This window comes from Chiloscyllium punctatum, chromosome 22 (genome assembly GCF_047496795.1).
Source record: "Chiloscyllium punctatum isolate Juve2018m chromosome 22, sChiPun1.3, whole genome shotgun sequence".
Taxonomy (NCBI): domain Eukaryota; kingdom Metazoa; phylum Chordata; class Chondrichthyes; order Orectolobiformes; family Hemiscylliidae; genus Chiloscyllium; species Chiloscyllium punctatum.
The window spans coordinates 10,379,971-10,523,766 of NC_092760.1; positions in this window are offsets into that span (position 1 = coordinate 10,379,971).

Below are 143,796 nucleotides of genomic sequence, written 5' to 3' on the forward strand. Positions count from 1 at the left end.
ATCCACTTTGCTTCTCACATCTTTAAATAACTCAACCAAACAAATCAAACACAATTTATCCTTCGTAAAACCAAGTTGACTCTGACCTATTGTGGTTTAACTTTGCAAATGTACTGGACAATGGACTCTAGCCATTTGCCTTAAATTACAATAGTTTTATCGTTACATTTTACTCCCTAGTTAATGCGGAAATTATAAGCTCTTCCTTTCAAAACCATTTGCATTTTATTTTATTTCCTGTTTCACGGGCACAAACTTTTAAAAGATCTGCTTCAACGTTTTCATAAGAGGCATGTGTAGTTGAATGTACTCATGATCCTGCTGGTGTACAAAATCGACATTTTTTCTGGTGTTCTGGTGTTCCCATATTATTGTCTCCATGACCAGAATAACCTCCACCTGTTGATGCGTTAGAGGGTTGAGGGATGATGTAATCTTCCTGTGTAACATTTTGAGGGGCTGATCGGTCTTCTCATATTCGTCCATAACAGGGTGAAAATACCGAATGTTTTCCTCTTGCATCCCTGAGATGGGACCGAGGGAGTGATTGGTCTTCTCCCGTTCCTATTAAGAGTCACGTGTTTGAGTTAACCTGCTCCTTCTCATAAAAATGTCTTGGATAGATTCTATCCTAAACTAAGTCCCTTGCAACAGGCTCAGAGGGGCTGAATGACCTCCTGTTATCGCAGTGTAAGAATCCCCAACTGTGTGGCCTCTTCCAGTGCCTGTGGTACAGACCTGAGTAGGCTGCATGGTCTGATACTATTGCTGTGCCAAAGGATACGGGAGCTGTGTAGCCTAATCAGGGTTCAGTGTTATCGTTCGAGGGGCTGATTGCCCTCCTTGTGTAATTGTATACCCGGTTACAACGTCTGAATAGCCTCGTGGAACAGGGTCGAAGGCCTGAATATCCTTCTGCTGTTCCTGTGGAACCGGCTGGAGAAGCAGAAAGGATTCTGCTATTTGCTGTGTAATTGGACTCTGTTGCTGACTCCTTCCAGTGTTCTATGTTCAAAGAAGATCATCTTTCATTCTTGTAAACTCTAATGGGTATTGGATCAACCTGATCATCCTTTCCTTATAAGCTAACACCTTTTTTTGCAGGAATCAGTTCAGGGAACCATCTCTGACCTGCTTCCAGTGTAACAATAGCCTTTCATCAGTGAGGAGACCAAATCTGTACACACTACTCCAGATGTGGTCTCACTAGGTTCCTGTACAGCAGCAGAAGCAGCAGCAGCACTTTACCAGCCTGCTGTAAGGCTTCCACCCAGGTTAGGGCTGTCTCAGCTGTCTGGGGGAGCGCACAACATTGATGAAAGATGATTGTCCTTCTCTACACCACCAGCATAACGGATGATCTGAAGAAAATCTCACAATGACGCCTGAGAAGAGCATAAATGATATGGTGAGATAATCTCGACATTGAATCTACCATTGATTTCCCCAGAGCCCAGTCCACAGAGATTTCACTGAATCTTTTAAAGTGGAGCTCAGAAACACAACGGGGAAGCAAACATTGATGGGCGTTATATATCAAAATGAAAGCTGCAATACAAATGTTGGGCATGTTATAAAACAGGAAATGAGATGTACACGTTTGTGTGATCTCCAGTAATAATGTACTGTTTTACATTATATCAAAAATGTGTTAACCCAATTGAATGCTAATGCTGGGAGAAATTGATTTCGTGAGCATGTGTGAGATGGTTTGCATTAACAGTATGTTAAGCACTCAGCTAGTGATCAGGTTGTTTCGGAATTGGTCCCTGGTGATCAGAAGGGCTAATTGAAATCTTTGCTGTAAGGGACATTTCGGGAACAGTGGCCATAACGTATTGGTTTTCTTTTACGATGTTTGAGTACACAATGGTTTTTGCTTTGTTTGAAGCTACAGTCATAAATCTGAGTCATACAGGCCATGTACGTGTGAGGAGAAAGTGAGCTCAGTAGATGCTGTACAGCAGAGTTGAAGAATGAGGTTCTGGAAAAGCATAACAGGTCAGGCAACATACAAGGAGCAGGATAATTGATGTTTTGGGCAAACGTCCTTCATCAGGAATGAGGCTCATTCGCCAAGGGGGTTGAGAGATAAATGGAAAGGTGGAGAGGCTGGGGGGCGGTAGTTGAGAATGCAATATGTAGATGAAGGTAGATGTGAAAGAGTTTGGTGCTGACGTTGCGTTGAAAGTGGTAGGTGATTCCACTCGATGTGGTCTACTGTACAAGACAAGACACCAACATGTGGATCTATTCAGAGATCTCTGGGAGAGTCGCACTGACCAACTCCACTGCCTTAAGCCGAACACTTTAACTCCCATTCAGACTCTGTGAAGGACATGCAAGTTCTGGGTCCCCTCCGTCGCCAAACCCTAACCACCTGAATCATGCCTCATAATCCGCCCTGGGAACCTCCAACGACAGGGGAGCAATGTGGATTTCACCAGTTTCCCCATTTCCCCCACCCCAACATTATCCCAGTCCAAACTTCCAACTCGGCACCGCCCACTTCAACGTTCGTATCTGTCCATCTTCCTTCCTACCAATCTGGTTCACCTTCCTCTCCGACCTATCACTTTCAGCCCCACCTTCACCTTCATCTACCTATTAGATCAAAGGAAGTGGCTCGGAAAAACGCCAAGTGTTGTAGTAAGCAATTAGATTCAGAATAATGGAGGACCCTGCAAAGGAGGAACAAGAAACTGAGAAGAAAATCAAAAGTAGAAAAAGCATGCAAACAAAACAAAACATAAAGACTTCTAAAAAGCTTCTATCAATGTATGAAACAAAAATAAAAACAAGGTCAAATGAGGAACAGTGAATATGCAGACAGGATACTTTATTGGAGAGAACATTACCAGGCATTACCAGGGAAAAAAAAAAGTTTATTTGTGTCTGGCTTCATGGAAGAATATCCAGAAATTCTCCTAAAAATACCAAGTGACCATCGGACTTGTGTAAGTAAAGTCTAAGATAATTCATATCAGTGATTAGGTAGTATTTGAATAGGCAGCTGTATTGAGTATTGATAAATTTGACAGATTAGATTTACTTCATACAAAAGTTTGGAGGAAGCAGAAATAGTCATATTGAATGCATTACGGATTTTCATGCTATTTTCTGATACATTCCCGAAAGGCAGGTAGCCAATCCGGATATGGGAAGGTTATAAATATTATCTGCCAGTTTAAGAAAGCATTAAGCTGGAGAGTGCTGAACTACAGACCAGTTAACTTGCCGCCTGCAATAGGGTGTCTGTTGGACTCGATTACAAAGAACATGCCACTGGATATATAGAAGTTAATGGCAAAACTGGGGAGTATGATAATGCATCGATGAAAGGAAAATGGCAAACATTTTTTTGGAATGGTATGAAGACAATTCTTGTAGATATATGCAATGAAGAACCAATGGATAACCTATAGTTGGATATTCAAGAGGATTTTAAAAAATAACTTATGCAGCAAACTCATAAGAAAGGTTAAAGCGAACGTTATTGGGAAGAACATATGCAACTGGGAAAGTAAAAATTATGTTTGCATTCATGGGAACGTGATTGGAATATAGAAGATGTTATGCACCAGTTGCATAGAGTGTTGGTGAGACTAAACTTGGAGTATTGTGTACCGTTTGGAGTCCCAACCTGAGAAAGAATATACTGACTACGTAGGAACTGCAAAAGGTATTCTCCAGATTAATACCTGAGATGGCAACATTGTCTGATGGGAGAAACACAGTCCGTGATCTCGAGTTTCAAAACCTGAGAGGTGATTGTAGTGAAACTTAGAAACTTAGAAGCATTGAGGGGACTGTGTAACAAATGCAAGCAGGCGAGATTAGGGAGAATCCCACGATATTCTACACCTAGAAGTAGAACAGAATAATCGGCAAACAGTTCGCGTCCATTAGCAACCAAAGCGGCAATCTATTTGTCAAGCTGGAGAACATTGAAAGGTTGTGACGCGACCTTTGTGTTTGATACAAACATTGGCCGGGTGGTTGGCAGTGAGGAGGAAAGCCTTATGTTACAGAAAGATGCAGATGGAATGGTCAGATGGGCAGATCAATGGCAGATGGAATGTAACCATGATAACTATGAGCTGATACAATTTGGAAGCAGGAGCCAAACAGGGAGGTACTCCATGAATGGCACCTCAGAAGGTGCTTCTCCACACATCCCTGAATGGGACTGTACAGGTTAATGGACTAGTTTAGAACTGGACCTTGGGTGTAGCGTTTATTAATCGGGTCGTAGATTGTAAGAGCTATGCAGGGCTTTGGTTAGGCCAAGATGGAGTACTGTGTGTACGTCTGGGAGCCACATAACAGGAAGGATGTGATTGTACTGGTGGGTATGCAGAGGAGATTCACCTGGATATTTCCTGGGATGGAGCATATCAGCTATGGAGAGAGGCTGGATAAGCTTGGGTTGTTTACTTTGGACCGGAGAAGGCTGAGGGGGACGTGATTCAGAAGGATAAGATAATGAGGAGCATGGAGAGGGTGGAGAGATAGCAGCTGTTCCTTTTAGTCAAAGTGTAAAGAACAAGGTAGCACACTTTTAAAGTGACAGGTTTGAGAATTAGAGAGAATTTAAGGATTGTGTTTCACCCAGAGGGTGTTGGGGTCCAGAATGCACTTCTTGAGAGGGGAGTTATCACAAGTAGCCTCATAACCATTAAAAACTAGTTGGACGAACAATTGGAAGTGTCACAACATTCCCGGCTGTTGGTCTGGTGTAGGAATGTGGGACTAATATAGATCATGCTGTGTTTCTGTTGGTACAGAGTCTGTGCTCCTATGAGTGTATGATGTGGACGCTCAATCATTGAGCAGCCTAAGGCAGGAATTGATGGGTTTCTGCACAGTATATTCACAAGGATTATAAGAGTGAAATTTATGAGCATGGCAGTGTGAGAAATATGAGAAAACAAGTGCAGCTTCCTTCCAATCTGAAACCAGAGAATGAAGAATGGGGAACTGGGAAATGATAGAACTATGAAGCCACTACTTCAGTTCTGTCTTCACAGAACTTTCTAACAATTCTAGTAAACCCAGGTCTGGTGTGGAAAAATGGAACATAGAACGCAGTGAAGTTTAGGCAAAGTTATTGAGACTGAATGTAATGGTCACAGACAACACAAACATATATTTATGAAATGGAAACTATGTTTGAGTATCACATTGGGAGGCAAATGAAAGCGAAGCAATGTATGTAAAACATTTGGATATTCAGAAAAATATTGGTAAAATTCTAAACCTAGTTTGTAAAATCAAATCTGAGTGGATTGGAGCGAAACTGAAATAAATAAACTCGTCAAGCAACAGCCTTACATTGTCTGTAAGGTTTGATTCTGTGAACATGACTGTGCCCCAAACACCCCGATTATTTTCCCTGGATATATCCTATCTCACCAGGAAACCGACACAGCAGAACTGGCAGCACAGTGGGATACAGTTGGAAGGGATTTGCTCTGGGAGTCCTCAACAGTGACGCTGTATCCCAGGAAATATGATGGTGTCAGATTTCATAAGGGAAAGGAAACCATCCTGCGGATTACCATGTACCAGCCTCTCTCAACTAATGAATCAGTATTCCTCCATGCTGAACAACACTTGGAGGAAGTACTGCGAGTGGCAAGGGCGCAAAATGTAATCTGCGTGAGGGATTTCAATATCCGACACTAAGAGTGGCTCGTGAGGGATTTCAATATCCAACACTAAGCAACATTACTGATCGAATTACTCGGGTTCTAAAGGATATAACTGCCAGACTGGGTCTGTGGCAGGTGGTGAAGGAACCAACAAGGGGAAAAATCATACTTGATCTCATCTTTACTAATCTGCCAGTTGTAGAAGTATCTGTCCATGACAGTAACGGTAAGCGTAACCACCGCATAGTCATTGTGCTGACAAAGTCCAACCTTCACATTGAGAAGAACCTTCATCATGTTGGGTGGGACTATCATCGTGTAAATAGGACAGATTTCGAACACCTCTTGCATCTCAAGTCGGGGTTTCCATAAGGTGCTGTGGATCAGCAACAGCAGCAGAATATTACTCCAGCACAACATCATGCCCTGCCAAATCCCCCTCACAACAATTACCATCAAGCCACAGAATGAAACTTGGTTCAATGGAGTGTGCAGGAGGACAGGAGGAGCACCAGGCATATTTTAAAATGAGTTATCAGCCTGGTGAAGACACCAAACAGCAGAAGCAGTAAGTGATCGACATAGCTAAGTGGTCCCACAAGGAACGGATCAGATCTAAGCTTTGCCATCCTTCCACATCTAGTCGAGAATAGTTATGGACAATTTAGCAATTCATTGGAGGAAAAGATTCCACAAGTATCCCCATCGTTAATGATGGCGTATCCCAGCACTTCAGTGGAAAAGATAAGGTTGATGCCTTTGCAACAATCTTCAGTCAGAAGTGCTGAATGGATGATCCATCTCGGCTCCTTCGGCAGTCCTCAACAATACAGTTACCAGTCAACAGACAATTCGATTCACTCCATGCAATGTCCAGAAACAGTTGGAGACATTGGATACTCAAAAGTGTATTAACCCTGACAACATTCTGGCAATAGTACTGAAAACTTGTGGTCCAGAACTTGCCACTGCACAAACCAAGCTGTACCAATATCGTCACAACATTTACCCGATTATGTGGAAAATTATTCAAGTATCACTCAAACAAAAAAAAAGCACAACACATGCAATCCGGCCAATTACCAAGCCATCAGTCTACTCTAGATCATCAGTAATGTGATGGAAGGTGTCAGTGCTTTCAAACAGATCTGCTCAGCAATAACCTGGTCAATGACGCCCAGTTTGGGATCCACCAGGGTCACTCAGCTCCTGACCTCATTACCTCGGTTTAAACATGGACAAAAGAGCTGAATTCCAGGGATGGGGTGAGAGTAAACGCCCTTTAAAACAGGGCTGCCTTCGACCATGTGTGACATCAAGGGGCCTTAGCAAAACTGGAATCAATGGGTATGGGGCAAACTCTGCGCTGTTTAGAATCATACCTAACACGTAGGAAAGTGGTCATGGTCGATGAAGGTCATTCAACGCAGCTCCAGGACAAGTCTGTAGGAGTCGCTGAGCAGCGGCCTAGGTCCAAACATCTTCAGGGCTGCTTCGTCAATGACTTTCCCTCCATTATAATGTTAGAAGTGGGGATGTTCGCCAATGTTTGTACAATGATCAGGAACAGTTGTGGATCCTCAGATACTGAAGCAGTCCAATACCAAATGCGACAAGATCTAGACAGTATCCAGGCTGACAAGTGGCAATTAATAATCAGACCACCCAAATGCCAGAACATGACCACCACCAATAAAATACTGCCGCTTGGCATTCAATGATGTCACCATCACTACATCCACCAGTATCAAAATCCTGCGCTTAATCATTGCTCAGAACCTCACTGCCAGGAATACTGCAGCGAGTAACTCACCTCCTGACTTCCAAAAGTCTGTCCATCATCTTGAAGGCATAGGTCAGGAGTATGATGGAATACTCCCCACTTGCCTGGATGTGTGCAGCTCCAACAATACTCAAGATGCTTGATACTTTTAATGATAAAGCAGCTGCTTTGACTGTTACTTCATCCACAGTGCTCCGCCATCATTGCTCAGCAGCAGCAGTGTGCACCATCGACAAGCTGCACTGAAATGATTCACCAAAGATCTGCAGACGCCACCTTTTCAACTCACGACCATGTCTATCTCAAAGGACAAGAGCCTCAGATGTATCGGAACACCGCCATCTTCAAGATCCCCTCCAAACCATTCATCATATATATCACCGTTTCTTCATTGTCGCTGGGTAGGAATCCTGGAATTAACTATCCCATGGATTGTAGGTCAACTACAGCTTGTGGAATGCAACAGTTCAATAAAACAGCTCAGCACCACCTTCTCAAGGGCAAATAGAGTCAGGCAATAAACGCTGGTGACACCCAGATCTATAAAATATATAAATTGATTTTTTTTTTCTACAGAGGAAGGCTGTAAAGGTATCGCAGTGATCGGTGCTTGGGCCTCAGCTGTTCACAATGTACATTAAACATTCGGTTGAGGGAGTTAAATGCAATACATCCCAGTATGATTACAGCACTAAAGGATGTTGGATTGTGAATGGGCGAGGAGGTTGTAAAAAGTCTCCAAAGTGACTGAGACAAGAGGGGTGACTGGGCACATACGTGGGAGATGGAGCGCAATCCGATTAGACGTGATGCTGTGCCCTTAGGTGGGAACAACAGTTTGGCAGCCTACTAATTGAAAAAGTATTGGTTGAAACATATTGATCTACAAAAGGAATTAGGCTCCTTTTTGATGTTTCCTCCTGCTCAGCCCTGCGAGATTCAAGCAGGGCAGTGAGCTCTGAGTCCAGAAGTCAATACTGGGAATGACATTGGTATGCTGACCAATGTGCAGAGACGCACGACGTGGGTAGCTGTAACATTGAAAAGGATCTGTATCTCCCTCTACATCAGTCAATGAAAGTAATATTGCAGGAAAATAAAGCAGGTAGGAAGATAAATGCTGTGTTGACCTTCATTTCAAGGGGATTTGAGTCCAGGAGTAATGGTGACTTACTGAAACTGTGCATCGCCTTGGTGAGACCCTATTTTGAACATTGTGCAGTATTGTGTGCAGTTTTGGTCTCCTTACCTAATAAATGGCAAACATGACATTGAGGGCGTACAGTGAAGGTTGATGTCTGGGATGACAGGCTGGTTGTTGGAGCAGAGATTGGGGCGAATCGGCCTGTACTCCATGAGCTTTAGGAAAATGAATGGAGATCTCAGTGAAATATATAAAACGCTGAGAGGGTGAGACAGATTGGAAGCAGGGATGATAAATCCCCTGGCTGGGACCTCTCAATGGTACTCTGCATTGAGATGAGAATAAATTTCTGCACTCAGAGACAGGTGAAACTGGAGAGTTCTCTCCAAGATAATGCTGTGGAAGCCAAGACACTAAATATAAATAAGTATTTTGAGACAATAAAGGGATGGGAAGAGAGCAGGAGTTTGTTGTGGTGATCTGTGTGTAGAAACCACGATGGACTGAATGGACATCTGCAGTTCCTACGTTACATATTTTTTCCAACGGCCAATCACAATAAGTGATAAATGTCTTGTTTGGGAAAAATGCATTGAGGAGATGTTCTGCCATGAGCTAGATTAAGTGAGACTCAATGTGTTGAATTACCTCCTTCTTTACTGATGTTTCAGTGCATTCTGTGGGAAATCTCTCTAAATGTTGTCAGAAACTCTCAGATGTTAGGAAGGAGGTGTCTGCAGAGTCGACAGGACTGTGTTTCACATTCCCTTTCCTGATCCCGAGGCTGGTGCCATGTGTTCAGTCTGGTTTTATTCTTTAAGACCCCAGAGCAAATTGATACAATTGAGTGTTTATCTCATGTCTGTGTGTATGGAGTCACTTTTAGGCCAGACCAGGAAAACACATTGGGGAAGAAAATTGGTGTTTACAATCGACATTGGCTTCAAGGTCACTATTACTGACACCAGATTTTAGATATCGATATTTTATTAATTGCTTTTAACTTCCACCAGCTGCCAGAACATTAGTCTGGTGTGGATTAGTAATGCAGTGACATTTCCACACCAGCAACATCTCCACATGAGGACCTATCAGAAACCACACTGAGCTGGTTATTTTTGTGCTGATTAATAGCTCTGTCAAAAAGAACACCCACCAATTTGACAGTCGAGATGGGATGGAGGGTGTGGTAATTGGTCAGATTGTAAATTTTCTCCTCTTAAGGGACTGGACATAGCTGAGTAATTTTGCACATCGCCAGGGAGATGCCAGAGTTGGAACTCGAATGACACAGCTTCCCCAGGAATACGGTTTGTTGTGCGGCACAAGTCTTCAGTCTTATTGCAGGAATGGTGTCAGGGCCCATGAACTTGGTCAATCTACTCTTTCTTCATGTCACGTGCAGCGAATTGAATTGGTTGAAGACTGCAATCTGAGATTCTGAGGGCATCATGGGCGAGGTTGATTTGGATCATCCACTCAACCCTTCTGGCAGAGGATGATACAGATACTGTATCCTTTTCTTTTACACTAATGTACAGGGCTGCTCCATTCACGGAGCAGGTGAAGGAACTGGCCGAGTGGTGTCATTACTGGACCATTGGTTTAGAAACCCAAGTCTCTTTTTGGGATCCTGAGTTCGAATCCTATCACATCAGGTAGTGGAATTCGAATCCAATAAAGAGTTGGATTGTTCTATTAGTAATTATGACAATGGGCAAATTGCTGATTGTTGGCAAAACCCATCTGGTTCACTAATGTCCTTTAAGGTTTAAAGAACACCAATGTTAGACAATAGACAATAGGTGCAGGAGTAGGCCATTCTGCCCTTCGAGCCAGCACCACCATTCATTATGATCATGGCTGATCATCCTCAATCGATATCTCCTGTTCCTGCATTATCCCCATAACTCTTGATTCCACTATCCTTAAGAGCTCTATCCAACTCTTTCTTGAAAGTATCCAGAGACTTGGTCTCCACAACCTTCTGGGCCAGAGCATTCCATAAACCCATTATTCTTTGGGCGAACAAGTTTCTCCTCAAATCTGTTCTAAGTGGCATACACCTTATTTTTAAACTGTCTCCTCTGGTTCGGGACTCACCCATCAGTGGAAACATGCCTCCTTCCTCCAGAGTGTCCAATCATTTAATAATCTTATACGTCTCAATCAGATCCCCTCTCAGCCTTCTAAACTCGAGCGTATACAAGCCCAGTCGCTCCAATCTTTCAGCGTAAGATAGTCCCGCCATTCCGGGAATTGACCTCATAAACCTACTCTGCACTCCCTCAATAGCCACAATGACTTTCCTCAAATTTGGAGATCAATGCTGCGCACAATATTCCAGCTGCTGTCTCACCAGGGCCCTGTACAGCTGCAGAAAGACCCATTTGCTTCTATACGCAATTTCACTTGTTATGAAGGCCAGCATGCTATTTGCTTTCTTCACTGCCTGCTGTACCTGCATGCTTGCTTTCATTTACTGATGCACATGGCCACCTAGATGACGTTGTACTGCCCGTTTACCTAGCTTGACTCCATTTAGGTAGTAGTCTGCCTTCATGTTCTTGCCACCAAAGTGGATAACCACACATTTATCCCCATTAAACTGCATCTGACATGCATCCGTCCACTCTCCTCGCTTGTCCAGTCACCCTGTATTCTCCTAACATCCTCCTCACATTTCACCCTGCCACCCAGCTTTGTGTCATCAGCAAATGTGCTAATATTACTTTTAATACCTTCATCTATATCATTAGTGTACATTGTAAAAAGCTGCAGTTCCAGCACTGATCCCTGCAGCACACACTGGTCACCAGCTGCCATTCTGAAAGGGAGCCGTTTATCACTACTCTTTGTTTCCTGTCAGCCAACCAGTTTTCAATCCATGTCAGTATTTAGCCCCTACTACCATGTGCCCTAATTTTGCTCACTAACCTCTGATGTGGAACTTTATTTGAAAGTCCAGGTATACCACATCCACTGGATCTCCCTTGTCCATCTTCAGAGTTACATCCTCAAAAAAAAGTTGTTGACTCTTAACTGCCCTCTTTGCAATTTGTAATGGACATTAAATTGTGGCCTAGCCATCGATATCCTAAACCGATGAACCAATTTTTTTAAAAATTGAGTCGTCTCTTTCAGTGAGTTGCTTCGTAGTCCATCTCCATTATGTTTGGACATGGCAGGACTGCCGAGTGTAGACCTGACCTGTTTGTTCTGTATCATTTTTCTCTCTCTAGTTTTGCTGTTTGGAGTGTAATCAGTCAACTGCGGTAGATTTAATGGTTTGTCATCAGATTTAGGTACACATGGTTCTGATTCCGGCATGTTCACTCACATTCATCACTGAACCATAGATCAGCTTGCTGGTAATAGTGGACTGAGCGATTATCCTGTCCAAAAAAATTACAAATTGTGGTTGAATACAATTATGCTCCTGTTGCTGATGTGTTCTCCAGCATCAAATGAATGCTCTGTTTGAAAGCAATATGTGTAATACAATGCTTCCACCAGTCCCCCACTTCACATCAAGACCTATTCACCTATCAGCTCGTACACAGTGACCTAACCTGGTCTATGATGTAGTAACACTTCCATTTTCGTAGTCTCGTTCTGCAGAAGGTCTCTCCATGTGATCACGCTTCCAATTTTTCTCATTCATCAAAACCCTTTCACATATTCATCTCATTCTTTTCCCTTCTGCTACTGTCATCTCCTGTGTTTTTTGTGAATGTGTTTCCCTCTGTTTTCCTCCCCCACCATTATTATGAGCCCTGTAGTGTCATTGATGCTAGCCTTATGTACTTTTGGAAGCAGTGAATTTGTGCACCTTCCATTATTGCTCACGTACTGGTATATGGCGCTCCATGTTTGGCGTTTGAGCAGCTTTGACACACGTCTTAGAAACGAGTGCACGAACAGTAATTTTTGGAGAAACTAAGCAGGTTTGGCAGCATCTTTGGAGTGAAAGCAGAGTTAATATTTCAAATGGTGTCACCATTCTAGGATGCTCGCACTTTCGACGGCAATAGTTGCATTTTTATTTCCAGTATCCATAGTTATTTATTTAATTGAAAATTTGTTGTACGCCTATTCAATTCTGGAGAAATTCAGCAGGTGTGGCAGCAGTTGCAGAGACAGAGACACAGAATTAGTGTTACAAGTCCAGTGTGACACTTCTTCAGACCTGAAAGGGATTGGAAAAGGGGCTTCTTAATCCCTTGACAGAGGTGGGGGTGTGGGTGATGGGTAAAAGAGGGTGAGCAAAAGATAAACGAGCTTTTAGCAGTGGTGAATGAGAAGATGATGTAAAATGGGTGCAAATCATATTGTGAATGGGGCAAATGGATTCTCTTTATTGAGTGCAAGATAAAGAAATCTTTACCACACAAGGTCATTGGGAGACAAGGAGGGAGAATGTATGAAAAATGGGGAAAAGCCATAATGGGTTCAGGCTGTGAAGTTATGGAATTGAATATTAAGCCTTACAGTCTGTAACGTACCAAAGTGTAAAGTGAGGTCTTACTCAAGTTTTTATTGTACTTCATTGGAATATTGCAGCAGCCCAGAACATAAATGTTAGTATGGGAGCAAGGTAGGTTATTGAACTGGGAATTAATGAGAAGGCCAGAGTTATTATTACAGACAGAGTGGAAGTATTCCTCAAAGCAGTCTCTGTGTAATCTCGCCAATGTAAGGGGCACTGCATTGTGAACAGCATTGACAGGAGATTGGATTGAAAGAGTCCAAGGGAAATGCTACTTCACTTCGAAGTTGTGATTGGGGGCATGGGCATTGAGAAAGGAAGAGGTGAATGAGCAAGTGTCACAACTTCTGGAATTGCATGGGAAGATGCCATGGGAGACTGGGGAAATGTTCGGGGTGATGGAGGGTGTCACAAAAGGAATGCTCCCTATGAAATGCTGATAGTGGACGGCGGGGAGAGATGTGTTTAATGGTCCTGTCCTGTTGGATATGGTGGAAGTGGCTTACGATGATTCTGTGAATGTGGATTCTAGTGCAGTAGGAAGTGAGGATGAGGAGAGATCTATAATTGTTCTGGGAACGAGGGGATGGTGTGAGGACGACACAACTGGAGATGGGATAGTCACAGCTGAAGGTCCTGTCCACCGGAGTTAGGGGATTTCTGGTTTGAAGGAAAAGGAGTTCATTTCAGAGGCTGCTCACTGAAATGTGGTGTCATCAAACAGAAACAAGAGAGACGTAGGAAATGGGAGAATGGAGTCTGCTTTCGCTGGTCATGTGTTCAGGACACGCAGCAGCTACCCCTAAATGATTGAAAAGAATCATACATCTAAGTTGAGGTTTCCGACATCTAGTCTGAAGTGGAATGTGGAAATAGATCCAGAGGAAGGTCAGTGAGTATGTGTGGGCAGACATTCACGCAGATTTCCCACAGTGCTCAGCAATTATTGTTTCTGTTGAAAACGATGGACTTGATAAGAAGATGGTGGACAAAACTGTCAAGAATACTCTTCAATCACAAATTCGTGAGCATTAGTGTAGGGCCAGATTTAGGATGTTTATTTCAGGGGTCATAAGCAGGTGCTAGGCATGTATTTCAGCTGTGCTTCCTGAATTATCCCCAGAAACCCCTGCCATTGCTGCATCATTCTCTTCCCTGCTTAACTCCCCTTCCTGATTCCAGGCTCTCCCTCTTAAATTACAGAGCACATTTGCTCGCATTATGGTCACTAGCCATTTCACCTTAAGCTCTTTGACCAAGTCTACCTCGCTTACACTAGCATCAAGCTGCGTTTTGTGCTGCCACTTTGCCTCTGGTCTTAGTGTTGCTCGGCCTCTCCATTCTTGCTGTTTTACACCTCCCACTGACATCTCATTCCGGAAAGCTTCCTTCTTATAGTAAACCTTATTGAAAACACCTCTCTCCCTTTGCGCTTAATTCACACTGTTGTCCAAATTTCAAATAGTATACTCAGCCTTCCTCTCACTCTGCTAAACACAACACAAATACACGCTGTCCATGTGGTACAACAATTCCCTTTCCAGCAGAGATCTGGCCAGAGATACGTTTTCACTGTGGAGATCTTCAAACCCTTTAGACAAAGGAATTCAGTTGTTTGAATTCTTATTGGCACCAGTGCGATTTTCATGCTGCCTTCGTATTGTAACATGGAGAAAAACAAACTACAGTATGAAGTTTGGACTGAGTGTTGTTTACTTGTCATTTTGAATATTGTTTCAAATTTGAAGTGCTTATCTTGGAATGCTTGTTTTTGAAGTTAGCATCAGGCAGCATGTCGGGGTTTGATTGGTGACATTATCGAAGTTTATAAAATCATGAGAGGCATGGGTAGGGTGAATACTTAGGCCTTTTCCACAGGATAGTTGAGTTCAATCATAGAAACGTAGCTTTAAGGTGTAAGGTGGAAAATTTTAAAGGGTCAAACGGGCAACGTTTTCACGCAGAGGGTGGTGCGTGTATGGAATGAGCTGTCAGAGGAAGAGTGGCAGATGCAAGTACAGCTACAACATTTGAAAGACATTTGGATAAGCATATGAATGGGAAATGTTTCGAGGCATATGGCCTAAATGCAAGCAGATGGGATTAGTTTCGTTTGGGAAACCTGGCCATCATGGACAACTTGGGTCAAAGGGTCTGTTTGACAGCAATGTGACTGTATGAATCTAGAAAGTGAGAAGAAAGGAAGAAAAGATATGATGTAAGTAAATTAGCAAGAAATATAAAAACAAGCATCACAAGCTTTTCCGTGTATAGAATAAAAAAGTTCAAGATGGGTGTTTGACCTCAGTTAGAAATGAATACAGGAAAGTATATTGAGGACATTTGGTGGGTGTGACTGGGGAACTGGCTACAGGGTACAGGTAGATAATTTGCGCAAGTATTTTACATCATTCCTCACAGGGAAGACACTGTAAGTATTTCAATGATATAATCAAAATGGTCCTCGGAGGTAAGTTCTTGAACTGTCTCTAACAAAAAGAACAAGTTTTTTTTAACAAACAGATAAAAGTAAGTGTAGAGAGGTCAGCAGTAATTCACAGCTGGTTTTAAAAGAAGTGGTTACAGAGTGATGGCACTGTGTGAAATATTCCATAACTCTTTGGATTACAAGAGTGTTCCAGCAAAACTGGCGAACTTCCAATATGACACCTGCCTTCAAGACAGGAGCGAGACAGAAAGCAGGAACCATTTAGCCTACCCATTTTTGCAAGGAATCTGCGAGAGTGTTTATTAAGGAAGGAATTGCAGGGCATTTAGAAAAGCTTCACGGAGAGTCAGCATGGTTTTATGAAAGTGAAACTATATATTTGCCTGTAAAATCATGTATTTGTTTTTTCTGGAGATTCCTGAAAATGTAACAAGGGGATGTGATAAAGAGAACTGGGAGACAAAAGGCTTTCCAGAGATTTTCCACCAGGTATCACAAAATATAGCTTCTTAGACAAGAAAGACGCTCATAGTATGATGGATAATATATTAACATGGGTTGACGGTTGGTTAACACATATAAATCAGAGATTCCGAATTAATGCATGTTCATAATAAAATGTACTAGAGTAAAAATAACTGGAGTACCTCAAATAAGAGTCCGATGGCCAGAGTTATTCACAATCTAGACTTATAGCGTGATGGTGGGAACTGAGTGCAATATACATCCAAGGTTGAAGATGACTCTGAGAACCAAAGTCAGGCTATTACTTGATTAGGTTCCCATCAGTTTTGAAACAGGCCATTTAGCCCAGCCAGTCCACACCGATCCTCCGAAGAGTAACCCACCCAGACCCAATTCCTTCTGAATGACGCACCTGACACTCTGGGCAATTTAGCATGGCCAATTCACCTGATCTGCACATCTTTGGACTGTGGGAGGAAACCGGAGCACCCGGAGGAAACCCACGCAGACAGAGGGAGAATGTGCAAACTCCAGACAGACAGTCGCCTGAGGTTGGAATCTAAACTGGGACCTTGGTACTGTGAGGCAGCAGTGCTAACCACTGAGCCAGTGATCCACCCCTTAATGAAGAGGACTCCAAAAAAGGCGCAGTACAAAGAAATTAGAATGCTCCTGTGTGTCAAACATAACGTCAGTATGCTGATTCAGCAAGTCATTAGGTTGGTACATTAGGCGGGTTCCTGGGATGAAAGGTTGAATTATTGAGTACATCTAAAATGGTGAGGCGATTGTTCATTTTGGTTGAAATTAATGAGGGTGATATTACTGAAATATACAAGATACAGAGGGAGTTTGACAAGGGGGATGCGCTTCCACACATGGGCAGAGTCTCGAACGCTGGGAAATAGATACAGAATAAGGGATGTTGATTTCAAACTGAGATGCAGAAAAAGCATTCTTTCAGAAGGTAGCATATGTCTGGAATTCCCTAAACGAGAGAGTTGTGGAGGCTGCGTTACTGAATGCATTTACAAACGGGATGGATTGGTTTTTGATGTATCAGCTAGTTGAGTGATACAAGGTATTAACGGGAATTTGGGGTTGAGCCGTGGAGTAGATCAGCTATGTATGTAATGAATGACAATGCAGGATGAGAAGCCGAATAGCCTACTCCTGTTCCTATTTCGTACGTTCTCATGTTCTGCTTTTGGAAAGTCACTGGTTATTTTACTGGAAGTTGTGTTATACAATGTTGCATTCAGTGAGAGCCGAGGATTTCTTTGCGTTAACACTGGGTGCGGTATGGGAGCTGTATTCACAGCGAATTTGGGTCTGTAACATGACCTACATCGGGAGCAGAAGTTACAGAGAAGGGAACCCTGGATAGAGGCATTGACGATGCGGGTCACTTCCTCACCCAGCCTAGATTTTGCAAGTAAATTTCCCAAACTACCCCCTAACCATTGGAGTGGCCTCGATCTGCCACTGTGTAGCAAGTCCGAAGGGCTGAATGGAACATTAGAACATAGGGCTGAGGAACACACGTGGGTCATTCGGCCCTTTGACATTACTCCAACAGTAAATAAGGTCGTGGCTCATCTCATTATGGTCCCAACTGCACTTTTCTCTCCCTGCACCATAACCCCTGATTCACCTGTCTATGGAAAATCTGACGAGGTCAGCCTCGATATAATATAAATATTAGACCCTCCCAAACTTCTTGGAAAGGGAACTCCCACTTGAATGAATTCCCACTTGGTGAACTTCTCCTCATTCCTGTTCTGACAGGGGTTGGTGGTTTACTCTGCTTCTTTTTCTAGTCCCACTCTTCCACTGCTCACAACAGATTTTAAATGTAACCAGGTTGGTGATATGGCCGATGATAAAGGTCTCAGACTTGGTCAGGTTCAGTGATAGGAACAAGACAGGCAGATTTCTTTAATCAGACCCAAATAACTAATATAACTAATGGAGGAGCATGGTGGATCTGTGGTTAGCACTCCTGAGTTCAATTCCAACCTCTAGCGAACCTCTGTGTGGAGTTTGAACATTCTCCACGTGTCTGTGTGGGTTTCCTCCTCGTGCCCCAGTTTTCTCCACAGCCCAAAGATATGCAGCTTAGAGTAGATTGGCCATGTTAGATTGCCCATAGTGCCCAGGGATGTGTAGATTAGGTAGGTTCATCATGAGAAATATAGGGTTATATGGTCGGCATGTCTGGGTGGGATGCTTCTTGGTGGGTTGGCATGGAAACGGGATGGACAGACAGTCCTGCTTCCACACTATACAGATTCTATGACAATTACAGCAAGTTTGGACCATAGAAACACCCAGTGGACATCTACCTGATACACTTTCCTCAAGGTTTTGTATGTCTCAGGAAGATGAGCTCTCATTGCAAGAGTAACCTGTTAAAGCCTTCATACTATAATCTCTTCACTCCTGGAATATGTGAACTGTAACATATTTGAACTGCTTCCAAAGTCATTACATCATTACTCTAGTAAGGAGACAGAAGATAATCTCAGATGATTTTTATGTTTGTTTTCTCAGAGTGCTGTGAGTCTTTGTAATTCTCTTCACCACAGAGCATTGGAGGCAGAGATATTGAATATTTGTTGAGGCACACACATAAGTTTCATACATAAGAATGAATGAAGGATTATTGGGCTGGAATGTGCTGTGTGGGTGAAATGTTGATAGGGGTAACAAATGACACTGATCTAAGACATCCAAGAATATAATGCAAAATAAAATTCTTACATAGATCAACATTTAAAATGCAACAATGATAGAATACAGTTCGAAAGGACCATGCGGCTGCTCTGTCATTAGAGAGAGAGCGACACCACTCGTGGTGGTTTACTCTGAGGGTCATCACACCTCGGATGATGTGGTGAGTTGTAGAGAGTGTCCCCTTCATGGTAACCTCTGTTAGTGTGGCGAATTGAACCTGCGCTGTTGGCGTCCTTCAGCATCAGAAACCAGCTGTCCAGCCAACTGAGTGGGACACTGTGCTACTGCAAGAAACAGAAATAGTCACAGAAAAAGGACAATAGAAACTTTCATAACAAGGAAAAAGGCACAATTCAGATAATGGTCAAGATAACGCCTGAGGATCAAAACGTTCTCTGATATAAGTAGTATTTTACAACGGGAAAATTGTTTAGAAACTGTCTTTGGCTGAAAACAATAAAGTGAGACAAGTGAAATAATCAGAATTATTAATTGGAATTTGATATAGATCTCCATAGATAAGTATGTATTCTTGATTGCTCTGTGTAAAATGTGCTATCATTGCATAAAAGTATAAAGCTTCTGGAATATACTGTTAGGAGAGTCCGTCTCCATGGGAAATGCCATCGAACAGGTGCTTGAAGAAAACCGTGGTAAAAGTGCCTGACTGTCGTCTGGTCAGGAACCCAGGGGGCTGAATGACTGAAAGTTCCTGTAACATGGAGCTGAGAAAACAATCAGGTCAGCCGCGATCTTGCTAAATGCTCGAGCACATTAGAAGGGCTGAATGGCTTCATGATGGAATTGAAATGTATGTGATTTAAAAAAAAAGTACATCTCTATTCCTTACCCTGATGTGTTACATATTGGGGCATTGACATTTTCCTGAAAATTGAAATTATTTGGAACATTCCATAATCAGCATTCTCCAGAACATTCTACAGCCCTGTGGGGGTATTGAAAAGTAGAGAGAGAGAGAGGGAGAGGGAGAGAGGGAAGCTGCTGCATGCAGTAGTGAGAGTGTTGGAAACATAAACCGTGTTTGGCGGTTGGTGCTATAACAGATATACAGTGAGTGTGAGTGAGCAGAGAGAATACGGTGACCCTTAACATGACACAGTGGGGAAGGTTATTGATGTTTGTCCTTTGTTGCTGGACCGCAGATACTGCACTGAGCTGGGTGGTGAGCTCAGACCATGCTCAGTGGGTCAAGTGGTGTGACCCCGTCTGGGATGAGAATGGTCCCCTTCTGTACTAGCCCATCCACCAGGACTTCTGTGCCCTTGTCGACAAACTGTGGTGTAATTGTCCCTTATCTGCAATGTTCCGGGTAAACTGTGCAGGGCAGCTCCAAACAGAGAAAGCTCAACCGTGTTCCCATTGGCATTTTATAATTGGCACCAGTGCCAGTGATTCTGGAATACTAAGGGGCATGCGGACGATGATGAGTACCTCCAACCATGATGGTCGGGACAATCGGACTGGCATTGAATAATAGGGACACCATGGGGTGGGGTGGGTAGTTAATGAGGTGAGTTCGATAAGATGGCACCAGAAAACTAGCTCGGCCTCGTGCAGATAATCCCTCTGTCACACTCAATGAAAATGGCACTGAGACAAGTTATTGTTAGATTCAGCCTAATGAATCGAAGACTCTCCCGAGGCCACTCACAGTTACAAAACTGCAGAACAAATGCTCATGCAAAACTCTACATCATCTGAACTTATTTACTGATATCCCATTTACCCATCATTCCTGGGAATACTGGTACATGTTGCAGGATGCCATTGAAATATCTTCTTTCAATTATATAAACGATGGTGAACGGTGATTGCTATTTTATTTATTTATAGTTAACAAATGCATAAACTGTTATCTTCAGTTTCAGTCACAAACTCCACTTCATTTCCATCAATTTTAGACTCCTCACTCATAGACATCTAAGAAGGAACAAAATTGTTCAGACGCTTGAATCTGCCTTTTACCCTTATTTGTTTCTGTACATTCTCTCTGCCATCAAACCTGCCGACACCCACCACTATAATATCTCCAGTCTCCATCTCGACCTCAGTGGTGTTGTTGAATTAGCTGTCATCTGCCCCTTTGTTAACTTCAGATTTTATGGCTCCAGTTCTCTTCTGACCTCTCCTCCAATTGCAAATATTTTGAACACATACTCGTTCTTGCCTCTCCAGCTAATTCATAACAGGGGCCCCATATCAGAGTAATAATGTCACTGGACGGGTAATTGTGGAGCACAGATGATGACAGAACGTAAATTCGAATGACAAAAATTGGAATGAAATCTCATTTTACTAACGGCAACCATAAACTATCAGGATTTCTTTCATTATTTCACTTAAAGACTTTGGTGAAGAAACTAAGTGTGACATCAGACCCACGACCACATGGTTAGCTCCATATTGTCTTGACAAATGCCCTCAGAGTCAAGGGCAATTAGTGATGGACAACAAATGTTGCCCTTCCGTTGCTGCTGGCATCCCGTGAAACAACAATATTACTGGTGAAATAAACCAAGGATCTGTGGATGTTGGAGATTTGAAATAAAGTTCTCCAGCGTCTGAAATTGTTGGACAATCTCAGCAAGAATGGCAGCCTCTGTCAGGAAAAAAAACAGATAAGGTTTCAAGTCTAGTGACCCTACATCAACACTGAAAACAACCGAGAAATAATATTATTTATATCAGCGATGGCTGCATGAGTGAGAGGGAGGTTAGTTGAGTGGATGGAGAAATGTCCAGCAATAGAGAGAATGAGAGAGACGAGACAGAGAAGGAAATGAAAAGCAAACAAAGGGACTGCTATAGATTGTTTGGGTCCATGGGAACAAATGGAGCCGAGACTACACAGAAGGGAAGCTCTGTACACGGGGAGGGGCTGGGCATTGTCCTATCCTCCCTGGGATTTCCAATAATGTTTTTCTTAGCTGAACCAATGCGAAACGTAAAATGTGCACCTTTCAAAAACGAGGTGGTCACTGAGCTGTGTCCCCTCCATCAGTATAATCTGTAGCCTCTTCACCTGTGATAGGAACTGTGCTGACACTCACCATGAAGTGAACTCGATTAATTCTGCAACTTTCCAGACAGGGGTTATTAACATATTGATCATCTCCGAAATGCAGGCCTCTGAAATATTTACTGGCTGTCAGAAGCCATCTGCCAGCTGTGAGGAATACATTGACTCCGTCTCCCTGAGGAAGGTATAGAGGCAATCTTCCAGATATACTAGGGAACAGGTGGACTGGTAAAAATGAGGAACTGCACGAAACTAGTATTAATGAGGGGTATATTTTTGAAAATCCATTTGAATTAAATTTTGGTAAGGTGCTGCATCTGATGAGTTCCATCCCAGAGTATTGAGAAGGTGACAACAGAGCTCGTGAAAGAATTTCTAATTATTCTTCAGAGCTGGTTAGATTCTGGAAAGGATCCTGTATCCTTGAAAACAGCTAGTGTAAACATAAAGAGTTAAAACAGGACAGAGAGGGAAAACAGAATACTAAATAGCTTGATGTCAGCTATGACAAAAAAATTGTAGCCTTTTATAAGGAAAGTGACAACGAGACATTTGGAGTATAATGATATAATTTGATTGATTTGGCTTAGATTCAGTAAACTGAAATTATCTTTGCGAAACCTGCTGGAGTTTGTGGGCTCTTTCCTTTGTATCATTGACAATTGAGAACTAGCGGGAGTGAAGTATTTGAATTTTCAGAAGATGTTTGACATGGTTGAATGCAGGTGGGTGGAGAATGTTAGAGTCCATGTGTAGGTAAAGGTGGAATACACCAAATGGTTTAAAAATTGGATAGTTTGCAAACTGAACGGAGTAGTGTTTTTTTTCTCTGGACGGAAGGCTTGTGACGTATCAGAAGGATCAGCTCTTGTGTAATAGCTGTGCACAAGGTATAAAAAGGATTCAGAAGTGAACAACAAATACCATCATTCATAATTGTGTTTATTAAATGGTGAGAGGTTGGGAAGGGTTGTGATTGAAAAGGACCTGAATATCCATGGATATAAGTCGCTAACAGAATTCGTATGGGACAGGAAGTAATTGTAACTGTAAAGAATGTGAGGTCTGCCATGGAAAGTTATTAAAGTGACAGAGTAAATACATCTTACTCAATGGTAGTGTTTTGTTGAGCAAGTATTTCGGGTATTGTGTACAGACTAAGTCTGCTTCATAAATAATGATCTCCATGTCACCGAGGCAGTGCAAATGAGTTTCACCAGGTTGAACCCTGGCAAGTTGTTACCATAAGGTGAGTGTGCAGTAACTATGTATTTAATCTGCAGCGCTGTGAGAGAATAAGAATTTGAAATTTGATCGTTATAGATGGACCCTCGTTATGTCTCAAGCAGCCATTAATAAGGTGAGAAATTCCTTACTTTCCATAGGATGCAGGATTCCTGATAGTTTTCATGCCTGTGGAGAGATGTCATTTCGCTTGACAGAGAGGTACAGGCTCTGAATGAACTCTGAACACTTTCTTGCACACTTACGGTGTGACCCTGCACTCAATGTTATTTTGTACACAATCCTGTCTGACGCCATAATACCTTCATTCTAAAACAGTTAGCCATTCCCCACCAGCTTCTTACTTCCAGATAGAACATGGGTCTGCTCTCTCAGCGATGTAAGATGCCTTTGAAACTGGTTAAAAAATTGCCTTCATTCCTACTCCCAGGATACCATGTTAAAGTAACACGCCTGTACTGTGAGTAAAGAAGCCACGAGGAACAAGGTGGAGCATTCTATCTGTACAGCCCCTGCAACATTTGTGTGTGATGTCGGAGCATCTCTGACATCTTACTGTGGCTAGGCTAGTGACTTGAGAAGCTGAATGACCTCTTCCAGTTCCTTTTTAATAATTCGAGGTTTGAAATGGTCACTTTCTGATCCTGTGTCATTGAGATGTGTTAGTGCGCAGAGTGCTTGTCTTCCCATGGAGCAGACAGGAGAGACTGAATTGGCTGTCCTTCTTTTTGCACAATAGTTTTGATGGTCTGAATGACTTAACTACATTCTTGTGAAGCCGGATTGAGGTGGAGAATGAACTCCTTCGTTTGCTGTGGAAATGTCTGGTGTCTGGCAATGCCTACAGTTTAACAGGACAGGTTTGAATGTTGCCCAGGTCTTGTTGGGCATGGACACAGACTGCTTTAGAACCTGAGGGACGACAAAGTGTTCTGACATTGTGTAACCTAGAGTGAATATCCCCAATTCTTTGCTGTGTGAACTCAATGGGCTGAGTGGCCTGCTTCCACACTGCAGGGCTTCCCCGCTGACAAACTAGTGATACCTCAGCTGAGGGAGCTACCCTGAGAATCTCCTGCAGTGATCTCCCACAGCTGAGATGATCCATGCCCACTGATGATAAACATCTTCACTTGTGCTGTGAATGACTTCAAATACTGAAGAGTTTGCAATGGATTCTCATGAAGTGCGATTTTCCTCAGGGTCCCTGATGTTATCCTCAGTTAAATACTGCATTGATATCAGGGCCAGTCACTCTTAGCTAAGCTCTTGTATTCACCTCTATCACTCATATCAATAGGTCATGGTGTAGGAACAGACAATAGTTTCTTCAAACAGAGGGTAGTTAATGTCGGGAATTCTCTACTCCAGAGAGTCGGGGAGATAGATCACTGAAACATCTCTGAATGATCTTCCCTGTTTCTGTGCACCAGGTAATACAGTAATTGGCCTCCAACTGCTCCTGTCTAGCAGGTTCGAAGGGCTGAATGGAACAACTGAGCATCGTACTTCAGAGCAAGATTAGGTCGTTCGACACTATGAAACTTCTCCACCAGGCACTAAGTTTGTGGATGATCAGGTTCTTGTGTCAGCCCCACTTTCCTGTCTGTATTCCATTGTCCACGACTCAATTTCTGTCAAATATTTAATGAGCTCAGTTTGAATAAATGTGAACAAAGAGGCACCATACACCTCTGGGGAAGAGAATTCTCACTCAAATGTCCCTTATAGTATTTCTCCTCATCTCTCTTACTGTGTCGTACAGCAGGGAACCCTGTCCACATAAACTAGACATCCCAATCTGATCTCAGCACATTTGCCAACATTAGGCCCATATCCTTCTAAATCCTTCCTATTAATATGCACATCGAGATGCATTTTACATGATGCAACTGTACCAGCCTCCATAACTTTTTCTGACAGATCATTTCTTGCACACACCACTATCTGCATGAAAATGTATCCCTTTACTATCATTCTCCTCTCACCTTAAGCTCTTGTCCTATAATTTTGGACTCCATGATCGTGTGAAAATGACCTTGTCTATTCAGATTGTCCATGCCCCTCATGATTTTATCAACCTCCAATATGTCACGCCTCGGCCTACGATGCTCCCGAGTAAACAAGCCCCTGTCTATTCAGCCTCTCCCTGTAGCTCAAACCCTCCATGCCCGGCAATATCCTTGTAAATCTTTTCTTCACCTCTCAAATTTAACAACATCCTTCCTGTAGCAATGACAACCTAATTAGACACAATATTCTAAATCTGACCTCACCAACATCTTTCCCAGTTGCCATATGATCTCCCAACTCGCATACACAAAGTACTGACGAATAAAAGCAAGCATACTAAACTCGTTCGCACCACCCTGTCTAACTGCAACTCCACTTTTAAGGAGCTATGATCCTGCACCCTTTTGTTCAAGGGTATCAGCAATAACATTAGCAAATTTGCTGATGATACAAAGCTGGGTGGTAGGGTAAAATGTGATGAGGATGTTAGGAGATTACAGGGTGAACTGGACAAGTTAGGTGAGTGGGCAGATGCATGGCAGATGCAGTTTAATGTGGATAAATGTCTGATTATCCACTTTGGTGGCAAGAACAGGAAGGCAGATTACTACCTCAATGGTATCAAATTAGGTAAAGGGGCTGTTCAGAGAGATCTGGGTGTTCTTGTCCACCAGTCAATGAAGGCAAGCATGCAGGTACAGCAGGTCGTGAAGAAGGCTAATAGCATGCTGGCCTTCATAACAAGAGGAATTGAGTATAGAAGCAAGGAGGTGCTTCTGCAGCTGTACAGGGCCCTGGTGAGACCACTCCTGGAGTACTGTGTACAGTTCTGGTCTCCAAATTTGAGGAAAGACATTCTGGCTATTGAGGGAGTGCAGCGTAGGTTCACGAGGTCAATTCCTGGAATGGCAGGATTGCCTTACACGGAAAGACTGAAGCGACTGGGCTTGTATACCCTTGAGTTTAGAAGACTGAGAGGGGATCTGATTGAAACGTATAGGATTATGAAAGGATTGGACACTCTGGCAGGAGGAAACATATTTCCGCTGATGGGGGAGTGCCGAACCAGAGGACACAACTTAAAAATACGGGGTAGACCATTTAGGACAGAGATGAGGAGAAACTACTTCACCCAGAGAGTGGTGGCTGTGTGGAATGCTCTGCCCCAGAGGGCAGTGGAGGCCCAGTCTCTGGATTCATTTAAGAAAGAATTGGATAGAGCTCTTAAAGATAGTGGAGTCAAGGGTTATGGAGATAAGGCTGGAACAGGATACTGATTGGGAATAATCAGCCATGATCATATTGAATGGCGGTGCAGGCTCGAAGAGCTGAATGGCCTACTCCTGCATCTATTGTCTATTGTCTATTGTCTATTGTCTATTGTCTATAAAAACACTGCCCAGGACCCCAGCATTAATTGTATATGTCCTGCCGTATTTGACCTGACCAAAATTCAACACTTCACATTTATCTAAATTTAACTCCATCTGTCACTCCTTGACCCATTGGCTCATCTGACCGAGGTCCCATTGTACTCAAAGGTAAATCTTGCTGGCCCCTACACCTCCATTTTTGATGTCATCTGTAAACATAATTATCAGGCAAATATTCACATCCATTTATAATCATTTATATGACTGACATAATCAGTGGACTCAGCAGTCTGAAAAGCAGTCCTCTACTCTCCTCTGCCTCCTACTTTCACTCTAATTTTGCTGTGGATTGGCTAGCTTATCTTGCCAACTTGTCTGCCATGCCGCATCCTGATGAATGCCTTGCTAAACGCTGTATGGACAGTATCAACCACACTGCCTCAATTAAACTTGTTTGTCTCCTCTTCAAAAAAGGCAATCTATTTTGTTCAAAATGATTTCCCATGCACAAAACTATGTTGACTATCCCTAATCAGTAGTTGCATCAGCAATTGCATGTAAATCCTGTCCCTCACAATCCTCTCCAACACGTGCCCACTAATGACATCAGGCTTATCGATCTATTGTTCAGGTCACTATACCCTTTACTCGTCCTACACTTCCAATGCTCACTGCAAATATTAATGTAACCGGGTTGGTGATATGACCAACAATATAGGTCTCAGAGTGGGTCAGGGTTATGAACAAGTCAGGCAGGATTCTTTAACCTGCTAAAATTAACACGTTTATGACCCAAACAAAGTTACTCAAACAGCGCTGGGAAGATTTATTACAAACAGTTTGCACATTGCAAATCTGAGCACCGATGTTTCCTTGTCTGAAGATACTGACACATGCACACGCTTGATGATCAACAGAATAACAAAATCTCGACAGAGCATTAATTTTGAAGAACTTTGCCCCAATATTAATTGAACTCATGATGAAAGGAAACATAAGTGATTGTTCCAAATATCATTCAGCTTATGGAGCTATTCTGCTCTTACAAGCTACTGGTAATGGGATCACTTCCTGAAATAGGTGGATTTAGCTGAATTCCCTTGACTTCAGGCAGTGGGGATATTCCAGTGAATCCTCAACAGGAATCCTCTGTGAGTGTTAAAGATGACTGAGTAGTTTTCAGCTCACAAATATTGCTGGGAAGAGGAATACGGAGAGAAAGGGAGCAACAGTCTATTCCTTCTTAGGAAGAATGCAGTTTCTCCCTCTCTGAGTTGAATCACACAATAACATTACCCAATCCCAAACTGGACCAACTGAGGTCTCTTTGGAAGTGTCTGAACTGTACGACTCCATCGTATTCCCTTTTCCATGTAGGTACATCATTGCTGCTGTCATATGCAGAGCCAATACTTTCGTAACAAATACACCCATTAGATTTGACTATGTGTTTCTATGTTCCTGTATACTTTTAAAACGCAACTTTTAATATCTTCACAATATCTGTATTTAAATGAATGCATCTTCTTCTTAAATTACGACCCCAGTCTTATGCTCCCAAACAAGATGAAAAATTCATCAAGTATTCACTAGCTCAAAATCTTATGTGGTAAATAAGAACATTTCTCATTCTCAGGCCTAAACATCTAATCCTTCAGAACATAAAGCCTTCATTCCAAGATTGAGTAAAGATAAAAATCTTTGAAAATTTTCAAAAATAAATTGTTTTTCACTTCAGTGGAATTTCAACAAAACACAGCACTTCAGATGCCGTCTCAGCAACGGCCTGTAAAGATACAGTAAAACATCGTTAAGATCAGACCCAATACTCTTTACAAGAAAAAGTATTATTCCATTAATTTTCCAAATCACGTGCTATATCTACATACTAACTTGTTGTGATTTATGTACCAGGGCACACGAATCCCTTTCTACCACCGAGTTCTGCATTCTGCCTCCAGTTACATAATTTACTGTTGTTTTATGCTTCAACCAAAACACAAACATCCCATCACCCACATTCTGCATTTTCTTTTTTGCCGAAGGTTTGCTCATGACCCTCCCCTGTCTGTATCCCATTGCAGATACTTTGCGTCCACTTGACATCTTATTGAATGACTATTCTGGTGTATGAGCAAATTGAGCTCCAGTCCATTCAGCCCCTTCATCGAAATCAATGATCTAGATTGTAAACGGTTGATGACTTCACACTAATACCTGAGGAATTCCACCAGTGACAGGTTTCCAATCTGAAAATAAGTAATTATCTCTACTCTGTATTTCCTGGTAGCTAACCAGGACTTCCCTGTTCCTATGTACCTGCCCAGAAAGGTTGCATGACCTCCTGTTATGCTGTGTGGACGGGGTTGTCAATTGCTTTCTGATATCAGCGATCCTGCATTTGGGCCATTTGTTGTCAGATGATCAGATGGAGTTCGTACCGTCAATGATCCTGATCCCTGAGAGTTTAAAAGTTGAGCACAGAATATAGACTAATATTTGGGAGGATCGCTACCCGGTCAAAAACGCTGTCTTTCAGATGCAGCAATAGAACCATTCTGCAATATCAGACACGTGCTCAATTTTCACCAAACAGACACTGAGGAAGAGGGGATATTTCCTATTCGCCTGATTAACATGTGTCCATTTCACAACACAACCAAGAATCTTTATCATTAATTTCATTTTTGGCTGTTGGTGTGGTGTTCAAAAATTGTCGCAGTCACTACACATTAAAATAAACTATTGTCTTTGACCTTATAGGCGTTTATAAAATCACGAGAGTCTTGGATAGGGTAATTAGGGAAGGTCTTTTTCCTGGGGTAAGAGAGTCCAAAACTAGGTGGCATAGGTTTATGGCGGGAGGGGAAAGATATAAAAGGAACGTAACAGGCAACTTGTTCACACAGAGTATGGTGAATGTATGGAATGAGCTGTCAGAGGAAGTGGTGGAGGCTAGTATAATTACAAAATTTAAAAGTCATCCTGATGGGTATACGGATAGGATTGAATCAGAGGGGATATGGGCGGAATGCTGGCAAATGTGACTAAATTACTTTAGGATATCTGGTTAGCACGGATGAGTTGGATCAAAGAGTCTTCTTCCCTGAGATATATCTCTATTACACTATGACTGAATCCTTCATTCTATTCCTATTTAACTCCTTAGAGGGGCAGAATAGGCTCCTCCTGCCTCATTGCCATGATACTGACTGGCTGAATAAGGTCTTCCTCTCCCTCTTTAACAGTTTCAAGGGTGCAGTGAGAGAACATGAGATCAGTGCTCCAGCGGGCTGCTCAGTTTATAAAGGTCATGGCTGGTCTGTTTGTTGTTTAAAACGCCTTTCCTGTCTATTCCCAATAAACACTGACTCAACTGTCCAAGAAAGGTCAGTCAAGATCACCCTTGAATATCTTCAATGACTCACTCTTCACTGTTCTCTGGGCATGAGAATACCACAGACAACACAAACCTAAGGAGATAGAAACATCCATATCTCAATCTTCAATGGGGGATCTTCTAAATTTAAAAGTGCATGAACCTCACAGCACAACCAATAGGAAAGACATAGACCATTAATTCCGTCAAACCTATCCTACATTCGCATTGACTCTATTCAGTCAAGCATTTATCAAACTCAGCCTCCACTGCTCTCTTGGGTAGACATTTCCGATAGCGTAAACCATAAAGCATATGAAATTGGTGCACAACTAGACTATTTGGTCCATCGAGTCTGATCAGCTGTTCAATCATGGCTGACATGTTTCTCAACAAAGTTTTCCAGCCTTCGAACTGCAACACTTGAAGACCCTATCAAACAAAATGGATGTATTTCTGTCGTGAAGACAGAACTGTGTCTGTCGATGTATGTCTGTGTGCATGCGTGTGTTTCTGCTTCTTGGCAGGACACAGAGGGTGGTGGAGGAGGGTTGACTTTTGGACTGGAGGCTTGCGAGCAGCGGCGTTCAAAAGGGAGTGGTGCTGGATCCTGGTTGTCATTTATATCAATGATTTAGATTAGAATTATAGAAATCATGGTGAATACGTAAATGATCAACGCCAAGATTAGGTATATAGTGGAAGATGAAGAAGGTTATGTAAGATTACAAAAAGATCATAATGAATTGACTCAATAAATCATAGAGACGTACAGCGCGGAACAAGACCCTTGGGTCCAACTTATTCGTGCCAGCCAGATGTCGTACATTAACTAACTTTCATTTGCCAGCATTTGTCTCATATCACTCTAAACGCTTCCAATTCATGTACCCATCCAGATGTCTCTTAAATATTGTAATTGTACCAGCCTCCACCACTTGGTTTGGAAGCTCATTGTTTACATGTACCACCCTCAGTGTGAAAATGGTCCCGTTTTAACTTGTCCATCTCACCTTAATTCTATGTCTTCTAGTTTTGGACAGGGGGAACAACACTGGGGGAACAACCTGGGGGAACAACACTGACTATGACACCATCCATGGTCTTCATGGTTTTATAAAAGACTACAATGAGCAAATGCGACTCCAATCCACACGAATCACTGTGTTTTTAGTCAATCTGGGCCTAAATTCTGAAATTTAATTCTGACATCTCTTCCTTCTCCACAACATCACAATTCTAAAATCATTTTCACAACTTGTTCAGCCACATTATGAAACACCTCTGTGGAATTTGAATCTAGACTTTTGGGCTCAGATGTAGGGACACTATCACCACTTGGCAATAATCCCTAAAGCTGCAACATTATTCTCTTGTCTGTTTGTTCATCCGCCTCTTTTGAAATACTGTGAGTTCCATGCGTGACAGGCAGTACTTGAACCTAGACCTTCTGGTCCACAATGAGAAACAATACCACGCATGCTCTGGTAGAACATTGAACATAGGAAAATACAGCGCAGTACAGGCCCTTTGGCCCTCGATGTTGCGCCGATCCAATCCCACCTAACCGACACTAGCCCACTATCCTCCATATACCTATCCAATGCCCGTTTAAATGCCCATAAAGAGGGAGAGTCCACCACTGCTACTGGCAGGGCATTCCATGAACTCACGACTCGCTGAGTAAAGAATCTACCCCTAACATCTGTCCTATACCAACCACCCCTTAATTTAAAGCTATGCCCCCTCGTAATAGCTGATTCCATATGTGGAAAAAGGTTCTCATGGTCAACCCTATCTGAACCCTTAATCATCTTGCACACCTCTATCAAGTCACCCCTAAACCTTCTTTTCTCCAATGAAAATAGCCCCAAGTGCCTCAGCCTTTCCTCATACGATCTTCCTACCATACCAGGCAACATCCTGGTAAACCTCCTCTGCCCCTGTTCCAATGCCTCCACATCCTTCCTATAGTATGGCGACCAAAACTGCACACAATACTCCAGATGCGGCCGCACCAGAGTCTTAGACAACTGCAACATGACCTCAGGACTCCGGAACTCAATTCCTCTACCAATAAAAGCCAGTACGCCATATGCCTTCTTCACCGCACTATTTACCTTGGTGGCAACTTTCAGAGATCTGTGTACATGGACACCAAGATCTCTCTGCTCATGCACACTACCAAGTATCCGACCATTAGCCCAGTACCCCATCTTCTTCTTACTCATACCGAAGTGAATCTAACCCACAGGTCTGGCTCAGAGACATTGGCATTATCCACTGCACAAGACTTGAACCATGCCCAGATTTTGGGTCACATTTTAAATGTCAGCTTTCAGCTCTGTGTGGATTCATTAAAATTTGGTTCACTTTTACTAAATTACAGTGTTAAAAGATTTACATTGTTAGACAGAAGAAAAGTAGTCACCTCAAATATAGGATATTGAGTTTATGTGCTCTGATTTCGAGATAAACTATGAAGATCCTTAATTGCTTGGCTATGATTTCCACCTTAAGTGGCTATTACCTGTCATCTGCAATATGAGGGAAAGACATCCTGCCGATACACTCTGCACTATAAAGGATTTGGAACAGGTATGCATTACAGAACATCAGAGACTAAGAAAGCATATTTTCTGGGTCAAAAGCACCAATCACTATTTCCTGCCTCTAAAGTGTGACTAGGAGAAAATGAGGACTGCAGATGCTGGAGTCTAGAGTTGAAAGATGTGGTTCTGGAAACACAAAGCAGGCCAGGCAGCATCCGAGGAGCAGGAGAATCTGCATTTCGGGCATAAGCTCTTCTTCAGGAATGAGGCTGGTGTGCCAAGTGGGCTGAGATAAAAGGTAGGGTAGAGGGAATTTGTGGGAGGGGCGCTGGGAATACGATAGGTGTAAGGAGGTGAGGGTGAGGGTGATAGGCCGGACAGGGGGTGGGGCGGAGAGATCGAGAAGAAGATTGCAGGTCATGAGGGCGGTGCTGAATCCGAGGGTTGGGACTGAGATAAAGTGGAGGGGAGGGGAAATGAGGAAGCTGTCTAAATCTACATTCTTCCCGTGTGGTTGGAGGGTTCTAGGTGGAAGATGAGGCGCTCTTCATCCAGACGTCATGTGGCCAGGGTCTGGCGATGGAGGAGGCCAAGTACCTGTATGTCATTGGCGGAGTGGGAGTGGGAGATAAAGTGTTCAGCCAAGGGGCGGTTGGGTTGGTTGGTGCGGGTGTCCCAAAGGTGTTCCCTGAAACATTCCACAAGTAGGTGGCCTGTCTCACCAATGGAGAGGAGACCACATTGGATGCAGCGGATAGAGCAAATGATGTGTGTGGAGGTGCAGGTGAATTTGCGACTGACATAGAAGAATCCACTGGGGCCTTGGAAGGAGGTGAGGGGGGAGGTGTGGGCGCAAGTTTTGCACTTCTTGCGGATGCAGGGTAAGATGCCGGGAGTGAAGTTGGGTTGGTGGGGGGTGCGGACCTGACGAGGGAGTCATGGAGGGAGTGGTCTCTCCTGAATGCTGATAGGGTTGGAGAGAGAAATATATCCCTTGTGGTGGGGTCTGTCTGGACGTGGCAGAAATGATGGAGGATGATACGATGTATCCGGAGGTTGGTGGGATGGAAAATGAGGACCAGTGGAGTTCTGTCCTGGCGGCGATTGGAGGGGCGGGGTTCAAGGACAGAGGTGCGGGGAATGGAGGAGATGTGGTGAAGAGCGTCGTCGACCACGTCTGAGGGGAAATTGCGGTCTTCGAAGAAGGAGTCCATTTGAGTTGTTCGGTACTGGAATTGGTCCTCCAGGGAGCAGATGTGGTGGAGGTGGAGAAATTGGGAATATAGGATGGCGTTTTTACAGGGAGCAGGGTGGGAGGAGGTGCAATCGAGGTAGCTGTGCAAGTTGGTAGATTTGTACTAAATGTCTGTGTTGAGTCGGTCGCCCGAGATAGAAATGGAGAAGTCTAGGAAGGGGAGGGAGGAGTCTGAGACGGTCCAGATAAATTTGGGTCGGGGTGGAAGGTGTTAGTAAAGTGGATGAACTGTTCAACCTCCTCGTGGGAGCATGAGGTAATGCCAAAACAATCATCGATGTAGCAGAGGGAAAGGTGGAGAGTGGTGCCAGTGTAGCTGCGGAAGATAGACTGTTCCAAATATCTGACAAAGAGGCAGGCATAGCTGGGGCCCATGCTGGTGCCCATGGCTACTCCTTTGGTTTTCAGGAAGTGGGAGGATTGGAAGGAGAAGTGTGTGTCTGCCTTCTTCTTAAAACCACGAAATGATCCAAAGTGGCTTATTACTTTCCAGCCATTCTTCCTCAGTACTATCACTCACTGGGCAAAGGAGTGGCAGATGGATTTTAATCTTGAAAAATGCAAGTTATCGCAATCTATTGAAACAAACAAGGAGAGGACATCTACAATTAAATGTCGGGCCATTGATAGCGTTGTACAACAGAGAGATTGATTGATTTTGGTATATTTCTGTGAAGTTTCCAAAATGTGTAGGGGTAGGGTGATTATGAAGGTGTACGGCTTGCTGGCCTTTATTGCTCAGACCTTTGAGTATAGGAGAAGGAACATTGTCTTCAGGTTGTGCAGGACATTCTTGAGGTCTGTCCTGAAGTACTGTGTAGTTCTGGCCATCCAGTCATATTGAGGATATTATTAAATGTGAGACGGTTCACAAAGGATTTACCAGGCTGCTGCTGGAAATGAAGTGTATAAGTTATAAGGACTGGCTTGATGGACTGGGGCCTTTTCCACTGCAGCGTAGGAACTTGAGACCCAATCAACTTTATAGAGGTTTATAAAACAACGAGGGGTATAGATAATGTTAAATGGCAAGTGTCCTTTCCTTAGGGTGGTGGATTTCATGACTAGGGTGTAATTTTAAGATGACAGAAGCAAGATTTATAGAAGACATAGTGACATAGAACCGTCTACCTTGGAAACAGACCCTTCACCAACTCGTTCCGAGAAACCAGATGTCCTACATTTGTGTACTCTCATTTGCCAGCATTTGGCACATATCCCCCTAAACACTTCCTGTTCATGTGTCCGTCCAGGTGCGTTTTAAATGTTGTAATTCTGTCAGCCTCCACTACTTCCTCTCGCAGCTCATTACATACACAACATCCTCTATTTGAAAACGTTGGCCGTTAGATCCCTTTTAAGTGTTTCCCTCTCACCTTTATCCTCTGCCCTTTAGCTTTTGAATGTGCTACTCTAGGGAAACGACCATGTCTATTCTCACTATCCATTTCACAAATGAATTTATAAGCCTCTACGATCACTTCTCAACCGCTGATGCTTCAGGGTAAATAAACGCAGTCAATTCAGCCTCTCCATAAATATCGAAGCCTCCAACCCCGGCAATATCTTTGTAAATCTTTTTTGAACTCTTTCAAGTTTCACACATCCTTCCTCTATGAGAAAGACTGTAATTACAATATGCTTCCAACTCGTCTATTCAATACACTGACCAACAACAGCAAACATATCAACACCTTCTTCATTATCCTATATACCTGGAACTCCACTTTCAAAGTACTATGAACCTGCACTCCAAGATCTCTTCGTTTAGCAACACTCCCTAGGGACTAAACATTAAATGTATAAGTCAAGCCTTGATTTTCCTTTCCAAAATGCAGCACCTCACATTTATCTAAAATAAACTCCATCTGCCACTCCTCAGGTTATTGGCCCATCTGATCAATATCCCGTTGTAACCTGAGTGCATTTTTATTACGCATCATTTAGTTTGTGTATGGAATGAACATCCTGAGAAGTGATGGATGTGGGTAAGGTTACAACATTGAAAAGGCATTTGATTAAATACAAGAATAAGAGAAGGTTTGAGAAAATATGGTCCAGATGCAGGTAGGTGGGACTAGTTTAGCTTGAGATTGTCATCAGCATGGACTGTATGTGCTGATACGTCTATTTCCAAACACCCTATGTTACTCTATGACTCCATGGGTGCTTGTATGTCCAAATATGTGTCTGCATTTTTGTGTCCATGCTTGTCTATTTGTGTGTGTCTCTCTGTGTCTTTGTGTGCCCCTCTGTGTGCATCTAAATCTCTGTGCATATTATGTGTCTGTTTATGTAAGTGTATGTCTGTGTATGCATCTGTGTCTGTCTGTGTGTGTATGTGCCTGCATGTATGTGTGTCTGTTTCTGTGAGTGTGTTTGTATGTGTGTGTGTTGATGTTGCTGTGTGTTTGGATGGTGCTGTGAGTTGATGCCTTCCTTCTGTCTCTCCCTAACTAAATCCCTGATGATTTTGCCCCTCCACTTCCACATGCACAGTGTTGAGTGGAGGCCAGCAGAGACTGACAGCAACAGAATCCTCAGCCGGTTGGCAGCAACTGTGAACAGAAATGAAAGGTAACGTTTCGAGACGAGTGACCCTTCCTAAGAACTCGTGTGAGGGTGATGTTACATCACTTTAAGCACCACATAGACGTGCCCCACACTGGTACACACAGATTAATACAGAGACATAGAGGCAGTCATCAATACACTTACATTAATACAGACATGGAGAATCTATCAGTATCGCCCTTGTTCCATGGAAAACTTGTCAATATTTCACTTACTCTCTCTGGTGTGTGTCAGTCTTTCAGCCTGTCCTTAGAGAGTGTGTTAACTTTGCACTTTGTCACACCAGTGAATGATTCAGTATTCCTGTGTGGGGTGTGACTGGAGAACAATTTCAATGCCTGCAGATAGCAAACCTGAAAGAATTATGAAGAGTGTGGAGGACAGTGTGGAACTCCAACAGGACATAGACACGTTGGTGTAGTATTCAGGTTTATGGCACATGAGGATCAAGTCAGAGCAGTGTGATGTGATGCAGTTTGGTAGGAAGGACACTGAAAGATAATATAAAACAGGCTGTACCGTTATAAAGAAGGTTCAGGAGAAGAGGATCCTGGGTGTATATGAGCTCAGATTATTGAAGATGTCAGGACAAGTGGGGAGAGCAGTAAACATCACATATTAGTTTCAGTATCTGAGCTGTTTACTGGAGGAGGTGGAGGAGGGAACCTCCGTGCTCTCTTCATGCAGGGTGGTGGATCCGATGTGCTTTGAACTCACCCTCCTGCCCACCGAGACAGTGGGGATTCCATTTATACAAGATCAACACAAAATGGAGAAGATATCAGGGCCACGGCTTCTAAGTTGTGTCGAAGGACGTGGAACTGCCAGTGAGAAATGCCCTTCACTGAACATTGCCCATTACTGGGTTGGTGGGATGTGGATGTTTCAGAATCTCCACAACGAGGCCTCTCTGGCTCGTAGCAAGGTCCTCCACACATGGTGGGTGAAGGGGGTGAGGGGACAGATATCAGGCACTCCACCATCCAATTGGCCCTTTCTGTCCTATTCCAGGCTGTTTCTCTTGGAATGGGAGAATGGGAAGGAGGGTTGGAGTGTGTGGCCCAGCTGTTAGTGCTGTTGTAGGTGGGAGAAGGGGAGTGCTGAGGTGTCAGGAGGGAATCAGTCTACATTCCTGTATCCATGCAGTGTTTTAGTGTGGGGGGCAAAGTAGAGAGGGAGAGAGAGAGAGATAGAGATAGAGAGAGTGAGAGAAAGAGAAGGTGCTGCATGCAGTAGTGAGAGTGGGGGAGCATGAGCCTTGTTCGGGGGTAGATGCTATAACAAATATATAGTGAGTGTGAGGGAGCAGAGAGTATACGGTGGCCCTTACCCTGACAGACCAGGGGAGATTATTAATGCTTGTTCTATATTTCTGGGCCTTTCTTCCAACCGAAGATACTGCACTAAGCTGGGTCGTGAACTCAGACCCTGCTCGGTGGGTCTGGTGGTGTGGCCGCCTCTGGGAAGAGAATGTCGGTCTTCTGTACTAGCCTATCCACCAGGACCTCAATGTCCCTGTCGACAAACCGTGGTGTAATTGCCGCATATCTGCCATGCTTGGGATAAACTGTGCAGGGCAACTCCAAACTGAGAAAGCTCAGTCTTGCGCCCATTGGCCTTTTAAAGATTGCACCAGTTTCAGGGATCATGGAATATCCAGGAGCCTCCGCGATGTGGTGAGCACGGAAGGGTGAGTGAATTGGGTTGATGTTGAATGACAGGGACACCTGAATGTGAGAGAGAATCTCTCCCTGCAGCAGGCCACTGTCCCTGCCTGTTTTAAGAGGGCCAAATTCATCCCTGTGCCTAAGAAGGCTCATGCAGCATGTCTTCATGACTGCAGCCCAGAGGCCCTAACTTTGGTGGTCATGAAATGCTTTGAAAGGCTGGTCATAGCATGAATCAACTCCAGTCTCCCCACTAATCTCGACCCACTCCAATTTGCCTATAGGACAAACAGATCCATGTCAGATGCCTTATCACTTACCCTTCACTCCTCTCTTGAACATCTTGATGCCTAGAACAGCTACATAAGAATCCTGCTCATTGAATACAGTTCAGCCTTCAACACTATTATTCCCTCGAGACTGATTACTAAATTTAGTGATCTCAGACTAAGCTCCATTCTCTGTAACTGGATTCCCAGTCTCCTGACCAACAGGCCACACTCAGTGAAGATTGGAGACAATATTTCATCGTCACTAACACTCAACACTGGAGCCCCACATGGGTATGTATTTAGCACCCTACATTACTCACTGTATACCAGACTAATGCCATTTAGTGACAGTATGTGCAGCTTCAATCCATTTATAACTCCATATCTGCATTGTGCCATGACGAGGGATGTTGTGGGTGTGAAAATTACTGCCAGAGGCAGATCTCCGGGGAAACAGTTTAAACAGCACCAGAGGGAAAGACTTGGGATATAGAAAGAGACGGGGAAACGGAGACATCATGTCATGGACAGGATGTGTTCACAGGTTTCAGAATGCTGAGATGAAGACATCTCGATAGCATCCGGCAACACAAGCCATTGTTTCAGGGAATGTTGGATGAACGGGATATTGGTGTGAGTTCAGATGATGGAGTTTTGGATAAGCCTTTGTTCTGAAGCTTTGTAAGTGTGAGTGGGCTCAGCAGACTCTTCTAATCATTGGGCTGAATCTATTAATAATTTGTCTCAGTCTCATTTTCATTGACTGTGACAGAGGGATCGTCTGCGCAAGGCTGACATAGTTTCTTGGTCTTATCGAACTCTACATATTAAATACCGACCCCATCCTATGGTTTGAATTGAATTGAATTTATTGTCACGTGTAAAAGCCTTGCCTTGAGAGCAATGCAGGCAGATCACATAGTAAAGTAGAGTAGGTAAGTAAATAATAGTTAAACAGCAGCAAAATAAAAATATGGGAACAGTCGAATGCTAATGAGTTCATTTAGTATTCTAACATTATAGGGTAGAAACAGTTATGAAACCAGATGATGCGTGTGTTCGGCCTTCGCTCTATTCTCCCCGATGGTAGAGGTTGTAGAAAAACATTGCCAGGGTGCGATGGATCTTTGAGAATGCTGGTGGCAATTCCTTGACAGTGGGCCTGGTAGATGAATTCTATAGATGGGAGTTTTGCCTTTGTCATTACCCAGGCTGAGTTCACCACTCTCTGTAATCTTCTCCAATCTTGAGTGTATTACTTGCCCTAAAAGGTAGTGATACTTCCAGACAGAATCCTTTCGATGGCGCATGTATAAAAGTTGGCAAGGGTATTCGCCAGTATGCCAAATATCCTCAGCTGCCTGAGGAAGAAGAGACGTTGTTGGGCCTTTGCAACCAATATATCTACATGAAGAGTTCAAGAAAGCTTGTTGTGGATGACCACTCACAGATGCCTGACACTTTCCACTCGTTCCACCTCTGGGCTATCAATGTGTCGGGGGCCATGAGTCAAACGCCGCCGAAAGTCAATATTGAGTTCATTGGTTTGGCTGGCATTGAGAGCTAGGTTGTTCTCAGTGCACCATTTTTCCAGGTGTTCCACTTTCCGTCTGTAGTCTGTTTCGTCGCCATCTGAAATTCAACCGACTATGGTGGTGTCATCAGCGAACTTGTCCAGCAGGGGCTGCATATTTCCTCACGCTGGGCAGTGAACCAAGCAACTGAGCAATGCACTGGGTTGGAGAGTAATAACTTCAGACTCTGGTCAGATATCTCATCTGGGTTAATAGATCAGTACACTGCTTTGGTCGGCATCGCTTTCCACTCTGGGTAGATTGTGGGTTCTATTGAACAGTACACTAGCCTGTTCTGTGCAATGCTCCATAATGGACACGTATCTCATCTGGATTTAGAGATTAATGCACTGCTCTTCTCTACATATCTTACCAATCACCATAGATTGTGGGTTATATCGAACAGTACATTGTGCACAGTGCTCCCAGCTGAACACATATCTCGTCTGGGTTTGTAGATCAATGCACTGCTGAGGTCTGCACAGTTTTCCACTCTAGACCAATTGCAGGGTTGTGTTCAACAGTGCATGAGCCTGGTCTACACAGTGCTCCATGCTGAACAGATATCTCCTCTGGATTTATGGTGCCTGGGCTGGATCTGTGAGGTGGATTGAGAATGTGATACAACTAATCATTTTACTTGAACTGATAATGCCTTTTTTGCTCTCATTCTTGTGATTGGACCCTCCAAATTCTGTCTGTTCCGGCCAAACCTTCTCTTTCATCGACCTCCATAGATTGGCAATGTGTTGAACGTGAGTATTTGTCCAATTTTAATTTGAATAACAGTCCTGTCTATTTCCCTGGCCTTTGGGGTTACTCACCTTGGACCATCGGGACGCATCCCCATTAACATCTATGAGGTAATTCCTCAGCCTTAACGCTCCAGGGAATATAGCTCCAGCCTATTTAAACACTCCCTGTTGCTCAACATCAGCAGCCCCAATATCAGCAACATACTTGTAAATCTTTTCTGAGCTGTTTCGTGTTTAATAACATCTTTCCTGCAGCAGAGAGACCAGAATTAAAGGCAGTATTACAGAAGTAGCTGAACCCCATGTCCTCGACATCTCAGATAGTCTTCTTCTTCAACGACGTCTATTTTCCATCTCACGTGGACAATGCTGTCCAGTGCATCTCATCCACCTCCTGCGCCTCCACCTTCGAAACCCCCTCCCCAACTACAACAAGAATTTAACCCTGTTGTTCCCGAACTTCCACCCACCAACCCCACGGGCCTGTGGCTGAATATTCAACTCCCCCTCCCACTCCACCAAGGACATACAGGTTCTGGGCCTCCTCCACCATTCATCACTTCCCACCCGTCACCTGGAGGAAAAACTCCGCATCTTCCACCTTGGGACCTTCCAACCAAACCGGGTCAATGTCGATTTCACTAGTTTCCTCATTTTCCCTCCCACCACCCTATTACAGATACAAGATTCATACCGGACACCGCCCTCTTGACGTGTCCTAGCTGTCCATCTTCCTTCCCACCTATCTGCTCCACCTTCCACTCCGACCTATCACCATCACCCCCGTCTTCACCTACCTATCACATTATCAGCTACCTTTCCCCAGCCCACCCCTATCCCATTCATCTTCCTCCGCCCTTGGACCACAAGCTGCATTCCTGATGAAGGGCTTATGCTCGAAACGTATTCAGATGCTGCCTGAACTGCTGTGCTTTTGCAGCACCACATTGTCGACTCTGATCTCCAGCATCTGCAATCCTCAATTTCTCCCTTGGGTTAAGGTATCTAGACATTTCACCACCATATTTTTTTCTACAGCTGGCATGTCATTTTATGTTGACTGTTTTTATAAACAATTTGGAACATATACAGCCCTGCAGGGTTCTGGCAAAACGCTGGCATACAAGGGAAAGTTATTCAAAAGATTGAAAGTTATACAGTCCATCCATGATTAACTCTCATCCATTCCATCCAGACCGAGTAAAAGTTCGCTTCTATTGTGATATGAAACGTGATGTAAGAAAGGGTTTAACTGAACTTATTTGTTCGGGGACTGTGATTAATATCAGTCTCCATGGATTCTAATTGTCCCAGTGGAGGGTTTCCATCTTTTAATAATAAATGGGCTCCATTCAATGTGTTATCCCTTAGTATGAGAAGAAGTATCACCGACAGCATTAACAGGGATCAGCAGCTCCAGAAAGAGGGGGAGGACTGATTGGAATCTGAGAACATTAGACTGGAATATTCCAACAATGGATCAGAATCTGAGAGCATTAGACTGGAATGTTACAATAGACAGGAATTTATCCGTCTATGAATGGGTTCTTTCTACATATTATGATGGGTTGCCATTATGTTCGCGGATCTATTTTGCTGCTCGCATTATTCAATCCTTCTCTTACCTTCTCCTGTCTATCGTTGATGTCCCTGGTAAGCCTTAGTGTCTAGATATTATTTCGATAAACCAGTTATGACTGCATTACTGTTCTTTCATATAGTCTACACTTCTTGCCACCGGCCGTGTTCCTGTTGAGACTCTGCATCCAGATTCAGAGACCACTACTAACTGCATCATGGAACTTACTCGATTACTGCCTCCCTCCTTGATTCTGGCAGCATTACTCAGTTTCAGTAGTGCACCATTATCTCACTGCCCTTGTTATTTAAATATTGGGGACATGGAGGTCACTGCTTTGTGTTATGGATACAAAATCTTGTTCCTTCGTCTGATCACATCCCATCATATCGAAATATCTTTGGGACTTTAGCATCACTCTCTGGCCAGCATTGATAGCCCATCCCTATTTGCCCTTGAAAAGGTGATGCTGAGTTGCCTTCTTGAATCACTGCAGTTCACTTGCTGTGGGTTGATCCACAATTCCCGCAGGGAGCGATTTCCAGGATTTTGATCCCACGACTGTGAAGGAATGGTGGTATATTTCCAAGTCAGGGTAGTGTGGCTTGTATCGGAACTTTTGCAGGTGCGCGTTGAAACAGACGAATCATAATCTTGGTGATCCCTTTGGATATGAACTGATTCCTGAACCATGCCCTGACCATTACTAATGTCAACTACTCCCTCCTCCAGATACACTTCACTTGATTATCCTATGTGCTATTTGAACCTCGAGCTGTGAAATGCAGATTTAATGGTACCAACAATCTGCTGCTGACACTCCTGGCTTCAATCCTGCAGAAACTATTCTGATTTGAACTCACACCTAAATCCCATCCATCTGTCGTTGTTATGTGCACAATAATGTATATTGCCATTGGGTTTGGCAAAGCCTTTATTTTAATATTCTCAAGCACTTTATCTCATCTGTCCATGAAACATGCCTCAGTCTCTTCTGTCTATTACAAAATCCCCTGCCAGTTAATCATATTTGAACTGGTTTCCTCCATGATTTTTTTTTCACTCAAACAATGATTTTTGCACTCAAACACGCCAATCACACGACCCCACACGCGCACACGCACACGCACACGCACACGCACATGCATTTAGTGTCACTAACAGCAAGAGCTGCAAATCTTCAGTAATCTGATGTGAGTATAGTCCCCACATGATATTAAAGTTTTGCAAAACTCCTTATGCAGCTCAGATAGTGTCGTTTACCGAGCAATACACGAGCATAATCTGCACAGCTTTCCATGTTTGTCTGTAATCTTGTCACAGTTTATGTTGTTTGAGGTGGTCTGCGAAGCAGATTGAGAATTAAATGAAACAAACCATTTCCGCTGATCTGAACACACCTTTCTTAAACGTTCTCATTCTTGTAATTTTGCTCTCTAAGGCTTCCATCCTCCAGTTAGTCACACTGGAGCAGTTTACATTGATTCCCATTAAATACAATTTTGTGCAGGTTCCTTCATTCTATTTTCAGTTAAATACTGCCTTGGTATCAGGGCCAGTCACTGTCACCTGAGCCCTCATGTTCATCTCACTTCTTCATATCAGAAAGTCATGGTTTCGGAGAAGGGAGTGTTTGCCTCAAAGGGAGGGTAATGAATATGAGGGATTATGTATTCCACAGGAGCTAGATCACTGAAAATATTTAAACAGGAGGTAGATGGATTTTGACCTTTCAGATGGGTGAGGGCTATGAGCAACTGGACATTAAAGAGTACTTGGGATCAAAAACAGATCAGATATGTTCTTAGTGAAAGGCAATACAGGCTTAGGGTGGGGTCGGTTGTGTGAAGGGAACGACCTGCCCCTATTTCTCATGTTCTCACATTCTGTTATTGGAATTTTAGTGGGTGTTAATTTCCTGGAAGATCTGTAATTGAATGTTGCAGTCAGCGAGACCAGAGAATTCTGTGAGCCATCTCTGGGTGAGGTATGGGGGCGGTATTCACAATACATCTGAGTCTAATACATGACAAACACATGAAACACAAGTTGCAGAGCTCTGTAAAGAGAGTTATGGGGTCTCTTTCATACCCAGCCTGGGTTTTGCAATTACGTTTTCCAAATCACCTCAAACCTTGTGGGACAATCTTGAGGGACTGAATGATCTCCTCTGTTTCTGTGCACCAGGTGATCGCAGTAAGTAGCCTCCAACTGTTGCTGTCAATCAGGTTTGAGAGCATGAATGGAACGCAGGAACATGGGACTGAGGAGCAGGAGTGGGTCATTAGACACTTTTAGTCTTCTCCAACAGGCACTAAAATTATGGCTGATCAGGTTGTGGTCTCAGCCCCACTTTCCTCTCTGTGAGACATTATTCATGACTCACCTCTCTGTCAAATATTAAACTCAATCAGTTTTGAATCAAGGCAAACAGAGAGGCACTGCAAACCTCAGGAGAACAGAATTCCCACTCCAAAGAACCTTTTAGAATTTCTCCTTATCCCTCTTATCTAGTCAAATAATCAAACAGCACACAATAGATCCTTTAGTCTAACCTCTCCATGCTGACAAGACATCCCAATTTGAGCTCGTCCCATTTGCCAGCATTTGACCCCTATCCTTTTAAATCATTCCTATTAATATGAACAATCTTTTAAATATAGAATTGCATCATACTTCACCACTTTCTCTTGCAGCTTGTTCTGTGCATGCTTGTTCTGTGTGAACATTTCGCCCCAAAGGTCGCTTTAATAACCTCTCCCCTTTCACCTTAAGCCAGTATGCTCTAGTTTTAGACTCCACGATTCTGGGAAAAAGATCTTGTTTATTCACCCTATTCATGCCCCTCATGAATTAGTAAACCAGACAGCCTCCGACACATTAAGGAAAGAAGTCCGTCTATTCAGCCTCTCCCTATACTTCAAACCTTCCAAACCTGCAACATACTTGCAAATCTTTTCTGCACCCTCTCAAGTTTAACAATATCCTTGCTTTAGCACAGCGAACCGAATTGTTTGCCATATTCTAAGGTGCTCTCACCAATATCCTGTAAACGTGCAACATGGCATCCCAAAACCGACACTAATACTGTGACCGATGAAAGCAGGTATGCCAAACGTTTTCTTCTTTATCTTGTCTACCTGTGACTCCACTTCCAAGGAACTATGTATCTGCACCGATGGGACTACTTGTTCGGCAACAAACCTAAGGGCACTGTGATTAATTGTATAAGGCCTACCCTGATGTGCCTCACCAAAATGCAGCACCTCACATTTATCTAAATTAAACTCCATCTCCCACTCCTTGGCCCATTGGCCATCTGATCAACATCCCGCTATACTCTGGTGTAACCTTCATCACTATCCACCACAGCACCTAGTGTGATGTCATCTGCAAACTTATTAACTATACCTCCTGTGTTGACATCCAAATCATGTATATAAATGATGAACAAGAGTGGACCCAGCACCAATCCTGTCGCACGCCACTGGTCACAAGACCTTAGACTGAAAAGCAACCTCTCACCTTCACCCTCTGTCCTCTATCGTCAAGTCAATTTTGTATTCAGTTGGTTAGCTTCATGAGAACCTATATGACCTAACTGTACTATTTTGTCTACCATGCAGAACTTTGTGAGCACTTAGATGAAGTCTATAATGACAATATCTGTCACACTGTTGTCGTCAATCTTCTTTATCGCCTCTTCAAAAAACTCAAGTTAGTGAGACACGGTTTCCCATGCACTAAGCAATGTTTGCAATCTCTAATCAGTGCTTCCTTTTCCAAACACATATAAATCTTATCCCTCAGAATTCCCTCCAACAACATACCCATCATTGGCATTGGCTCACTGGTTTATACTTCCCTGACTTTTCGGGCCACTGTTTCCTGTTCTAGTCCCAATCCTCCACTGGTCACAGTAAAATTTAAATACAACCAGGTTAGTGAGCAGATTAATCATAGTGGTGGCAGGCTGGGTCGTGAACAGTGTTCGGAACAAATGAGGCAGGTTTCGAAAATAACAAGATTTTGACCAAAACAAAGTTAGTCAAACTATGATGGATGCTTTGTTACAGCAAATATGGATATCGATATTTCCCTTTCTAAAAAAATATTGGCACGTACACACACATGCGCACACGCGCACACACATCTGCGCATGTGCACACGTTTGATGACAAACTGAAAAATACTGCAAACATGAAAAGAATTTTGTCCAAATATTAGTTGAACTCATGACAAAAGGAAAGATGAGAAAATGTTCCAAATATTATTCAGCTGCTGCAGATATTCTACTCAAACAAGCTGCTGGTAATGGGATCCAATCCTGTAGTAGTTGAATTTGGCTGAGTTCCCTTTGCAGTAGGCAGTGAGGAGATTCCAATGACTCCTGTTCAGGAATCCTCCATGAGTGGTGAAGATGATTCTGTGTGTGTTTTAGCTCGTCCACATTGTTATGATGAGAAACATGGAAAGAGAGAATTGACAATAGGCTGTTCCTACTCAGGAAGTTTGCATTTTGTTCCTCTTTGAGTTTAATCACACAATAATGTTATCAGACCCCCAAACTGGACCATGTGAGGTCTCTTTGTACGTTGTCAGAACTGTACTGTGTCATATTCCCTGCTCCATGTAGGTGCATCGTTACTGCTGGCAGACAGAGTGCCATTTTCTTCATGAAAATGTCACCACTTGACATGAAGACATATTTATATTTTCCGTGTAATTTTAAAATACAACGTTTTTAATCTTCACAATATCTTTGTTAAAATGTATGCATCTCATTCTTACATTAGTTCCCCACTTTTATTCTCCCAAACATGATGAAATATCCATCAGATATTCACCAGATGCACTCTCCTCAAGATCGTAAATGATCAATGAGAACGTCTCTCATTCTCAGATCTAAACTGTCACTCATTCATAACATCATGCAAATTATGTGGGGCATGGATAGGATAAGTAGACAAAGCCTTTTCCCTGGGATCGGTGAGTCCAGAAGTTGAGATCATAGGTTTAGGGTGAGAGGGGAAAGATATAAAAGAGAGCTAAGGGGCAACTTTTTATCGCAGAAGATGGTACGTGTATGGAATGAGCTGCCAGAGGATGTGGTGGAGACTGGTACAATTGCAACATTTAAGAGGCATTTGGATGGGTATATGAATAGGAAGGGTTTGGAAAGATATGGGCCAAGTGCTGGCAGGTGGGATTAAATTGGTTTGGGATATTTGGTCGACATAGACAGGTTGGACCGAAGGGTCTGTTTCCATGCTGTACATCTCTATGACTTTATAAACATCTTTGAAAAGTTTTGAAAACAATTGTGTATTATTTTTCAGGTTAGCGGATTATAAATTGACACAGTACGTCAGATGTGATATCAGCAATGGCTTGTGAAGATGCAGTAATACATCCCTAAAATCATACCAGATACGCCGGTTAAGTAATGGCATCATTCCATTCACTTGCTGCGTTTTCTGACTAACTTGACGAACTTGGGATTCCCTCCACCAACTTCCTCACAACTCACTTCAGGTTCACCGATCTCTAGTTCCCTGACTTTTCCCTGTCATCTTTCCGAAATAATGGTACTCTTCTGGAATACTGTGTCCATTTCTGGGCGCCTTGTTTAGGAAGGATACTATTGAGCTGCTGAGGAATCAGAAGGATTCAGAAGAGATTTACAACCATGAAGGCCAGGGAAAAAATGGAGTTGATTTATAAAAGAAGACTAGTTAGTAGAAGCTTGTGGGGTTATAGAGGATTATAAAATCATGAGAGGCATAGATAAGGTGACTGGCTTTACTCTTTGGCATAGGGTAGGGGTTTCAAGACGAGGCGGAATATTTTGAGTTGGGAGGAGAAATATTTTTAAAAGACATGAAAGGCAACATTTTCACACAGAGGGTGGTTTGTGTGTGGAATGATTTTCCAGTCGAACTAGTGGAAGCAGCTACAATTCCAAAATTTAAATCACATTTAGATCAGTACATTGGTTTGGTGCTGCTGTGAGCAGCTGCCTCCCCCGACCCCTAAATGAATCCCTGTTCGCCTTCGCCCTCTGCCAATGCCTATGTGGAACAGTCCACCTTCTGCAGCTACACTGGCACCACCCCCCACCTTTCCTTCCGCCACTTCGATGATTGTATTGGCGCTACCTCGTACTCCCACGAGGAGGTTGAACTGTTCATTCACTTTACTAACACCTTCCACCCCGACTGAAAATTTACCTGGACCGTGTCAGACTCGTCCCTCCCCTTACTAGAACTCTCCATTTCTATCTCCGGCAACGGACTCAGCACAGACATTTACTACAAACCGATCAACTCCCACAGCTACGTAGATTACACCTCCTCCCACCCTTCCCCCTGTAAAAACGCCATCCCATATTCCCAATTCCTTCGCCTCTGCCACATCTGCTCCCAGGAGGAACAATTCCACTACCGAACAGCCCAAGTGGTCTCCTTATTCAAAGACCGCAATTTCCCCTCCGACGTGTTCGACGATGCTCTCCACCGCAATCTCCTCCACTTCCTGCACCTCCGCCCTTGAAACCTGCCCCTCCAACCACCACCAGGACAGAACCCCACTGATCCTCACCTTCCGCCCCACCAAAATCCAGATATATCGTATCATCCTTCATCATTTCCGCCACCTCCAAACAGACCCCACCACCAGGGATATATTTCCCTCCCCACACTTATCAGCGTTCCTGAGAGACCACTTCCTCCGCAACTCCCTCGTCAGGTCCATACCTGCCTTCAACCCAACCTCCACTCCCGGCACCTTCTCCTGCAACCGCAAGAAGTGCAAAATTGCGCCTACACCTTCCGCTCACCTCCCTCCAAGACCCCAATGGATCCTTCCATATCCGTCGCAAATTCACCTGCACCTCCACACACATCATTTACTGCATCTGCTGCACCCGATGTGGTGTCCTCTACATTGGGGAGATAGGCCGACTACTTGAGAAGCGTTTCAGGGAACACCTCTGGGACACCCGCACCAACTAGCCCAACCTCCCCGTGGCTGAACACTTCAACTCCCCCTCCCACTCAGCCAAGGATATGCAGGTCGTTGGACTCCTCCATCGCCAGACCCTGGCCACACAGCACCTGGAGGAACAGCGCCTCATCCTCCACCTAGGAACCCTCCTCCAACCACACGGGATGATTGCAGATTTCTCCAGCTTCCTCATTTCCCCTCTCCCCACCTTATATCAGTCCCAACCCCCGGATTCAGCACCGACCTCTTGACCTGCAATCTTTTTCCCGACTGCTCCGCCCCACCCCCTTTCTGGCCATTCACCCACACCCTCACCTCCTTCCACCTATCGTATTCTCAGCGCCCCTCCCTCAAATTCCACACCTCCACCTTTTATCTCAGCTGCTTGGCACACCAGCCTCATTCCTGAAGAAGGGCTTATGCCCAAAACATTGATTCTCCTGCTGCTCAGATGCTGCCTGGCCCGCTGCGCTTTTCCAGCACCACACTTTTCAACTCTGGTGTCCAGCACCTGCAGTCCTCACTTCCTCCGAGCAGAGAGAATATGGTGAGCCTTATCCTGACAGAGCAGGAAAGGATATTGATGCTTCTCCTGTATTGTGGGACACTTCATCAGATACTGCACTGAGCTGGGTGGGGAGCTCAGAAAATGCTCGGTGGGTCTGATAGTGTGGCCCCCTCTGGGAATAGAATGGTCACCCTCTGTACTAGCCCATCCACCAGGACCTCTTTGCCTCTGTCGACAACCCGTGATGTAATTGTCCCTTATTTGTCATGCACAGGGTAAACTGTGCAGGATAGCTCTAAACTGAGAAAGCTCTGCCATGTTCCCATTGGCCTTGTAAGGTTGGCACCAGTGCGGGTTTCATGGAATATCCAGGGGTATCCGGGCGATGGTAAGTATCTCCAGCCATGATGGATGGGAGAATCGGGCTGGCATTGTTTGAGAGTGGCACCATGGGGTGGGGTATGTAGTGGATGAGGTGAGTTCGATAAGGTAGCACCAGGAATCTAGCTCAGCCTCGTGCAGACAATCCCTCTGTCACACTCAATGAATACTGGTTCATGTTGCAGCATTCTGAAAACTGTGAACACATTATTCCATGACATGTCTTTCAATTTTCCCCTCTCTGTCTATGCCCCAAAAGACTCCAATGTGGTGATATTTAAACTGATTCCCCCACCTTCTCTCTCTTGCAGGGATGTTCACACCCACAGCACCCCCTTGTCATGGCACAGTGGAGATATCGAGCTGTAAATGGATGGGAGCTGCACATCCTGTCACTTCTAACATGGGATGTAAGGTTTCCCACACTGAGCAGTTATCTAACACCGTGTTACTGAGCAATGCACTGGGGTGATGTACACAGCTCGACATGTTGGGAGGGTAACTGCTCCTGGTTTACAGATAAATTCATCAGTGATCACTGCACATCTCCGTGCGCTGTTCAGAATATCTGTTTGAGTTTTATAAATCAATGCAATACTGCGGTCTGCATAGATCCATGGTGATGGACAGAAATCTACTTGGGGGTTTATAGATCAATGCTCTGATATGGTGTGTGCAGTATTTCACTCTGGACAGATTGCCAGATTGTATCGAACAGTGCATTGGAGGAATTTGCACAGAATGTTCCACTCGGGACAGATTGCTGGGTTGTACTGAGCAGTACACCAGCCTGGTCTATACAGTGTTCCATGGTGAACATATATCATCTCTGGGTTTATGGTGTCTGGACTGGTTCTGTGCGGTGGTTTAAGAATGAAATATAACTAACCATTTCAGCTGATCTGCTAATTCCTTTAGTTCCATTCTTGTGATTTGACCCTCCATCTCTCACTCCATTAATGTTACAGAGTGCCCATACACAGTATATCATGTTGGTGAATACGGACTATCCTGGCAGCAGCCACAGCCTCTTCATATCAGAAGCAGTCAACCATTCACAACGTCTTCAAGTCTCCATGTAGAAAGAAAAGATAGCCCCTCGGATAAAGGCTGCCTTCTTGGTACATGACCCAAAACACCCTCCCCCTCATCACTCCCCACCACGAACCAACTACATCAAAATATCCCGTGTGTACTGAGAGCAATGGGGCCATTGGGAACATCAGGGAGCAAACCATCAGGGAGATGGAGAAACACTTCCCATATCTTAATGGGTCAGTACTCAGTGTTTTATTAAGTCTTGAAATCTCTCTCCTTTTTTGTAATACAGAGACTTTTATGCTTCTTGAAAAATCACATGTTCACAGTCACCGATGTTATATTCGATCTGCCAAGTTGTTGTCCATTGCTTATCCATTTATAGATTCTCTACCTCCTCTTGGTACTTCAGTTCCTGCCTATCTTAATGTAATTTTAACTTTAGTTAGAACACGTTGTTCCATTTCTGGAAACCACTGACATAGTTTGCAAATAGTTGAGGCCCCAACAATGGTCACTGTGTCATTGCAGTCGTTAACATATGTTCAATAAAGAGACACTTTATTTATCCATTCTGCTGGCTCAGTAAATCCTCCTCCCTGTATTCCTGTGTAGCAGCTTTGAAAGGCTGAATGTTCCCCTCCATTTCCTGTGCCACAGGTAGGAAAGATTAAAAGATCTGCTCCAATTGCTGAGTAACAGCCTCCAATGGAGAAATGGCCTCATTCTGTTCCTGTTTAAAAGTCTTGATGGGCTGAATACCCTGCTTCAGTATCGGTGTAGTTGTAAATGGTGCTGAACATTTTGTAACTATCAGTGAACAGCCCACTTTTTACATTATGATGGAGGGAAGGCCATTGATGCTGCAGCTGCTACGAGCCCACAGTGCCGATTGGACGTCCAGTTTTGATTTGCTCGATCCTTTAGAAGTAGGCCTTTCTTCACAGGAGGGAGTGCCACATAACACAGTAGGGCAGTAGCTTCAATATGAGGCTGAGACTTTCCCTCCACCTGGACTATGTGCTGGCTGCTCCTACAGATATTGATAGAGACAGATCCATCTGGGACAAGCTGGTGGTAAGAATGTTTTTCTCTTCTTGGTTTTCCCATCACTTCCCACAGTCTTGCTGCTGTGTATTTGAAGCCTCTCCCTGCTCAGTCAGTGTTGGGCCTGTGTTGACACTCTTGGTGATGGACATTGAACTCCCACACCCAGAGGACGTTATGTGTCCTTGTCACCCTTAGTGCTTCCTCTGATTTGTTTTCAAAATCGAAGGGAACTGAGTGATCACCGAGGGGTGGTGTGGGGGGCAGGAGATGTCCATAATCAGGTGATTTCCTTGACCATATGTGACCCGGACTCTGGAATCAATATTGGGGAATACCAAGGGACTCCTTCCCTGACTGTATCCCAGGGTGTCCGTACCACTGGTGGGACAAGATGTAGCCTGGACTTCATGAAACAGGCCTGATTCTGTGAGTATGACGGTGTCAGACTGTTTCCTGACCGGCAGTGTAGTGCTGGAAAAGCACAGCAGGTCAAGTAGGAACCAAGGTGCAGAGGAATCGACGTTTCGGGCATAAACCCTTCATCAGGAATGTGGCGTGTGGGCCGGGGGCCTCAGAGATAAGTGTGAGGGGGCTGGGACTGGGAATGGGTGAAATGTAGCTGAGAATGTGACCGTTAGCTGGAGATGGGGGAGAGGTGATAGGTTAGAGAGGAGGTTGGAGCAGATAGATGGGAACGGTGATGGTCAGGTCAAGAAGTCCCCCGGAATATTCTGTACTCAACATTCCATAACGAACATTCCCCAGGACAACCTGTGCCAAACATTCGATAACTGACCAGAACAGCCTGTGCCAAACATTCGATAACTGACATTCACCGGAATATTCTATCCCTGACATTGTTTGTAAACGGCCGGACGTCAGTGTAGTGAACAAACAATAAGATCCCGAGAGAAGGGATCCCGTTCCAGGGATAAGGAGATACTGTTCTGAAGTCCCCTCAGGCAGTTGAAGGGGTGAATATATTTTCTCTGCGTTTACGTTTCTTCACGACACAAGAGCGACCAACATTTAGAATAAAAGACATAAATTTCCAAACTCAGTTTGTCTTCAGGAAACTGGGAGCGAATCCTTCAGGACAGCAACGTTTCCACCCTCTGTATTAGGAACTGGGAAGACATGACCTGTGTCTGCTCTCGAGTGATCGAGTGTGTGGGAATGGTCTCGAAACCATCTGTTCTGATTGATGTGTCCCTGTGCGTCTGGGGAGGGAGGATTCCTTGTGATTTATGTCACATTTTTGTCAGTAATTTGGACCTTACCATTTGTTATTCCAACTCCAATTATTTTAATACATCTCTGGTTACAGTGACACATTTGAAAATCTCACTGGGTCCCAAATCAAACGAATCCCTTTGTCTCCAGGCTGATGGATAATGGGTTTGTTTTCCTTCCTCACAGTTAACGTAGTGACCATCTACGTCCTGCTTCATAAAGATTGTGGATTGTCTGCATGTGTCAGACTTTACCTGGGGGCCATGGCAGCGGCGGATCTCCTGGTCATTATCCTCGAACTGATCCTGAGACACATTCCCATTGTTTATCGGGAACAGTTTTATTTCCTGACGGACTCCATCCCCGTGTGTAATATCCACGCCATCCTGGTTTATGCAGCCACTGACTGCTCTGTCTGGTTCACCGTCACTTTCACCTTTGATCGGTTTGTGGTCATTTGTTGCCAGAAGCTGAAAAGTAAGTTTTGCAATGAGAAAACTACGGCTGTGGTTCTGGGAGCAGTGACTGTGCTGAGCTGTTTAAAGAACATTTTCTGGTATTTTATGCTCACAGCTCGATATTCGCTGATGAACGAGCCCTGGTTTTGTGATGTAACAAACGCTGTTCGATCCTCCAGTGTCTGGGTCACAATCGAGTTCCTCCACCACATTCTAACCCCGTGTGTCCCATTTCTCCTGATTCTGCTGCTCAATGTTCTCACCGTCAGACACATTTTAGTGACCAGCAAAGCCCGCAGGAGACTCCGCGCTCACACCAATGCGGACGCTCAGTCTGACACAGAAATGAGAAACCGAAAAAAGTCCATCACTTTACTGTTTGTGATCTCGGCCAATTTCATCCTGTTATGGTCAATGTTAATGCTGTATTCTATATGGAACCGGATGTGGGTTATTGTGGATACTCCTGTGTATCTTGATCCCTGTGTGCGGGAATTGGGCTTCATGCTGCAGCTCCTCAGTTGCTGCACAAACACCGCGATTTATGCAGTGACCCAGACTAGGTTCAGACAGCAGCTGAAGAATGTGCTGAAGTATCCTTTTGCCAAAATCCATCAATCAATCAAATTCCCTCATTAATCAATCCATCCGGGATTTATTTATTTCAGTTCAGTGTTTCAGCGATGGACCAACCTGTCGCTATGGTAACAGACTGAGGGTAGCGTTGGTTTGTCCATCCTTATCCCACAGCGGGGTAACAGGGACACATTTCAATGTTTCTCACAACTCAGTGGCCAGTGAGAAAAGGCACCATCCCACTGACAGCATCCATCACTTTAATTTGTAAACAATAAAAATGTTCATTAAAAAGTTCCAAGCAGCCGAGTGAACGATGTTGTTGTGTTTCTTTGCTTTGAAGAAGCTGAGCAGGAGAGATACAGACTCAGCAGCACGAGCTGGTCCTCAGGGAAGGGGAGGTGACCAGGGCCTGAGCTCAGGAGTTGGGTTGACCTCCCTCTGTCCTTGTTCTTATTTCGGGGTCGCTCCACTCCGACCTGCCCTCCCGATTTCCTCTCCCCCACTCGTTCTCCTCATTGATCTCCCTTTCTCTCACAGCGCACTCTTTTCTTCTCCAAACCTCTCCCCTTCACTCTGTCTCTTGCACCTCTGCCCCCCTCTCCCTCTCTCACTCTCGCACCCCGCCCCCCGGTTTCTCCACCTGCATCCTCTCTTCTCGCTCTCTCTCACCGTCACTCTCACTCTCCAGCTGGACCTGCCTCCGTCTCGCAGTTCTGCATCTACCAAATTTTCCCCTCCTCCCACATCTCTTTATCCTCTCACACTCTGCCCCCATCCCCCACATGCAGCCTCACCACCAACCCCACAGTCTCTGCGTCAGAGGGAGAGGGAAGAACGACAGAGAGTGTGTCCGACAGAGAGGGAGTAAGGGAAAGAAAAGAGACAGATTCAGTCAAAGAGAAAATGAGGGAGGTGGAGAGAGAGAGACAGTGAAAGGGAGAGAAGGAGAGAGGGATAGAGAGAGAGAGGGATAGAGAGATAGAGAAAGACGGGGCGAGAGAAATAAAGAAAAATAGGTGGCGAGAGATACAGAGACAGGACAAGGGAAAGAGAGACAGGGGCGAGAATGAGACAATGGGCGAGAGACAGAGGGAAAGGTAGGATGATAGAGAGAGAAAGAGAGGGGTCGAGACACAGAGAAAGGGGTGGGTTAGAGAGGGACGAGAAAGAAAGGGGGTGATGAGAGGGGAGGCGAGAGATGGGGGCTAGGGGAGAGAGAGAGACAGGGGGCGAGAAAGATGGGTTTGACGAGTTGGTGGGCCAGAGAGAGAATTAGACAGAGAGAGCAAGAGAGAGAGAGAGAGAGAGAGAGAGAGAGAGAGAAGGGTCGAGAGAGAGAGGGGACGCGAGGGAGAGAGAAAGTGAAAGTGAAAGAGAGAGGGCTGCGAGAGAGAGTGAGGGAGATGAGAGAGAGAGGAGCGAGAGATAAGGGAAAGAGAGAGAGGGCAAGAGATAGCGGGGGTGGCAAGAGAGAGAAAGAGGTGTCAATGCAGAGGAGGCGAGAGAGAGAATGGAGCAAGACACATAGAGAGAGGGGGATGAGAGAGAGGGATCTGGCAAAAAAAGAGAGGGGGCGATAGAGAGAGTGAGAGAGAGGTTGAGAAAGAGAGAGAGAGCGTGCTCGACAGAGGTAGAGAAGTGCCGAGAGACAGAAAGAGAGAGAGAGAGAGAGAAAGAGAGAGAACGTCGAGACAGAAAGCGGTGAGGGGGGGAAACAAGAGAGATGGGGGCGAGAGAGCGGTGTCGAAAGAGAGGGTTAAGATAGAGAAAGGGCAGACAGAGAGAAAAGAGGCGAGAAACAGGGAGAGAGATTCAGAGAGAGAGAGGGCCAGAGAGAGTGGGGGCAAGAGGGAGAGGCGAGGGAAGAGAGAGAGTGCAGCGAGAGGGACAGGGTGAGAGAGAGGAGTTGAGAGAGAGGGAGAGAGAGACAAAGGGCCTGAGACAGAGAGAGGGGGCCGAGAGAGGGAGGGGATGACAGAGAATGAGAAGGGACGAGAGAGAGCGTGATGGGGAGAGAGAGAACAGGGGCGAGAGAGATGGAGATAGACGGGTGTGTGTGAGAGAGAGTGCGAGAGAGAGAGAGAGGGAGGTCCAGAGAAAGAGAGGGGCACGTAGAGGTGTGTTGAGAGAGAGGGAGAGGGAGAGAGAAAGAGAGAAAGAGAGAGAGAGACAGGCAAAATAGAGTAAGGCAGTGGCGAGATAGAGGGATTAAGCGGGAGCGAGATAGCAAGACCGAGAGAGAGGGGATGAGAAAGAGAGACTCACAGAATGAGACCGAGTGAGAGAGTGGGAGAATAGGGGCAAGAGATAGAGAGTGAGGGGAGAAAGAGCGTGGGTGAGAATGAGAGAGAAAGGACGAAAGAGAAAGAGAGAAAGAGACATGAAAGGGAAAGAGAGATGAGGACAAAGTGAGAGAGAGAAGAGCGAGAGGCGGGCCATGAGAGAGAAGAGAAAGGGGTCGAGAGAGGGCGAGAGAGAGAGAGAGAGACAGAGGGAGGGGTGAGAGGCGGGGGTGTCTGGGGAGGGGAGAGAAAGAGTGCGGGCGCGAGGGAGAGAAAGGGTGCGAGAGCGAAGATGAGAGCGAGAGGGAAAGTGGGAGAGAGGATGCGAGGGAGAGGGGTTATGATTATGGGGCCGAGAGAAAAAGGAGAGTGGGAGAGAGGGGGTAAGAGAGAGAGAAAGTGAGGGGGCCAACAAGAGAGAGGGAGGGGAGAGCAAGATACAGATGGTGCGAGACAGAGGGAAAGAATGTGCGAGAGAGGCTGAGATGTTGAGACAGAGAAAGAGGCGAGGGAGAGCAAGTGGGACGAGAGAGCGAAGGTGAGGAAGGGAGAGTGGGTTGAGAGAGAAAAGCAAGAGAGAGAGAGAGACAGATGGAGAAATTGAGAGGGGCGGGCGAGGGGTGTCAAAAAAGAGGGGGTGAGCGAGAGAGAGGGAGGAGGCGAGAAAGAGGGAGCGGAATGGTGTGAGACCGAGAGAGAAAGTGCTAGAGAGAGAGATGAAAGAAGAGGGGATGGGAGAGCTAGAGGGAGTGAGAAAGAGGAGGAGGAGAGAGAAGCACAAACGAGAGAGCTAGAGCAAGAGAAGGTGTGAGACAGGGTGAAAGGGAATGTGTGATTGAGAGACAGAACAAGAAAGAGAGATGGAGAAAACGGAGTAACAGATAGAAAGAGAGGGCCAAGAGTGAGAGAGAGAGCGACAAAGCGAGAGTGAGGGGGAGAGACAGTGCAGCGAGAGAGACAGGGTGACAGAGAGAGAGATAGTGAGAGATAGAAAGAGGGCGACAGAGTGGTGTCAAGAGTGAGAGAGAGAAAGAGAGAGAACGAAAGCGAGAGCAAGAGATTGGGGGTCAGGGAAGGGGCGAGAGAGAGAAAGAGAGACAGAACGAGAGCGAGAGTGAGAGATGGAGAAAAAGAGAGAAAGAGGATGTGCGAGAGAGAAAGAGAGAGGGGGGGAGGGCCGAGAGTGTTAATAAGCGTGAGAGCGAAAGGGGGGTGGGATGGCGACAACAAGAGCGAGAGAGAGAAGTGTGAATCAGGGAGATGAGGTGAAAACAAAAGAGGGAGAGAAGTGGAAAGAGAGAGAGGGCAAGAGAGAGAGAGGGCGACAGGGAGCGCGAGAGAGAGGGTGCAGGAACGAGAGAGAGAGGGATGAGACAGTGAGATGAGTCGAGATCGAGAGATGGAGAGAGGTGGCGAGATAAAGAGAGAGCGGGCAAGCGCGAGAGAGAGAGAGGGTATTAGAGAGAGAGGGTGCGGGAACGAGTGAGAGGGTGTGAGTCAGAGAGATGAGTCGAAAGCGAGAGAGGGAGAGAGGCGACGAGAGACAGAGAAAGGGCGAACGGGGAGAGAGAGGGTGTGAGAATGAGAGAGACAGGGGGTGAGATGGCGTGATGAGGAACCATGTGAGTGAGAGAGTGAGGGGGTGAAAGAGAGAGGGAGGCGGGGTGGGCGAGCGTGTAAGAGAGCTGCTGAATGAGAGAGAGAGAGAAAGGGTGCAAGCGAATGAGTGAGAGAGAGAGAGCGCAAGCTAGAGAGAGAGGAAGGGCGAGAGTGACAGAGATAGGGGTGAGGGGGAGAGAGAGCGTGCAAGCGAGAGAGAGGGAGCGAGAGGGAGAGTGATGCTGGACGAACGAGCGAGAGAGAGTGAAGGGGGCAAGCTAGAGATAGAGAGAGGGAGACAGAGAGGTCGAGTGAAAGACAGAGAGAGGGCGAGAGCGAGAGAGGGGGCGAGGAGGAGAGAGAGTGAGGGCTAGTGAGAGAGGGTGGGGCGAGGGCAGAGAGAGAATGTGAGCGAGAGAGAAAGAAAGGACACGAGTGAGACAGCAGGAGAGAGAGAGACAGGGTGAAAGAGCGAGAGAGAGTGAGGGGGCAAGGCAGAGAGACAGAGCGAAAGAGAGAGAGGCCTAGTGGGAGAGAGAGAGTGAGGAGGTAAGAGAGAGAGAGAGAGAGAGAGAGACGGGGATAGCGAGAAAGTGAGAGGCGAGTAAGAGAGAGGAGTCGAGCGAGAGAGTGAAAGAGAGACGGTGCGAGCGAAAAATAGAGAATGGGGGACACTGAGAAAAAGAGGCAGCGAGGGCGAGAGAGAGAGAGGGTGAGCGAGCGAGAGAGAGACTGGTCGCCAGCGAGAGATAGGGGGGGCGAACGAGAGAGGGAGAGAGAGTGAAGGGAGAAGCAATGGAGGGAGAGAGGGAGACAGGGGATTGGCAAATATGTGAGAAAGAGAGACGGGACGACAGAGAGAGACAGGGTGGGTGAGAGAGTGAGAGAGGGGCTGAGCGAGAGGGAAAGAGAGACGGTGGTCGAGGGACCGAGAGAGAATTAGGGGGCAAGTGAGAAAAAGAGAGGGTATGAGCGAGAGAGAGAGTGAAGGGTGAAGTGACTGAGAGAAAAAGGGAGACGGGGATAGGTAAGCAGGTGAGAAAGAGAGAGGGGATGACAGAGAGAGACAGGGTGGGCGAGCGTGGGAGAGAGTGACAGAGGGGCCGAGCAAGAGAGTGAAAGAGAGACAGTGGTCGATTGAGCGACAGAGAGTGAGTGAGCAGCGAGAGAGAGGGGGGGTGAGCGACAGAGAAAGGGGCAAGCGTGAGTGAGAAAGACCGGTGGTGAGAGTGACAGACAGAGGGTGCCAGCAAGACATAGAGCGACCAAAAGAGAAAGATACAGCGGTGAGAGGAAGAGAGAGTAGCGTGAGTGAAAGGAGAGTAGGGACGAGCGAGCGAAAGAGAAGTGGGGCAAGCGAGAGAGCGAGAGGGGTGCGAGTGAGAGTGGGAGAGAGAGAGTGTGGGTGAGCGTGGGAGAGAGTGTGGGTGAATGAGAGAGAGAAGGGGCGGGTTAGAGCGCGAAACGGGGCGAGTGAGAGCCGGAGAGAGAGAGTGTGTGGGTGAGTGTGAGAGAGATTGTGGGTAAATGAGAGAGAGAAGGGGCAGGTGAGAGCGCGAAACGGGGCGAGCGAGAGAGAGGGGGTAAACAAGAAAGAGCGAGAGGGACAATGAGGTGCGTGTGAGAGGGGGAGCGAGAGAGAGAGGGTGAGCGAGAGAGATAGAGTGAGAGAAGAAGCAAGAGAGAGACAGAGAGAGAGAGAAGCTGAGCGTGAGAGGGAAAGAGAGGCTGTGCGAACGAGCAAGAAAGAGTGAGGCGGTAAGCGAGATAGAGAGAGACAGGGGAAAGCGAGAGAGAGGGGCGAGTGAGAGAGAGGTAGAGTGGAGGCGAGTTAGATTGAGAGGGGGTGAGCAAGAGAGAGGGGCCGCGAAAAAGAGAGAGAGGGGTGAGAGTCAGAGAGAGGGGGTGAAGTGGAGAGATAGAGGAGGAGCAACAGAGAGAGAGAGTGTGCACGAGTGAGAGAGAGGCAGAGAGAGACGAATGTGCGAGAGAGTGAGGGGGCGAGTGAGAGAAAGAAAGAGTCAGGGGCAAGCGAAAGTGAGAGAGAGTGTGGCGATGGAAAGAGACAGTGAGGGGCGAGGGAAAGAGAGAGAGAGGGTGGCGATGGAGTGAGAGTGTGGGTGAGCGAGAGAGAGGGTGTGGGTGAGCACAACAGAAAGAGGGTGGGTGAATGAGATTGAGTGGGGTGCGTGAGAGCGAGAGAGCTGTAGTGAGAGAGAGAAAGAAAGAGGGGCCGAGCGAGACAAAGACAAAGAGAGAGAGAGCCTGGGTGAACGAGCGAGAGAGATTGAGGGGGCAAGTGAGAAAAAAAGATAGAGAGATGGGGTGAGCGAGAAAGTGAGGGTCAAGCGAGAGAGAGAGAGAGAGAGTGGGAGTGGAGGCGAGGGAGGGATAATAGTGGCGAGTGAAAGAGAGACAGAGAGATTTGCGAGAGAGAGAGAGGGGCCGAGAGAGAGAGTGAGAGAGAGAAGGTGTGGGTGAGCGTGTAAAAAAGGGTAGAAGCGAGGGAGAGTGCGAGGGGGCGAGTGAGAGCGAGACAGAGGGTGCGATTGAGAAGGAAAGGGGGCGAGCAAGAGAGGGAGAGAATGGCCACCAGCGATAAAGAGAAAGAGAGAGGGGATGACTGAGAGACAGTGAGAGAGAGAGGGACAGAGAGAGAGATAGGGTGTGGGCCAGCATGAGAAAGAGAGAGTGGGTAAATGAGAAAAAGAGGGGCTGAGTGAGAGAGAGGGAGGGGGGCAAGTGAGAGCGAGAGAGAGGGGTGAGTGAGAGAGAGGTGGAGCAAGCGAGCGAGAGAGAGAGATGCCCAAGCGAGAGAGAGAGAAAGAGAGGGGGCATGGAAGAGCGAGAGAGGGGTGAGCGGAAGTGAGAGTGGGGACGTGCGAGAGAGCAAGAGAGAGAGAGGCTCAAGCGAGGGGGGAGTGAGAGTTAGAGGGGTGAGCGAGAGAGAGAGATAAACAGCACGAGCAATAGAGAGGGGTGTGAGCATGTGAGAGAGAGAATGAGGGGCATTGAAGAGAGAGAGAGGGGCGAGGAAGAGTGAGGGAGGGGGCGAGCGAGGGGGAGAGAGAGAGTAAAACAGCGAGAGAGAGTGAGAGGAGAGAATTGAGAGAGAAGAGCGAGTGAGAGAGAGAGAAGTGTGAGTGAGTGGGCACGATCAAGACAGAGAGAGAGGGGGCTGAGCGAGAGAGAGAGAGAAAATTGTCGCCTGAGAGAGAGAGGCAGCGAGTGAGAGAGAGAGAGTGAAGGGAGAAGCGAGGGAGAGAGAGCATGGGAGGGTGGGTGAGAAAGAGAGAGCGGACGAGAGAGAGAGACAGGGTGGACAAGCGTGAGAGAGTGAGAAAGGGGCCGAGCGAGCGAGAGAGAGAGAGAGAGAGAGAGGGAGAGGCGGTGGTCAATTGATCGACAGAGAATGAGGGGGCAAGCAAGAGGGAGCGATGGGAAGAGAGGGATAAGCGGGAGTGAGAGAGAAAGGTGGCCACTGTGACAGAGAGGGAGGCGAGCCAGAGATAGAGCAAGTGTGAGAGGGAGAGACAGAGGTGAGAGAAAGGGAGAATAGCGTGAGTGAGAGAGATGGGGAATGGGGGCTAGTGAGAGCGAGAGAAAGAGGGCGAGCGAGAGAGAGAGAGTGTGCAGGTGAGCGTGAGAGAGAGAGTGTGGGTGAATAATAAAGAGAGGGATGAGCAAGAGCGAGAGGGGGGGGCGAGAGAGAGAGGGCCGAGCGAGAGAGTGACTTGGGTGAGCGATAGAAAGTGACGGGGTAAGGAAAAGGGAGAGGGTGCGAGCAAGAGAGAGAGGGGGTGAGCGAGAGATAGAGGGCACGAGCGAGGGGGGCTGAGCGAGAGACAGAGAGTGAGGGGGCAAGTGAGGGAAACAGAGACAGCAAGACGGGGCGAGCGAGGGACAGTGGGCGAGAGAGTAAGAGGGAGTGGGGCGAGCGAGACATAGAGGGGGCGAGCAAGAGAGAGAGAGAGAGAGATGGGGCTGAGAGAGAGATGGACAAGTGAGAGACAGAGGATGCGAGAATGAGAGAGAGGGGTGAGAGAGAGAGGGCGAGAGAGAGAGAGAGTGGGCGAACGAGCGAGAGACAGTGAAGGGTCAAGAGACAGAAAGAGAGACACAGAGACGGGGGTGAGGGAGAAAGAGAGGGATGAACCAGCGAGAGAGAGAGTGGAGCGAGCAACAGTTATAGAGGCGAGCGAAGGAGAGAGGAGGCGAGACAGAGAAAGGAAGAGAGAGAAAAAGAAGGTGTGAGTGAGCGTGAGACAGTGAGAGTGGGTGAATGAGAGAGCGAGGGAGTGACAGAGAGCGAGAGGGAGGGGTTTGAGAGAGAGAGGGAGAGGGCGCGGGTGAGAGAGAGAGAGGGTTTGCGAGAGAGAGAGAGAGAGTGAGGGGGAAAGCGCACGCAAGAGAAAGAGGGGCTGAGCAAGAGAGAGAGAGAAAGGGTGAGGCTGTGAGAACGAGCGAGAGAGAGTGAGGGGGCAAGCGAGTGAGATAGAGAGAGACATGGGGCAAACAAGAGAGAGGAGCGAGAGAGAGAGTGCGGGCGAGCGAGAGATGGAGGGGCGAGCGAGGGAGAGAGGGAGGGGACGAGAGACAGAAAGAGGGGGACGAGCGAGAGAGAGGGGGCAAGTGTGAGAGAGAGGGAGCTAGTGACAGAGAACAAGAGGGCGAATGAGGCGCAAGCGAGAAGGGGAGCGAGAGAGTGAGGGGTTGAGTGACAGAGAGAGAGCACGAGCGAGAGAGGGGGGTGAGTGAGGGAGAGAGAGTGAGGGGGAATGAGCGAGATAGCGAGACAAAGAGAGAGAGCAGCTGAGCTGGAGAGGGAAAGAGAGGGTGTGTGAATGAGCGAGAGAGAGTGAGGGGACAAGTTAGAGAGGCAGAGAGAGAGAGGGGTCGAGCGAGATACAGGTAGAGGGGCGAGGCGAATAAGCAAGAGAGAGAGTGAGGGTGCAAGCGAGAGACAGAGACAGATGGAGGCGAACATCAGATAGAGGGGCGAGCAAAATAGAGAGATAGAGTGTTGCGATGGAGAGAGAGAGTACGAGGAGGGGGAGAGAGAGAGAGAGAGAGGGTTTGCGTGAGCATGATAGAGAGGGTGGGTGAATGAGATTGAGGGGGGTGAGTGAGAGCGAGAGAGAGGGGGTGGGAGAGAGAGGCAGAGAGGGGTCGAGTGGGACAGAGAGAGAGAAACTGGACGAACGAGAGAGAGAGCGTGAGGGGGCAATCCAGAGAGAGAGAGGGGCCGTGTGAGAGATGGAGAGACAGAGGGTGTGAATGAGCATGAGAGAGGGTGAGTGAAAGGGGAGGGTGAGTGAGAGTGAGAGAGGGGGTGAGCGAGTGAGAGCGAGAGGGAGAGGGCGGTAGAGAGAGAGATAGAGGGGCGAGCGAGATAGGAGAGCGGGCGAGCAAGAGAGGGAGAGAATTGTCGTCAGCAATAGATAGAGAGAGAGAGGAGGCGAGCGAGACAGAGCAAGAGAGAGGGAGAGAGAGGGACAGGGTGTGGGCGAGCGTGAGAGAGATGGTGGGTGAATGGGGTGTGAGTGAGAGCAATAAGAGAGGGGCGAATGAGAGAGAGAGAGGGGGCAAGCGAGAGGTAGAGAGAGACAGATGCTTGAACGAGAAAGAGGGGGGCATGGAATAGAGAGAGAGGGGAGAGCGGGAGTGAGAGTGGGAGTGAGCAAGAGAGACCAAGAGAGAGAGGTTAGAGCGAGACGGGGGCGAGAGATAGAGGGATGAGTGAGAGAGTGAGAGAAAGGCAAACGGCACGCTCAAGCGTTTTACAGGGTGAGCGAGAGAGAGAGAGAGAGATAGAGAGTGAGGAGCATGGAAGAGAGAGTGGGCACGAGCACGAGCGAGAGAGAGGCTCGCGTGAGAGGGGGAGCGAGAGATAGAGGGATGAGCGAGAGGGAGACAAACGGCGAAAGCGAGAGGGGGTGTGAGCAAGACAGAGAGAGTGAGGTGAGCAAGAGTGAGAGAGAGGACGAGCGAGAGGGGGAGAGAGAGAGTGACAAATGGCGAGAGCGAGTTAGAGCGGGGTGAGCGAGAGAGAGAGGGGAGAAGGGAGTGAGAGAAGGGTCAAGCGAGAGACAGAGGGTGAGCGAGAGGGGGCGATTTAGCGAGAGAGTGTGAGAGAGAGAGGGGGCAAGTGAGAGATACAGATAACAGTTGCCAGCGAGAGATAGAGAGAGTGAGAGAGGCGGTGAGTGAGCGAGAGAGAGAGAGAGAGTAAAGAGAGAAGCGAGGGAGAGAGAGATAGTCGGTGGGCGTGTGAGAAAGAGAGATGTACGAGAAAGAGAGAGAGACAGGGTGGGCAAGCGTGAGAGAGGGGCCAAGCGAGAGAGAGGAAGAGAGGCAGTGGTCGATTGAGCGAGAGAGAGTGTGGGGGCAAGCGAGAGAGTGAGGGGGGTGTGGAGAGAGGGGCAAGTGAGAGTGAGAGGGAAAGGTGGTGAGGATAATAGAGAGAGAGAGAGGCGAGCGAGAGATACAGTGAGCGAGAGAGGGAGAAACGGTAGTCGATTGAGCGACAGAGAGTGAGGGTCAAGCGAGAGTGAGAGAGAGGGGTAGCAAGAGTGACACAGTGGGCGAGGGAGAAGAGCGAGAGAGACACAGAGGTGAGAGAAAGAGAAAATGGTGCAAGCGAGAGAGATGGGGAATGGGGCGAGCGAGAGCGAGAGAAAGAGGGTGAGTGGCAGGGTGAGAGATTGTGTGGGTGAGCGCGAGAGAGGAAGAGAGGGTGCGAGTGAGAGAAAGGGAGAGAGGGCGACCTAGAGAGGGAGAGAATGATCTCAAGAGAGAGAGAGAGAGTGAGGGGGCGAGATAGAGAGAGATAGAGGGAGAGAGGGAGACAGGGTGAGTGTGAGAGAGAGGATGGGCAAATGAGAAAGGGCAAGTGCGAGCGAGAGAGGGGGTGAGTGAGAGTGAGAGAGAGAAGGGAGCGAGAGAGTGAGATGCACATGCAAGAGAGAGAAAGGCAGGAGAGGGAGAGTGGGCGAGCGAGAGTGAGAGGGGGCGAGCGAGAGAGAACAAGAGGGAGAGGTGCGCAAACGAGAGAGAGGAGTGAGAGAGTGAGCGAGAGAGAAAGACAAATTGCGCAACAGACAGAGAGGGTTGTGAATGAGAGAGAGAGTGAGGGGAGAAGCGAGTGAGACGGGGTGAGTGAGAGAGAAAGAGGGTGACTGAGAGCGGAGCGATCGAGAGAGAGTGAGAAGGAGAGACTTGGGGCGAGCGAGAGCGAGTGTTATTGAAGTGGGAAGCAAGGGAGAGAGAGTGAGAGAGTGGAAGTGCGAGCATCTGAGAAAGAGACGGGACGAGAGAGAGCGGCAGGGTGGGAGAGTGCATGACAGAATGAAAGAGGGGCCAAGAGAGAGAAAGAGAGATGGCAGTTTGGGGGGATAAGCAAGAGAGACAAAGAGAGAGAGAGAGAGATGCGCGTGCATGAAAGAGAGGGACAAGCGTGAGTGTGAGAAAGAAAGTGGTGGTAAGCGTGACAGAGAGAGAGGGGCGAGTGACAGATAGAGCGCAGAGAAAGAGAGGGACAGAGGTGAGAGAATGAGACAGAGGTGCAATGGAGAGAAAGGGTGCAAGTGAGAGAATGAGTTTGCGACCGAGAGCGAGAGAGAGCGAGATAGAGAAAGAGAGGGTGCAAGCGAGAGAGGGGGGGTGAGGAAGAAAGAGCGCGCATGAGAGAGAGGGAAAGGGGGCGTTCGAGAGAGTGAGGGAATGGTCACGAACGAGAGAAAGAGAGAGAGTGAGGGTAAAAGCGAAGGAGAGAGGAGGAGAGAGAGGATGGGAGAGCGTGTCAGAGAGAGAGGGTCGTGAGAGAGAGAGACAGCTTGGGTAAGTGTTTGAGAGAGGGAGGGAAGGCAAATGGGAGAGAGAGAAAGCGAGGCAGTGGTTGATTGAGCAAGAGGGAGAGGGCGATCGAGAGAGAGGCGCGAGTGAAGGGGTGGTAGAGAGATAGCGAGCGTAACAGAGAGAGAGGTATGAACAAGAGATCGAGCAAGCGGGAGAGAGATAGTGAAGTGAGAGATAGAGAAAGAGATGGCACGAGCGAGAGAGATTGAGTGGGGGCGAGCGAGAGAGAGAGAGAGTGCGAGTGAGAGAGAAGGAGAAGGGGTGAGTCAGACCGAGAGACAGGATTGAGCGAGAGCGAGAGAGGGAAAGAAAAATGGAGTGGGACGAGCAAGAGAGAGAGAGAGGGCGAGCGATAGAGAGTGAGATTGGCCACGAGCGAGAGACACGAAGAGAGGATGAGCGAGAGAGTAGAAAATGGTCGTGAGAGAAAGATAGAGAGAGAGGGCGCGACAGAGAGATAGTGCGGGGTGAAACGAGCGAGAGACAGAGGGTGAGTAAGCATCTGTGACAGAGAAAGAGGACTCGCGAGAGAGAGAGAAAGACAGGGTGGGCAAGTGTGTGAGAGAGTGAGAGAGGGAATGAGCGAGAAAGAGAGAGGCTGCTTGAATGAGCGAGAGAGAGTGATGGCGCAACCTAGAGAGAGAGACCGACAGAGACAGAGAGTTTGGGAAGTGAGAGAGAGGGGGATTGAGAGTGACAGACAGACAGACAGACAGACATGGTGAGCGAGTGTATAAGAGAGTGAGAGAGGGGCCGAGCAAAAGAGAGAGAGAGAGGGAGGCAGTGCGAACGAGCAAGAGAGAGTGAGAGGCACGTGAGAGAGAGAGAGTGAGTGGGGGCGAGCGAGAGATAGAGGGGGTGAGCGAGAAAGAGAGGGGTCGGGAGAGGGAGAGAATGCGAGCGAGAGAGAGAGGGAGATGAGTGAGAGAGAGATGAGTGAGGGGGAGAGAGAGAGGACGAGCGTGAGAGAAAGAGGGCACGAGTGAGACAGAGAGAGGCTGGGTAAATGAGCAAGGGAGATTGAGATGGCAAGGTAGAGAGAGAGAGAGATAAAGTGAAGGCACGAGCGAGACAGGGTGAGTGAGAGCAACAGAGAGGGTGCGATCAAGAGAGAAAGATAGAGGGGTGAGCAAGAGAGAGAGTGAGGAGGCAAGCGAGGGAGAGAGAGAGACATTGAGCGAGAAGAGAGGGGTGAGCGAGAGGGGGGAAAATGGGGGTGAGCAAAAGAGAGAGAGACGTTGGCGAGAGAGAAGGGGCGAGTGAGAGACGGGGAGAGAAAGAGGGTGTGGGTGAGTCTGAGAGAGTGAGGGTGGGTGAATGAGGGAGAAAGAAGGAGCAAGAGAGAGAGAGGTCGAGGGGCAAGAGAGAGAGAGAGTTGGGCTTGCGCAAAAGAGAGGAAGAGAGGGAGCCTGGAAAAGACAGAGATGGGTGAGCAAGAGAGAGGGGAGGCGAGTGAGAGAGAGGGAGGATGAGTGAGAGAAAGATAGAGTGAGGGGAGAAGAGTAAGAGACAGGGGTGAGTTAGAGTGAGAGAGAATGGTCGCGAGTGAGATTGAGAGAGAGATGGGGTGAGCGAAAGAGAGAGTTGGGCTAGCATGAGAGAAGGAGAGGTGGCAATTCAGAGAGAGAGGAGGTTGAGCAAGAGCGAGAGAGGGGGAGAGAGAGAGGGCCGAGGGAGGGTGAGCGGGACACAGCGAGTGCAGTTGCGAGCAAGAAAGAGGAAGAGGGAACGAGCGAGAAAATGTTTGTGCGAGAAAGATAGAGAGAGCGTGAGAGAAAGAGAGGGGGCATGGAAGAGAGCAGTATGTGAATGAGAGATATACGGGGCCAGCGAGAGAGAGAGGGGAATGAAGGAGAGAGAAAGAGTGAGGGGAGAAGTGTAAGAGAGAGGGCCGAGTGAGAGTGAGAGAGAGGGTGCAAGCGAGAGGGAGATTAAGGGGGCGAGTGAGAGAGGGAGAGAATGATTGTGAGTGAGAGAGAGAGAACGAGAGGGTGCGAGAGAGAGAGATAGTGACGGGAGAAGCGACTGAGCGGTTAGAGAGAGGGGTGTCGACTGAGAGAGAGACGGTGAGGGGAGAAGCGAGGGAGAGAGAGAGGGAGAGAAAGGGGCGAGTGAAGGGAAGGTAGAGAGGTGGCAAACATGACAAAGAGACAGGGGGTGAACAAGAGATAGAGCGAGCGAGAGAGAAGCGAGAGAAAGAGTGAGAGGGCGAGAGATAGAGGAAGAGATAGAGGGAGAGATAGGGAGGGGCGAGTAGGAGTGAGGCGAGCAAGGCGAGCAAGACCGAGTGAGAGGGCGTGCGAGCGAGAGAGAAGGAGTGGGGCAAGTTAGACCGAGAGAGGGGATTGGGCGAAAGCGAGAGAGGGAGAGAGAGATAGAGTGGGGCGAGCAAGAGAGAGAGAGAGAGAGAGAGAGAGGGCGAGCAATAGAGAATGAGAGTGGTTGCGAGCAAGAGAGACGGAGAGGGGCCGAGCGAGAGAATGTTCATGAGAGAAAGATAGAGGGAGAGGGCATGAGAGAGCGAGTGTGAGGAGAAACGAGCGAGAGAGAGACGGTGAGTGAGCATCCGTGAGAGAAAGAGGGCTTGCGAGAGAGAGACAGACAGATTGGATGGGCAAGTGCGTGAGAGAGTGGGAGAGGGGATGAACGAGAAAGAGAGAGAGAGTGAGGGGAGATGCGAGAGAGAGAGAAGGGGTGTCGAGTGAGAGCAAAACAGTGAGGGGAGAAGTGAGCAAGGGAGAGAGGGAGAGAGAGAGGGTGGGCGACCGTGTGAGAGAGTAAGAGTGGGCCGAGCGAGAGAGAGAAAGAGAGAGGTTGATCAAACGAGCGTGAGCGAGTGAGGGGGCAAGCGAGAGGGAGATAGAGAGGGAGAGTGTGGGCTCAAGCGAGCAAGAGAACGAAGGAGAGAGAGGGGGTGGTGAGCGAGCGAGAGAGAGGCTGTGAGAAAGAAGGAGAGAGAGTGAGGGGGTAAACGATCGAGAGAGAGGGGACGAGTGAGAGAGAGAGAGAAAACAGCAAGCGAGAGAGAAAGGGAGGCTGGGTGAATGAGTGACGGTGAGTGAGGGGGGAAATGATGGAGAGACAGACACCGACGGGGTGAGCGAGAGAAAGAGGGTCTAGTGAGAGCTTAGGGTCGGGAGATAGAAAGTGGTCAAGAAAGAGAGTGGCGAGTGATAGAGAGAGGGAGGTTAAAGAGAGAGAGAGGGAGAGGAGGAGAGAGAGGGTGAGCGAGAGGGAGAGAGAGGGCATGAGCGATAGAGAGGGAGAGAGAGATGGTGTGGGCGAGCTTGGGAGAGAGGGAGATGGGATAAGAGAGAGAGAGGGGCGCGAGCGTGCAAGGCAGAAAGAGAGGGCGCGTGCGTGAGAGGCAGAGAGTGGGCGAGTGATAGAGGGGGTGAGCGTGAAAGAGAGGAGGTGATCGACAGAAAGAGGGCGACAGGGGAAGAGAAAGCGGGGCTGAGTGAGAGAGAGAGAGGAGTGAGCGAGAGACAGAGTCGGGGAATGAGAGAGAGAGGGTTGTGCAAGTGAGAGAGGCGCAAGCAAGAGAGAGGGGCGAGCGCATGAGAGAGAGAGGGGGAGTGAGAGAGGAGGAGGTGAGAGAGAGAGAGAGGGGACGAGCCTGAGGGAGATAGAGGGGCAAGCAAGAGAGAGAAGGCTAGCAAGAGAGATAGAGACAGAATGAGGGAACGAGCAAGAGAGAGAAAGAGCATCGAGCGAGAGAGGTGCGCGAGCAAGAGACAGAGGAGGAGGGGGTGAGCAAGAGAGATTGGTCGTAAGCGAGCGAGATTGAGAGAGACAGGGGAGAAGCAAGCGAGAGTGAGGGGGAGAGGGTGGGGCGACCATGAGAGAGAATGTTGGGGTGAGAGAGAGAGTAGGGTGGGTGACCCTGAGAAATGGGGCAAGAGAGAGAAAGAGAGGGCGAGAGAGAGAGGGGGACAGGTGTAGAGAGAGGGGTGCAAGGAAACGAGAGAAGGATTCGAACAAGAGACAGGGGGGCGAGAGAGACTGAGAGAGGTGAGTGAGAGACAGAGAGGGGGCGAGGGTGAGATCGTGCGGTTTGCAAATGAGAGAGAGAGGGATGTTTGTGAGCGAGAGAGGGATGTGTGCGAGTGAGAGAGAGGGGGTCAAGCAAGAGTGAGAGAGGGCGCGAAAGAGGGAGAGAGATGTGGCGAACAAGAGAGAGAGGGGGGCGAGGGTTAGACAGAGCAGGTTGGCAAATGAGAGAATGGCGAGCGAGAGAGGGATGTGTGTGAGCGAGAAAGAGGGGATGAGAGAGAGAGGGGGCGAGCGAGAGAGGGGGCGAGTGAGAGAGAGGGATGAGCGAGAGATGGAGAGGGGGGTGGGTGAATGAGAGGGAGGGCAAGCGAAGCTGGGCGAATCAGAGAGAGGGTGGGCGAATAAGAGAGAAAGAGAGAGGGAGGGTCGAGCGAGAGAGAGACGGGGCAAGAGAGAGCATAGGTGTGCACAAGCGAGGGAGAGACAGCAAGCAAGCCAGAGAGAGAGAGAGTGACCGTGAGCGTGTGAGACAGAGAGAGGAGGTGCGTATGTGAGGGAGAGGGGAGAGCGAGAGACAGAGACAAAAAAAGTGCGAGCATGAGAGGGAACAGTGAGCGAGAGAGATGGAGGTGAGAATCTATAGAGAGGGTGAGCGAGAGAGAGAGAGAGAGAGGGGCGAGCGGGACAGAGAGAAAATTGGTGGGCGAACGAGCGAGAGAGAGTGAGGGGGAAAGCGAAAGAGGGAGAGGGCATGAGTGTGAGAGAGAGTAGCAGGCGAGAGAGAGGTGTGGGCGAGAGAGAGATTCAAAGACAGGAGGCGAGCGAGGGAGAGATGGGCGAGCGAGAGACAAAGAGAGCGAGGGTCGAGTGAGAGAGTGAGTGAGAGAGAGAGAGAGAGAGAGAACAAGAGCGAGAGAGAGGGGAGCGAGCGAGAGAGAGAGGCTGGGTCAATGAGAGAGCGAGCGGGTGGTGAATGAGAGAGGCTGGGTCAATGAGAGAGCGAGCGGGTGGTGAATGAGAGAGGATGGGTCAATGAGAGAGGGGGTTGGGTGAATGAGAGAAAGGTGCATGCAAGAGAGAGAGAGAGGGCACGAGCGAGAGGAGATGGTGCGAGCAAGAGAGAGGGGCGAGCGAGTGAGAGAGAGAATGATCATGAGCAAGAGAGAGAGAGAGAATGGGGTGTGGGAGAGAATGGGGAGTAGTGAATGAGAGAGAGATGTGGGTGAGCGTGTGAGGGGGGGCGAAAGAGAGAGAGCGACAGGGTGGGTGAGCATGTGAGAGAGGAAGAGAGGGGCCAAGCGAGAGACAGAAATCAAGAAGGTGGACGACCGAGTGAGAGAGAGTGAGGGGGCAAGAGAGAGGGGGGTGTGAGAGACAGAGGTGGTGAGCGAGAGATTGAGAGACAGGAGGCGAGCGAGAGAGAGAGAGAGGGGCCATGTGAGACAGAGGGAGAGGGGGCGATAGAGATAGAGGAGGTTTTCCGAGAGAGAGGGGGGGAGTGAGGCAGAGACGTCGAGCATGTGTGAGGGTGTGGTGAGTAAGAGAGAGGGGTGAGCCTGAGAGGGAGAGTGCAGACTCAAGCGAGCAAGGGAGAGCGAGAGGGTGTGTGAGCATGTGTGAGAGAGAGAGAAGGGTGAGAGACAGAATGACAGGGTGGGTGGTCGAGTGATAAAGATTATGGGGGCAAGCGAGTGAGAGAGAGGGAGCGAGCGAGACAGAGAGAGAGGTGAATGAGGAGAGAGGGAGACAGGGGTAGAGAGAGAGGGACGAGTGAGGGGGCTGTTGAGCGTGAGAGAGAGAGAGAGCGAGCGAGAAGGGAGAGAGGGGGGTGTGAGCATGTGAGACAGAGAGAGGGGAAAGAGACAGAGTGACAGGGAGGGCGAACAAGCGAGAGAGATTGAGCGGGAAAGCAAGAGTGATGGGGAGCGATCGAGAGAGAGAGAGGTGAATGAGAGAGGCAGAGAGGGGCGAACGCGAGAGAGCGAGGAGGTGAGGGAGATAGAGGGGGCGAGCAAGAGAGAGAGAAAGGGGTTGAGTGAGAGAGAGAGGGTGTGAGCGAGAGAGAGGGGGAGTGAGGGAACTAGAGAGAGAGAGGGCAAGCTAGAGAGAGGGAGAGAGAGGGGGCGAGCAAGAGCAAGAGAGAGTGGCATGAGCATGAGAGAGAGCAAGTGGGCAAGCAAGAGAGAGAGAGGTGCCAAGCGAGAGAAAGTGGGGCGAGCGAGAAAGAGACTGAGAGGCAAGGGTGAGAGAGAGAGGGGTGCGAGCGACACACAGGCAGTCGAGTGAGAGAGAGAGAGGGGTCGAGCGATAGTGAAAGAGGGCGTGAGAGAGAGATCGAGAGGGGGTCAAGCGAGAGAGGGGGACATGGGGAACTAGCAAGAGAGAGAGTGAACGAGGGTGAGAGAGACAGGGGGTTGGCAAATGAGAGAGAGATGGTGCGAGCAAGAGTGTGATGGGTGTGAGGGAGAGAGAAAGAGAGGGCGCAAATGAGAAAGTGAGATGGATGAGGGAGAGAGGTGGGGGAGAAGAGAGAGAGGGGCCTGAGCGAGAGAGAGGATGCTAGCATGAGAGGGAGACACCGAGAGGCTGAACAAGAGAGATAAAGAGAGTCTGTGGGCAATCGAGAGAAAGAGGGTGAGGGGTTAAGTGAGAAAGAGAGAGAGATAGATACTGACAGAGGGGGGCAAGCGAGATAGGGAGACAGGGTGGGTGAATTATAGGGGGCGAACGAGGTTGGGCGAGAGAGAGAGAAAGAGGGCGAACTTGAGAGACAGAGAGGGCGAGCGTGAGAGAATGATGATGGAAGAATAAGAGAGAGAGAGGGGCGAGTGAGACAGCGAGACGGGCGAGAGAGAAAGTGGGGGTGTGAGCAAGAGTGAGAGAGGGCGAGTGAGCAAGAGCGAGAGGGTGTTCGCAAGCGTGAGAGGGGGGCGAGAGAGAGAGAGACAGAGAGGTCGTGCTAGAGGGAGAGTGGATGAGCGACAGAGACACAGATAAAGAGGCAAGAGAGAGTGGGAGAGGGGGCAACCCCGAGAAATGAGAGTGGGTGAAACAGATGTGAGGGCGCAAGAGAGAGAGGGAAAGAGGAGTGAATGTGAGAGAGAGGGTGAGAGAGATAGAGCGAGAGAGAGGTGTGACCGGGAGAGTGAGAAAGAATGGGTGGGCGAACGAGCATGAGAGAGTGTGAGGGCGAGGAGGAGAGAGAGCTGGTGAGCGAGAGAGGGAGATTGTGGGGAGTAGAGAGTGAGAGAGAGTGTGAGTGAGAGAGAGACAGGGCATGGGCGAGAGAGAGGAAGAGGAGGTGAGCGAGACAGAGAGGGGTACGAGAGAGATAGAATAGTCATTAGCGAGAGATAGAGAGAGAAAGATTTGAGCAAGAGAGAGAGAGGTGTGAAGCGAACGAGAGAAAGAGGGAGAGAGAGGTTTGGCGAGCGTGTGTAAGATAGTGGGTGACAGAGAGTGAGACAGGGTGGGCGAGCGTGTGAGAGGGTCCGAGCGAGAGAGACTGCGAGGGGAGAAGTGAATGAGAGTGAGAGGGAGAGAGTGTGGGTGGTCGAACGAGCAAGAGAGACTGAGGGGCAAACGAGAGAATGAGAGGGGGTCCTGCGCGAGGGAGAGAATGGGCGGACTGCACGAATGAGCAAAAGAGTGTGAGCAGGCAAGCGAGGGAGAGAGAGAGAGAGAGGGGCTGAGCGAGAGAGAGGACGGCATGCGAGAGCGAGACGGGGCAAGTCAGAGAGAGAAGGGGCGGGAAAGAGTGAGTGGGTAGGACTGAGAGAGTGAGAGACGGCGTGAGCAAGAGAAAAAGGGTGGGGGGCAAGCGAAAGATTGAGAGACAGGAGGCGAGCGAGGGAGAGACGGGTGAAAGAGAGCGAAAGAGATCTAGTGAGAGAGGCAGAGAGAGAGATGAGAGATAGAGTGTGATGGGGAGAGAGAGAGCGAGAGATAGCATGAGCGAGTCAGAGAGAGAGAGAGGGCGAGAGAGAGAGAGAGGTGAGCAAGAGAAAGTGGTTGGGTGAATGAGGGTGAGAGGGGTCATGCAAGAGAGAGAGAGAGGGGCGAGGGAGAGAGAGAGTGATTGGCTGGTTGAATGAGAGAAAGAGAGGTTGAATGAATGAGAGAGAGAGAAAGAGTGCGTGGAAGAGAGAGGGAGAGAGAGGACCGAGCAAGAGGGGCAGCAAGTGATGGGTGAAGTGAGAGATAGGGGCGACAGAGAGAGAGAGAGAGAGTGGGGGAAACGGGGGTGGGGGCGCAAGCAAGAGAGGGAAAGAGAAGGGGTGAGTGAGAGAAAGAGAGAGAGTGAGAGAGATAGAGCGAGAGAGGGGCGAGCAGGAGAGAGAGAGAGAAAGAATGGGTGGGTGAACGAGCGTCAGAGAGTGAGGGTGCGAGCGGGAGAGAGGAGGCGAATGAGAGAGGGAGAGTGAGGGGAGAAGAGAGCGGGAGAGAGAGGACCGAGCAAGAGGGGCAGCGAGTGATGGGTGAAGTGAGAGATAGGGGTGAGAGAGAGAGAGAGAGGGCGAAACGGGGGTGGGGGCGCAAGAGAGAGAGGGAAAGAGAAGTGGTGAGTGAGAGAGAGAGAGAGGGTGAGAGAGATAGAGCGAGAGAGGGGCGAGCGGGAGAGAGAGAGAATGGGTGGGTGAACGAGCTTCAGAGAGTGAGGTGCGAACGGGAGAGAGGAGGCGAACGAGAGAGGGAAAGTGAGGGGAGAAGAGAGCGGGAGAGAGAGTGTGAGTGAGAGAGACAGGGTATGGGCGAGAGAGAGTGAGAGGAGGCGAGCGAGACAGAGAGGCATATGAGAGAGAAAGATTAGGTGTCAGCGAGAGATAGAGAGAGAAAAGTTCGAGCAAGAGAGATAGAGAGGTGAGAAGCGAACGAGAAAAAGAGGCAGAGAGAGGTTTGGCGATCGTGTGTGAGAGAGTGGGTGAGAGAGAGATAGAGAGAGACAGGCTGGGCGAGCGTGTGAGAGGGGCTGAGCGAGAGAGAGATACGGCGAGGGGTGAAATGAACAAGAGAGAGAGGGAGAGGGTGGGTGGTCGAAAGAGCAAGATACTGAAGGGGCAAATGAGAGAATGAGAGGGGGTCCTGCGCGACGGAGAGACTGGGCAGTCTGTGAGGATGACCAAAAGAATGTGAGCAGGCAAGCGAGACAAAGAGAGAGGGGCCGAGCGAGAGAGAGAATGGCATGTGAGAGAGATGTGGGGGCAAGTGAGAGAGAGAAAGGGCGGGAAAGAGAGAGTGGGTGCAAGCGAGAGAGTGAGAGACGGAGCGAGCAAGAAAGAAAGGATGAGGGAGCAAGTGAGAGACAGAGGTGGGGAGTGAGAGAGAGAGGTGAGAGAGAGTGAAAGAGAGCTAGTGAGAAAGAGAGACAAAGAGAGAGAGGGAGCAAGCGACAGTTAGAGAGAATCAGTGATAGAGAGAGAGACGGCATGAGCCAGAAAGAGGGAGAGGGGGCGATCGAGAAAGTGAGAGAGGGCAGGCGAGTGACAGAGAGAGTGTGAGCGAGAGAGGGAGAGTGTGCGGGTGAGTTAGCGGAAGAGGGGGCGAGCGAGAGAGAGGGGGATGAGCGAGAGAGAGAGAGAATAGTCATCAGTGAGAGATAGAGAGAGAGGGGTGAGAGAGAAAAGCACCGTAGGCGAGCATGTGAGAAAGTGAGAGACGGTCTGAGTGAGAGAGAGAGGGGGGAGAAGAAGTGAACGTGCGAGAGAGGGAGAGAGAGAGTGGTCGAACAAGCAAGAGATTGAGAGGGGACAAGTGTGAGAAAGGGGGGGAAGAGCAAAAGAGAGACTGGGCATACGAATGAGAAAGGGTGAGTGGGCAAGTAAAAGACAGAGAAAGAGAGAGAGAGGTCGAGAGAGAGAATGGTGGCAAGCGGAAGAGACAGTGGGTGGGTGAACACGAGCGAGAGTGGGAGGGGAGAGAGAGAGAGAGAGATGGGGAGGGAGAGCAAGAGGGGGCGCGAGTGAGAGAGGGACAGTGAGAGAGAGCAAAAGGTCCATGAGGGTAGAAAGGTTGAGGGAGCATGCGAGTGAGAAAGAGTGAGAGGGTATGGGAGAGAGTGGGAAAGGGGTAAGCGAGAGAGAGATAGAGAGCGCGTGAGAGAGAGAGTAAAAGAGAGGGGATGAGCTAGAGAGATACCGCGGTCGAGACAGAGAGAGAGAGAGGAAAGCGCGAGAGAGCAGGTGGGTGAATGAGCGAGAGGGATCGTGCAAAAGAGAGTGAGGGAGCGAGCGAAAAAGAGGGGAGAGCAAGAAAGATAGAGAGAGACAGGGAGAGAGAGAGAATGGGTGCTAGAGAGAGAGAGTGCGCGAAAGATGGAAAAGTTGGGTAAATGAGAGTGTGATGGGTCATACAAGAGAGAGATTGGGGGAGAGCGAGAGAGAGAGAGAGAGAGGGCAAGAGAGAGAGAGAGGGGCGAGAGAGACAGAGTGAGGGGGAATGAGAGAGAGAGGGCCAGTGAGAGACAGAGAGGTGAGCGAGAGAGAGGTTGCGACAATGAGAGAGAGGGGTGCGTGCAAGAGAGAGAGGGGGCGAGTGAAAGACAGAGAGAGGAGCGAGCGAGAGAGAGAGGGGCGAGAGAGACAGAGTGAGGGGGAATTAGAGAGAGAGGGCCAGCGAGAGACAGAGAGGCAAGCGAGAGAGAGGTTGCGACAATGAGAGAGAGGGGTGAGTGCAAGAGAGAGAGGGGGCGAGTGAGAGAGACAGAGAGGAGCTAGCGAGATCGGTGGTGACAGAGTGGGACGAGAGAGAGAGAGATCATGCGAGGATGTGGGCAAGAGTGAGGGAGGGGGCGAGTGAGAGACTGAGAGAGAGTCGAGCGAGAGAGAGAAAGGGTCAGCGAGAAAGAAATGCAAAGAGAGAGGCAAGAGAGAGTGGGAGAGCGGCTGGCGAGAGAGAGAGAGGGGGAGCGCGTGAGAAAGAGAGAGAAAGAGAGGGTATGAGTGAGAGAGAGGTCGAGAGAGAGAGTGGTTTTGGCGACGGTGAGACAGAGGCGAGTGAGAGTGAGAGCGAGTGAGGGGTCGAGCGAGAGAGAGAAAGGTTGAGCGAGAGAGATACAGAGAGAGAGGCGAGAGTGAGTGGGGGAGTGGGCGAGCGAGAGAGAGAGAGAGAGTGAGAAACGGGCTGAGCGAGAGAGAGAGGAAGAAGAGAAGCTCACGAGAGAGAGCGGGAGAGAGAGAGCCTCAAGAGAGGGTGGGAGAGGAAGTGAGCGAGAGAGAGGGGAGAGCGAGAGAGATAGAGAGAGAGAGAGGCGAGCGACTTGAGGGACAACCAAGAGAGCGAGGAGTCGAGTGAGGGAGAGAGAAAGAATGGGTGCGAGTGAGAGAGAGAGAGAGAGAGAGAGAGCAAGAGATGGAGAGGTTGGGTGAATGAGAGTGTGATGGGTCATACAAGAGAGAGAGTAGGGGAGAGCGAGAGAGAGCAGGGAGAGCGAAAGAGAGACAGAGAGGTGAGAGAGAGAGAAAGCAAGGGGGGAACGAGAGAGAGAGCGAGTGAGAGACAGAGAGGGAGGGCGAGAGAGAGGCGAGCGAGAGACAGAGAGGTTGGACAATAAAGAGGGGGGGGCGTGCAAGAGAAAGAGGGGGCGAGCGAGAGTGAGTGGGTGGGTGAATGAGAGATAGAGAGAGGGTAGGTGACTCTCCGAGTGAGAGAAAGAGTGCACGGGAGAGAGAGGGGGGGAAATCGAGAGAGGGAGGAGAGAGCAAGCTTGGTGGCAAGAGAGAGAGAGTGAGGGAGGGACCGAGTGAAAGAGAGAGAGAGAGGTGACCAGTGAGAGAAAGTAAAGGTCAGCAAGAGACACGGAGAGAGAGAGAGATGAGACAGAGTGGGAGAGGGGGCGAGCGAGAGAGAGAGAGAGAGGGAGCCCGTGAGAGAGTAAGAGATGTGGTGAGCACGAGAGAGGTGTCGAGAGAGAGAGAGGCAAGCGCAAGAGAGAGCGTGGGTGAATGAGAGAGAGAGGGGTCGTGCAAGCGAGAGTGAGGGAGGGAGCAAGAGAGAAGATATTGTCGAGCGTGAGACAGGGGTGACAGAGAGTGAGAGAGCGAGGGGTCGAGCGAGAGGGAGAAAGGGTGAGCGAGAGAGATACAGAGTGAGAGGTGAGAGTGAGTTAGAGAGAGGTTGAGAGAGAGGGAAAGAGGTGGTGCAAGAAAGAGAGAGACACGAGCGCGAGAGAGGGAGGGTGGACAAATGAGAGAGAAAGGGTCGTGCAAGTGAGAGTAGGGGGCGAGCGAGAGAGAGAAGGGACGATGAGAGACATAGCGAGAGAGCGATTGTCTGAGGACATTCAAGAGAGAGAGAGGGCGAGAGAGAGCGAGAGAGACAGAGGGTGTGAGCGAGAGAGAGGGAGAGGGAGCAATCGAGCGGGAGAATGAGAGAGTGTGGGCAAGCGTGAGAGAGGGATTGAGTGAGAAAGAGAGAGAAAGAGCGGGGTCGAGCGAGAGACAAAGTGTCAGCGAGAGAGTCAGACAGAGAGAGAGGGCGAGAGACAGTGGGAGAGGGGGCAAGCCAAAGAGAGGGGAGGGGGCCAAGCGAGAGAAAGCAAGAGAGGGGATGGTTGAAAGAGCGAGAGAGAGTGATGGGGAAAATGAGAGGGAGAGAGAGGAGAATAGAGCGAGAGAGAAAGGGCGGGAGACAGTGCCCGAGATTGTGAGAGAGAGATAGGCAGTGAGAGAGACAGAGAGAGAGAGAGAGAGAGAGACAGGGTGGACGAAAGAGCGAGAGAGAGAGGCGCGTGCGAGAGAGAGAGTGGGTGAGAGAGAGAGAGGTGCGAGTGAGAGGGGGCAAGCGAGAGAAAGGGAGAGATAGAAAAGGCTAGTGAGAGAGAGAGGGAGTAAACGAGAGGGGGTGAGCGAGACAGAGAGAGAGGCTAGCGTGAGAAATAGGTGGGTGAATGAACGGTAGGGGAAGTGCAAGAGAGCGCGAGGGAGCGACCGAGAGAGAGGGAAGAGGGAAGGAGAGAGAGGGGAGAGAGAATGGGGGGACGAACGCGAAAGCGAGGGGTCGATCGAGGGAGAGAGAGAGAGAGAGAAAGGTTTTGAGTGAGAGAGGGAGAATGAGAGATGGAGAGGTGGTGTGCATGAGAGTGAGATGGGTCATACCCGAGAGAGAGAGAGAGAGAGAGAGAGAGAGAGACCAGGGCAAGTGAGAGAAAAGGGCTAGCGAGAGAGAGACAGAGAGAGAGGGGCGAGAGAGAGTGTGGAATCGAGAGAGAGAAGGAGAGAGAGAGCGAGAGGTTGGGACAATGAGAGAGAGAGAGCGTGCAAGAGAGAAGGGGTGAGCGAGAGAGGGGGTGGGTGAATGGGAGATAGAGAGAGGGGTGGGTGAACGTGAGACAGAGAAAAGGTGCTTGCAAGAGAGAGAGAGAGGAGCAAGCGAGATCATTGGCGAGAGAGAGAGGGACGAGTGGGAGAGAGAGAGGCTGTGGGCTAGCGTGAGAGAGGGGGCGAGTGATAGAGAGAGACGGTTAGAGTGAGAGAAAGAAAGGGTTCGACGAGAGAGAGAGAGAGACCGAGAGAGAGGGGCGAGGGAGAGTAGGAGAGGGGTGAGTGAGAGAGTGAGAGAGAGAGGGAACACATGAGAGAGAGAGAGAAAGAGAGGGGGTGAGCGAGAGAGAGAGGTGTCGAGCGAGCGAGAGAGTGAGGCAAGCGCAAGAGAGAGGGTGGGCGAATGAGAGAGGGGGTCGTGCAAGAGAGAGTGAGGGAGGGAGTGAGAGAGAAGGCATGGACGAGCGTGAGACGGGGTGAGTGAGAGATAGCAAGGGATCCCGTGAGAGAGAGAAAGGGTGAGCGACAGAGATACAGAGAAAGAGAGAGTGAGTGTGAGTGGGGTGAGTGAGAGAGAGGGGGTCAAACGAGAGAGTGAGAGGCGAGCAAGAAAAAGAGTGGGCGAAAGAGAGAGAGAGGGTCATGCAAGTGAGAGTGAGGGAGCGAGCGAGAGTGGGAGCGGGAGGGCGAGAGAGATAGAGAGAGGGCGCGATCATCTGGAGGGACGTGCGAGACAGCAAGGGGGTCGAGCAAGGGAGAAAGAGAGAAAGGATGCTAGCGAGATAGAGAGAGCGAAAGAGGGAGAGGTGAGTGAGAGAGAGAAGAGTGAGGAGAGAAGCGAGAGAGAGAGACTGAGCAAGAGAGACAGAGACAGTGAGGGTGCAAGCGAGCGAGAGAAGAGAGAGGGGCTGGGCTTGAGAGAGTGAGGGGGTGAGTGGGAGACAGAGGAGGCGAGCATGAGATGGAGACTGAGCGAGACAGAGAGAGAATGGTCACATGAGAGATAGAGAGAGCGAGAGAGGGGAGAAGCGAGCGAGACAGAGAGAGGGGCGAGTGAGTGAGAGAGAGAGAGGGGACGAGAGAGAGAGAGAGAGGAAGAGAGGTGGTTGTTGAGGGAGCGAGAGAGAGTGAGAGAGAGGAGAAGAGGGAGAGAGAGAAAGGGAGAAATAGGATGCCTGAGTGTGTGAGAGAGAGATAGGAGGCGAGATAGAGATAGAGAGAGAGAGAGAGACAAAGTGGGCGAATTTGTGAGAGTGTGAGAGGGGCGCAGGGAGTGAGAGTAAAAGAGAGAGGGTGATCGAAAGAGTGAGAGAGAGAGCGCGAGCGAGAGATGGAGATATGGGTGCGGGCGAGAGAGAGAGTGGGGTGAGTGAGATAAGGAGAGATAGAGAGGGCTAGCGAAAGGACGGTGGAGCAAGGAGCGACAGAGACAAAGGGGCGAGTGAGTGATTGAGAGAGGATGAGTATGAGAGAGAGAAGGCACGAGCGAGAGAGAGGGAGGGGGCGAGAGCGACAGAGAGAAGGGGGCGAGTGAGTGATTGAGAGAGAGTGAGTGAGAGAGAGAGGGTGGGCGAGCGGCAGAGACTGAGAGTGTTAGCGAGAGAGAGAGAGAGAGACAGGGTGTGGGGGAGAGGGAGAGAGAGGGCGCGAGTGACACAGAGAGGGTACGAGCGAGTGAGAGAGAGAATAGTCATCAGCGAGAGATAGAGCGAGACATGATTGAGCAAGAGAGAGAGAGAGTGGAGAAGCAAACAAGAGAGAGGGAGAGAGAGGAATGGCGAGCATGTGTGAGAGAGAGTGTGAGAGAGAGAGGGTGCAAGAGAGTGAGAGAAAGGGTCGGCGAGCATGTGAGAGAGTGAGAGAGGGCCCGACCAAGAGACAGAGAGAGACAGTGAGGTGGGTAGTGAACGAGAGAGAGAGAGAAAGAGAGAGAGGGTGGTTGAATGAGCAAGACAGAATGAGGGGCAAGCGAGAGAGAGACAGAGGAGGCGGCCGAGCGAGAGAGAGAGACTTGGCAGAGGAGTGAGAGGGAGAGAGCGTGAGCAAGAGAGAGAGAGAAAGAGAGGCCGAGCGAGAGAGTGATGTGCTTGCGAGAGTGATAGAGGGGGGCGAGACAGAGAAGAGTGGGGGGCGAGTGAGAGGGTGAGAGGGCACAAGCAAGAGAGAAAGGGAGGGGTGAGCGAGAGAGAGACGTGGACGAGCAAGAGATAGAGGTGGTGAGAGAGAGATTGAGAGACAGGAGGCGAGCGAGAGAGAGAGAGGGCGAGCGAGAGCGAGAGAGGGCTAGTGAGAGAGAGAGAGAGATAGACAGAGAAAGAGAGACGAGAGAGAGAGAGAGAGAGAAAGTGGGGGGACCAAGAGAAAGAAAGGGCAAGTGAATGAGAGATAGAGAGTTGGGTGAATGAGAGTGAGAGGGGTCGCACGAGAGAGAACGGGAGTGAGCGAAAGAGCATGAAGGCGTGGTTGAAAGAGAGGGAGAGGGTGGTTGAATGACAGAGAGAGAAGGAGTGCGTGCAAGAGAGAGAAGGGTGAAGAGAGAGAGAGGGGTGAGCATGAGGGGTAGCGAGCAAGAGAGACAGAGAGTGAGAGGGTGGAGGTGAGCGTAAGAGAGGGGGTGAGGGGTTGATCGAGCTCAAGAAAGGGTTAGCAAGAGAGATACAGAGATAGAGGGGTGAGAGAGAGTGGGAGAGGGCATGGAGAAGAGAGAGAGAGGGTGCGCGAGCATATGTGAGAGGGAGAGATTGGGTGTGAGAGACAGAATGACTGGGTGGGCGAGTGTGTGTGAGAGAGAGAGCCTCGATGAATGAGCCAGAAAGATTAAGGGGGAAGGTGAGAGAGAAAGAGGGAGCGAGCAAGGGAGAGAGAGGGCAAACGAGAGAGAGAGGGGGGATGAGCAAGCGACAGAGAGCGTTTGAGCGAGAAGAGAGGGGGAGAGCAAGATGGATAGAGAGAGAGGGTGAGCGACTGGGGGGACGAGTGAGAGAGCGAGGCGTTGAGCGAGGGAGAGAGAGAGAAATGGTGTGATCGAGAGAGAGAGAAAACAAGCGATGGAGAGAAGAGCGAGAGAGAGAGGGGGGCGAATGAGAGAGAGGGAGAGACAGAGAGGTGTGAGAGAGAGAGAGAATGATGGGGGTAGCGAGAGATGGGATGAGCGAGAGGGGGCGAGCGAGAGGGCGAATGGGTCAGCGAACGAGCGAGAGAGAGTGAAGGGGAAAGAGAGAGAGAGCAAGAGGGCGAGCGATGGAGTGAGAGTGTGAGCGAGAGAGTTCGCAGGCGAGAAAGAGGGAGGGGGCGAGCGAGCGAAAGAGAGAGGGTGAAGATCGAGACAGAGAGAGTATGATCGTCAGCGAGAGATGGAGAGAGAGGTGTCAAGCGAGAGAGAGAGAAGGCGAGCATGAGAGACAAAGGGTGGGTGAATAAGACAGAGAGGGAGAGGGTGGGAGTGAGAGAGAGAGATGGGGCGAGACAGCAAGAGGGGGCACGAGAGAGAGAGAGAGAGTGAGGGCAAGTGAGAGAGAGACAGAGGGCGCAAGCGAGAGAGAGGGAGAGGGAGCAAGCGAGCGAGAGAGAGACAGTGAGGGGGTGTGGGCAAGAGATAGAAAGGGTCAGCGGAGACAGAGAAAGCGGGGTGAAAGAGTTGGAGTGGGGGCGAGTGAGAGATAGAGAGTGAGTACGTGAGAGAGAGAGTAAGAAAAAGAGAGGGGGTGAGCGAGAGGGACAGAGAGAGACAGGGGTCGAGAGAGAGAGAGATGTGGGCAAGTATAGGAGGGAGGGTCGAAGAGGAAGAGACAGAGACAGAGAGAAGGATCCAGAGAGAGAGGGGCAAGAGAGCGCGGGAGAGAGATGGAGAGAGAGATGGATAGAGAAAGAGAAAGAGGGATGCAAGAGAGAGAGAGAGGAGCCGAGAGAGGGAGGGCTCGCTGAGATGGAGAAAGATAGCGAGAGAGATAGCGAGAGAGAGCGAGAGACAGATAGACAGAGTCAGAGAGAGAGCACAAGCGAGAGAGGGCGAGAAAGACAGAGCGAGAATGAGAGCAAGAAAGCGAGAGAGACAGCAAGAGAGACAGAGGGCGAGACAGAGTTGCAAGAGTGAGGGAGAGAGGCGGCAGATATGCGGGAGAGAGAGCGAGCGAGAGAGCGAGAAAGAGAGCAATAGAGACAGCAAGAGAGAGAGGTGACGAGAGGGAGATGCAAGAGAGAGGGAGATAGTGGGTAGATACGAGAGAGAGAGCGTGAGAGAGCGAGAGAGAGGAGCGAGAGAGGGCGAAAGAGATGGGGTCGAGTGAGAGAGAGGGGAGAAAAGGGGCACGAAAGAGAGAGAGAGGGAGACAGAGGTGGAGAAACGGTGGTGTGAGGGAGAGAGGGGAAAGAGCGAGAGAGAGAGAGAGAATTGGTTGAGAATGAGAGAGAGGTGGAGAGCGGGGGGTGCGAGCAAGAGACAGGGACGAGAGAGAGACTGGGTCAAGCGTGAGATGGTGGTTCGAACGACAGAAAGAGGGATAAGAGAGAGGGGAGCGAGAGAGAGAGAGAGGGGGCGAGAGAGGCCAAGAGAGAGAGCGAGAAAGAAAGCGAGAAAGACAGCAAGAGAGAGAGTGCATGAGAGAGATTTGCAAGAGAGAGGGAGGGAGGAGGCAGATACGAGAGAGACCGTGAGAGAGAGTGAGACAGCGAGCACGAGAGAGCGAGAGAGACAGTTGCAAAATAGAGGGAAAGAGGGGGTGGATAGGAGAGTGAGAGTGTAAGAGAACGAGAGTGAGAGAGAGCAAGAGCGAGCGAGAGTGAGAGAGCAAGAGGGAGGGGCGAGAGCAAGACAGAGTAGAGAGAGAGCGAGAGAGGTGCATGAGAGAGGGAAAGAGGGTGCGGATATGAGCGAGACAGTGTGAGAGAGCGAGAGAGAGCGGGATCGGTAGAGAGAGAAAGAGTGAGAGCGAGAGAGGGGGAGAAAGAGAGAGGGGTGACAAAGGGAGTGGAGAGGGAGGGAGAGAGGGGGAGAGAGAGAGAGGGTACCAGAGAGAGAGAGAGAGAAGCAGAGCGAAAGAGATTGTGGGTGAACGAGAGACAGTGGGATGAGAGAGAGGGGGGCGTGAGAGAGAGGTGGCGCAAGAAGGGGGTAAGAGAGAGAGAGAGAAAGGGTGTGCAAGGGGGTGTAGGAGAGACAGAGGGGCAAGAGAGGGCTAAAGGGAGGTGGAGAAAGAGAGGGAGTGAGATGGAGAGCGCAAGAGAGCGCGAGAGATAGCGTTAGAGAGCAAGAGAGAGAGAGTCAAGCAAGAGCGAGGGGCAAGAGAGAGAGGGTGAGTGAGAGCTGGGGGGTGCAGTAGAGAGGGGAGAGGGCGTGGATACGAGAGAGAGTGTGAGAGAGCGAGAGTGAGAGACAGAGATTATCGAGGAAGATTAAGAGAAAGGGATAGTCAGAGTGCGATGGATAGAGAGAGGGTCAGAGAGAGAGAGGAGAGCGAGAGTGATCGATGGAGTGAGCGGAGGCTGAGAGAGAGTGAGGGGGAGAGCAAGAGAGAGAGATAGAGGTGACGAGTGAGAGATGGGGGCAAGTGAGAGCGAGAGAGAGGGCGAGCAAGAGACGGGGGCGAGCGAGAGAGAGAGGGATGAGAGAGAGGGGTGCAACAGAGAGAGGAGGCGAAAGTGCGAAGGAGAGCTGAGAGAGACAGAGACAGAGAGAGCCAGAGAAGACAGAAAGAGAGAGCACCAGAGAGATAGAGAGTGAGAGAGACAGCAAGACAGAGAAGGGGCAAGAGATACGTGCAACAGAGAGGGAGAGAGGTGAGAGATACGAAAGAGAGAGTGTGAGAGCGAGAGAGAGCAAGACAGAGGAATAGAGAAAGAGATAGAGAGATGGATAGAGAGAGAGGGAGAGAGAGAGGAGAGTGAGGGGGAGAGAGCAAGAGAGAGGCATTGAGAGGGTGCGAGGGGTGAGTGAGAGAGGGCGCAAGCGAGGTACGGGAGGAAAGCGATAGATAGAGGGATGGTAGAGAGAGAGGAGGGAGGGCTGAAACAGAGAGACAGATAGAGACAGAGACGACAGAGAAGACAGAAAGAGAGAGCACAAGCGAGAGAGAGAGCGAGAGAAACAGCAAGAGAGAGAGGGCGAGGAGTGTAAGAGAGAGTGAGAGGGGGGCAGATATGAAAGAGAGAAAGGGAGAGAGAGCGAGCGCAAGAGAGGGAGATCGTGAGAGAGGGGACGAGAGAGCGAGAAAGAGAGGGAGCAAAAAGAGATAGAGGGGCAAAAGAGAGGAAAAGAATGAGCAGATATGAGAGAGACAGTCTGAAAGAACAAGAGAGAGAGATGAGAGAGCGGGAGAGAAAGAAGGGCGAGAGAGGGCAAGTGGGTACGCATACGAGGGGGAGTGTGAGAGAGAGGGGCTAGAGAGAGGGAGAGATAGAGAGAAAGGGAAAGCAAGAGAGAGAGGGTCTGAGCGAGAGACAGAGGGATGAGAGAGAGAGAGAGGCGCATGCGCGAGAGAGAGAGAGGGATGTAAGAGAGAGAGAGTGGGAGGGACAAAGGGGGTGTATGAGAGACAGAGGGGCAAGATAAGTCTACGGTGAGAGGGAGAGAGCAAGAGCAAGAGGGAGAAAGGGGAGAGCAAGAGAGATGCGCGCGAGTGAGAAAGAGGAGGCGACACTGGGAGGGAGGGCTGATGGAGACAGAGAGAAAGAGACAGGAAGAGACACTGAATGGGAGGAGAAACAGGTGTGGGGGAGAGAGCAGAGAGAGAGATAGAGAGAGGATGAGCGTGAGACAGAGAGAGTTGAGAGCGAGAGAGAGAGGGGGCGACTGAGAGATGGGGGTGGAACAAGAGAGAGGGATGAGATAGAAACGGGTGCGAGAGAGAGAGGAGGCGGGAGAGCGAGTGAGCTCTGACAGAGAGGGAGAGACAGAAAGACAGAGATAGAGACAGAAAGTAAGAAAGCAGCAGAGCGCGAGGGAGAACGAGAGAGAGTGAGAAAGAGAGGGAAAGCGAGAGCGAGAGGGTCAGCAATACAGAGAGGGGACGAGAAAGAGGTGCAAGAGAGAGGGAGAGATGGGGCAAACACGGGAGAGAGAGAGTGAGAGAGAGAGAGTGAGGGAGGGAGAGAGAGAGGCCGAGAAAGCGAGAACGTGAGAGAGCGAGAGAGCGAGTGGGATAGAGAGAGGTTGGGATAGAGAGAGGGATAGAGAGAGGCAGGGGGGATAGAGAGAGAGTGAGAGAGAGAGCATGAGAGTGAGAGAGTGAGAGAGCAAGGGAAAGAGGGAGAGAGGTAGGGATAGAGAGGGATAGAGAGAGAGAAGGGTATGGAGGGAGTATAGAAGAGAGGGAGATAGAGAGAGATAAAAGCCTGAACGAGAGATATGGAGAAAGTGGCGAGAACAAGAGAGCAAGAGAGTAAGCAAGAAAGAGAGAGGGGAGGAGAGCAAGAGAGAGGGTGAGCGAGAGGCAGAGGGATGAGAGACGGGGGTGTGAGAGAGAGGGGCGTGAGTGATGGAGAGAGGGCCGAGAGAGACAGAGAGAGAGAGTGTGAGAGACCAAGAGAGCCAGATAGAGAGAGCGAGAGCGAGAGAACGAGGTGAAAGAGAGAGGAAGAGAGGTGGCAGATACAAGAGAGTGTGAGAGAGCGGGAGAGAATGAGAGAAAGCATACAAGAGAGCGAGGGAGAGTGAGGGGGAGAGAGGGGGTGAGAAAGCAAGACAGAGAGCGATAGAGGGAGATGGAGAAAGGGGTTGAGAGAGGACGAAAGGGACAGGGGAGAGAGGGGGGAATAATGTGTGTAAGAGATAGAGGGGCGCGAAAGAGAGAGCGAGAGGGCAAGAGAGGCCAGCAGGGAGGAGGCAGAGTTGGAGAGAGAGTGGGTAAAACGGGGGAGAGAGCGAGCGAGAGAGAATGGAGTGATAAAGTGAGAGACATGGAGAGCGAGAGAAAGGGAGACCAGCGAGAGACAGGGAGTCGAGCGAGAGACAGAGGGATGAGAGAGACTGGTGCGAGACAGAGATAGGAGGTGAGAGAGGGAGGGCTGAGAGAGAAAGACAGAAAGACAGAAACAGAGACAGACAGAGGCAGAGAGAGACAGAGAGAGAGCATGAGCGAGAGACGGTGAGATAGAGAGCGAGCGAGAGAGCGAGAGAGAAAGCAAGGGGGAGAGAGGGGTGCAAGAGAGAGGGAGAGAGGGGGCAGATACGAGAGGGAGTGTGTGAGAAAGCGAGAGAGAGCGGGATGGAGTGTTGGGAGAGAGAGAGATTGGTGCGTGAGGGAGAGGAGGAGAGTGTGATAGAGGGATCGAGAGACAGGTACAAGAGAGAGCATGAGCGAGAGACGGTGAGATAGAGAGCGAGCGAGAGAGCGAGAGAGAAAGCAAGGGGGAGAGAGGGGTGCAAGAGAGAGGGAGAGAGGGGGCAGATACGAGAGAGAGAGTATGAGAGAGTGAGAGAGAATGAGAAAGAAAAGGAGAGCGAGAGTGAGCGAGAGTAAGCGAGGGCGAGCGGGAGAGAGCGGGAGAGAGCGAGAAAGAATGAGGAGAGTGAGGAGGCAAGAAAGTGAGAGAGCGAGCGAGACAGAGTGCGTGAGAGAGGGGTGATGAGAGAGGGTGAAAGCGAAGGGGTAGACAGAGAGAGAGAGCGAGAAAGGGGATTTAAGCAAGAGAGGACACAACAGAGAGAGGGAGGGGCAAGAGAGGCTGACAGTGAGGGAGCAAAGAGAGTGAGAGAGGGGAGAACGGGGGTGTTAGAGAGCGAGGGGAGAGAGTGAGAGAGAGAGTGAGAATGGGGTGAGAAAGTGTGAGAGGCAGAGAGCGAGAGAGAGAGAGGGGCGAGCGAGAGATGGGGTTCAAGGGAGGGACAGAGGAGATGCGAGAGAAAGAGAGGAGGCGAGAGAGGGTGGGGGGGCGAGAGAGAGAGAGACAGACAGACAGAGAGATACAGAGAGAAATCACAAACGAGAGAGAGCGAGAGCAAGTGAGAAAGAGCGAGAGAGAAAGTGAGAGAGAGAATGCGAGAGCGAGCAAGAAAGAGAGCGAGAGAGAATGCGAGAGTGACTGCGAGAGAGAGAGAGGGGCGTGAGAGAGGTGGAAGAATGGGGGAGGGAGGGGGCAGATCCGAGAGAGAGTGACAGAGCGAAAGACAAGGAGAGGGAGAGAGAGAGCAAGACAGACTGTAAGAGCGAGCGAGAGAGAAAGCGACAGAGAATGAGGGAGAGAGAGTGGGCGAGAAAGTTAGAGAGAAAGCGATAGCGAGAGAGAGGGAGCAAGAGAGGGCGAAATGGAGGGGTAGAGGCACAGAAACAGAGGGGAGAAAGGAGGCTTAATAGAGAGAAGGATGCGAGGGAGAGAGAGAGAGGGGCAAGAGAGGCCGACAGTGAAGGGATAGAGAAAGAAAGAGGTGGAGAAAGCGAGTCTTAGAAAGAGAGGCAAGAGACCGAGAGAGAGAGAGAATGGGATGAGAAAGTGAGAGAGGTGGAGAGTCAGACAGAGAGTGGGCGAGCTAGAGATGGGGAGTCGAGCGAGAGACAGAGTGATGAGGGAGAGAGGGGTGGGTGAGAGTGAGAGAGGAGGCAAGACAGAGAGGGAGTGTTGAGAGAGAGAAAGAGACAGACAGACAGGCCGACAGACAGAGACAGGGAGAGAACAGGCGAGAGAGAGCGAGAAAGAGAGCAAGAGAGAGTGGATGAGAGAGAGGTGCAACAGAGAGGGAGAGTGCGGTCAAATACGAGTTAGATTGTGTGAGAGAGAGCAAGAGAGAGGGAGGGAGAGAGAGGAGTGAGAGAGAGAAGGCGAGAGACAGAGGTGCAAGAGAGAGGGAGAGAGGGCGAAGATACGAAAGAGAATGTGAGAGAGCAAGAGAGAGTAAGAGGGGTGCAAGAGAGAGGGAGAGTGGGCGCGAAGATGAGAGAGAGTGTGTAAAATTGAGAGTGAGAGAGAGGGGCGTGGGAGAGCGAGAGAGAGTGATAGAGAGACAGAATGATAGAGAGGGGGCAGAGAGAAAGAGAGGATAGAGAGAATTAAAGAGGGGTAGAGAGCGAGAGAGAGAGGGCGGCACTGAGAGAAAGTGAGGGGGAGAGTGAGAGAGAGTGGGGGCGAACGAGAGACGGGTGGTGAGTGTCAGACAGAGGGATGATAGAGAGGGGTGTGAGATAGAGAAAGTGGAGGTGAGAGAGAGAGGGTGGGCTGAGAGACAGACAGAGAGACAGAGACAGAGAGAGACAGAGAAGCAGAGAGGGCATGAGAGGGCTACAGTGAGGGTGGAGAGAGAGGGAGCACGAGGGATAGAGAGGGAGAGTGAGAGAGATGGGCGAAAAAGAGAGAGAGGCGAAAGAACGAGAGAGTGAGGGGGGCTGAGAGAATATGAGAGGAAGAGCGAGAGAGAGAGAGAGGGGGCATGCAAGAGACAGGGATGAGGGGTGCGAGAGGGAGAGGAAGTGACAGAGAGACAGACAGACAGGCATAGACAGAGAGAGACAGAGAAGATAGAAAGAGAGAGCATGAGCGAGAGCGAGAGAGAGCGGGCGAGACAGGTTCAAGAGAGAGGGAGAGAGGGGTCAGATACGAGAGAGTGTGAGAGAGAGAGAGAGCGAAAGAGGCCAAGAGAGTGAGAGAGAGAGAGAGCAAGAGAGTGAGAGAGAGAAAGTGAGAGAGAGCAAGAGAGGGGGAGCAAGAGAGTGAGAGAGAAAGTGAGAGAGAGCGAGCGAGGGGGAGCAAGAGAGATGTGCGAGATAGAGGAAAAGATCAAGCAGATATGAGAGACCGAGCGTGAGAGAGTGAGAGAGAGAGGGGCAAGAGAGAGGGAGAGAGAGAGAGGCGACAGAGAGAGAGAGGGTGCAGATATGAGAGAAGGTGTGAGAGAGCGGCAGAGATGGGGCGAGAGAGAGAGGGTGTGACAGAGAGAGAGGGAGTGCAAGAGCGAGGAAGGGGAGGGCAGGTACAAGAGAGAGTGTGAGAGAGCGAAAGAGAGAGGGAGAGAGAGAGAGCACACAAGAAATCGAGAGAGTGAGAGCGAGCGAGAGAGTGCGAGAGAGTGAGAGGGTGAGAGAGTGAGAGAGGGAGGGAGTTGCAAGAGAGAGGAAAAGAGGGCATGTATATGAGAGAGTCAGATTGGGAGAGCGAGAGAGAGAGAGAGAGGGAGGGCCGAGAGAAAGCGAGAGACAGAGGGATGGGAGAGAGGGAGAGAATGTCCAGATGAGAGAGAGGGAGAGAGAGAGGGAGCGCGACAGAGAGGGATAGCACGTGAAAGAGGTGACGAGACAGAGACAGAGGGATAAGAGAGAGGGGCAAGCGCGAGAGAGAGTGGGTGTGAGAGAGGGAGGAGAAGTGGGTCTAAGGGAGACAGACGGGCAAGAGAGGGCTAAAGGGAGGGGTAGAGAGAGAGGGAGCAAGAAGGAGAGAGTGAGAGCGTGAGACAGGGAACTGGGACAAGCGAGAGACAAAAATGAGAGAGACAGAGAAGAGGGGCACGCATGCTTTTGTGTGTGTAAGAGAGATAGAGACACAGTTAGAGGCAGACAAAAAGAGAGGGAGAGACAGAGAGAGATAACGAGAGAGTTGAGAGAGGAAGAGAGGGAGCGAGATCAACAGAGAGGGGATAGAGAGAGTGAATGAGGGAGAGAGGTGGTGAGACAGAAGACGAGAGAGAGAGCGAGAGATAGACGGGCCGAGAGAGAGGGATAGAGAGAGAAGGGATAGAGAGAGCTTGAGGGCAAAATTGAGCAAGAGAGAGAGAATAGAGGGAGAGAAAGGGAAAGTGAGAGAGAGATGGAGTAAGTGAGAGAGAGGAGGAAAGTAAGAAAAGAGAGGGCGAGCGAGAGAAAGAGGGATGCGAGAGAGACGGGCGTGAGAGAGTGAGAGAGAGAGACAGGAGGTGAGAGAGGGAGAGAGAGCCAAGGAAGACAGAGAGAGACAGAGAGAGAGAGCAAGAGAGTGAGTGGCGAGATAGAGTGAGAGAAAGAGGATAGAGAGAGAGGGATAGAGAGAGACAGAGATAGAGAGAGGGGAGAGCATGAGAGATAGAGAGCGAAGGAGAGAGAAAACGAGAGAGAGATAATGGTGAGAGAGAGTGAGAGAGGGATAGATAGAGGGTGAGAGAGAGAGGGATGGAGTGAGAGAAGAATAGAGAGAGGGAGAGTGAGAGAGAGCTGTAGCAAGACACAGACGGTGAAAGAGAGGGAGTGAAAGTGAGAGAGCAAGAGGGAGTGTGGTGACAGAGAGATAGCGAAAAGGGGGATAGAGAAAGAGGGAGAGCGAGAGACAGAGGGAGAGGAGGAGAGAGAAAATGAAAGAGACATAGTGGTGAGAGCGAGGGAGTGTGGGATAGACAGAGGGTGAGAGAGAGAGAGAGATAGAGAGGGATAGAGTGAGAGAAGGATAGAGAAAGGGAGAGCGAGAGAGAGATGGAGCAAGAGACAGACAGGGAGCGAGAAAGGGAGTGAGAGGAAGAGAGCAAGAGAGACTGTGGCGACAGAGAGTGAGTGAAAGAGGGAGATAGAGAGTGAGAGGGATAGAGAGGTGAGAGCGAGAAAGAGAGGGAACGAGAGTGGGAGAGCGGGGAAGGAGATGGAGAGAGAAAGGCAGTGAGAGAGACAGAGGAGTTGACAGAGCGAGAGAGGACTGAGAGAGACAGACAAACAGAGACAGAGAGAGAGCACGAGTGAGAGAGAGCTGTAAAAGAGAGGAAGAGAGGGGGGCAAATACGAGAGTGAGTGTGAGAGAGCGAGAGAGAGAGAGATAGAGAGCGAGAGAGGGTAAAGACAGACGGAAAGAGAGGGGGATCTGAGAGACAGAATGTGAGACAGTGAGAGAGAGAATGAGAGCGAGAGAGAGAGCGAGCGAGATGCGAGAGAGAGAGGCAGAGAGCGAGAGAAAGCAAGAGAGCATAAGAGCAAGAGAGAGCGAAAGAGCAAGCGGGAGACAGCGAGAGTGAGAGAGAGAGCGAGAGCGAGAGAGCGAGATAGATGGGCGAGGCAGACAGAAAGAGAGAGGGATCAAGGGCGTGGATGTGAGAGAGTATGTGAGAGATTGAGAGGGAGAGAGAGGGACAGAGAGAGGAGGGGGCGAATGAGAGAGTGAAGACGAGAGGAGGGAAGTTTGAGAGAGACACAGACAGACAGACCGACTGAGACAGAGAGAGACAACGAGCGAGAGAGATCACGACCGAGAGAGAGAGAAAGACAGATCAAAATGGAGAGAGAGGTGCAAGAGTGAGGAGAGATTGGGCAAATCGAGAGTGAGTGTGTGAGAGAGCAAGAGAGAGAACGAGAGAGAGAAGGAGATAGAGAGAGGGAGCGAGAGAGAGAGAACGAGAGAGCGCAAGAAAGTGAGAGAATGCTAGAGAGCGCAAGAGAGAGCAAGAGAGACAGTGGGCGAGACAGAGAGTGAGAAAGCAAGAGAGAGGGGTGACAGAGCGAGAGAGAGTGAGAGGGAGAAAGAGAGAGAGAGGTGCAACAGAGGGACGTAAAGAGGGTCAGATATGAGAGAGAGTGTGAGAGAGCAAGAGACAGAGAGGGAGAGAGAGAGAGCGGGGTGCAAAAGAGAGGGAGAGAGGGCGCGGATTCAAGAGTGAGGGGGCAAGAAAGCAGAAGAGAGGGCGAGGGTATGAGAGAGAGTGGGCGAGAGCAAGAGCGAGGGGGGAGAGAGAGAGCACAAGTGAGAAAGGGGCGAGAGCGATGGGCGGGAGAGAGGGGTGAGACAGTGGGAGAGAGGGCTCAGCTTCGAGAGAGACAGTGTGCTAGAGCGAGAGAGAGCGAGATCGGGATAGGGAGAGAGAGGGGCGAGAGAGTGCGAGATGGAGAGGGAAAGCAAGAGAGAGAGGTTTGAGTGAGAGACAGAGGGATGAGAGAGAGAGGTGGGCAAGAGAGCGCGAAAGGCAGGGGTGGGAGAGAGAGGGGATGTGAAAGGGAGTGTAAGAGAGACAGAAGTACAAGAGATGGCAACAGTGAGGATAGAGAGTGGGAGGAGAGAGAGAGGGAGCGAGAGGGAGAGAGAAAGGGAGACAGAGAGTGAGTTGAGCGAGGAAGAGAGCGTGCGAGAGCGACAGGGATGGGATGAGAGAGAGCGAATGAGGGATAGAGGTGGCGAGAGAGAGGGCGAAAGAGTGCAAGAGGAACAGCAAGACAGAAAGGTTCAAAAGCAAGAGAGGGAGAGAGAGGGGGATAGAGAAAGAGAGTGAGAGTGCGTGAGAGAGGGGCGAGACAGAGGGAATAGAGAGAGATGGAGCGAGAGAGAGAGGTGGAGGTCAAAAGAGAGTGAAGGCGAGCGAGATATAGAGGAATGAGAGAGAGGGGCGCGAGAGAGAAAGGAGGCGAGTGAGGTAGGGAGAACCGGTAGAGACAGGGTGAGACAGAGAGACAGACAGACAGAGAGGGAGAGAGATTGGCGAGACAGAGTGAGAGAAAGGGGATAGATAGAGAGCGATACAGAGAGGGGAGAGCAAGCGAGAGATGGAGTGACAGAGAAAAGGGAGAGTGAGAGGGAGAGTGGTGAGAGAGAGAGATGGTGGGATAGAGAGAGAGAGAGAGACCAAGAGAGAGGGGAGCCAGAGAGGGCCAAGTTAGGCAGAGAGAGAGAGGGGAGAGAGAGAGGGGGAGAGCGTGAGAGAGAGCGAGAGAGACAGCAAAAGAGAGGGGGGGCGAGAGAGAGGTGCAAGATAGAGGGAGAGGGGGGCAGATACAAGAGAGAGTGTGTGAGAGAGCAAGAGACAGAGAGAGGGAGGGAGAGAGAGGGTTTGAGAGAGCGAAGGCGAGCAAGCAAGATAGATCAAGATCAAGAGGGGAGAGAGTGGGAGGGAGAGAGCAAGAGAGAGGGGCGAAAGTGAGAGAGAGTGGCGCGAGAGGGGGACGAGAGAGAGAGGTGCAAGAGAGAGGGAAAGAGGGGCGGATATGACAGAGGGAGAGAGAGCAAGAGCAAGAGTGGGAGTGATAGCGAAAATGGGAGATAGGCGAGAGAGAGAGCAAGGGAGAGAGAGGAGTGATAAAGAGAGGGATAGAGAAAGAGAGGAGTGTGAGGGAGAGTGAGAGGGAGCGAGAGAGAGAGGGAGCGAAACAGAGAGGGAGAGCAAGAGCAAGAGTAGGCGAGTGAGAGACAGAGGGATGAGAGAGAGAGCGACACACGGGAGAGAGAGGGGTGTTCGCGGGAGGTGGAGGGGGTGGCGCGAGAGAGAAAGGGGGCGTGAGAGGGCTACAGTGGGGGGTGTAAGAGAAAGACAACGAGGGAGAACGCGGGTGCAAGAGAGGCAGAGGGGCATGAGAGGGCTACAGTGAGGGCAAGAGAGAGAGGGGAAGCAAGAGGGAGAGGAGAGACCGAGACTTAGGGGGCGTGAGAGAGATACAAGAGAGAGGGGGCAGATCTGATAGAGAGAGTGTGAGAGAGACAGAGTGCACGAGAGAGCACAAAAGAGAGGAGCGAGAGAGTGGGAGCGAGAGAGAGAGCGAGAGAGAGAGAGGGGCGAGAGAGAAAGGGGTGAAAGAGAAATAGAAAGTGAGAACGAGAGCGAGAGAGGGCGAGCGAGAGATAGAGGGATGAGAGAGGGGCACGCGAGAGAGAAAGGGGGCGCGAGAGGGCAACAGGGAATGGGGCAAGAGAGAGAGAAAATTGTAGAAAGGGGTTGTAAGAGAGACAGAGGGGCAAGAGATGGCAACAGTGAGGATAGAGAGTGTGGGAGGAGAGAGAGGGATCGAGAGGGAGAGAAGTGGAGAGCGATTGACAGCGGGTGTGAGAAAAAGGGCTAGAGAGAGAGGAATCAAGTGGCGAGCTAGAGGGGAGTGAGATGGAGGGGGGTGAGCGAGAGAGACGGGGCAAGAGAGAGGTACAAGAGAGAGGGAGAGAGGGGGCAGATACGAGAGAGGGAGCGTGAGAGAGTGACAGAGAACGCGAGAGAGCGAGCAAAAGAGCGCGAGAGAGAGAGCAAGAGAGAGAGTGAGAGAGCGCGAGAGAGTGAGAGAGACAGGGGCAAGAGAGAGAGAGGGTGAGAGAGAGAGGGGACGACAGAGAGAGGTGGAAGATACAGTGAGATAGGGTGCGGATACGAGACAGAGACTGTGAGAGAGCGTTAGAGAGAGGGGTGCAAAAGAGAGGGAGAGAGGGCACGGATAAGAGAGAGAGGGTGTGTGTGAGAGTGAGATTGAGAGAGAGGGCGAGGGAGAGCAAGAGAGAGTGATAGAGAGAGAGAATTATAGACAGAGGGATAGAGAGAGAGGAGAGCCAGAGAGAGAAAAAAGGGGAGAGAGGGGGTACTGAGTGAGAGTGAGGGAGAGCGCGATAGAGAGGGGGGACGAATGAGAGACGTGTGGCTCGCGTGGGACAGAGGGATGGCAGAGAGTGGGCTGCGAGAGAGAGAGAGGCGGAGCTAGAGAGGGAGGGAGAGACAGACAGAGAGAGACAGAGAGAGACAGAGAAGACAGACAGAGGGAGCACGAGCGAGAGAAAGAGCGAAAGAAACAGCAAGAGAGAGGGGCGAGAGAGAGGTGCAAGAGAGAGGCAGGGAGGCGGCAGATACGAGAGAAAGAGTGTGAGGCAGCGCGACAGAATGATAGAACTCAAGAGAGCAAAAGAGTGCGAGAGAGTGAGAGAGAGCGAGAGAGAGAGGGGGCGAGAGTGCGAGCGGTGCAAGAGAGGGTAAAAGAGGGCACAGATATGAGAGAGACAGTTTGAAACAGCAAGAGAGTTACGGGTGAGAGAGAGGGAAAGAGAGAGGGGGAGAAAGAGAGAGAGAGGGAGGGCGCGGATATGATGGAGACAGTGTGGGGGGGCGAGAGAGAGTAGCGAGAAAAAGGGAGTAGGGCGCAGATACATGAGAGAGTGTGTGAGAGCGAGAGAGAAAGGGACTAGAAAGGGGGACAGAGAGAGCGAGCGAGAGCTGAGAGAGAGGTGCATGTGTGAGAGAGAGAGGGTAATCGAGAGGGGGTGAAAGGGGGTATAAGAGAGATAGAGGTGCAAGAGAGAGCTACAGTGAGGGGGAGAGAGAGGGGAAGGGGAGAGCGAGAGAGGGGGCTGAGAGAGAGTGAGGGAGAGCACAAGCGAGAGAGAGAGGGGGGACGACTGAGAGATAGGGTGAGCGAGAGACAGAGGGGTGAGGGATGCGAGAGTGCGAGGAGACGAGAGAGCGAGGGAGGGCTAACAGTGAGAGAGAGAGAGAAGACAAAAAGAGAGCACAAAAGTGAGTGAGAGCGAGAGAGGCAGGGGTGAGAGAGACGTGTGAAAGAGGGAGAGAGGGGGCAGATATAACAGAGAGGGTGTGAGAGAGCGAGAGAGAGGGAGAGAGAGGGAGGGAGAGAGAGACAGCGCGAGAGCACGAGCAAGGGAGAGAACGAGAGAGCGAGATTGAACGAGAGAGCAAGAGAGAGAGCGAGAGAGAATGAGAGAGAGTGAGAGAGTGTGGGTGAGAGAAAGAGGTGCAAAAGAGAGGAAAAGAAAATGCGGATATGAGACCATGAGAGTGAGAGAGCGAGAGAGATGGGCAAGACAGAGAGAGGGGACGAGAGAGAGGGAGAGAGGGTGCAGATACGAGAGAGAGTGTGAGATAACGGCAGAGAGAGGGGTGAGAGAGAGAGGGAGAGAGATAGAGAGCAACAGAGAGAGATGGAGCGCAAGAGAGAGAGAGAGGGGCGTCAGAGAGACGCAAGAGAGAGGGAGAGAAGGGGCAGAAAAAAGAGAGAGTGTGACAGTGGGAGAGAGATCACATGAGAGCGCGAGAGAGCGAGAGTGAGAGAGAGTGACAGAGCGCGAGAAAATGAGAGAGCATGAGAGCGCGTGAGAGAGAGAAAGCGAGACTGCGGGAGAGTGAGAGAGAGGGAGGTGCAAGTGAGAGGAAAAGAGAGCGCGGATATGAGAGACACAGTGTGAGAGAGTGAGAGAAAGAGAGGGGCGTGGGAGAGAGAGAGAGTAGGGAGAGAGGGAGAGAGAGCACAGTTATGAGAGAGACTGTGTGAGAGAGAGTGCGAGAGAGAGAAAGGCATGCGCGAGAGAGGGGGTAAGAGAGAGGGAGAAGAGAGGGCTACAAGGATGTGGAGAGAGAAAGAGGGAGCGAGAGGGAGAGAGGAAGAGAATGAGAGAGAGGGGGCGAGAGAGAGAGATATGTTTAGAGAGAGGGGTAGACAGGGGAGAGAGGGAGTGAGAGATAGAGGCTCAAGAGTCAGAGAGCGAGAGAGAGAGACGGGGCAAGCGAGAGACCGAGATGAGAGAGAGAGAGAGGGGCGCATGCGTGGGTGTGAGAAACACAGAATTAGAGAGATAGAGATAGATAGAGAAAGAGGTGAGAGAGGAAGAAAGGGAGTGAGGGCAACAGGAAGGAGATAGAGAGAGCAAATGAGGAAGAGATCTGGAGAGAGAGAGACAGAATGAGAGACAGAGGTGGCAAGAGGGAGAGAGATACAGATAGCGAGAGGGCAAAAGAGAGTGACAGAGAGAGTGGCGAGAGAGAGGGGCATAGACAGAGAGAGTGGAAATTTAGAGAGGGATGGAGTGACTCAGAAAGAGAAGGAGAGCAAACAGAGAGAGGGCGAGCAAGAGACAGGGGGATGCTAGGGAAAGGGGCATGAGAGAGAGGAGGCAAGAGAGGGAGGGAGATCTGAGAGAGACAGAGACAGACAGCGAGAGAGCGAGTGGCGAGAGAGAGTTAGAGAAAGAGGATAGAGAGAGAGGGAGAGAGAGAGACCGAGCGAGAGAGAGAGGGGAATGAGACGGAGACATTGAGCATGAGCAAGAGAGCGAGTGAGAGAGACCGCAAGAGAGAGAGAGAGGGGTCGAGAGAGAGGTACAAGAGAGAGGGAGAGAGGGGCAGATATGAGAGAGATGTCTGAGAGAGAGAGGGAGAGAACGAGAGAGAGCGAGAGAGGTGCATGAAAGAGGGAATGAGCAGGTGGATTCGAGAGAGTGTGTGAGACAGCGAGAGAGGGAGAGTGAGAGGCGAGAGAGAGAGGTGCGAGAGGTAGGTAGAAAAGGCGTGGATACGTGAGAGTGTGTGAGAAATTGAAAGAGAGAGGGGCGGGAAGGAGTGACAGGGTGAAGAGAGGAGGGGTGAGTGAGAGAAAAAAGCAATGAAGAGATGGGTTGCGAGAGAGAGTGAAGGCGAGAGAGGGAGGGAGAGAGAGGATGTTAGAAAGTGAGGGACAGAGTGACAGGGAGCAAGAGAGACAGTGAGAGAGTGAGAGAATGTGAGAGAGCATGAGAGAGCGAGAGAACGCGAGAGAGCTGGAGAGAGCGCCTGAGAGAAAGAGTGAGAGAGTGAGAGGGGAGAGAGAGCGAGATAAAGAGAGTGAGAGAGAGAGAGCGCGGGAGAGAAAGTGTGCGACAGAGAGTGGGCAAGAGTGAGAGAGCAAGAGAGAGGGGGCGAAAGAGCAAGAGAGAGAGTGCGAGAGGAAGAGTGAGAGAGGTGCAAACTAGAGGGAAAGTGCTGGCGGATACGAGTGAGAGTGTGAGAGAGCCCGAGACAGAGAGGGGGAGGGAGACACAGAGAAGTGCAAAAGAGAGGGAGAGAGGGCGTGGACACAAGAGAAAGAGTGAGAGAGCATGAGAGAGAGAGAGCGAGAAAGAGAGAGATGGGGATAGAGAGTGAGTGGGGGGAGAGAGAAAGTGTGATAGGGGCGACAGAGAGAGAGAGATAGAGAGAGACAGTGATGGGGATAGAGAGAGGGATAGAGAGCAAGACCGAGAGAGCGGGGAGAGAGAGAGTGACAGGAGCGAGAGAAAAAGAGGGTGCGGATATGAGAGACAAAGCGAGAGGGTGGGAGAGAGAGAGAGAGAGAGCGAGAGAGACAGGGGCTAGAGAGAGCAAGAGAGATTGGAGCGAGAGAGAGAGGGCGCAGATATGAGAGACAGTATGCTAGAGTGAGAGAGAGAGCAAGATTGAGAGAGGGAGAGAGAGTGAGAGTGAGAGAGTGGCGAGAGAGATAGAGGGGCGAAAGAGACCGAGAGAAAGAGGGGGATAGGGAGAGTGATAGAGAGAGGGAGAGAGGAGATCGAGGGAGAGAGAGGAAGAGAGGGCAAGAGAGAGAGAGAGGTAAAGCAAGAGAGAGAGGGTTGAGTCAGAGGCAGAGGGATGAGAGGGCGAGAGCGAGGTGGGCGAGAGAGGCCAACAGGGAAGGGGGTGAGAGAGAGGGGTTGAAAGGGGTTGTAAGAGAGACAGAAGGGCAACGGAGGGCAACAGTAAGGAGAGAGAGTGAGTGTGGTGGAGAGCGATTGACTGGAGGTGAGAGATAGAGTTAGAGAGAGAGGGATCGAGAGGGGAGAGAGGGGGAGAACGAGACAGAGAGTGCAAAACAGAGAGACGTGGCAAGCGAGAGACAGAGATGAGAGAGAGAGTCATGGACGCGAGACAGAGAGAGGGAGAGACAGAGATAGAGAGAAAGAGACAGAGAGAGTTGAGAAAGGAAGAGAGGGTGCGAGAGCAAGAGCGACAGGGTGGGATTGACAGAGACAGAATGAGGGATAGAGGTGGCGAGAGAGAGAACGAGACAGAGAGAGGTTCAAGAGAAAGAGAGGGAAAGAGAAAGCGGGGATGGAGAGAGCAAGAGGTTGAAAGACAGCGAGAGATTGCAGGGAGAGTGGCGGGACAGAGCGGGATAGGAAGGGGGCTAGAGAGACAGATGGAGCGAGAGAGAGATGGGGAGATCGAAAGAGAGTGAGGGCGAGCAATAGACAGAGGAATGAGAGAGGGGCACAAGAGAGAGAGGAGGCGAGACAAGGAGGGAGAGCCGATAGAGACAGAGAGACAGAGAGAGAGCGAGACAGAGTGTGGCGAAAGAGTGAGAGACAGGGGACAGAGAGAAATAGCAATAGAGTTAGGGTTAGAGAGAGAGGAGAGCGAGAGAGCGATGGAGTAAGAGAGAGAAAGGGGAGAGCGAGAGAGAGAACGAGAGCAGCCTTGAAGGAGCGCCAGAAAGAGAGTGAGAGAGATAGCAAGAGAAAGAAGGAGCAAGAGCGAGATGCAAGAGAGAGGGGGAGAGGGGCCTGATACGAGACAGATAGTGTGAGAGAGCGAGAGAGGGAGGGAGAGAGAGTGCGAGAGAGCGAGAGAGCGAGAGAGAGCGAGGGTGAGAGTGAGAGGGGCGAGAGCGAGAAAGAGAGTGGCGAGAGAGATAGGGCGCGCGAGAGAGAGGTGCAATAGAAAGGGAAAAAGAGGCGGAAATGAGAGAGACAGTGTGAGTGAGGGGGAGAGAGCAAGATCGAGAGTGGGCAAGATAGCGAAAGTGAGAGAAGGGAGGAGGAGAGAGGGAGGAGTGACATGCGAGAGAGAGCAAGGAAGAGGGGGATAGAGAGAGGAATAGATAGAGGAAAGTGAAGGAGAGACAGAGAGGGAGCAGGAGAGAGGGAGATCAGGAGCGATAGAGAGGGTGTTCGAGAGACAGCGGGATGAGAGAGAGGGGCGTGCGGGGGAGAGAGAGGGGGCGCCAGAGGGTGACAGTAGGGAGTTAAGAGAGAGAGAAAGGGGAATAATGGGGTGCAAGAGAGACAGAGGGGCAAGAGAGGGTCACAGTGAGGGGGAGCGAGAGAGAGCAAGAGGAAGAGGGGAGACCGAGAGAGATGGGATGAGAGAGAGGTACAAGAGAGATTGAGAGAGGAGCAGATAGGTGAGAGCGAGTGTGACAGAGTGAGAGAGAATGAGAGAGAACAAATGAGAGAAAGAGAGAGGGGGTGGGTGCAAGAATGTGGGAGAGAGAGGCCAGATAGAGAGAGAGAGCTTGAGAGAGCGAGAGAGAGAAAGAATGAGGGAGAGAGAGTGTGGTGCAAGAGAGAGAGTGAGAGAGAGGGGGCGAGAGAGAGAGAGTGGTGGAAGAGAGAGGAAAAGAGGGCGCGGATACGGGAGAGACAGTTTTAAAGAGCGAGAGAGAGAAGGACCAGAGAGAAGGAAAGAGAGAGTGGCGGGAGAGAGGGCGTGGATAAGTGAGAGAGAGAGTGAGGGAGAGCAAGAGAGATGGAGCGAGCAAGAGACAGAGAGACGAGAGAGGAGCGTGCACACGAGAGAGAAGGGGGTAAGAGAGACAGGGCAGAAAGTGGGTGCAAGAGAGACAGAGGGGCCAGAGAGGGCTACAGTGAGGGGGAAGAGAGAGGGAGTGAGATGGAGAGGGAAGAGCAAGAGACAGGGGGGCTTGAGGGAGAGTGAGAGGGAGAGCGAGAGAGCGAGGGGCGAGAGAGGGAGAGAGACAGAGACAGAGAGAGGCAGAGAAGATGGAAAGAGAGAGCACGATCATGAGCGTGAGAGAGACAGCGAAAGAGAGGGGGCAAATGAGAGTTGCATGAGAGGGTTGAACAGATATGAGAGAGCGAGAGAGAGAGGGAGAGGGAGACAGGACGAGAAGGGGAGAGAGCGAGAGAGCTCTAGAGACCGAGAAAGAGAGGTGCATGAGAGAGTAAAATAGAGTGCAGATATGAGAGCATGAGTGTGAGAGAGCATGAGAGAGGGGCAAGAGAGAGGGGGCAAGAGAAAGGGAGAGCAGGCCCAGATACGAGAGAGTGCGAGAGAGCAGCAGAGAGAGGGCCGAGCGAGAGGGAGAGAGAGAGGGAGCAACAGAGAGAGAGGGAAGCAAGAGAGAGGAAGAGCGGGGGCAGATATGAGATAGAGAGTGTAAGACAGGGAGAGAGCAGGTGGGAGAGCAAGAGAGCTAGAGTGAGCGAGAGAGAGAGAGCGAGCGAGAGATGGTGAGAGAGCAAGAGGGCGAGAGAGAGTGAGAGAGAGGGAGGTGCAAGTTAGAGAAAAAAGGGCACGGATGTGAGAGAGACAGTGTGAGAGAGCGAGAGCGAGGGGCTTGATAGAGGGAGAGAGAGGGGGTCGGGAGAGAGGGAGAGATGGCACGGTTACGAGAGAGACTGCCAGAGCGAGAGAGGAAGTGAGAGGGAGTGAGTGAGATAGAGACGTATAGCACGAGAGGGGTTGTGAGCGAGCGTCAGAGGGATGAGAGGGAGAGAGGCTTGCGTGGGAGAGAGGGGCAAAAGAAAGAGGGGAAGAAAGCGGGGTAAGAGAGACAGACGGGCAAGAAAGGGCTACAGGGAGGGGAGAGAGAGAGGGAGCGAGAGGGAGACATGAGGATATCGAGAGAGAGGGGGCGAGAGAGTGGAAGAGAAATGGATAGGGAAAGGGGGATAGAGAGGGAAGAAAGAGGGAGCAAGAGAGAGAGGGTAGAGGTTGAGATAGCGGGACAGAGAGACGAGGCAAGTGAGAGAAAGTGATGAGAGAGAGAGGAGCACACGCTTGAGTGTGTGTGTGAGAGAGACAGAGGTAGAGAGTGAGATAGACAGAGAGAGAGGTGAGAGAGAGGTGAGAGAGGAAGAGAGGGTGCGAGAGCAACACCGAAGGGATAGAGTGAGCAAATGAGGGAGAGAGGTGGTGAGAGAGAGCGAGGGAGACAGGTAGCAAGAGAGAGAAGGATAGAGAGGGGAGATAGAGAGGGCGAAAGAGAGAGCGCGGCGAGAGTGCGACGGGGGATAGAGAGAGAGGGAGAGAGAGGGGAAAGCGGGAGAGATATGGAATGAGTGAGAGAGAAGAAGAGAGCAAGAGAGAGAGGGCGATCAAGAGAGAGGGTTATAAGGAAAGGAGCGCGAGAGAGAGAAGACGAGTGAGGGAGGGAGAGCTGAGAAAGCCAGAGAGAGAGAGAGCGAGTGACTGACTGGCAAGAGTGCCTGAAAAATAGGTTAGAGAGAAAGGGACAGAGAACGAGGGATAGAGAGAGGGGAGAGCGGGAGAGAGACAGTGGAGGAGAGAGAAAACGAGAGATAATGGTGAGAGAGAGTGAGATAGGGATAGATGGAGGGTTGGGAGAGTGCGGGATAGAGTGAGAGAGGGATAGAGAGAGAGGGAGAGCGAGACAGAGATGGAGCGAGAGAGGGGAAGAGAGAGAGAGAGACGGAGTGAGAGGGAGAGATCGAGAGAGCGAGAGAGAGTGTGTTAACAGAGAGTGAGAAGAAGGGGCATATGGATAGAGGGATAGAGAGGGGAGAGCGAGAGAGAGAAAGAAGAAGTGAGAGAGAGAGAGGAAACGAGAAAGGGAGGGAGAACAGAGAGAGAGACAGACAGACGAAGAGATACAGAGAGAGAGAGAGCATAAGCGAGAGAGCGAGTGAGAGAGGAAGAGACAGGGGTGAGAGGGAGGTGTAAGAGAGGTGCAAGACAAAGGGAGGTGCATGAGAGCGGGAAAGAGTGGGCGGATATGAGAGAGAGAGTGAGAGAGTGAGAGAGCCAAAGAGAGAGGAGGAGGAGAGAGAGAGTGGTACAAAAGAGAGGGAGAGAGGGCATGGTTACAAGAGACAGTGTGAGAAAGAGAGTGAGAGTGAGAAATAGAGAGTGAGAGAGTAGAATAGAGAAAGAGAGAGAGGGGCGACAGAGATGGAGGGATAGAGAGAGAGTGATGGGGATATAGAGAGAGAGAGAGATAGGGGGCGAGAGAGATTGTGAGAGGGGCAAGAGAGAGGAAAAGAGGGTGCAGATATGACAGAGACAGTGGAAGAGATCGAAAGAGAGCGAAGGAGGGGAAGAGAGAGGGAGCGAGAGGGGGTGAGAAACAGAGAGGGGCGAGAGACTGCATGGAAGAGGCAGCGTGAGATAGAGGGAGAGAGGGCGCAGAAACGAAAGAGACAGTGTGCTAGAGTGAGAGACAGAGCGAGATCGATAGAGGGGTGAGACAGAGTGAGAGAAAGATGGGGCTAGGGAGAGGGATAGAGAGAGAGGGAGAGGGAGCACAGATACGAGAGAGACAGTGTGCTAGAACGAGAGAGAGCGAGATCGAGAGAGGGGCGAGAGAGAGAGGGGCGAGAGAGAGTGAGAGAAAGATGGGGATAGGGAGAGGGATAGAGATAGAGGGAGAGAGGCGAGCGAGGGAGAGAGAGGGAGCAATGAGAGAGAGGGAAAGCAAGAGAGAGGCGCGAGTGAGAGAGAGTGATGAGAGAGAGAGGTGGATGAGAGAGGGCGACAGGGAGGGGTGTGAGTGAGCGAGGGGTGAAAGGGGGTGTAAGAGAGACAAAAGGGCAAGAGAGGGCTACAGTGAGGGGAGAGAGTGAGGGAGGAGAGAGAGAAAAAGGGAGCGAGAGGGAGAGAGGGGACAACGAGAGAGAGGGGATTGAGAGCGAGGGAAAAGGAATAGAGAGAAAGGGATCAGGTGGAGAGAGAGGGGCAGAGAGGAAGAGGGGGTTCGTGAGTGAGTGTGACAGAGACGGGGCGAGCGAGAGACAGAGATGAGAGTGAGATGGGAGAGCATGCGAGAGAAAGAGACAGAGATGGAGAGAGAGACAGACACAGAGATGAGAGTAAGAGAGGGTGCGAGAGCGACAAAGAGGGGATGAGACAGAGCGAATGAGGGATAGAGGTGACGAGAGAGAGAGCAAGAGGGAGCAAGAGACAGAGCGAGAGAGGGGGAGTCAGAGAGAGGGATGGACAGTGCGAGGGCATAGAGAGTGAGCGGGATGGTGAAAGAGAGTGAGAGACTGAGAGAGAGTGGTGAGAGAGAGATGATAGAGACAGTGATGGAGCGAGAGAGAGAGGGGGAGATCAAAAGAGAAAGAGGGCAAGCGAGAGACAGAGGGATGAGAGATTTGGCACGAGAGAGAGACAGAGAAGACGAGACATAGAGAGACTGAGAGAGAACGAGAGAGACAGTGGCAAGAGAGAGTGAGAGAAAGAGTATAGAGAGAGATATAGAGAGACACAGAGAGGGGGAGAGCGAGAGAGAGATGGAGTGAGCGAGAGAGGGACGGCGAGAGCAAGAGAGAGGTGCAAGAGAGAGGGAAAGAGGGGGCGTGTGAGAGAGAGAGACAAGAGTGAGTGCGAGAGCCGAGAGATAGCGAGAGAGACAGCAGGACAGGGGGCGGGGGGGCGGGCGAGAGAGCGAGAGGGGCGAGAGAACGAGATCGAGAGCAGGAGAGAGAGAGCGCGAGAGAGAGAGGTGCAAGAGAGAGGGAAAGGGGGTGGATACAAGAGAGATCAAGAGTGCGAGAGAGAGAGAAAGGAGCGAGGGCGAGAAAGCGCGAGACAGACAGAGAGAGAGTGAGAGAATGGGTGAGAGAGAGAGAAAGGCATAGAGAGTGAGAGAGCGGCATATAGAGTGAGGCCATAGAGAGAGGGATAGAGAGAGTGATGGGGATAGAGAGAGGGATAGAGAGAGAGTGCCCAAGAAAGTAAGAGGGAGTGAGAGAGATAGGGAGCGATAGAGAGAGAGAGGAAGAGCGATAGAGAGAGAGAGTGGCGAGTGATAGACAGAGGGATGAGATTGAGAGGGGCCAGAGAGAGATTGAGGAGGTGAGAGAGGGAGGGTGGGATGAGAGAGGGAGACAGAGAGAGAGAGACAGCAACAGAGAGAGGGGACAAGAGAGAGGAGCAAGAGAAAGGGAGAGAAGGGGTGGATTCGAGAGAGGGGCGCGAGAGAGGGGGGGCGAGGCAGAGAGAGTGTATGAGTGGCAGAGTGGGAGTGAGAGCGAGAGGGCAAGTGAGAGAGTGGGATAGAGAGAGAGGGATAGAGTGAGGGAGGGGATAGAGAGAGGACGAGAGAGTGTGTGTGAGAGAGCGCGAGAGAAATTGTGAGAGAGCGTGAGGGTGTGTGAAAAAGCCAGAGAAAGTGTGAGAGAGTCAGAAAGAGAGACAGGGGAGAGAGAGAGAGATGGGTGAGAGAGAGAGCAAGAGTGAGAGAGAGATAGAGAGAGAGGGATAGACAGAGAGAGAGGAGCGCGAGGGAAAGTGAGAGAGGGAGCAAGAGAGAGAGAGTGGGAGCAAGGAAGAGTGGGCATGCAAGAGGCAGAGGGATGAGAGATAGAACGGCGCACATGAGAGAGAGGGGCGAGCGATGCGACAGGGATGGGCAAGAGCGAGAGAGAAAGGGGGTTTAAGAGAGACAGAGGGGCAAGAGAGGGTGAAAGTGAAAGGAGAGAGAGAGAAAGGGAGCGAGAGACAAAGAGGGTCGAGCGAGAGAGAGGGTATGAGAAAGAGAGCGAGAGTGTGGGATAGAGGGGAGAATGGGAGAGAGCGAGAGAGAGAAATAGAGAGGACGACAGAGAGAGAACGAGAGAGCATGAGAGAGGGACGAGAGAGAGAGTTGTAGGCGGTGGGATAGAGAGAACGAGAGATAGAGAGAGTGAGAGAGGAGAGCGAGAGAGGGGAGCAAGAGAGAGAGAGAGGGGAAGCAAGGCAGAGAGGGAGGAAGGAGAGTGAGAGAGATGGGGAGCGAGAGAGAGATAGAGAGAGAGGATAGAGAGAGGGAGAGAGGAGAGCCAGAGAGAGAGAAAGAGGGGGAGAAAGAGGGAGAGAGATGGAATGCAAGAGAGAGTGAGAGGGCGAGCGTGAGACAGAGTGGTGAGAGAGAGGAGCATGCACGTGAGAGAGAGGGGCTGAGCGAGAGATGGGCAAGCGAGAGACAGAGTGGGGAGAGGGAGGTGTGCGAGAGAGAGGAGGCATAAGAGGGAGGGAAGGCTGAGAGGCAGAGAGACAGACAGATACAGACAGAGAGACAGAAAGCCAGGCAGAAAGAGATGGCACGAGTGAGAGAGAAGAGAGCGAGCAATAAAGAGAGCAATGGAGAGCGAGAGAGACAGCAAGAGAGAGAGAGGGGACGAGTGAGTGGTGCAAAAGAGAGGGAGAGATAGGGCAGATATGAGAGATAGTGTGAGAGAACGAGAGAGAGAGGGGGAGAGAGAGCAAGAGAGCGAGAGAGTGAGAGAGTGTGAGAATGAGAGCGCAAGAGAGTGAGAGAGCGAGAGAGCAGGAGACAGCGAGGGAGAGAGAGGAAGGGATAGAGAGAGGGATAGAGAGATGTGTAGATGGACAGGGGATGAAAGAGAGAGAGATGGAATAAGAGAGAGTGAGCGGAGAGCGAGAGAGAGAGGAAACAAGAGTGGGCGAAGAGGAGAGCAAGAGTGAGCTCGGACAAGCGACAGGCAGAGGGATGAGAGAGAGGGGGTGGAGAGAGGGCGACAGGGAGGGCTGTCGAGAGAGATAGAGGGGAGAAAGTGGGTGCAAAACAGGGAGAGGGGTGCGACGGAGAGAGAGGGGCAAGAGAGGGTGACAGTGAGAGGGCAGAGAGAGAGGTAGAGATAGATGGAGAGAGAGGAGGGGAGAAAGGGGGAGAGAGAGTGAGGGGAGAGATCAAGAGGGTGAGCGAAGGGGTAAGAAGGGGAGAGAGGCAGAGTGCAAGAGAGTGAGGGAGAGAGGGATGAGGGAGTGACAGAGGGATGTGAGAGAGAGTTGCGAGAGAGAGAGCAGGCAGTAGAGGGAGGGAGGATTGAGAGAGAGGGAAAAAGACAGAGAGAGAGGGACAGACAGATAGAGAGAAACAGAGACTGACAGAGAGAACACGAGCGAGAGAGAGAGAGAAAGAGATCGAAAGAGACAGCTAGAGAGAGATGAGTCGAGAGTGAGGTGCAAGAAAGAGGGAGAGAGGGGGCAGATACGATAGAGAGAGTGTGAGAGAGAGTGAGAGTGAGCGACAGAAAGAGGAGGCGAGAAAGAGGTGCAATAGAGAGGTCGAGAGGGGGCAACTACGAGAGAGAGTATGAGAGAGCGAGGAAGAGAGCGAGAAAGCAAGTGAGAGAGTCAGTTAGAGAGAGAGGGGGGTCGAGAGAGAGAAAGATCCAAGAGTGAGGGATGGGGGGAGCAGATATGAGAGACAGTGTGAGAGTGCGATGGAGAGAGAGAGGGAGCGAGGAAGTGAGACAGTGAGAGAGAGATGAGAGGGAGAGCGAGAGAGAGAGCGAGAGAGAGACGGAGAGAGCGAGAGGCAAGAGAGACAGCGAGTCAGGGTGAAAGAGAGGGAGAGTGACAGAGAGTGCCCAACCCCGTCCAAACCCTACATATCCCCCTGCCGCCCCAACCCCGACCAACACTACTCCCTCCCGCCCCCAACCCCGTCCATCACCGCCCCCTCGCCTCCTGCCCCACCCCGTCTAACATGTCCCATCCCCCTCACCTCACCAACATTGTCCAACACCTCCCCTCCCCTCCTAACCCAACCCCCTCCAACACCTCCCCTCCCCTCACCCCTAACCCCATTGAACAGAACCCCCACCTCAACCCCAACTCCCTCCATCACCGCCCCTCCCACAACCACGTCCAACACGACCCACTCTCCCATCGTCACCAACCCCGTCCAACACCAACCCCTCCCTCTCCCCCTACCCCAACCCCATCCAACATCAACCCATCCAACTTCTTGACCATCAATGCCCCTCTCGCCCCCAACCATCACTGCTCCCTCCCTTCCCGCCCCAACTCCATCCATCAGTGAGACAGAGAGTGAGAGAGCGTAAGAGAAAGTGAGAGAGCGAGAGAGTGAGCAAGAGAGAGCGCGAGAGACAGCAAGAGAGGGGGAGAGAGAGGGCGAAGGGGGTAGAGAGAGTGAAGGAGAAAAGGGGTGCGAGAAAGAGGGGATCGAAAGAGAGAGAGGTTTTCAAAGTTTGGGAGAAGATTTGTAGCTCGGGTGCTGGTTGTTGTGGTTCTGTTCGCCGAGCTAGGAATTTGTGATGCAGACGTTTCATCCCCTGCTGAGGAGCCATCCTCAGTGCTTGGGAGCCTCCTGTGAAGCGCTTCTGTGATGTTTCCTCCGGCATTTATAGTGATTTGTATCTGCCGCTTCCGGTTGTCAGTTCCAGATGTCCGCTGCAGTGGCCGATATATTGGGTCCAGGTCGATGTGCTTATTGATTGAGTCTGAAGATGAGTGCCATGCCTCTAGGAATTCCCTGAGAGAGAAGGTGAGAGACACAGCAAGAGAGAGGCAGGCAGGAGGTGCAAGAGAGGGGGAGAGAGTGGGCAGATACGAGAGAGAGTGTGAGAACGCAAGCGAATGGGAGAGGGAGAGAGCGAGAGATCGAAAGCGAGAGAGAGGGGCGAGAGCGAGAGAGTGGCAAGAGAGACAGACGGGGCGAGAGAAAGGGAAAGGGGCGGATATGAGAGTCACAGTGTGAGAAAGGGAGAGAGAGTGAGAGCGAGAGAAGGTGAGAGAGTGAAAGTGAGAGAGAGGCGAGAGAGGGGGAGAGCGTGTATACTAGAGAGACAGTGTGAGAGTGTGAGATTGAGGGAGGGAGAGAGTGCCAGAGTGAGAGAGGGGCGCGTGCAAGTGTGGGGGTGAAGAGAGAGGGTTTAGAGAGAGAGAGAAATGGGGAATAGAGAAAGGGATAGAGATAGAGCACAGAGGGAGAGGGAGCGAGAGAAAGGGGAATAGACAGAGAGATAGAGAGAGGAGAGAGAGTGGGAGGGAGAGAGAGGGGAGAGCAAGAGAGAGAGTGTGTGTGATAGACAAAGGGATGAGAGAGAGAAGGGCATGCGTGAGAGAGAGGGGAGCGAGAGGGCGACAGTGTGAGATAGAGAGAGAGAGGGAGAGAGAGAGATGGAGAGTGAACGAGAGACAGCCAGAGACGGGGAGGGAGAGAATGTGGGGCTAGAGAGGTGGAAAGGTAGAGAGAGTGGGAGAGGCGCGCGACAGAGACAGATAGCGGCGCGACAGGACGACAGGGAGTGGGTAAAAGAGAGAGAAAGGGGAGTAAAGGGGTGTAATGAGACAGAGGAGCAAGAGAGGACTAGTGAGTGGGAGAGAGAGAGCGAGAGGGAGAGGGGGAGTGAGAGGGGGTGAGATAAAGGTACTAAAGAGAGGGAGAGAGGGGCAGATACAAGAGAGAGTTCGTGGGATAGCGAGACAGAAACCGAGAGAGATCGAGCGAGAAAGATAGAGTGAGAGAGAGTGAGAGAGAGAGCAAGAGGGAGCGACAGTGAGAGCGGCAGAAAGAGGGGGCGAGAGAGAGAGATGCAATAGAGAGGGAGAGAGGGGCAGATACGAGAGAGAAAATATGAGAGAGCAAGAGAGAGCAAGAGAGAGAGCTACAGAGAGTGCGACAGAGAGGTGAGGCGAGAGAGAGGGGCAAGAAAGAGTGAGAGAGGGGGCAGGTATGAATGAGAGAGTGTGAGAGCGTGAGAGAGAGTGAGAAAGAGATCGAGAGACAGAAAGAGCGACAGAGAGAGTGACAGAGTGAGGGGTCAAGAGAGAGGTGCAATAGAGCAGTAGAGATGGGGCAGGTACGAGAGAGAGAGTGTGACAGTGCAAGAGAGGGCGATTAAGAGAGGGAGAAAGAGACCGAGATAGAGAGTGAGAGAGCTGGCAAGAGAGAGAGGGGGCGAGAGAGAGGTCCAAGAGAGAGGGATAGAGGAGCAAGATACGAGAGAGAGAGCGTCGAAGCGCGAGAGATAGAGTTAGCGAGAAAGTGAGACTGTGAGAGATAGACAAGAGGGAGAGCGAGAGAGAGAGAGAGAGAGCATAGGAGGCGAGAGACAGAGCGTGTCAGAGCGATAGAGTGAGAGAGACCACCAACCCCAACCACGTCCGTCACCTCTACCTTCCCCTGCCACCCCAACCCCGACCAACATTGCCCGACCACAGCACTGTATTTGTGTCTTCCCTTATCAAAAGGACAACTCTCCGTTCTCATTTACTTGTCCTTCTGTCTCACTTGTAGTTTCTGTATCCTGGAACACTGAGCTGCCAGTCCTACCCTCCTCTCCGCCATGTTTCTGTTATGGCTATCCCAGTCCCCAGAGCTAAGCCATGCTCTGAAATCGTCTGCCTTACCAGTCAGACCTTTTTTGTTGAAACAAATGCCCTTTAATGCTCTTGTCTTTTCCCTCCCTTGACTGTGCTCATGGATGTCCTGAATAGGAAACTTGCTCTCGATGGCTGATGTATTTTCCCCTGACTGGTCAATGGCCCCCCTCTTACTCAGAATCCAAAGCCCCTGGAAAACTAGCTAAAACCATCCCGGGTAACACGAGCAAATTTCCCCCCAGTGATACTGGTGACTCGCTGGTTCAAGTCCAACCCGTCACACTTTTCCAGGTAATCTCTACTCCAGAAGAGATCCCACTGATCCAATATCTGGAAACCCTGCCTCCTCACCAGCTCCTCAGCCACACATCCATCTGGCCTATCTTTCTATGTATATCCTCAATGGGGAGAGTGGCACTAGGAGTAATCTGGAGATCATTACCCTTGAGGTCCTGCTTTTTAAATTTCTTTCTGAATGCCAAGTACTCTCGTGACAGGAATCCATGCTTTTGACTACCTCTGTCATGGGGACAGATGTGCAGAATGACCTCTGGCTGTTCACGCTCCACCTTCAGAATGTTCAGCAACCGGTCAGAAACATCCTTGACCCTGGTACTGGGAGGCAGCACACCATCCTGGGATGTCTTCTGCAGCCACACAATCTTTTGTCTGCCCCCCTCACAACTGAGTGTCCTATCAGTACTGCGATCATTAGAGAGGATGTGGCAAATAGAGACTGGGAGGAACTACCTGCAGTTGAGTCTATATTAGGAAAGTGGGAGAATTTTAAAGTGATGCAGTGAGAACGCAAGGCCAGTGTGTTCCTTAAGGAGTGAATAGTAAAGGCATCATGTCCATGGAGTACTGATCAAGTGAGATTGTGAGTTTGATAAAGAAATTACAGTGCAATAAAATCAGGTGAAGCCCTTCACAAGGATAGAGAGTACAAGGGGATTGTAGAAAATGAGAGAAAACAATTGTCATGAAATATATTTGGCAGATACAATTGAAGAAAAGCCACAAAGTATCTTATCAGTATAGTTATAGTAAGAGGATTCCCAGATGTCGGGTCTATTAGAAATGAACAATCTGTGCATGGAGGCAGAGGAAGGAGGTGAGGGATGAGGGAATAATAAAGGCAGCAAACACAGCTAATACTGATCAAGCGATATGATGTGCGTTACATGGAGTTGAGCAAGGCCTTGGACAAGGTCTCACATGGCAGGCTGATCCAAAAGTGTCGAGCCCAAATGGGATCCAAGGCAAATTGGCAACTTGGATCCACAATTGGTGGAGGGTTGTTTTTGTGATTGAAATTTTTTCACCAGCGGGTGTAGCACAGGGATCTGTGCAGGAACCACTATTGTTTATTAAGTACATCAATGACTTGGATGTGTCATTGGTAGGTTTGCAGATGACATGAAAGGTGATAGTGCTGTCCACACTGAGGAGTGTGGTTAGATTAGATTACATTACATTACTTACAGTGTGGAAATAGGCCCTTTGGCCCAACAAGTCCACACCGCCCCGCCGAAACGCAACCCACCCATACATTTACCCCTTACCTAACACTACGGGCAATTTAGCATGGCCAATTCAACCTGACCTGCACATCTTTGGACTATGGGAGGAAACCGGAGCGTTGAACTCGGTATTGAACCCAGGTCTCTGGCGCTGTGAGGCAGCAGTGCTAACCACTGTGCCACCATGTCTCAGGCTACAGGCTGTAACAGAATGTCAAGTGAGTCATTTCAATTTACAAGGCACACAAGAGCACAGCAGGCAGTGAGGGAAAGCTGAGCAATTAAACTACATTTACTTTGATGTTAAAGGACTGTTAGTTAAGGCAGATGAACACATGGCATGCTTGGGAACATGAGACCATGATATCACAGGTTAGATCACAGGGGATTAGAGAGGGCTAGCCAAATGGGTATAAAAATGGCTTGACAGGAGGAGACAGAGGGTGGTGGTAGAGGCTTGTTGTTCAGACTGTAGGCCTGTAGCCAGCAGTGTGCCAGAAGGAACAACGATAGGTCCACCGTTGTGCATCATTTATAAAAAGGAGAATATAGGATCATGTTAATCAGTTTGTGGATAAAAAATAACTAGTATTAGAGTGGGCAACGAATACAGTTATCAGCGAGGATCTTGATCAACTGGGGTAGTGGGCCAAGGAATGAAGGATGGGGTTTAATTCAGGTGTTGGATTTAGTTAACACAAACCAGGGAAGACTAACACAGTTAATAGTCAGGTCCTAGAAAGTGTTGTCAAACAAAGAGAGAGAAAGGGTTGCAGAAAGGGTTACCTTGTTCCTTGGAAGTGACATCACAGGTGGACAGGGTTGTGAAAGCAGCATTTTGCACACTTGCCCTAATGGGTCAGAGCATTGAGAACATGCGTTGGTACATCACGATACCGCTGTGCAAGACATTGCTGGGTCTCCAGTTGGAGTACTGTGTAGAATTCTGATAATCCTGCTTTAGGAAGCATTTTCTGAAACGGAAAATGGAGCAAAGATTAACAAAGATGTTACTGATACTGGGGGGTTTGACTTATACGGAGAGGCTGGATAAGCTGGAAAGCAAAACAGGGGAATGTGATAGCTTTGGCAGATAAGGTTAAGTTAAATGTGAAGAGTTTCTACAGTAAACAAGTACATCATAGCAACTCAACAGACAATAGGGTCCCTCAAAGATCAAAGAAGCAATCCATGTCTGGAAGTATAGGAGATGGGTTAGACCCTAAAAGTCAGAAATTACTGCAGGCAAGTCAGGGAAAGAAGCAGTGATGGCTTGAAAAGAGTCCCATTTATGGAAGAGGTGATGCTGGAGGTCTTAGAACACAAAGGTAGAGAAAGCCCTAGTTCCTGAGCAAGTGTACCCCAGAACAGTTTGGCAAAGTACTGGCGGGGACCCTAGCAGAAATATTTCTATTATTGTCGATTGTATTTCCTTTGGGCGTAGGTGGCTGAGGGCTGACCTTGGAAAGGTTCATAAAATGATGAGGGGTAGATGTAAGGTGCATAGCCAAGGTTTTTACCTCAGGGTAGGGGAGTCGATATCTAGAAGGCATAAGATTTAGATTTCTTACAGTGTGGAAACAGGCCTTTTAGCCCAACAAGTCCACACCGACCCTCCAAAGAGCAACCCACCCAGACCCATCCCTCTACATTTACCCTTTCACCTAACACTACGAGCAATTCAACATGGCCAATTCACCTAACCTGCACATTTTTGGACTGTGGGAGGAAACCGGAGCACCCAGAGGAAACCACGCAGAGAATGTGCAAACTCCACACAGGCAATTGCCTGAGGTGGGAATTGAACCGGGTCTCTGGCGCTGCGAGACAGCAGTCCAAACAATGTGCTGCATAAATATGAGTTGAGAGAGCAAATACTTAAAAGGGATCAGAGGAGAACATTTCCACATAGAGGATGGTGTACGTATTGAGCGAGGAGCGGAGAAGTGGTAGAGAAAAGTACAATAACAACATGGAAAAGACATTTCGGCAGGTCCATGTGGGTAGAAGGGATATGGGCCAAACACATGCATATGCGACTCATTCAGGACCCATGGTCAGCAAAGACAAGGTGGACCAAAGGAACCGTTTCCGTGCTGCATGACTCTGACTCCAGTTATTGGAGGAGGAGATGATGGAGGTAAGGCATATTGTAGAAACCGAATCAAGTTACAGCAAGAGATTTAATAGTTTGGAATGCAGTATATTTCAAATATATGGAGGGACTATTGGGAAGGGAGGAGGTTATAGGGACAGGAACTGTTACAGGAGTTAAAAATTATTGAAGACACTAGTCCACAAGCTATGCCATAGATACTGTGTTGGAGAGGGAATACAGAACAGAAAGATCTTAGGCAGTATTCCCAACCTCTTTTGGGAGGCCTGCTTTCCCCTCTATGCTCACTAAGACAGCACATACCTGGATTGATAACTGTGACACTCCCGATGCTGTCGTCGTACAACATAAAGTAGAGGCGGTGATTGATCCTTGGGTGTGTCTGTACAGTGCTTCCCCTCCAGCACTGTATCCATGTCATGTCTTGTTAGCCGTGGTTTGGAACCCTCTCATTGCTCTCTGCTTTTTGCACTGTGAGTGATCTTACCTCGCTGCAGCATTTATTGAAGGCTCCAGATCACCCTGCTCTTTGTCTCTCTGGCTGATCAACCATCTTCAATGAGGTGAAGGACGAGACAACAGCAATTGGAAAGTCTATTGAATCAGGAACGTCCTGAGTACGTACATGAGACAGCAAAATAGACCACATGCGAAATTAGACTGATGCAGTGAGTGTTACTCATGCAGAATGGCGTTGTGTCCCACAAGGATTTGGAAAATCCAGTCCCTGGCCTGTGCTGCTGCGTCTCTCTGGAGTGGAGAGTTCTGTTGGCTCAGGATCTGGAGTAGCTGCAAGAGCGAGAGTCACTGACAGAGGCATCAATTTGACCCAAAAAGTGAGGGATACCGCATGGAGATATACTGCGTGATATCACCAGAGTGCTGGAAGATTTCAGGATCACACTGTTGTGTAGGAAGAATGGGTTTTGCTTCATGACTCACTGGTATAACCAGTCAGGGATGAGCAACCAGTGAGCATCGAAGTGATGGCCTAGTGGGATTATTGCTATAACATGTATCCGAAACCTCAGCTAATGTTCAGTGGAGACACGTTTGACTCCCACCATCAGAAATAGTGGAATTTGTGAGCAATAATTTTAAAAGTGTAATTAACAATCCATGAATAAGTATGAAACTATTGCTGATTGACAAAAAACCCAAACACTTGTCCTTTCAAGAAGGACATCTGCTCATCGTCACGTGGTCTGTACGACATCCCCACCTTAAACTGATTGCCTCTCAATTACCCTCTGAAATGGCCGAGCAAGCTACTCAGCTCAAGGGCAGCTAGGGCTGGGCAATGAAGTCTGGTCAGCCAGAGACACCTACATCCCATAACTGATATAAAAAAAAATCCATTAGGATGGTCCCACTGGAACAGTGCTGGGACCAATATGCTGACCAATCATGTCGGTCGGTTTATGGACAGAGCTTTAAAATGACAGACAAGATGCAGAGACAGAGTTCAGGTGAAAACATCTTTCCAAATCCAAAGAAAGAAGGGGAAGCATCGGAACAGCATGGGAATGTGACTGAAGACAAGCAGAAAGGAACAGGAAGGCACAGAGTTTAACTAAACCTGTACACCAGTGAATAGGTAATGACAGGAAATGGTGGAAAAGAGTAAATTATGACTTTTTTTTGGAATGGACAAAGTCTCTGCAATAAGGTAGGTGGATTTGTGACACAGAGGTAAAAGAGATTTAGACACCAGGGAGACGTAGTTACAGTGCGAACAAAAGTTGGACATTAATATTCAATGGTTCACAACCTTGAGGAAACTAAGGCAAAATGGGCAACGGGAACAATAATGGATAACAAACGCAATACAGAGAAAGCATTTGGCCTCAGATCATGAAGTGGAGTCAGTCTGAATGTAATTTCTGCCTACTACTTGCCAAGGACACAAGCAGCAGAATAGTTTTAGACCAGCGAACAGTGTGTTTCATTGCTCATCTCTGCATTAAACAGGAACTCATTGGAATTTTTTAACAAGCACATTGTAATAATTTTTGGAAAATTTAATATTCGCGTAATCTGGAACAGTCATACTGACAACAGTGATATTAGAAGAGGAGTTCTGAGAATTTTTTTAAGTGTTACATTGAATAACACATTGTGCAACTGGCTAGAAACATAACTATCTCAGACTGTTGTGTGATGAACCTTTGTGCATGAGCAATGTCACCTGGGGAGATCATCGGGGAAATTGTGATAAAGTGCAGTTTAAAGAAATATGACGTTAAAGCGAATCACAGAAAGGACAAGTTCCAATGAGAAACAAAAATAGCCAATTGCATAAGTTTGACAGGAGAAGTGACTAAGGTAAAGAGTCTAAACAGACTGAAACATGTGCCTGTAAATGAACAGTGGAAAGCATTTGAAGTAACAGTGTAAAACACTCAACAAAAGCACATTCCATTGACAATTCCTCAGCAACATCTCCACACACATCCCTCACTCAAGACAAAATAAATCATATTAGACTATCAGGCTGACGAGATCATCAAAGAGTGCTTAGAATCCAGAAGTGAGAATGTGCTTTAGGAGTAAGCGTTAAATGTTTTGGAAATGGTCTGCTAGCAGGAAGAGGGCAGTTGGAACGGGAATCATTGTCAGGGTTTAATGACACGACAGGAACAGGAAGAGTTGCAGGTGTTGGAGGTGGTGAGAGTGTTACAGAGAGTGGTCAGGGACTGAACGGTGTTAAAAGCCAGTCCGGATTGCTGCAGCTGGAGGTGATGCAGAGATAGGAGGGGACATTGGAGGGAGAGCATCAACCAGCTGATCAACGAAAACCACCACTTCAGTGTCCACAAGATTTTTTCACACACAGTATTGATCATCCTCAGGCCACGGGATTATTCACACACAGTATTGACAATCCTCAGACCACAGAATTAGGCACACAGAGAACTGACCATCTTCAGGCCACAGGCTTCTTCACACACTGGATTGACCATCCTAAGGCCACAGGATTATTCATACACAGTACTGACCATTCACAAGCCACAGGATTATTCACGCACAGTATTGAACAACCTCAGGCAACAGGATTAATCGCATACAGTATAGGCCATCCTTAGGCCAATTGTTATTCACACACAGTATTGACGATTCACAGGCCAGAGGATTATTCACACATGATACTGACCATTTATTAACCAAAGGATTATTCACACACAATATTGACCATCCTCAAGCCACAGTATTATTCACACATTTTATTGATCATCCTCAGGCAACAGGATTATATACCTTACAGTATTGTCCATCCTCAAGCCACCGGATTAGTCAGACACATTATTGAACATCCGCAGGCAACAGGACTATGTATACTCTGTGTTGACCATCCTCACGCAACAGAATTATTCACATAGGGTATTGACCATTATCAGGCCACAGAACTATTCACACACACAGCATTGAGCATTCACAATGCAGAGGATTATTCATACACAGTATTGACAATGCACAGAACACAGATCATTACTTTCCAAACTGAAAACCATCCATTTATGCCTACTCACTGTTTCCTGTTAGCTCTCCCATTATAACACCATGTCCATATATTATCTGCTATCGTTTGTGCGTTTACTTTGCACACTAGGCTTGGGAGCCTATTAAAGTTTTCAAATACAATCTTTAATCAGTTAGAATGAAGCTGCAGACTGTGATTGATTATTATGCAAACACAGAATTCCTTTCAAGTCACTGTCTGGAGATAAAATCAGGTATCCTCAATGCAAAAGAGGTGACATCTCCGGTCAGACAATGTATGTTAGGCGTGAGGTCTTGTTTGAAGGCTGTCTGTATCTTAACCTGGAGTCAGACTGACTTTCTTCACAATGCCTACTTTTGAAATATTTTGAAATACTGCGGACCAACCTCAGACCACAGGATTGTTCACACATAGTATTGATCATCCTCAGGTCACAAAGATATTCACACACAGTTATATATTACGTTGGTAAGACCAAAATAAATACTGTTTGCAGTTCTGGGAGCCACATTACTGCCAGAATACCTACTTTTGCCCCCGTTCTTATGTACTTATGTGCTTATGTTCTTAACACAAACTGTCCACTAGTCAAGCACATAATAAACAAAATCATAAATTTATAACAAAGAATGAGATTTGTCTCAGTGGTTAGCACTGCCGACTTCTAGCGCCACGGACCCAGGTTCGACTCCAGAGTCGAGAGGCTGCCTGCGTGGAATATGCACATTGTCCTTGTGTCTGTGTGGGTGCTCCGTTTTCTTCCCAAAATCCAAAGATGTGCAGAATGGGTGAGTTGGCCATGTTAAATTGCTAATAGTGTTCAGGAACGTATAGGTTAGGTGCATTCGTTCGGGATCACTCTGGAGTAATAGTGCAGAAGAATGGGTCTATGTGGGTTACTGTTCTGAAGGTCTGTGTTAAGTTGTTGTGGCGAATGGCCTGTATCCACACTGTAGGGATTCTATGTTGAGAAGAAAATATCAGCATGTATGCTCACAGAAGTTAAACGAGCGTGATTGTTTATTCACTCCTGCGATGTGGGCGTCGATGGATGGCCAGCATTTATTACCCGTCCCCAATTGCCCTTGAGAAAGTGGTATTCAGCTGGCTCTTGTAATCTTGCCATTTCTGACTGGGGAAACAATGAGAGACTGGAATTACGACACAGATAGAGGAAGAAGCATTATACATTTCCTGAGTCAATTCTGGGATTTGGACTCAGCCTCACTGAAGGAACACTCATGTTAGTTGGTAAGTGGTTTTGATTGGAAATTGACTGTGATAGATTTCCCGGATATCTACTGCCCTGATCTTTCGCGATGGATGTGTTTGTAGGTTTGGAGCATATTATCTAAGGTTCTTCAGTGAATTTCTGCAGTGCATCTTGGAGATAGTGCACACTGTCGTTATGGAGCAATGGTGGTTAAGAGAATATGTCAGTGGTCTCAAATGTTTCTTGAAGGCTGCTATGCAGCACTTTATCCACATGTTTCCCTGACACATTAGAAGTCCATCTATAGAGCCGACATTCAGTTTTCTGTTGGTCTGGTTGTGGATGGAATGCATCTGTCCTTGCTAAATTACCACTTCATGTATATAGTGAGCCTGAAGCGTGGAGAGATAAGTTCGAGGAGGGGGGTGGGCGGGTGGGGAGAAAGTTAGGGCAGAGGAAATGATCTGGGAGTTGCAGTGGGAGAGGGACTCCCTGAGATTCTTGTAGAGAGAGGAGGAAAACTTCTTCAAGAGGATTCGCAGGCGGGTTAAAATCAACGAGGTAAAAACAATGATTGAGATCTACTTCATGATATAGGGCCAATTGCTTTCTCTGTAATGCCTTTGCAACCGATTACTGTCAGCGTTACCCAACACTGTTTTCCCATAGAAAACATACTGCCTTAGAACCCGCAGGATTGTGTACCGTTGCATACTTATGTTCCACCTTTTGTTCACCTTGTAACCATGTCTCTGTGATGTCTAAATCTCATTTATCTCTGTGTCACAAATCCATCTACTTTATTGCAGACTCTTTGTCCAATCCAAAAAAACATAATTTACTCTTTCCCAAATTTCCTGTCACAAACCTATTCACTCATGTACAGTTTTAGTTACGTTCTGTCCCGTCCTGTTTATTTCTTCTGGTCTTCAGTTACGTCCTCATGCTGTTCTAATGCTTTACCATTTATCTTTGGATTTCGAAACCTCCTTTCAAATGAGCCCTGCCCTTGCATCCTCCATGTTAGCTTAAAACTCTGTCCATAAACCTACCGACATGATTGGCCGGGGCACTGTTCCTATCACGGTTCCACTTGCGCCCAGTGCAATAGGATTGTTTTTGTTTACTTGTGGGATGTGGATGTGTCTGACTGACCAAACTTCCTTGCCCAGTCCTAGCTGCCCTTGAACTGAGTGGCTTGCTCAGCCATTTCAGATGGCAATTGAGAGGCGTGTGCTGTGCGTGTGTCTTGCAGCCCACATGAGATTAGCAGATGTCCTTCCCTGAAGGACAAGTGTCGCTTTTGAACAAAGGTATTTTTTTTAAATCAGCAATTGCTTCATACTTACTTATGGATTGTTAATTACAATTTTTAAACTTATTGATTTAAATTTGCACCATTTCTGATGGTGGGATACAAACTTGTCTCTCCTGAACATTAGCTGAGGTTTTACATACATGCTCTGCTAATAATACCAATAGGCCATCACTTTGCCAGCTCACTGGTTGCTCATCCCTGACAAGTTATACCACGGCTACCTCTCTGTCTCGCCCTCTCTCTCCCCTACCGCTCTCTCCCCTTCTCTCTCTCCTCTTCTCTCCCCTTTCTCTCTCCCCCCTGTCTTTCCCCCTCTCTCTCTCCTCTCTCTCTCTCCCTCTCTCTCCCACTCTCTCCCTCTTTCTCCCTCTGTCCCCCCCTCTCCCTCTCTCCCCTTTCTCTTCCTCTCTCTCCCTCTCCCCCCTCTCTCCCCGTCTCTCCCTCCTCTCTCCCCTCTCTCTCCCTCTCTCTATAAATATTATATTCACATATATGTACACAGAATATATGTTATGTGTGTGTATCTCCATTGCAACTACTCCACATTCCGATCTAACAGAATTATCCACCATGAAGAGATGAGGCAGCACAGGCCAGGCATGGAGACTGGGATTTTCCAGCTCTCTGTGGGACTCTGTGCCATTCTCTATTTGTAACCCTCACTGCGTCAGTCTGACTTCCCATTCTGCCTATCTCTCTGTCTCCTGTATGAACTCAGAAAGGTCCTGACTGAATTGACTTCACAACGGCTGGGTGTCTCATCCATAACCTCATTGAAGATGGTTGGTCAGCCAGAGAGACAAAGGGGCAGGGAGATCTGGAGCCTTCAATATTTCCTGCAGTGAGGTAAGAACAGAGAGCAATGAGAGGGCTCCAATTATCAGCGAACAAGACATGACACAGATACATTGCTGGAGGTGGAGCACAGTACAGACACACTGCAGGCTTAGTCCCCACCCCTACTGTAAGTTCTGTTGAACTCAAACTCACTACTCTGCAACACATTATCTTTAGCATGTCTTGTGCACCAGTGTCTTCAATAATTTATAAGTGCTATAACACTTCCTATATCTGTAATCTCATCCCTTCCCTATAGACCCTCCACATATGTGAAATTGTGCTGCATTCCGGAGTATCATCCCTCTCTCTCTAACTTGCTTCAGTGCCTACAATATGCTTTATCTCGGTAGCCTCCTCCTCCAATAACTGGAAACTGTCATGCAACATGGAAATGGTTCATTCGATCCATCAACCCATGCTGAACAGAGTCCCTGAATGAGTCGTATTTCTCTGCGTTTGACCCATATCCCTTCAAACCTTCCTCTCCTCTTCATGAAACTGCCGAAATGTATTTTATATGTTGTCATTTTACTTTTCTCTATCATTTCCCCTGGAAGCTTATTCCATACCGATACCATCCTCTGTGTGGAAAATGTTCTCCAATCCCTTTTAAGTCTTTCCCCTTTCACTTCATATTTATGACGTCTCGAATATGGAACATGACAGCGCAGTACATGCCAAGCCCAACTAGCCTACACTATTCCATTCTTGTCCATATGCCGATCCAATGACCATCTTAATGCCTTTAAAGGCAGCAAGTCGACTATTGTTACAGGCAGTGTGTTCCAAGCCCCTATCAATCTCTGAGTAAATATACTAACTCCGTATCTCTCACCCCTCAATTTAAACTATCTCCCCTCATGCTCAGCATCGCCATTCCAGGGAAACGTTTCTCTCTGTCCAACCCATCTAACCATCTGATTATCTTACATGTCTCAATTAATTTGCCTCAAACTTCTTCTATCGAACGAAAACAGCTTCAAGTCACGCAGTCTTTCCTCACAAGACGTTCTCTCCATACCAGGTAACATCCTAGTAAATCTCTTCTGAACCCTTTCCAAAGTTTCCCCATCCTTCCTATAATGCGGTGACCAGATCTGGATGCAGATGCACCAAAGGTTTACAGCTGCAGCATGATTGCACAGATTGGAAACTCAATCCCTCTACCAACATAAGTTAACACACCGAATGCCTTCGTAACAACACTATCAGCTTGAGTGGCAACTTTCAAGGATCTATGTACCTGGACACCGAGATCTCTCTATTCATCCATACTACCAAGAATCTTACCATTAGCCCAGTACTCTGTGTTCTTGTTACTCCTTCCAAAGTGAATCACCTCACACTTTTCCACATTAAACTCAATTTGCGAACTCTTGGTCTAGCCCTGCAGCTTACCTATGTGTCGCTGTAACCTAAATTAGCCTTCATCACGATCCACAATCTACCAACCTTAGAATCATTCTTATATTTGCTGACCCATTCTTCAATGCACTCATCCAGTTCTATTATATGAATGACAAACAGCAGTGGACCCAAAACAGATTCTGGCAGTACCACAATACTAACTGAACTCCAGTATCAATAATTCCCATCGGCCACCACCGTGTCTTTTCTCAGCAAAGCAATTTCTGATCCAAACTGTTAAATCACCCTCAATCCCATGCTTCTGTATCGTCTGCAATAACCTACCGTGGGGAAGCTTTACAAACTCTTTACTGAAATCCATATACGCCACATCAACTGCTTTACCCTCATCCACCTGTTTGGTCAGCTTCTCAAACAACTCAATAAGCATTGTGAGGCAGGATCTACCCTTCGTATAATCGTGTTGACTATCCCTCATCAACTTATTCATCTCTAAATGATTGTAAATCCTAACTCTGACAAGCCTTTCTAACAGTTTATCCAGAATCGAAGGAGACGCCTCACTGGTCTATAGTTACCATGGTGGAGGGAGCTGAGGCTTTTCTCGTTGGAGTGAAGGAGGGTGAGGGGTGACTTGGTAGAGAGGAACACGATAGTGAGGCAAGATAGAGATAATAGTGAGATACTTCTTTTTTCCCCTTTGGCATAAATGGCTGTCACAAGGGGGCATAATTTTAAGGTGATTGGAGGATGGTTAAGGGGGGATTTCAGAGTTAGGTTCTTTACACAGAGAGTGTTGGGTGAGTGGAATGCACTGTCAGTGGTGGTAGTCAAGTTAGATACATTAGGGACATCTAACAAACTCTTGGATAGGCACATTGATGATAGTAAAATGAAGCGTCAGCAGGTTAATTTGGTCTCAGAGGAGGATAAAAGGTCGGCATGTCATCAAGGGCCGAAGGGTCTTGGCTGTAGTGCTGTGTGATCTACATTCCATCTGGTAAACTGGGTAATGATCTCAGATCAATGTAAAAGGATATGGCAGTCCGAAGGAGATAGTGAACTGGATACAAAATTGGCTTGATGGTAGGTGACAGAGGGTGGTTGGAGATATGCTGTTTTTTTCTGACAGGACGCAGGTGACCAGCGGTGTAGTGGTTCCACTGTTGTTTGTCACTTGGATAAATGGTCTGGATGGGAATATTGGTTTCCTGGTAGGTTTTTGGGGTGATACTTAAATCGGTAGTAAAGCGGGCAGTGAAGAAGTTTATCTATAATACAACAGGATTAAGAGTACTGTTGGGACAGTCGGCTGAACAATAGCAGATGGGGTTTGATTAGATAAACGTGAAGTGTTCATTTTGGTGAAACACGCCAGGGCGTGACGTGTACAGTTTAATGTTCGGCCCCTGGGTAGTGTTGTCAGTCAGTGACCCAGGGATGTAGGTGCACAGTTCATTGAACGTGGTGTCACAGGTAGACAGGCTGGTGAATCAAGCGTTTGGGATGGTTACCTTCATTGAGCAGAGCACTGAGAGTAGGAGTTGGGATGTCATGTTGTATCTGTACAAGACATTGGTGAGGCCACCATCAAAACCATTGTTAATCAGTAGGAAGAACTCATCTGTTTCACTTACGTTCTTCAGGGGATGAACATCTAACATTCGAACCTGGTCTGGCCTACATGTGAATCCAGATCCACAGCGATATGGCTGACTCTGACCAATTAGCAGTGGAGCAAAGAATGCTGGTTCAATCAGTGCCACCCTCATCCCATGATTGAATAAATATAAATACTTATGTCCCTCCCTATCTCTGCAAACATCTCCAAATGCAACTGTTCGTACTGGCTTTGTAACACCGTTCAGAGCCTGACCACTCTCTGTAACACTCTCACCGACTACGGCACCTTCACCTCTCCCTGTTCCGTTCGTGTCATTAAACCTTGACAATGATTCCCCGTCCCACTGCCTCCCCCTGGTGGGAGACCCGTGGCAATCTTTTTAAAAATTATTCTCAAACACACTCTCATTTCAGGATTTTAAGTACTTTATGGTGATCTTCTAAGCTTAATAATCTAAAATGATCCACTTTGTCCTGAGTGAGGGACCAGTGGGGATTTCTTGCTGAGGTTTGTTTGTTTTAGAGCAATTTCCTTTTGTTGAATGATTTGGACTGTTCCTTCAAATATTTTCCACTGTTCATTTATAGACACATATTTCAGTCTCTTTAGCCTGTTTATTTTGGTCAGTTCTCCTCTCAAACTCCTGTAATTGTTTATTTTGGTTCTTGTTGTAACTTGTCTTTTTTGTGAGTCACTTTAACACTTTATATTCCTTTAAACTGCAGTTTAACAACATTTCCAGGAGGATCTCTTCAGGTGACATTAGTCATTCACTAAGTTACATCACAAAATTGCGGCACGGTGGCACAGTGGTTAGCACTGCTGCCTCACAGCGCCAGAGACCTGGGGTCAATTCCCGCCTCAGGCGATTGTGTGGAGTTTGCACGTTCTCCCCGTGTCTGTGTGGGTTTTCTCCGGGTGCTCCGGTTTCCTCCCACAGTCCAAAGATGTGCAGGTCAGGTGAATTGGCCATGCTAAATTGCCCATAGTGTTAGGTAAGGGGTAAATGTAGGGGTATGGGTGGGTTGCGCTTCGGCGGGGCGGTGTGGACTTGTTGGGCCGAAGGGCCTGTTTCCACACTGTAAGTAATCTAAAAAAAATAGTTATAACCTGAGATAGTTATGCCCGTAGATAGTGCGCACTACCGTGATTATTTTGTTGACCCTCTTGAAAATCTGCCCCAGCCTCAACCTTCAGATTGCAGCCTGAGATAATCAGTCTCACTGTGGACAACACTCTCACCTTTCATGTCATCTCCAAATCTCTTAATGATTACTTCTGCTTTCGCATCCAACTCATTAATGTACGTAATAAACAGTGATGGTTCCTGCACAGGAACACCCGCTGGGCCAAAGCTCTCCATCACAAAACCAACCCTCCACCAATTTTGGATCCACTTTGCCAACTTGCCTTGAATCCCATTGGCACTTCCCTTTTGGACCAGCCTTCCATTTAGGGACTTGTCAAAGGCTTTAATGAATCCATGCAATCCATATCATTTACACTGCTCTCATCAATACTATTAATCGAAATTTCAAAGTAAACTCAGCTGAATTCATAGGCAGGATCATCTCCTACCAAATATGTGCTGACTATTCCTAATCGATCCGTGCCTTTCCAATTATTGATTTAAACTGTCCCTCACAATTATTTCCAATAATTTCCCTCGCACTGATGTTAAACTATCTACTCTAAATATTTGCCTTATCCTTCCTGCCCTTATTGAAGTTCACTGGAGGCCAGCAATGTGTTAAATTCCTTCCTTACCTCCCATAGCAAACTGCGATACATTTCATTGGGCACTGGGTATTTCTCCAACTTTATGCCTATGAAAACATTTAATACCCCCTCTTCATTGATTTTAACATACTTAGAACCTGACCATCCAGACTGAAATCGCCAGCTACAATGTCTTTCTCCAGTGTGAATACAGATGGGAAGTATTCATTGAAGACCTCACCTACTTCCTCTGGCTCCATGCACAGATTATCTCTTTGGTTCCGAACAGACCCTAGCTTTTAGCTGCAAAGCCTCTTATTTTAACAATGCTCCTAAAATACCTTGTGGCTTTTCCTCAATTGTATCTGCTAAATATATTTCATATACATTGTTTGCCCTGCATTTTCTACAATTCCCTTTCACTTGCTATCATCTTGAACAGCTTTCTCCTGTTTTTATTGCAGTGTAATTTCTTCATCAAACTCACGATATCGCTGAATCAGTATTCGCTGGACATACAACATTTACGATTCACTCTACAGGAACATGCTGGCCCTGAATTCTCACTGCTATCACTTTACATAGAACATAGAACATAGAACATAGAACAATACAGCACAGAACAGGCCCTTCGGCCCACGATGTTGCGCCGAACTTCTATCCTAGATTAAGCACCCATCCATGTACCTATCCAAATGCCGCTTAAAGGTCGCCAATGATTCTGACTCTACCACTCCCACGGGCAGCGCATTCCATGCCCCCACCACTCTCTGGGTAAAGAATCCACCCCTGACATCTCCCCTATACCTTCCACCCATCACCTTAAATTTATGTCCCCTTGTAACACTGTGTTGTACCCGGGGAAAAAGTTTCTGACTGTCTACTCTATCTATTCCTCTGATCATCTTATAAACCTCTATCAAGTCACCACTCATCCTTCGCCGTTCCAATGAGAAAAGGCCGAGAACTCTCAACCTATTCTCGTACGACCTACTCTCCATTCCAGGCAACATCCTGGTAAATCTTCTCTGCACCCTCTCCAAAGCTTCCACATCTTTCCTAAAGTGAGGCGACCAGAACTGCACACAGTACTCCAACTGTGGCCTAACCAAAGTCCTGTACAGCTGAAACATCACTTCACGACTCTTGAATTCAATCCCTCTGCTAATGAACGATAATACTCCATAGGCCTTCTTACAAACTCTATCCACCTGAGTGGCAACCTTCAAAGATCTATGTACATAGACCCCAAGATCCCTCTGTTCCTCCACCTGACAAAGAACCCTACCATTAACCCTGTATTCCGCATTCTTATTTGTTCTTCCAAAATGGACAACCTCACACTTGGCAGGGTTGAACTCCATCTGCCACTCCTCAGCCCAGCTCTGCATCATATCTAAGTCCCTCTGCAGCCGACAACAGCCCTCCTCACTGTCCACAACTCCACCTATCTTTGTATCATCTGCAAATTTACTGACCCACCCTTCGACTCCCTCATCTAAGTCATTAATAAAAATTACAAACAGCAGAGGACCCAGAACTGATCCCTGCGGAACTCCACTTGTAACTGGGCTCCATGCTGAATCTTTACCATCTACCACCACTCTCTGACTTCGACCGGTTAGCCAGTTTTCTATCCAATTGGCCAAATTTCCCTCTATCCCATGCCTCCTGACTTTCCGCATAAGCCTACCATGGGGAACCTTATCAAATGCCTTACTAAAATCCATGTACACTACATCCACTGCTCTACCCTCATCCACATGTTTGGTCACCTCCTCGAAGAATTCAATAAGACTTGTAAGGCAAGACCTACCCTTCACAAATCCGTGCTGGCTGTCCCTAATCAAGCAGTGTCTTTCCAGATACTCGTAAATTCTATCCCTCAGTACCCTTTCCATTACTTTGCCTACCACAGAAGTAAGACTAACTGGCCTGTAATTCCCGGGGTTATCCCTATTCCCTTTTTTGAACAGGGGCACAACATTCGCTACTCTCCAGTCCCCTGGTACCACCCCCGTTGCCAGTGAAGACGTGAAGATCATTGCCAATGGTACTCCAATTTCCTCTCTTGCTTCCCACATAATCCTAGGATATATCCCGTCAGGCCCGGGGGACTTGTCTATCCTCAAGTTGTTCAAAATGTCCAACACATCTTCCTTCCTAACAGGTATCTCTTCTAGCTTATCAGTCCGTTTCACACTCTCCTCTTCAACAATACGGTCCCTCTCGTTCATAAATACTGAAGAGAAGTACTTGTTCAAGACCTCTCCTACCTCTTCCGACTCAATACACAGTCTCCCACCACTGTCCTTGATCGGACCTACCCTCGTTCTCGTCATTCTCAGGTTTCTCACATACGCATAGAATGCCTTGGGGTTATCCTTGATCCTATCCGCCAAGGATTTTTCATGCCCTCTCTTAGCTCTCCTAATCCCTTTCTTCAGGTCCCTTCTGGCTATCCTGTATCCCTCCACTGCTCTGTCTGAACCCTGTTTCCTCAACCTTATGTAAGCCTCCTTCTTCCTCTTTACTAGACATTCAACCTCCCTCGTCAACCAAGGCTCCCTCACACGACCATTTCTTTCCTGCCTGATCGGTACATACATATCAAGGACACGTCGTATCTGCTCCTTGAAAAAGTTCCACATTTCCACCGCATCCTTCCCTGACAGCCTATGCTCCCAACGTATGCTCCTCAAATCCTGTCTTACAGCATCGTAATTTTCCTTCCCCCAATTGTAAAAACTTCCTTGTTGTGCGCACCTATCTCTCTCCATAACCAAGGTGAAAGTCACAGAATTGTGGTCACCATCACCAAAATGTTCACCCACTAACAAGCCCACCACTTGTCCCGGTTCATTACCGAGTACCAAATCCAATATGGCCTCCCCTCTGGTTGGACAATCTACATGCTGCGTTAGAAAAGCTTCCTGGACACACTGCACAAACACCGCCCCATCCAATCTACTTGATCTAAAGAGCTTCCAATCAATATTTGGGAAGTTGAAGTCGCCCATGACTACGACCCTGTGGCTTCTGCACCTTTCCAAAATCTGTTACCCAATCTGTTTCTCCACATCTCTGCTGCTATTGGGGGGCCTATAATAAACACCCAACAATGTGACTGCACCTTTCCTATTTCTGACTTCAGCCCATACTACCTCCAGAGGCAGATCCCCCTCAAACTTCCTTTCTGCAGCCGTTATACCATTTCTAATTAGCAATGCCACTCCCCCTCCTTTTTTACCACCCTCCCTAATCTTACTGAAACATCTGTAACCAGGAACCTCCAACAGCCATTCCTGTCCCTCATCTATCCATGTTTCCGTGATGGCCACAACATCGTAGTCCCAGGTACCGATCCACGCCTTAAGTTCACCCACCTTATTTCTGATACTCCTTGCATTGAAGTATACGCACTTGAGCCCATCTCTGTGTCCGCAAGTAGTCCCTGTCAGTGCTACCTTCTCCACAGCCTCCCTACAGTCTTGGACATCCTGACACACAGCTAGCTTACTTGGTGGACTACAAGTCCGGATCCCATCCCCCTGCCAAATTAGTTTAAACCCCCCCGAAGAGTGCTAGCAAACCTACCCCCCAGGATATTGGTGCCCTTCTGGTTCAGGTGCAACCCGTCCTGTTTATACAGGTCCCACCTTCCCCAGAATGCAGTCCAATTGTTCAAATATCTGAAGCCCTCCCTCCTACACCATCCTTGCAGCCACGTGTTCAACTGCACTCTATCCCTATTCTTTGCCTCTCTGTCACGTGGCACCGGCAACAACCCAGAGATGACGACTCTGTCTGTCCTAGCTTTTAGCTTCCAGCCTAACTCCTTGAGCTCTTGAATGACCTCCCCACCCCTCTTCCTACCTATGTCGTTGGTGCCAATGTGTACCACGACTTCTGGCTGCACACCCTCCCCCTTAAGGATTCTGAAGACACGGTCCGAGACGTCTCGGACCCTAGCACCCGGGAGGCAACAAACCATCCGAGAGTCTCGCCCCTGTCCACAGAACCGCCTGTCCGTCCCTCTAACTAGAGAGTCCCCTATAACTAGCGCTCTCCTCCTCTCCCCCTTTCCCTTCTGAGTCTCAGAGCCACAGACCCCTTCACTGCAGCTTACACCTGCAAGGCTGTCCCCGCCAACAGTTTCCAAAGCTGTATACTTATTTTTTAGGGGAACGACCACAGGGGAATCCTGCACTGCCTGCTTCTTCCCCTTCCCACCTCTAACTGTTACCCAGCTACCTCTGTTCTCCGGTGTAACTATGTCCCTGTAGCTTCTATCGATCACCCTCTCAGCCTCTCGAATAATCCACAGCTCATCCAGCTCCAGTTCCAGTTCCCTAACTCGTTCGGTGAGGATCAGGATCTGACTGCATTTCCTGCACACGAAGTCGGCAGGAGTATCGGTGGTCACCCCTACCTCAAACATCCTGCAGGAGGAACATTCCACCGCCTGCGATGCCATGACTGTACACTGTCTCCAAAAACAAGAACACTGAGTCAATAACCTGTGGACTTTAAAGTTAGGTTAGAGGAGGCCCTACGGAAGTAGGACCTGGGGTCTAGAACACACCCACTCAAATACTAATCACTTACCTTCCCGCCCAGCTATGCGCTCCAACCTCACTTCGCTGCCCGCTACAGGTAAGTAATTTTGAAACAAACTGTCTTACCTTAGCTGTAGTCTCCCGGGTTCGTTTTTTCTCGGCCGTTGCTCCCACTCAAATAATCCCACTTTCCGAATATAAACCGAACTGCAGGTAGTTGCTCCCTGTCTCTATCTAGTGGTAGCAATACTGATAGGAGACTCAGTTGTGAGGGGGACAGACAGGAGAATGCTTGGCTGCAGATGCGACCCCAAGATGGTGTGCTGCCTCCCGGGTGCCAAGGACGAGGATATCGCTGAGCGGTTACAGAACATTCTGAAGAGGGCGGATAATCAGACAGAGGTTATTGTGCACATTGGTGCACACGACATAGTTAGACAAAGGGATGGTGTCTTTTGAAATGCACACTGGTAGTTTGATCAGAATAGATTCCCTATAGTTTAGAAACAGGACCTTCAGCCGAACAAGTCCACACTGACCCACCAAAGGCTAACCAACCCAGACGCCTTCACCTCCCCTATATTTCCCCCTGACTAACATACCTAACTTTACCGGCTATTTAGCATGGCAAATTCACATAACTTGTACATCTTTGGATTGTGGTAGGCAACTGGACCACCCGGAGGAATCCCACACAGTTTGGCAAGAAGTTAGAAAGCAGGACCTCAAGGGTAGGGATCTCCCGATTACTCCAGTACCATGTGCCAGTGAATATAGAAATATAAATATAGGCCGGATGGATGGGTGGTTGAAGAGCTGTTGGAGTGGACAGGCTTGTCAGTTGTTGGATCATTGGGACCACATCTGGGGTAGAGGTGAAAGGTTGGACTTGAAGCAGAGGGGCATCAGTATCCATGTTGGATTGATTTGCTCATGCTACCTGGGAGGGTTTAAACTAGTTTGGCAGGGAATAGGGACTCTGAATAAGAGTGGGACCATTGACCAGTCAGTGGAAAATACATCAACAATCGACAGCAAGTTTACTGTTCAGGATATTCAGGGGCACAGTTAAAGGAGGGAAAAGACTTCTGATTTAAAGGGCATTTATTTCAACGCATGAGGTCTGACTGGTAAGGCAGATGAGCTCAGAGTGTGGATTGGTTCTGGGGACTGGGATATTATAGCCATAACATAATCATGGTTGAGAGAAAGGCAGGATTTGCAGCTCAGTGTTCCAGGATCGAGAAACTACAGGCGTGATAGAAGGAGAAGTAAGTGAAGAGGGAGAGTTGTCCTTTTGATAAGGGAAGACATAGCCAGAATGATCAGAGAGGATACACTTAAGTGGTTATCAAATGATATCATATGGTTAGAAGTTAGAAAGAAGATGGGTGTGTTCACTTTGTTGGGACTGGATTGCTGTCTGTTGTGGACCCAACACCAGAGGAGCAGATGTGTAGAGAGATTGCAGATAACTATAGGAATAATAGAGGAGTATCGGTTGGAGATTTTGCTTTTCCCTGTATTGACTGGGCCACCCAGAGTGTAAAAGTCCTGGACGGAGTGTAATTTTTCAAATGTGTCCAAGACAGTTTCCTAAATCAATATGCAGAGTGCCCTACTGTACTCAGGCGGGTGCAAGACTGGACATTCCTCAGAAACTGAGGTCAGGCAAGTGATTGAAGTGTCAGTCGGAGATCACTTTGTGTCCAGTGACCACAATTGTCTTAGTTTTAACATAGTTATGGAAAAGGATAAAGGAGGTCCTCAGATTGAAGAGCTAAACAGGAACAGGGCCAGGTTTGGGGCCATTAGACAGGATCTAGCAAGCGTCAATGCAGTAAATTGAAAATTGCACAACACCCGGTTATATTCCAACTCGCTTTGGAAGAACTGGTGATCACTTTGAAAGATGAAAGTCTCAATATAAATTTGTTTAATATTGCATGCCATTATACCAACATCCTGTAGCAATAATTCTGTGCTCTGAAACCTAGTGCCTCCAAATAAACCAGTTGGACTGTAACCTGATGATATGTGATTTTTAACTTTGCCTACCCCAGTTCAGCAACAGCAACTCCATATTATGACTACCATCAATTGGGTGAGTCTGTGTGAAGATAAAGGAACAACTGGCAAATGGGACACTTTTAAAAGTGTGATATCAGAATCCAGCGCCAATATACCCCGTTATGGTGAAGGGAAAAGCTGGCAGGTTTAGGGATCCCTGGCTGATGATGGATATTAAGGCTCTAGTCCCAAAATGAACACTGCATGTATTGGGTTGAAGCTATCCGTACCTACGTAAACTTTCCTAGCCCTAAAGACATGATCAATCTGTGGAGATCCGACCATCCTCTCAGTCCCTGCAAGACTCCCAATCTGTAGAACTCACTCCAACGTCTGTGACACATCTAATCCAGTTCTGACAAGACCCACTATCTATGTGGCATCTTCACATTGCCAGCACTCAGCATGTCAACATAAGCTCCTCTAGTCTATCCATCCGTCCAATCATCTCCACAACCTTCTCCAGCTCTTACACCCCTATCTGTTTAAACGTCACCCTCGCCTACAACGCTTCCCACTTTGACCAAACTGGAGGAGGTTACTAATGTTCCCTGATCTGTGAACTGTATCCAACCAAAATTGCTCTCATTATTGCTTGGAAAATCTACACGATTCCACACCTTTCATATCTAAATAACATGCAAAACTTAAGCCTACCAACATCTATAAACATCTTCAGTCACGACTATCTATTTGTTTTTCCAATCTACACAACCCACTGTTTATCTGTAATCTGCTCCATTCACCTGATACATTCGTGTCTGTGTAAAATGCCCCATCCTCCCAACATTGTTATGCTTTTAAACTGTTCCAGCCCTAACAAACTCCCCACCCTCATGAACACATGTAGACCCTAAAGCTCTCCACATGTCTGTGACGTTCTGTGGCTCTATGGTCCTTCCTCCCAGTGAAACCACCTCCAGTCTTCACAACCTTCCCTGTGTGGGTCATCTGCTCCAGATCAGACCATCGCTGGGGGATTTTGATCTGAAGTAATCTTTTTCGCTGTCCACTACACCTCCAATTTTGTTGTCATCAGGAAAGTCACTAACTATACCTTTTCTGCTCACATTCAAATCATTTATGTAAACAATGCAAAGTAGTAGACGCAGCACCAAGGCTTGTTTTCTGTTTATTTTCCCAGCTCTTAGAAATCCCCCTGTCTGTATGATCCCCGGCTGTCTCTGCATCCCTCCCTATCTCTATCCACCAACTGTTTCCACAACCCTCCCTACATCTTTTCCCACTTCCAGTCCCTTCAGCACCTTCGATAACTGCAAACTGCCCATTTCTCAAGGCGACTGTAGTTCCTGCAATGTCTGTCATAATCTGAAGCTGACACTCTCTCTAACCTGCAATTCTCACTATAATCCGTTGACATCTGCAGCCACGACTACTCTTTCTACCTTTCTTCTCTCCTCCAGTCCCATTAAGCTTCCCATTCTTACATTAACTAAATCTTGTGTATCTTAATACTGTCCTAAAAACTTTCATGTCTCTGTAAACTGTTCCAACCTCTCCAGTATCTCCATAAACATCTAAAGCCCACAAAGCCCCCTCTATCTCTGTAAACTCTTCCAGTCCTGACAATACCCCCAATCTATGGAGTCCCTTTAATCTTCCTTTGTTGAGTAAGCTCTTGAAGTTCCTGGAGATTTACCTATCTTAGCACCAACCCGAATCCTTGTGACTCTCCCGTTTATGTAAGACTCAATTTCAATGCCAGCTCATCCAATGTCTAAATCTGTAATGTCCTTTCGTTATCCAATTCTTCGATCTTAATCTAATTAAACTACACCCTCCACCCCCCAACTAACCTACCCGACCACAGGAGTCTCTTTCAGTTTGTGCAACCTTCCCCGTCTGTGTGACTGTCTCTAACCCAGCAACGTGGCATTCTCCATTGCCTTCCTATGTATGTAGCCTCCAGAACCTAGAAGCCTTCTTATATCTGTAAAGATCTTCCGTCACTACAACCTTCCATATCTCTGTTAGTATACACAATACTATTCTCCCTGAAACACCCCCTATCTGTGCCTCTCAGTCTGCCTGCCTCCCCCTACATCCATCCCTCTCCCTAACACTGGAATTTAACCCAGCTCCCTCTATCTCTGTAAATTTCTCCAATTCCCAAACCCCTTTGTCCCAATGACATTCTTTATCAGATGTAACTCTGTTTAACTCTAACACTCTTGAGTCCCTGTAAGACTCCCTATCTCTGTAACCTCTACCCATCAATTCAAAACTCCCCCCACCAGCGCCCCAACTACTGATGAATGACTCCCTGCATTTGCCTTAACGGTCAGTGAACAGATATGATGGAACCAGCATTACGGAGAGTAGCTGCAGAATGATCATAGCTGGGTAGGGAATATCGAAGGGTTGTTACGATCGAGGCAATATAAGTAAAAAACCAACAGGTAGTGAAGAAATGATGAGGTTAATGCATTAATGAGATAGCCACGTGGAACTGAAGATCATAATTTGGAATCTATTTGGGTGGAGCTGAGAATAAGCAAGCAGCAGCAACCGTTAGCAGGAATTCTTTTACATGCACCAGACAGTGATGGTAATTTCAATATGGTTGCAGTCAGGTCACTGAATGTACTTGCAGCAAGGCAGTACAGTAACTGTGTGTGACAGTGGTCTCCATTTGGACTGTATAACTAATGAGTATTCAGGGATGTAATGGATTGAATCCTGGATTGTATATGAGATAGTTTTCAGTAATATCATATCAAGGAGCCAACAAAATTGTCTATTGTAGATCAAATGCTGTATAATAGTAAATGTTTAATTTTCCCATTATAAAAGCGCTTTGTGAGCCGAGACCCATAATGTTATAATGTATATACTGAGTTTGAGTTCAGACTATGAGATGTAGGAGCGAAATTAGGCCATTTGGCCCATTGAGTATGCTCTGCCCTTCAGTCAGATCATAGCTGATCTGATACTCTTCAACTCTTCTTTCCTGCATTTTCTACAAAACCCTTGTTGCCCTGATTTATTAAAACCCGACCATCTCTGCTGTAAAGATACTTAATGACGCAGCCTTGACAGGCCCCTTCTGTCAGGAATTCCCACAGCGTCACTACCCTCTGAGTGAAGACAGACCTCCTTCTCTCCATCTTCAATGGGTGAGCCCTCGCTGGGAATTTAGGCCGTCTGGTTACGCAATCTCATACCATTGAAAGGAAAGGAAGTGACAAATATAATTATTGCAGATGACATGAAAATTGGTGGAGTTGGGGTTAATGTGCAAGGATATCCAAGATTGCAAGAGGTTACAGATCAGTTGGAAAGATGTGCAAAGAAATGGCAAATTAAGTTTAATCTGCACAAGTATGAGGTAATGTCATATTCAAGAAGAAAATTAGGATATGGAGGGGCATTGATACACAGAAGGATCTTGGTGCAAGTGAGTAACCTTCTGAAAATGGCAACAGACATGTTTGAGATGAAAACAAAATAAACCTTCATCAGTCACAACTTTGGGTATCGTGGTTTGCATCTGATGTTGTGATTGTATAAAACGTTTGTTTGGCAATATTTAGAATATTGTGTGCAGTTCTCATCGCCACACAATAGGAAGGACGTGGAGGCTTTAGAAAAGGTGCAAAAGGGGTTTTTCAGCACCTTACCTGTGTTAGGTTTTTTAAGGGTGTATTAGGTGTAAGAGGAAATTAAACAAAGTTGGATTGCTTTTCAAGAGTATCTCAGGCTAACAGGTGCCCAAGTACAGAATGTAACATTGGGAGAGGGGTGTATGATGTGGATAGTCGGAATTTATTTTCTAATGTGTACGTTTCAAATACTAGACTGCATAGTTTTAAGTTGAGAAAGGGGAAGTTTAAATGAGACGTGTGAGGTAAGTTTTTTTGTTAACATGGAGAGTGGAAATTACCATGGGAGGTTGTAGAAGTCAAAATGTGAGTAAAGTTTTGAAGTGGCATTTGGACAGGAACATGAACAGGCAAAGAATAGAGGGATACGGACCACGTGCAGGCAGATGGAATGTGTTGAGAATAGCATCATGGATAGCACAGCCATGGTGGGCCGAAGGACCTATTGCTGTGCTGTACTGTTCTATTTTCTAACTTCCCAGCATCTACACTATCAAAGCCCTTCAGAATCGTGGATGTTACATTCCATTTCTCTTTCATTTTTCTAAACTTCAGTGGGTTCAACCTCAATCCCCTCCACCTCTTCTTATTAGTAAATTCATCAATTCCCAGGATCAGCTGAGTGACCCTTCTCTGTCCTGTCTCCATTGCAAGAATATTTTTCCTTCAGGCACTCACACTGTTCATAATATTCTAGGTGTGATCTGACTCGTATCTTGTATTGATTTTATAAGAGCTCTCTATTTCTAGACTCCATTCCCTTTGTAATAAATGTCAGCATTTGATTTGCCCTCTCTATTACCTGCTGACCCTGTAAGCTATATTTTTCATGTTAATAAAAAAGAGCTCCCACAACCCTTTCTGCTGCCAGTCTGAAACCAAATAGTGCAGTCTGACAGTAAGTCAAGAGCATGCATAAGTATGTCAGAAAGGATACTTCAATAAACAATAACCGGATTCTTAGAAATGCATTTTATAAAATACAATGTGTTTTGGAGCCTGTTGGATTTTATTTGTTGGTGTTAAAATAGTAGCAGAGAGATTCGTGGTACGCCGGATTTGTTTTATTTGAATTTTCAGAAGCCTTTACGTAAGGTTCAGTCAGGGCTAAGGAGTAACTTGGTAGAGAATGGGGCCCATTAAATATCAATAATGTCGCCTATGTGTGGAACCAGAGGAGCTGGGTGATATATTAAACAGCAACAAAAATGTCTTGTTAGTATTTATTGTGGTGAAAGACATGGAAGCTTGGGAACTTGGGGAAATAAATAGTGGTGTCTTGGAAAGAATCCTGAATAGAGAAGACCAAGTGCTGGAATCTTAAAACAAATAAAGGTAGATCAATCCTCAGTGGATCATTAGTTCGATCCTAGAATATTGTGGGAAGCTAGGGAAGAGATTTGAAGACGAGAGGGAGGCTAATGCTGTTCCTTCACTTAAGGGCTGCAGGGAAAAGCCAGGAAATTACAGCCCAGTGTTGGATAAGTTGATGGACGAGATTCTGAGAGAAATAAGCTAATATATTTGTAAAGGGCTGATTAGAGATAGTCAGCGTGGCTTTGTGTGTGGAAAACCGTGTTTCACCAACCGGACTGATTCTGACAGGAGGTGGCGAAGAGATAGATGAAGACAGAGCAGTCAACGTTGTCTACATGGACTTCAGCAAAGCATTTGACAAGGCTTTAAGGAATGGAAAACATTTAGTCAAGAGAAAGAAGGAAGTTTTCTTGAGTTTGAGGAAGCAAGGAACAGAGAGGGCTCGAGAGGGTTACATGGGGATGCACAGTAACTCAGTAGTTAGCTGCCTCATTGCACCAGTGTCCCGTATTCGATGCGAGCCCCAGGTGACTGTCTGTGTGGAGTTTGCACATTCTCTCCATGTCTACGTGGGTTTACTCCAGCTGCTTCAGGTTCCACCCACAGTGCAAAGATGTGCAGGTTAGGTGACTGCTAAATTACACATAGTGTTCGGGGATGTGTAGGTCTGGGAGAAAGTGAGGACTTCAGATGCTGGAGATCAGAGCTTAAAAATGTGTTGCTGGAAAAGCGCAGCAGGTCAGGCAGCATCAAAGGAGAAGGAGAATCGATGTTTCGGGCATAAGCCCTTCTTCAGGGAGGTCTGGTGCGTTATTCCGGGCAAATGGAGAGTGATAGGGTGGAGAACTGGGTTTAGGTGGGATACTGTTCAGAGGGTTGGTATGGAGTTTTTGGGCCAATTGGCCTGCTTCCACACTGTAGGGTTTCTCTGAAAGTAGCCAGGAAGGAACTGAAGAGACTTAGGACAGCGAGAAGGGGGCATGAAAAAGCATTGTTGGAAAGGATTAAGGAAAACCATAAGTCATTATCCACTTATGTGAGGAACAAGAGGATGGCCAGAGTGTGGGTAGAGCCGATCGGGTATACTGGAGGGGATTTGTGCTTAAAGTCGGAGGAGGTGGGAGAGGTCCTTACTGAATACTATGCTTCAGTATTCAAAACTGAGAGGGACCATGTCATTTGTGAGGACAGCGTGAAAAAGACTGATATGTGTGAACATGTTGATGTTAAGAAGAAGGATGTGCTGAGAATTTTGGAAAGCATAAGGATAGATAAGTCCGCTGGACCAGATGGGATATGCGAGGCAGAACGTGGTGGGAGACATGTTATTCTGACTGGACGCGTGTGACCAGTGTTGCAGTTGGTCCACTGTTATTTGTCATTTGGATAAATGGTTTCGATGGGAATATCGGTTTCGTGGTAAGTAAGTTTTTTGGTTCACACTGAAATTGATGGTAAAGTAGTCAGTGAAGAAGGTTATCTATCGCACAACAGGATTAACAGTACTACTGAGATAGTGGGCTGAAGAATAACAGGTTGAGTTTAATTAGATAAATGTGAAGTATTCCAATTTGGTGAAACAGACCAATGCGGCAATTGTACAGTTAATGTTCAGGCCCTGGGTAGTGTTGTCCATCAGAGACCCAGTGATGCAGGTACACAGTTCTTTGAAAGTGGCGTAACAGATGGGACAGGCTGGTGAAGCAGACATTTGGGATGGTTACCTTCATTGGTCAGAGCACTGAGTGTAGGAGTTGGGATGTCATGGTGTGTCTGTACAAGACATTGTTGGGTTACCATAGAAGCATTGTTGATCAGTAGACAGAACTCATCTGGTTAACTTATGTCCTTTAGGGAAGGACAACTGTCATTCTAACCTGATCTGGGTAACGTGTGACTCCAGACCCACAGCAATATGACTGACTCTGTGCTGCCCTCTGGTAATTTGCAGTGGGGCAAAGATTGCTGATCCAGCCAGTGACACCCACACACCATGAATGAATAACTAAAAATGCATATGGACCTCGCTACCTCTGCAAACATCACCGGTTGCAGCAATTCGTACTGGCTTTCTCATACCTTTCAGGCCTTGACCACACTCTGTAACACTCTCACCACCTCGAGCAAATTCACCTCTCCCTGTTCCTATCATGTCAATAATCCCTGACAATGATTCTCCTCCTGCTTGCAGACCCTTTGCAATCACTTTAAATCTTACTCCTAAAACACTCTCACTCCAGGATTTTAGGTACTTTTTGGGTGACCGTCCAAGCCTCATAATCTAATATGAACCATTTTGTCCTGAGTTAGGGATGGATGGGAATTTTTGCTGAGATTTTGTCTGTTTACAGATACATGTTTCAGTCTGCTTATCCTGTTTACCTTGGTCAATTCTCCTGTCAAACGCATGTAATTGTATTTTTTGTTTCTAGTTGCAGCTTGTCCTTTCTGTGATTCACTTAACAAATGTTATGTTTCTTTAAACTGCACTTTATCACAATTTCCCAGAGAATCTTTCCAGGTGACATTATACATTCACAAAGTTTCATGACACAACGTCGATCCGAGGTAGTTACGTCCCTGGCCAGTTGCACAATGTGCTATTCGAAGAAACACTGAAAACAATTCTCTGAACTCCTCTTCCAATATCACTCTTGTCAGTAGGCTTGTCCTAGATGATGCGAATATTGAAGTTTCCCAAAGTTATCACACTGCCATTATTAAAAATTCTAATGAGTTCCTTTTTAATGCAGTGATGACCAATGAAATGCTGTTCGGTAGCTAAAACTATTCTGCTGCTTGTGTCCCTGGCAAGTAATGGCCAGAATTTACATTCACACTGACTCGACTTCATGATCTGCGGTCAAATGCTTTCTCTGTAATGTCTTTGTTTTCCATTATTGCTATTGTTGCCCATTTTGCCTCAGTTTGCAAAAGGTTATGAAACATTGAATATTTTTGTTCGACCTGTAACCACGTTTGTCTAGTGTCTAAATCCCTTATATCTCTGTGTCACAAATCCATTTACCTTTTTGCAGATTCTTTGTCCATTCACAAAAAAAAACATAATTTACTATTCCCCACAATTTCCTGCCACAAACCTATTCATTGACGTACAATTTTAGATAATCTTTGTCCCATCCTTTTCCTTTCTGCTTATCTTGAGCCACATTCCTGTGTTGTTCCGATGCTTCACGTTTTATCTTTGGATTTGGAAAGCTCCTTTCACCTGAACCCTCTTCCCCGCAACATCTGTCAGTTTAACGCCCTGTCTGTAAACCTACCAACAAGATTAGCCAGGACACTGGTCCTGGTAAAGTCCCAGTGGGACCGAGTGCAATGGGATTATTTTTATTCCCTCGTAGGATGTGGGTGTCTCTGACTGGCCGGCATTTCTTGCCCAGCCCTAGCTTGCTTTGAACTGAGTAGCTTGCTCGGCCATTTCAGAGGATCATTGAGAGGTAAACACTTTGCTGGGGGGATGTCATGCACACCATGTGATGCTTGGCAGATATCCTACACTGTAGGACAAATGGTTTTATGAAGGTTTTATTGTACATTAGCAATGGGTTCATACTTATTTATGGATTGTTACTTGCAATTTAAAAACAAACATCTAGAATTCCCCCATTTTCGATGGTGGGATTCAAAACTGCCTACCCTGAACATTAGCTGAAGTTTTGGGTACATGCTCTAGCAATAATATCACTAGGCCATCATTTTGCCTGCTCACTGCTTGCTCATCCCTGAACACTTATACCAGTGCATCATGAAGCTAAACCCGTTCTTTCTACCCAGTTGTGTGATTCTGAAATCATCCTGCCCTCTGGTGATATCACTCAGTCTGTTTCCATGTGGAATCGCTCACTGTCTGGGTCTAATTGCTGCTTCTGTCAGCGCCTCTCACTCTTGCAGCTACTCCAGATCCTGAACCAAACGAATTCTCCACTCCAGAGAGACGAAACGCCACAGTTTTCCAGATCTCTGTGGTACTCAGTGCTATTCTCCATATGTAACTCTCACTGCATCAGTGTAATTTCCATTCTGTCCATTCCTCTGTCTCCTGTAGGTGCAGAGGAACGTCCAGACTCAATAGACTTCCCAACTGCTGGGTGTCTCGTCCACCACCTCAATGAAGATGTTTGGTCAGACAGATAGACAAAGGGTAGGGAGATCTGGAGCCTTCAATAAATCCTCACAGTGAACAGAGCAGGGAGCAATGAGAGAGCTCCAAATACATGTTTACCAGGCATGGCAGATACAGTGCTGGAGGGGGAGCAAAGTACAGACTTATTACTATATACTAAGACTAACTACTCTGCAACACTGTGTCTATGACATGTCTTGTTGTCCAGTGTCTTCATTAATTTTTAATTCCGATAACAGTCTATGTAACCTCCTCCCTTGACGATAGTCCCTCCACATATTTGAAATGTATTTCATTTCAGACTACCATCCCTATCTCTGTAACTTGCTTCAGTGTCCACAAAATTCTTTATCTCTATAGTCTCCTCCTCCAATAACTGGAGACAGAGTTCTGCAGCATGGAAACTGTTCCTTCAATCCAACTAGTCCATGCTGCCCAGAGTCCCTGAACAAGTCATGTTTCCCTGCATTTAACCCATATCCCTTCAAACCTTCTCCTCTCCATGTCAAAAACATTTGTGTGGTGCATATTGTAGCTGTGCTTTTCTATACCACTTACCCAGGAAGCTCATTGACTGTGTGGAAAACGTTCTCTTCCAATCCATTTTACGTCTTTGCTCTCTCACCTCATATTTATGCACTCCAGAACATAGAACATGACAGTGCAGTACAGGCCTTTCAGCCCTTGATGCTGCGCCAATCTATGGAACCAATCTTAATCCCATCTAACCTATACTATTCCATTATCGTCCATATGCCTATCGTCCAAATGCCCTTAACTTTGGTGAATCTACTACTGTTGTAGGCAATTTGTTCCATGCCCCCATTACTCTCCAAGTAAAGAAACAACCTCTGGCATCTGTCCAATATCTGTCACCCCTCAATTTAAAGCTATCTCCCACCGTTAGCATCACCATTCGAGGGAAAAGGCTCTCAATCCATGTCACTCTCTGATTATCTTACATTAATCAATTAATTCGCCTCAATCTTCTCTCGAAAGAAAACAGTTTCAAGTCCCTCAGCCTTTCCTCATAAGACTTTCCCTCCAGACCAGGTAACATCCGAGTAAATCTCCTCTGAGTCCTTTCTAAAGCTGACACATCCTTCCTGTAATGCAGTGACCTGAACTGTACGCAACACTCTGGCTGCACCAGAGTTTTCTACAGCTGCAACATGATCTCATGGCTCCGAAACTCAATCCCTCCACCAATAAAAGCTAACACACCAAATGCCTTCTTAGCCACCCTATCAACCTGGATGGCAACTTTCAAGAATCAATGTACATGGACACAAAGGTCTCTCTGTTCATCGACACTACCAAGAATCTTCCCATTAGCCCAGTACTTTGTGTTGCTGTTACTCCTTCCAAAGTGAAACACCTCACACCTTTCAACATTAAACTCAATTTACGAACTCTCAGTCCAGCCCTGCAGCACATCTATACCTCTCTGTAACCTACAACATCCTACATCACTATCCACAACTCTACCGACTTTAGTGTCTTCCCCAAATTTACTAACCCATCCTTCTATGCTCTCATCCAGGTCATTTATATAAATGACAAATAACAGTGGACACAAAACAGATCCTGGCAGTACCCCAGTAGTAAATGAACTCCAAGCTGAATATGTCATATCAATCATAACCCTCTGTCTACTTTCAGCAGAGCATTGAGAATAGGACTTACGATGTCATGTTGTGTATGTACAGGACATTGAAGAAGGGCTCATGCCCGAAACATCGATTCTCCTGCTCCTTGGATCCTGCCTGACCTGCTGCGCTTTTCCAGCAACACATTTTCAGCTCTGATCTCCAGCATCTGCAGTCCTCACTTTCTCCCAGGACATTAGTGAAGCTACCATAAAAGCATTGTTGATCATGTGGAAAAATTCAACTGGTTCACTTATGTCCTTTAGGGAAGGACATCTGACATCCTAACCTGGTCTGGCTCACATGTGACTCCAGACCCACAGCAATATGGCTGACTCTGAGCAACCCTGCAGGCAATTAGCATGGGGTGATGTATGCTGGTCCAACCGGTGACATCCTCATCCCATGAATGAATAAATAAAACTGCATACTTCCATTGATACCTCTGCAAATCCCTCAAGGTGCAGCAATCCGTACTGGCTTTGTAACATTGTCCAGG